General features: G+C 43.8%; 1 protein-coding gene and 4 long non-coding RNA genes across 6 annotated transcripts in view; 2 read left to right on the top strand and 3 right to left on the bottom strand.

Moving 5' to 3' along the window:
- Positions 1 to 49,020, bottom strand: part of Peli1 (pellino E3 ubiquitin protein ligase 1) — a 54,505-nt gene extending 5,485 nt beyond the window's left edge. Inside the window, exons 1-5 of one of the 2 annotated variants that reach the window (XM_063273239.1) lie at positions 48,811 to 48,945; positions 17,874 to 43,091; positions 5,604 to 5,743; positions 3,599 to 3,728; positions 389 to 490 (exon numbers count right to left, since the gene is read on the bottom strand). In XM_063273239.1, the coding sequence (XP_063129309.1) occupies positions 389 to 490; positions 3,599 to 3,728; positions 5,604 to 5,674 (303 nt within the window). In that variant the 5' untranslated portion in view covers positions 5,675 to 5,743; positions 17,874 to 43,091; positions 48,811 to 48,945. Of the gene's footprint in view, positions 1 to 388; positions 491 to 3,598; positions 3,729 to 5,603; positions 5,744 to 17,873; positions 43,092 to 48,810 lie in introns of both variants that reach the window. The other variant, NM_001100565.1, reaches the window with a different exon arrangement.
- Positions 49,021 to 98,519: 49,499 nt separating this feature from the next.
- On the bottom strand, positions 98,520 to 109,437 carry LOC134481798 (uncharacterized). The gene is made up of 2 exons (XR_010057620.1): positions 104,514 to 109,437; positions 98,520 to 99,819 (listed from the first exon to the last, which is right to left on the bottom strand). It is a non-coding gene; the product is annotated as an uncharacterized LOC134481798 (long non-coding RNA).
- Positions 109,438 to 111,010: 1,573 nt separating this feature from the next.
- LOC102547136 (uncharacterized) lies at positions 111,011 to 119,338 on the bottom strand. The gene is made up of 2 exons (XR_359741.4): positions 119,181 to 119,338; positions 111,011 to 117,291 (listed from the first exon to the last, which is right to left on the bottom strand). It is a non-coding gene; the product is annotated as an uncharacterized LOC102547136 (long non-coding RNA).
- On the top strand, positions 119,243 to 122,882 carry LOC134481799 (uncharacterized). The gene is made up of 2 exons (XR_010057621.1): positions 119,243 to 119,380; positions 122,622 to 122,882. It is a non-coding gene; the product is annotated as an uncharacterized LOC134481799 (long non-coding RNA).
- An 11,615-nt stretch (positions 122,883 to 134,497) lies between these two features.
- On the top strand, positions 134,498 to 136,790 carry LOC102547058 (uncharacterized). Its single transcript, XR_010057792.1, has 4 exons — positions 134,498 to 134,556; positions 134,775 to 134,982; positions 135,188 to 135,437; positions 136,582 to 136,790. It is a non-coding gene; the product is annotated as an uncharacterized LOC102547058 (long non-coding RNA).
- The last annotated feature ends 7,389 nt before the right edge of the window (positions 136,791 to 144,179 follow it).

Raw genomic sequence — 144,179 nt, 5'->3', positions numbered from 1 at the left:
CTCTTTTCTTTTATATTTTATTTTTATTTTGTGTGTATGTACGAGTGCCTGCATGCACATATGTGCACCATGAGTATGCCTTGGAGGCCAGAAGAGACATCAGATCTCCTGGAACTGGAGCTCCAGGCAGTTGGGGGCCTCCTAATGTATCGGATGCCAGGAACCCAGGTCCTCTGCAAGAGCAGCTAGTGCTCCTGACTCTTCAACCTCAGAGCCCACCTTTAAACCACACTACAGTCATGTTTAGATATGAGGTTTAAAAAAATCAACACATATTTTAAACATACAGCATGAAAGCATAGTATTTAATCTGATCATAGCAAAGTCACCAACAACAGATTTTTTAACCTTTTTACTTTTAAAGAAAAAAAAAATCATGTTAGAGTACCTGAAACATATCAGTGTTGCTGTCGTGAGTATATTCAACCACCACTGTCTGGGCTCGAGATAAAGTATACGATATGCTATGCTGGTCCTTGTTGCTTATTGCCTGGGAATGAAAGGGTTAACAGCAAATATTAGCAGTCAATCAAATCAGAAAAATCTCTTCGTTAAAGGAAGATAAAATATTACACACACACACACACACACACACGCACGCACACGCACACACACATGTATTTCCCTCCTGTAATTTAGGTTAACAGGCAAGAAACTCTATATAACTTCAATTGTTGAGGGACTAGAGAATACTTTTTAATAGTCATGGAACAAAAACATAAATTTAAAATTATTAAGAATCTGTGTTTCTCTTAAAAGCACTTTAAATTCTAAGGGAATTAGTATCAAATACCACGTGGACACAAAGCCAACGCCCAATATTTCTCTGTTAAGGGGAAAATTCAAAATCTCAAGAAAAAAAAACTTTTATTTTTATATATTTGGTTGTTGAGCCTAGCCTTTAATGGCTGAGTCATCACTCCAGCCCAAAACTTTTATTTTTAAAGTGACATAAAATTATATATACAGTTAAGGTAGAATTATCAGTTCATTGTCTAGTCCTACAGATTACAGGGGCTTTACCTATGCTAGACCAGACACAGAAATGTAGAGGGCGATCAAATAGTACATGGAGAGATGCATCTCCAACGGCTGTATTTTTGACTTATCCAAAACTGAACTGCTCTCCTAGAAGCGCTCAGTTTTATTTCAGGTGTTCCCATGGTCATGAGTTGAAGACAATATTGGAAGAGGAAAACCTGGTTATTGCACAAAGGAGGTTGCAGAAGAGGAAAACAGTTAAAAGGAAACAAGCGTGACTATACATAGCAAAAAAGGGAAAATGCTCGTTTTTGCTTTTTAGCTAATCTGTAACAGTTAAGGCCTTTTGAAGTTCTAATATTTTTAAGAAAATTATTTTTCAAACATCTAAAGGTAACAAATACCTAAGCACCAACTACCTGGTTTTAAAATGCAAATTTACCATCTCTCTTGTTTGTGCACTGTTTTGAGACATCTCTGTATATAGCCCTGGTTGGCCCTGCTATGTAGACCAGGCTAGCCTTGAATTTACAGAGAACCCCCTGCCTCTGCCTCCTGAGTGCTGGGATTGAAAGTATGAGCCACTGTACTGGGCTTCTGCCTTTTTGCTTGTTTGCTTTGAGAGTGCATCTGGCTGTATAACCCAGGCTGGCCTTAAGCTTGAGATCTTGTGTGTCGGCTTCTGTAGAGATGACAGGCACGTGCCACCACACCAGCTCTCGTCCCATCTATTAGGTTTACTGACTGTGTCTGTGTACTTCAGGATGACCTGCACCTCACTATGCAGTGCAGAATAGCTTTGAACTCTGGATCCTCCTGTCTCAGTTTCCCATGTGCTGGATTATACAGGTGTGGACAATCAAACAGACTTATGCTTTTTTAGAGTTACATTTATTTATTTGTGCATGTGCGTGTGTGTGTGTGTGAGTACACGGGTGGTGCACACACGGGTGGGAATCAGTGCAGCTTGTGGAAGTCAGTTCTCTCCTTCTGCCATGTGGGCTCCAGGGTCCAAACGAGGTAGGCCGGGTTGACTGAGAAGTGCATTAACACAGGAGCCATCTTGCGTCAAGAACGTAGTATAGATAATTTACAAGCATGGTGTTAATGTTTTACTACGTATTTATGCATTCATAAGTATTTATAATTGTTCCACACTTTAAAGCCTACACAATCCTGCATTAAGAGAATACATTTTCAAATAACTGTTAACTTCTGGAATTTTCTTTAGAGAGCAAGGGACAGGGTCTTACGGTGTTGCCCATGTTGATCTAGAACTTTCCATCCCTCTTTAGCCTCTTAAGGACTGAGATTACAGATGTGTGCACAAGGCTAAGAATTAGCTTTGTTGCTGTTGTGATCAAACACACAGGACATCACACATGCTAGGAAATAAATAACCCTACCATGGAGTTACAGCTTTAGTTCTGAAAGTTAGTTCTTAATTTCTAAAGAATTGTTGAGTGTTCAAGCTACATTTTTTTTTAAGTGGTCACACCTTTTCTTATATAGATCAGGGAAAAGAACCACATCTGGGTAAGCCGGAGTCTCACTGAAAGTCAGGGTTGTGATGTAAGAGACTGAGGATGCAGAGACAGGAGATACCTGGGCTCACCAGCCAGTCAGTGCACTGTGATCAAAGCCCGCCAGCTTCAGTGAGACCCTGACTCAAAGACCAGGATGGAGAATGAAGACAGCAGTGTTGGCTTGTGCCTGCACAGGCACGTACACAAACACTCACTGCACACACGCATGTGCACGCACAAAGGGAGAAAGGACTTTAGAGGTAGATTATGAACATCTCCCTTGGTACTGCATAGCTCAGAGGCATTACTTTATCAGTGATGTTAGTGACTGAGTTTTAGTACACAGGGCCCAAGGACTGCAGTCTGTGGCAGACACTTCAGAGCAGCCAGACTGAGCCACTCTGTCCTGAACACATTCCTTCTCCACAGAGGATCAGGAGGGGGCACCTTAGAAACAACAGTCCTTCCTCTCTGGCTGAAATTTAATCAGCCTCAAGGACAAGGCACCTAACACAGTAACATATACCAGTTTAATGCAGCTCATTTAACCTAACAAGGACCTAACACAGATGTATAATGTCTATATACATTCTGGGGCTACTAAGCTATTGATAACCTCTAGAAGTCAAGGAACTCAACTCAGTTTGTGCTATAAACTGGAAAGAGAGAAATTCCAAGACAAAATGAAGATTCAAAACTTCCTCTACTTTCACAGTGCCTTAAAGGTCTAGCCTCTAAAACTTGGTGAGGAACTAAAACAGGGCTGGGAGGACTGACTGACAAGGCCTCGGGGGTGAGAGGTTACACTGTGGGCACCACTGAGAATGCACTTCCGCTGTACATGGTGCTGGGGTAAAATCTCAGCATGTATACGCCAAGAAGAAAATGAAATCAGAGGCCCAGAGAGCCTTGAGATGAGAACACTTTCCATTCCTACCTGCCTCTCTGCTCTGTCATTAAAAGGGATGGGGAATTCCATATGTACAAACAAAAGGAAAATCTGAGACAGAACTGGGAAGCACTAGAGAACACAGACCACACATGGGAACATTTCAGTTTTCCAAGGTAACCTCTTTAGAACGTTGTCTTACCTTGGCGGCCTGAGGAGTGCATGCAATGTGCACGGTGCTAGGCTTCACCCCATTTGCCTTAGGTCTTTTAAACAAAGCAAACCTACTTTTCCTCCTTCCTCTGTCGCCGTTTGGGAGAGACCCATTATACCTGATAGGAAAGGAATATAAAACAAAGTTATAGTTTGCCTTACACGTACATTCAATTCTCAGTTAATTACCTCAGATTCCTTCTCGAAACTGATCTCCAGACCAGCTTGGGTCTGAATCAAAATGAGATTTTTTTCTTGCTATGTTTTGAGCCACAGACAAAATTAAAACCAGCTTTAAGTTATTTATATAAGCAAGGACTGAGTAACAATGATCCTTGTGACTATATATTTTAAGGTATATTTTTTGCAACGGTAATTGAAATACAATCTCCTTTGATTGTGAACCCAACACCTTCAATGCTAAACTTTTGAAACCAGCGTGTCTGGACTTTTCCTAGCTGCCCGAACAGAGGAACACTGATGAGCTGCCAGCTCCTGTCCACCTGAGTTGTAGCCCAATCAGAGGCCACACCTACGCCTGCTGTTTCAATCTTCTAATCATTGCTCTAGAGCACATATAAATCTCGATAGCAAACAAGCAAGAAATATAACTAAAACAACTGGGCAAACTGAAAACAAACCGAAACATCTGGGTATGTACCGCCACCAGGAAGCACCGAACTCCACCTCACACATCAGTCAGTCCTACACTCAAAAGCAAAAACAAACAAAACCTGCTGGATTAAACAGGCATAGAGCACCTCGTTTCCTCAAGTCCCCGAATGACACTGGCAAACCAGAATACGAATCCAAGTATGACTGCCACATATGACAGAAACTGAGTCACCTGGCAGGAGGGAGCCTCAGACTGACCTGTGGGCATTTCTTGATTATTGATACAAGGTTGTCTAGAGGCGTTTGAGAGGAATGGAGTAGAGTCAGTCATGGACCTTAGCAAGACATGATTATTGATACAAGAGGAGCTACCCCTGGGCGGGTGGAGCCACCCCTGGGCTGGTGGTCCTAGGCGATGTAAAGCTACCTTCTGGCCTCTGTGGGCATCGGGCATCCATGCAGACAAAACACCCATACACATTCAGTTAGATTTTTAAAAGGTCATAAATAAACAAGAAGCTATAATAATCTGATTCTCAAAAGCATAACAAAGTCTAGAGAGCCAGACATTTAGGCAAAAAAATAAGTACCAAGTGGATGGGAGATTCCATAATTTTCGGTTTCTAGACTTCTTAGCTAACAGACTGTATCTACATTTTACAGTTATTCCAGGTTTAGATTAAAATAACTGAATCTCCTCTCCTTCACTCTCCAGATTGCTTTTCTCAGAGTTTAAATGAGTGAGGTGACTGTTGAAGCAAATGTGTTTACTGCTCCCTGAGGTCTGTTTACCAAGGAGTACAAGCAAAGCTGGTCCTTATGCACACATTAACACTACCTCAGAAGGCAAAAGAACAAATATACACGGAGGCACACAAAACTACCTGAAGCAGAAAAGGGAAAGGGTCTTTGGTAGTTGGCCAAGTAGCTAAGGAAAAGTTATCAGAAGAAATGCAAACTCTTTTTCTAGGGTAAGGACAAGGTAAAGCTTATTCACATTTTCATCTGTGTGTGGCTGCTTGTGGTCCAGAAGAGGGTGCTAACATCTTCTGGACCTGGAGCTGCAGGCCACGCTGAACTTCCTGATGTGGGTGCTGGACACTGAGCTCAGGTCTGCTGGGAGTTAGGAATCCTGAGTGGTGTGACCATCAGTCTCTGAGCCGTCTGTCTGTCCAGCCCTTATGCAGCATGTCAGTGCTTACAAGAATGGCATAAACATGGTCACTAACGTTCTTCTAACTGCTAACACTGTAGGCTTTACACTCCGTGGGACACAGTGAGGTACAAATTCTTAAAAACAAAATAACAACAATTCTAACCCACAGACCAAAATGACCATGTTAAACTGAGTTCTATGTGTCATCATGCAGAAATCTTACCCTAAGACAATGAGTTCGCCATATTTTACTGGGGCTTTGGAAGGATGATTTTCTTGATCAGGAGAAAACATGAGCTTGGCTGTCTTTCTCAAATCTCTGTTCACTGGTCAGGAGCCTTGAGACACCTTTTGCATTATTTCCTAGAGATAAAAAGGTTTTATTAGTAACATGAAAAAGAGTATTTTCCAAGTCTTCACGAACACATCGTGAAAATCACACGGAATACCCGGCACGTGATATTCCCTGACGATGGTTCTGTATTTGACACAAACAGATTAAATGTACATCTGTCTGCCACTTTACAGAATAAAGTTGTCTATTTCCCTATTATTTCTACAAAGTACAATTAAAGACCATGGATAAAATGATGTAAGCAGACATAGAAAGTGTTTTCTAAGTCTGTTGGGGGGGGGGGGGCTGGCAAGGACGCTCAGCTGGTAAAGGTGCTGCGCACTGAGTAGGCCCCAATGACGGCGTCTGAGCTGGGACCCCTCGTGGTGAAGGCAAAGAACCAAGTGCTGTAAACATGCACAGTATGGTACATGTAGGCACATAATAAATAAACATGAAAAATATGTAAGAAGATATAAAAAGCTGAGAGAGGCAGAACAGTAGGAATTTCGGGATCTAAGGAACAACAAGGGGTTGGGGATTTAGCTCAGCGGTAGAGCGCTTGCCTAGCGAGCGCAAGGCCCTGGGTTCGGTCCCCAGCTCCGGAAAAAAGAAAAAAAAAAAAAAAAAGAAAGGAACAACAAGATAGTAAATTCTCTGTGCTCTTTGGCTAATATATGCCAGATGGAACCGAGGAAGCCAGCAACCTGGAAAAGTGAACTAGTACAGACAAGAGTGAAAACATGCTTCCTTTTTGAACAATTAAGTGTCAGTTTGGCAGAGAAAAAGTGCTGACTCTACCTATTCTACTGTACCCAAATACTACAGAAACTGCCCATTCTCATCAGCCAGAGCTGGGTGTAGAGTCTTGACAACCATTGTAACCACAAAAGAGACTGAAAATCAAAGTAGGATGGTGTCATGCAGGCTTGGGAAGGAGCCAAGGTGCTTACCTAGGTGCACAGGCCACTTTGGTGGTCAGTCCTAGTGACAGCTTTGGAGACCACACAGATGAATCTCATTTCCACATGCACTCGGCAGTAGTAAGAAGGATACTTCCTGAAATCTGCCAGCAGAGGTTCAGTAGGGAGCCTACACTTTATCTCTCAGTAACAGACAGACAGACATCCAGGATGCTGACGAAGCAGCGTCAGGAAATGGCAGCACAAAGAATATACAGTCTCAAAAAAGAATTTGAAATACCCAGGGTTCAACTTAAGATCCCAACATACCAAGAACTAAAAAGATTTAAAGCAGAAGAGGGGACAACAGGGGACAAGACTGAAATGAGGAATCTAAGACTACCCAACAGAGTTAGACGCAGCCATGATAAAACCTCCAAGAAACAACTGCATCTTGGACAGTGGGGATAAAGTACAACGTCTCGGACACAAAGTGGAAACCGCTAAACCAAGGCAGATTAAACTGCGGCAAGGGCCCCCGAGGCAGGCTGGACAGAGGAGGCAGAGCCTTCTGGTCAGCCCAGAACTAACTCTGCATCACTGCAGCCTAAGAAGAAAACGTGCGAACCACCGCAGTGCTCAAAGAAATAATGCCCGACACACAACAAACCCGGGCTGAGAAAGCACAGATTCATGAACTAAACAATTCTGTCTCTACATAACCCAAAGGTCTCAGCATCCTGATAAAAGTTCTAAAGATGGAAATCAGATAAACAAAACAATAAAACAAACAAAAAGTGGTATTTTATCTACAGTGAAGAAGCTATTAGAATGATAGCATAAAATCTCATAAGAAACCACGAGATCCATAAAATAGTGGCTTAATATATTTAAATTATTTATTTATTGGAATTAAAATGTAACACATCATTTTCCCCCTTCTGTTTCTTCTCTCCAGTTCTTCCCACACACTCTCTTGTAGCTATCAAATTCATGGCCTCTATTTCTCTAATTCTTGGTACATACATACATACATACATACATACATACATACAACCTGTTCAATCTAATGTTTGTATGTATAGTACAAACTGTCAACAGAAGAATCTGTATCCAATTAAATCAGAGGGAAGGAATTAGTGTATGTTCAAGTAGAGAAAATTTTAAAGAACTTGCCAGTAGTACTTCATAAAGGAATGACTAGACCTCTTTTATTTTCTTCAAATTATAGTATTAGCAAAGTAGATCTACTCCTAAAGTCTGAAGGTGTTACATACATATTTGAGTGACAGCGTACCACAGAGCTAGCAAGTGTTAGCCTGGTTCTAGCTGTAGCTCTTTAAGCAAAGCAGTCTGTTTTCTCTGTCTCTAAGAATAAAGGGACTAAAGTAGAATGGAGGAGATTCTGGAGCTGGGAACATAAGCAAGCACCTGGACGGGCCTGAGGACTTACTAGTAAAATGTGCACTGTGATATTACTCAGGAGAGGTTCCGGCCGTGGCTGTCAGCCTTCCTAACGCTGTGATCTTTTTTTTTTTTTTCCTTTTCTTTTTTTTTTTTTCCGGAGCTGGGGACCGAACCCAGGGCCTTGCACTTGCTAGGCAAGCGCTCTACCGCTGAGCTAAATCCCCAACCCCCGCTGTGATCTTTACTACAGTGCCTCATGCTGTGGAGACCCCCAACTGTAAAATTGTGTCACTGGTACTTCATAACTTAATTTTGCTACTGCTATGACTGAAATTTTTAAAAAAGATTTATTTATTATATATAAGTATACTGTAGCTGTCTTCAGACACACCAGAAAAGGCATCAGATCCCATTACAGATGGTTATGAGCCACCATGTGGTTGCTGGGATTTGAACTCAGGACCTCTGGAAGAGCAGTCAGTGCTCTTAACCACTGAGCCATCTCTAGCCCATGGCTGGAAATTTTTATCAGTAACACTAAAGCTGCAGTCACAGGAACAAGCTCAAACTCAAGTTCTACTCTTACCTCTAATATCCTAAAGCCTAAAAGCATTCAGCACCATCAGTACTGACATACTTAAGTGATCCAAGACTAGCAAGATTGTTTTTCTTCTCTTTCTCTTTCCTCCCTCCCTCCCTCCCTCCCTCCCTCCCGAGTGCTGGGATCAAAGGGGTGCGTGCAGCACCACCACCTGCCTGGGATTGAGTTTTCTTAAATACAATCAACAGACATCGAATTAGCATTATTAAACCGCAAATAAATGTGTCACAACTGCCGTTTCTCTTTTAGTGGAATTCTTGTACATACTGATGGCTGTAACAGGAATTGCTAGAATGTTTACATGAAGGCCATTGTCTATGTAACGGGTCAGCATTTTTATCATAAACTCAGTTGCTAGAGAGCTTTTGTATCCATTTCCCTTAAATATTCTCTAGGTCTTCTTCAGTCTGAGTTCTTCAAAACGAACTCCTGAGTCATTTGAGTATTTGCTGTGGATACACAGACAAAGCCTGTCCTCACCCTCAACCCCAGTCTGCTTGTTGTCATTACATTACTGAGCTGATACCGTGCATGCAGTCCTGTCCCTGTGTGATGGCACTAAGAATCTGAAACACCGCCATTCATTCTACCAAGACAATGGAAAGAATGCTATGAGAACAGCCTTGCTGAGACCTTTGTTGTTGTGTAATCAGTGGGATGAACCAGCAGCTTTTACACAGAACAGTGGGTCAGAGGGGAAGTTGGAAGTTAGCACTTCTGTGTTCTCACTGTCCTTCAGCAGCGGGGCAGGCAAGGGAAGTCCACAGCCCTTCCCAAAACCACAGGCCCCTTCCCAAAACCACAGGCCCCTTCCCAAAACCATAGGCCCCTTCCCAAAACCACAGGCCCCTTCCCAAAACCACAGGCCCCTTCCCAAAACCATAGGCCCCTTCCCAAAACCATAGGCCCCTTCCCAAAACCACAGGCCCCTTCCCAAAACCACAGGCCCCTTCCCAAAACCATAGGCCCCTTCCCAAAACCATAGGCCCCTTCCCAAAACCATAGGTCCCTTCCCAAAACCATAGGCCCCTTCCCAAAACCACAAGTACTCTGCTACCTACCCACTTCCAGATCAGCCAAACGGCATCTTCAGAGTTCTGAGGGCATATTCCATCCTGACAAGAAAGAAATTACTATTTCCCCCAAGGATAGTTCCTCTCAACTGGGGCTTTTCAGCCTGGGGATCACCAACATCTTGGTACTGTAGTGGCAGAGCCTGTACACCTTAGACATGTCAGGAGCATCCCTGGCCTTTACGCAGACGTCTGTCAGTAACGTACATAACTGTGATAATCAAAAATATCCTGTGGTACTGGGCATGGTAGTACAGGCCGAGCCTTCTCAGTACCTGAGAGTGAAGGGCAGCTAAGCGCAAGCTAGCCAGGGTGTCTCAAACATAACCACCCAACCCCACACAAATGTCACTACTCCATTCAACCACGCGAACAACCACCTCTTTAATCTTGAACTGGGAATGAGAGAATCTGATCTAACACAGGAAAGTTCCCCTATTTTAATGTGATCCTTAGAACAGAGAAAAGTACTTACAAGTACCTGCTTATTAGCATGGTGTTAACTACTGTCTTTATGGACTGTGTATGAGGCCGAGTGCTAATAGAGGGATGGTTTGAAAGTGTAGCTGCAGTTCAGTGTTTTACTAGCAGTGACTGCAGGAGGACAGGAGACCCTCTCATCTTGATAAATGATGTTAACCATCGTGTGTGTGCATTTAAAATGTCTGACAGAGTCTCTTCAAGTGTTCACAGCAAAGGCAGTGGAGTTGGGGTGACCACAGAATGAGTCCAAGGCCAGGGCTATGGTCAGATAAGGAGAGATCCTCTGGGCCTCTACTCACAGTTGTAAAAAAAATAGAAGCAAGCTTTGTTAAAGATGAGAACATCCTTTTAGTAAAAAGGAATGTCAGTTTGAACAACTCATGGGCTAGGGCCGATCTTGCCCAGAGATCAACAGAATACGAATTCGTACAGAATGCGAATTAACAAAATGCTTTCACATAATATTGTTTATTTGACTCTTAAAACAGATATAGGAGTTGAATATGAAAATCTTACTAATTTCCATTTTCTAGACAAAGGAACTGAATAGGTCAGGGACTAAAATCCATGTTAATTCAGCCCAAGAAACACCAACCTGTCTCCTCTCTATCATAACTGTGAGTGCAGTCATTCTTTTATAGGAGGAGCGTGGGTGAGGCTCCCAGCAGGAAAGCAGGCTCAAGTTTTCTAATCCACGGCTGACACACACATGAGGCTGAACAGGCTAGCTCCTTCATAAGAACCAAGATACCCTGTTATGGTGTCATTTAGGAAACTAGAAAGCATTCTGTATAAAATAAACCCCAAACGATTACAGTATAGTATAAACTAGTAATGGAAATACAACCATGACTGGTGCTTTCTGAGATCATTTGAACCTTTGTCACTTCCTCAGTGTCCAGTGTATCTGTCAACCCTAAGACCTGGTAATGACCATCAACAAAATCTTCAATAAATGTATACTTAATTTTAATAATGGAGGGGAAAAGGAACTCAAGGGGGAACACAGTATCGTATAAAAGCACATTCTTGGTACCATCAGAAAGAAAACAGAAAAGTGAGTCCCGACAGCTCAGGAAGATAGGCCCTCGAATGTGAGTCAAGAAGAAGCTGCAGGGAGAGCCTTTACGATGAGGGATAAGGGAAGCAGGGTTTGCTTAAGTGGTCATCCCTCAGACCCCAAGTCCTTGTATTCACTGTGTCACTAGAAAATGTAATTTTACAACAACCAGGAACTCAAATATATTTATTGTCCTCTGTCCATGTCTAGCCTGTATTTGGCAATTTTAGATTACTTAAATTGCTGAAGTGGTTATATATGTTTCTGAGAAAGTAAGACAGAAATCCCCCTATTAACTATTAAAGTAACAACGTTTTACAGGAAGGGAAAGTCTGGTGGGACTAAGCACTACTCTGAATACAAGCGTAGGAAAAGTAAAGGGAGTTCTAGCTCCTAAGTCAACATACCAACACCATCTGCCCCCACCCCCTTTACAATAGCTGATGCAGGGTTGTCTCTGTGCCAAGCACTATTCTAAACATTTGACACGCGTGATTTAAACCTCACAACAACCGTAAGAGATCGTAGCTACTCTAAGGCTCAATTAATAGGAAAGACCACTGAAGCAACAGCTCATACTCTACCACTGTAAATGCTGGAACACTAGGCTTAAGGTCACGGGGGTGGGGGGAGTGGGGGGGGGAGGATTACACTTGGAAAGTAAGTTAACCAGCTCAACTCTGCACACCGAAGCACACAAGGTCTGTACAGCTGGTTCTATTGTCCACCAGGCACAATCTTAAGAACGAACCTCTTAAAGTTGAGTTTTAATGTACAAGGGATAAAATTTAAGCTCAGGGAAAATGAATATAATGAATTCCCCCTAGAGCTTCAAACTATTACCAATGTAAGAAATTTGGAAGTTAGAACACCAAGTAATACATTGTATCGTATTGCCCTTGTTTTATTTTTTTAGGCATAGGAAATAATTTTTAAATAGACCATGAAAGAAAGTAGCACTAAATGATGATTCTGAGAACAACTGCTTAGAACAGCAACAACAGCCACCTTCTGTGAGTCAGAGAAATAAGGAAACATTACATTGGCACAATGCAGCTTCTCTTAGCTGTAATGCAGAATGAAATGATGTCACCTGCAGGAAAGTGGAGCACTGGAGGCCATGGTACACGAGATAAGCCACCCTCTTCCTCATGTGTGGAACTCAGATTAAAAAAATATCAATACTGTTATAAATATTTTCAAGACATAAAGGTACAAGGGGTAATATTTTGGGAAAGCTGGAGAAAAAGTTATGGGACAGGGTAACTCTGAGTAAAGTATATGATTATACATGCACAAAAAGCTGCAACAAACCATGACTTTGTATGAAGTAGATACGCTAATAATAATAAATTATGGCGGGTGAGATGGCTCAGCAGATAAAGGTGCTTGCACAAGCCTCCTGACCTTAGTTCAATCCCTGGAGCCACCTAAAGGGGTAAGGAGAGAACTGACTTCACAAAGTCGGTTTCCGAACTTTACACACGCACACACACACAACACACATACATGCACGCACGCACGCCCATGAACTATAATATTAAACCAAACTGAAGAGTAGAAATATGTAAAAGTACATGCTTTTGTTATAATGCCTTAATGTCAAAATATCTCCCCAAGGGTATTTACTAATTACCCTAGGGGAAAATACTAAATACAAAGAGGAAGAAATGAAGTAGTTACTGGTGTGGGCCTACTGATCAAGTTTAGCACTGCCTGATCAAAGAGCTGTCATCACTTTTCTTTGGTGATGCAATGAGGTATGTTGTAAAGAGCCCCAATCCAAGCACAAGAGCCCACGAAGCACATCCAAAGTGGCATGCCTACAAAATTACTACAAAAACTGCAAAGGTCTCACAGCCTCAGAAACTGAAGAAGAGTAAGACACAACGGATACATGCAACATGGGGACATGAACTGGATCCCGTGCCAGACGACACACACTGGGAGAAAGGCTGCTGAAACCATATGGTTAAGCAAACAGCACTGTACCAACAGCGTCAAGTTCCTGGTCTTGACAAAAACATCTGGTAAAGTTTACCAAACTATTTCAAAATAGACGCCGACGCCGACGACAAAGCACCTGAAAGCAAGGTAAGCTTCTTAAAGTCAAGTCATTAAAAAATGAACTCAAGGGCAGCAAAGGGTTCAGCAAATAAAGGCACCTGTGGCCACGCCTGTGTGCAATTTCTGGGACTCACATGGCAGGAGAAAACTCTTGAAAGTTTCCCTAAATAAATATAATTCTAAAGTAAGTTCAAGATTCAAAGTCTGCTTTCACGACTGCATACAACTCACAGCTTAAGTTCTGTGTTGCTTGCACACTTTTCCAAATCCCAGTGTCTTCCAGGTCCTTTGCTTTATTTCTGAAGATTTGCTTTATTTGGGCTGGAGAGCTGTTCAGGGGTTAAGAGCACTGATGCTTTTACAGAGGACCCTGGTTCAGTTCCCTGCACCTACATGTGGAAGGTGCTGGGTCCTCTGGAGCTGGAGTAACAGGTAGTTACGGGCCTTTCAACACGTGCTGGGTTCCCAGCTCTGCTCCTCTGGCAAGAGCAGCAGGCACTCGTGACCACTAAGACATCTCTGTAATGTTAACCATTAAATCCAATCTCTGCCTGGCTCCCATGTCCTGTCCACAGCCTTTAACCAAGGGGCCCACTGGAGTGACACCAACAAAGTGTCTTCAGTTCTACCCACAACAACCAAAATTCTTTATGTTTTCTTAAAAAGAAAAAAAGACATATATAAAGGTGTCTTATTAAGCTGTGGATGGTCTTAAAAACCACTTTATATACTAGTAACACAGCTTCAGAGTGAATGTCATACAGTGAAATTTTTAAAAGTATCTGCATTTATTTCAGTTCTGCCAGCTATGTAATCTCAGCGAATTTTACTCTTAAAGCAAGATTTTTTTTTTACTGGGTATTTTTTTCATTTACATTTCAAATGTTATCCCCTTTCCCAGTTTCCTGTTCATAACCCCCCTATCCCATACCAACCCCCTTCCCACCTCCCTGCCCTGACATTCCCCTACACTGAGGGTTCAACCTTGGCAGGACCAAGGGCTTCTCCTCCCATTGGTGCCCAACAAGGCCGTCCTCTGCTACATATGCAGCTGGAGCCATGGGTCTGTCCATGTGTACTCTTTGGGTAGTGGTTTAGTCCCTGGGAGCTCTGGTTGGTTGGTATTGTTGTTCTTATGGGGTTGCAAGCCCCTTGAGCTCCTTCAATCCCTTCTCTAACTCCTCCAACTGGGTTCAGTGGTTTGCTGCTAGCATTCGCCTCTGTATTTGTCATGCTCTGGCAGAGCCTCTCAGGAGACAGCTATATTAAAGCAAAAATTTAAGATGGCCTAGGAAAGGGAGCCCTGAGAGGAAGAAGCATGAAATGTAAGCAGAAACCCTAAGGTAAGTAAGATTGGTATATTTCATTTAAAAAGCTTTTAAATAAAATCTTAAAAGCTAAAAGTTAAGTGTTTTCTTGAATTATCTCATCGTCACAGTGCTTCCTTCAGAGATAGTTTTGTAAAATAAGCTATCACTACATAGGACTGACCCTAAAATCTTGGGACTCGAGTAAGAACTCTACCCAGTTCCTTATGAACTCCCAAAGTTACCAACCAGTTCTTCAGCACGTGGGTCTCCTATCTCATAAAAGCAGGGACAATACTCATCCTCTGTTATTTGAGGGGTAGGATTTCTCATGAGTACCAAAACAAAACAAGTTTGCAGTAAGATTTCAATGCTGGGCCATGTGCTGGGTTCACTCATCAAATACCCTTGCCTCCTTTTATAAAGCAACCTTACACCTGGCAGGATTCAAATTTGTGCCTCAGTAAAATTACCAATAACTAAAAGCTATAGGGTCCAGGGTGCCATAAAATTATTCCAGCTGGAATATTATCCAGCTAGTAAGAAAAATGAAGTTTACAGACAAAGGGGTGGAGCTAGAAGAAAATCATCCTGCGTGAGGTTACTCAGACCCCAAAAGACAAGTGTTGCACGCTTTCTCTCAGACATGATTTTAGCCTTTAAGTTTTAGGTATGTACGCTCCAACCCAAATAAGCACAGCAACTAGGTATCTAGTATGGGGTCAGATGGAGGAGAGGATCTTCCAAGGAAGGGAAACAGTATATAGTATTATGGTGAGAAAAGGGGGAAGACGGAGAATACGAGTACTAAATAGGGAGGGGTGGCAGAGCAGGGAAAGGAGGGAATGTGGAGGGATAACAACACTCAGTCTTTTGAGAAATCATGCTACAGACGCTCCCTAAATATATACGTGTATGGAAGTAATCTAAGTAGAGAACAAGCAACAGAGAGGACAGTGCTCTGGACAGACCTCCTGCCAGGAGCGGGTCACACGGTGTTGAATCACTGGCCAATCACAGCTATGGCCATTGTTATTAGTTGGTCTCTCTCACCTGATGGCAAGGCCCTAAGACAACACTGTCTTATGTCATTGATCAGAGAAACTGAACTAGTGTCCAATTAGTAGTTTCAACCTTGCTGATGACACCTATAATGAGACAATGTGCAGAGCGAGAGACTCTGGGGCTCTTGGACCTAAGCGGGATGTCTTTATTAAACCCTCCCCTCGACGCCCTATGCAAAGGGGGCAGGAAGACTGCAAGAGCCAAAGCCATGCATGATTTCACGGAAACTGTTTTCCAGACACAATGGGGCTGATGAAAAATGGATTCACAGAGACTGGTGGCACACACAACATCTGTATAGGTTCAAGCCAGACAGGACCCCAGCAGCGAGGGGGCAAAGTAGACATGGAGACCCAACCCTAACCAAGAAGCTATCTGCAGCTGATACCTGCTGGCAAAGGGAACGTGTTTCCCCAACAGAGTGTCACTGGGTAGATCCATATACTCCAGGGCAGACCCCCAGCAGGAGCGCTTGGTCAATAAACTCTGTGGAGGGTTTGGCTTTTTGTTTTATGGTATTTATTTATTTTAAGAGAATGCACACACATAAAGTTGGATGAGTAAGGAGGTAGGTAGGAGGGATACGGGAGGGGTTGGGTGAAAGGAAAAACATGATCAAAATGTAGTCTATGAAAAGTAAATGTTCTAAACCCAAGTACTTATTAAATACCTACTAAGTATTTAATTAAGAATACAAGTAGAGATTAATAAATGCTTTGTTGTTATGATGGTGTTGCCCCATCACTTAAGACCTACGCATTTCTCTGATTTAACTGTGTTTCTTGGTAACTAGGCTAATATCTATCCCATCAGTGCTAACAGCTAAGATATAATCTTAAAAATCTCAAAATCTACTACAGTTCATTTTAACATCAAATGTTTCATATATATGAAATTTTATTTTTATGTATTATCTTTTAAAGAGAAAAATCAGATGAGTTTGGACATACTTTTACTACTCTTATAGAAGTTAATTTTTAGGTATTTTCTTTTCAAAATGTTTTAATAAACTTCATTTAAAAAAGAATAAGAAGAAAATTTTAGTTGAATTTCTAACTATGAGTGAAGTAACTTTTTTTCAGAGAAGGTAGCTTTCCATAAAGAGAAGCTATTACTAAAAAATGACAATTACTGCTACTCTCAGCAAATGATGGCAGTTTAATCCTGTAGTTTCACTTCCTTCTTTGTCCTTGCAAAGTTCTGAAGGCTCACAGGTGATCTTTCTCTGACCAAATCATACTGTGTTCTCCAGAACTTTGTAACAGTGGTTTAGAGACAATGTGTGTGAAAGTCAAGAACGTTCTGTTTTTAGAACCAAACCCCCTTCATATACATGCGTATGTCTGGGCTGTTCCCCATCTGCTTACTGTTACATTATCACATTACAAATATCCCAAACATCTAAATTATGATCAATTTTCCAATTTGTCTTACCTATCTTTTTAATGTACAAGAAATTACTTCCTCACAGACTAGAAAACTGGGGGAAATGATCATATATGCCACTATCTAGATCAGACATAGTTTCTTTAGAATTTACCACAAAAACAATTTTTTTTCAGATATATTTTTTCTTTTGGTGAAAACAGAACCCTTCTGAGAAACAATGCCTGTTACTTTTTGGTGGAAAGATTCCCTGCAGTTAATAATTGATTAGATATAACACTATTCAATCTCTTTACCATAACCATCAGAACAATTAGGATACCCAGGTGGAAACACTCCTTAAGCCTCCCTAAAGCAGCACACTGCTGAACTACTAAATACATTTCTTCAGAGAACAACACATTTCTCAAGCTTGGAAGGAAAACAGATTGATAACATTAGGTCCTACGACATACACAAGCTGAGTGCTGTGGGCTGGTCTTCAAACGCCAAAAATGAGAGCACGCTTCCATTTCCGGCTGGTGTGAGATCGGCAGCCATAACACCTGTAGTTAGCATATTTCTCTGGCTTTTCTCACTGCTGATAGGAGGTTAATAGTTAAATTCTAAGAACACAGAAACTTTGGACTTGAGATTTACCCAGCCTTTGTCCTAAGATGGAGGAAATTTAATCACACACAACACAATTCTGGAGTTAAGGATGAAAAACGACAATTAAAAGCAGTCTGCTTCAGCTCGCTTCCTTTCGCAAGTTTACCTCTGCCCCAAGCTCAGCATGAACCTTAAAATCAAGCCCCAGAGCACCCACCTTTTAATTTTGTTGCTATCACCACGAGCTAAACCTCCTTCTCGTCAGACTGCCGATTGCTCTGGGAACCAACGCTGTGCTGAGCGTCTGTTCAGTGTTCTTTCACTGAAACACCTCAGAATGTGTGTAGGCGGGCCTGCGTTACGCAAAGTAGGTAAACACTATGGGAGTCGAGCTTCTATTGGTTGAAGCAAGAACTCATTTCTTGTATGTGGCCCAAAAGGGAAGAAACGGAAGTAAGAGGAAGCAGAGAATAATTTTTTAACACAGGCTTAGCAGCAAATTATAGAATAAAGCACTTCAAAAGAAAAATATCCTACTTCTTAAAAAGCCATTCAGATTAACTATGTACCTGCTCTGTAAATGCTGAAAATATAATTAAGATGGTGAACTATTGGCTCATGATAGTAACTAAAACAGCCTGCTTTTATAAAAAACAGATGCAGTATAATAATCAGTTAAACACTCCATGAGAAACTAAAATCAATAAAATTCACATGTGCAAACTATCTATTTAGTACTATGAAATGAATTTATTTTTTCCTTCTGATCTGGTCACAAAATACTACATTATCTAGGGCATAAAATCAGGTATAAATTTCTAGCTTTGTATTTTAAAATAAGCTAGTGCTAAGGAGCAGTTCCGTAGGTGGGATGCTTGCCTAGAAGGTTCCACTTTCGGGAAAGCAAGAATAGACAGACGAAACAGACAAACAAATCAGATTTGTCTGTGATCATGGAGAAATCACAGCACTACCTAGACACAAGTCTACTGAGCTTTCTATACTCCCTCCTGAAGGCATCCTATGTAAGACGTTTTGTTGATCTCGGACCACCCACCCCACTTGCAAATTCCTTCTCCATTCCCCTTCTAGAAAAGCCCTTTATCTACCAGGAATAGGACTATACCGAGCAAGTCTATCTACTTCTCTGTATAGCCAAACATGATTAATTATGTTTGTTTTTTTTTTAATTGGGTAAAATTTAATTGAGAAAAATGCTGATTTCTACTTGCTCACCAAGCTGCACAAGCAAGTTCTTTACATTAAACTGAAGTTCCATGTGAACCTACATACTGATGAGCTCTTACTGAGCTCTCCAGTCAGGGCTAGAGATGGCTCAGAGGCTGAGAGTGCTGGCTGTTCTTCCAGAGGACCTGGGTTTATAACTGTAAACTGCTAGGGGATCTGATGCCCTCTTCTGGCCTCTTGGGGCACCAGGCATGCATGGGGTACAAGTCTATATCCAGAAAACAAAACAAAACAAAAACCCCTACACACATCAAAGAAGAATAATAAAGTTCTTAGTGGTACTCAAGTGTCCGGCCCTAGTAAAGTGCCTGCCCTCACATTGATACTGGTAGTCATGGTTAGGAGTTAGTATGGAAATGCTCTCTGATTTGACGATCTAAGATTTAATTAAATTATGCTATATTGAATAGTACCATTACTAGTGACACAATTCCAAAGTCAGTAAGTGCTCATATTGATCTTAATTAGAATCAAAAGTCTTGCCTAGAAATAGTTTTTGAAGTCATAAAAATAATTTTGCTGGCCCTAAATTTGTCTGCGAAGCCTTCTCTCACAATGCACCCACAGGTCAACAGCTCTGATTCACAGCATGTTTGTAATATTTAAGACAATACTGTCACAATCACTAGTGCCTTGGCAAAAATGAGCGCCCTGAGAGCTGGCAAGTTTATATCCATTCCCCCCAGCATTCTGTAACTGTCAGCACATCTCAAACTCCCTCCAGGGGACCTTCCCACCATTGTTTCTGGTCCTTCTGCTGGCAGCAGGACCACTTAGGACACAGTGAAATAAAGACGCTCAGGTGGCCTGTTTATGTCCAGTATAGATACCCAGACCCTAAAGCTCAGTTAGACAGTCCGAATACATCCTGGGATCCTTCTATCTGAGGACACTGGCTGTCATGTTATTCTAGGCCAAGGATTGCTCAAGAAACCGGACATGACAGGTTCAACACTCATACCAAACAGAATGTAGTGCAGCTGTGATGCTGAATGCCAAAACAAAGCCTAAGGACCTGCCTGCCACTCTTTGGATTAACACACCAACTCTCCTTACATTTGGAAGTGTATTTCTTGTTCATTCCTAGGGGAACCAACAATCAAACAGCCCATCCTTACTTATTTCAGGCTATGTATCCTAGACAATACATTTTTCTTAAAGAGCTCTGAGAAGATACTAAAAACAAAACTTCCCTGTGTTCTCAATGATTGTGATGAACTGCTTTCTGTGTTATGGGCTAAAGACATAGCCATAACACAGAATGGCTAGAATTAAATTCTAGATTTTTCTTCTGTTATCTAATTTCTGACTACTTAACAAAACATTTTTACTTCTGACATTTACTTTTATTTATAATGATGTTTGATTAATAACATCAAAGAAGCCAAACCTTTAAAAACAAAACATAACCAAACCTTTAAGTAGCTTTCTTGGCTGGTGGGAATTAAGTTACTAAGCTTTGGACCTGAATCCCGGCAAACTTTCTTCCGTTCTAAACACCTGGCTTGGACTATTAGAGCTCCACCTCCTCGCCTCACTCATATACTTCAGCTGAACTCAAGGACCAGTGATAAACTTGTCCCCAAAGACCTTTAAAATAGGGATCCTTCACAGGGTAACCAAGACAAGGTACACTCACCTCACAGTGTCAGCCAGTCTTGTGTGTTTCTTTCCTTTACTGTCCTCTCTTTTTCTTATGTGCTGTGGCCAGGTTTCAGCCTCACCTCTGGACACAGCTGTCCTTTGAGAACTTGCTTCTCTAATGAGCCATGCATACTTGCAAGGCTGCAGACAAGGACACATTCCTACAGTCCTGTGCCTCTAGCCACACCCTAAGCAGGTGTGTAACTTCTCTTCCTTCAGGTCGGCCTTTCTGGGGGGTGCTGCTTTGGTCACGTTTGACTAGCCACAGTACAATTCATTAGGATGGCATCTGCTTTCCACAGTGAGCTGCTGCTGATTGATTGTTTTTAATTGGCCGTATGGATATGCCCAGTTTTTTATTTGCCAAATCAATGTAACTCCAATCTCCAAGAAAGTATTCATTAAGTCCAAGTTTTGTTAACAAAGCATAATTCTCCCTGGTCAGGAGCAATAAAAAGTAAATAAAAAGTCACTAGTGAAACTATACTTTGAAGCTGAAAAGAACTTCAACAAATATACTGTTCGATTTGCTCCTTTCAAATCTGCTCTTTTATAGATGAGAAAGTCTGTAGGCATATGTATAAGGTCAGGTTATTTGATGAAGGCTGGAGTGCTAAGTACTGATCTAACCAATGAAACACTTGATTCCCATGTCAGGACTTAGTTGTAGGAAACATCCCAAACACCAAAGAACGAAGCCATCAGCCAACAAGCGACTGCAATGCACCATGTAGTAGTAAACAGGGAGTAAAATATTCAGTACTGCTCTTTATTTGTTATAACTGTTTAAAGATTTCCTTGTTATTTTATGTTTGCCTGCATTTCTGTATGTGTGTGTGTGTGTGTGTGTGTGTGTGTGTGTGTGTGTGTGTGTGTGTACTATGTGCATGCCTGGTGCCCAAGGTGGCCAGAAGAGGGTGTCATATCCCCAGGAACTGGAGCGACAGGCGGTTGTGAGCCGCCATGTGGATGCTGGCAACCACACAGTCCGCTGCAAGAAGAGCTGCAGGTACTCTTAGCTGATGAGCTGCTTTCCAGCCTAATTGAAGTTATTTCATAAAGCGAAAATGGACAAAAACTTGATGACAGGCACCACGGTGACATACGTGCCTTTCCTTTCTGTGTACATGTGTGGGTTGGGGGTGAGGTGCATGTGCCTGCAGAGACCAACATCAGACATCTTCCTCTACAGCTCCCACTCATGTTCTGAGACAGGGTCCCCCGCTGACCTAGCTGTTTCTGCTGGACTGGGTGTCAGCAAGCCCTCAGAATCTGCCTCTGTCCCACCCAAGCTCTCCAGCGCTCGTTACAGCTATGTATGTTATGCTTAGCTTTGATGTGCACGCTAGGAATCCAAATTCAGACCGAGTGTTTGCACAGCACTTTATAAATCCTCTCAGCTATCTCCCCAGTACTGAGACGTTTTGTTTGTGTGTTTGTTTTGCACACCAGACACAGCATGAACTAGCTATTCAGACACTTACTTTGTGGGCTCTGCTTACTTGAAAGTCTCCTCAAATACACACAAGAAATCCTGGTATGGAAAGTACTGCCATGACTGATACACGGAATGGGAAAGTAGTTTTCAACCCCACATCTGATAAAGGAAACTACAGGATGTCACTTCCCTTATCTAGCACAGGAGAGCGATAATCATAGTAATAGTAATAATATAAGCCTGGTAAGGCTACTGAAATATGACAACCTATAATTGCTGTTAGTGAGAAAATGGGGCAGTCACTTTGAAAAATACTTTCACAAATATACAGTTACCACACTACTAAGCAACTTAATCCACAGGCACAGACACAAGAGAAATGAAAACCTAGGTCCACACAAAACTGCATCAATGTTTACAGCATTGCAACAAACTGGAAATATTCATAACTGCCCCAAGGTGGAGACAGACCAAGTGTCTACCAACTTATAAATAAGTAAAACGCACACACCCTCGCAATGAGGCATTATACTGGTAGCCCTTGATATGCGGCACCATGAATGGACTTTCAAAACAATTAGCTAAGTGAAAGCCATCAGTCACGAGACGCACAGTGGACTTACAGGAAAGGTCCAGAACAGCAGTCAGAGAGAAGGGGCTGGTACGTGAATGACTGCCTGCATATCTATATCTCTCTCTCTCTCTCTCCCTCTCTCTCTCTCCCTTCCTTCTTCCTCCCTTCCTCCTCCCCCCTCTTCTCTCCTTCTGTGTGTAAGGCAAATAGAAGATGAGAGCGACAGATAAAGGACATTTATCTCATGTAACATAGTGCTCTAAAATTTCAATGATGGTTTATACAAATCTATGAAACCATTTAAGACTACATTTCAAGTAGGCAAATTGAACGATATGTAAATTAGACCTCCATACAGCTGTGAGACTAAAAGGCCAATGAATAAAGCACCAGAAAAACAATTAACAGGATAACTAGACACACGAGGAACTAGGTAACAATTAAAACGGCTAGCAAATAAAGTCACAAGCTCAAGATCTTAGTCTCACAGCACTATCCCCAAATGTGTCATACATAGTGAGACTGTCACAACAAGAAAAGAAGCCCAGACAACCTGCACTTCTGACCTACTGGGCTCCTTACCCTTCCTTGGGTTTCATAATCCATCAGTACAGTTTACAGAAGAACTCACAGAACAAAAGAATGTTTCCTAAAGACGACAAGTCTGAGTCAGCTATTCGGGAGCCTAAAGCAGGAAGATCACTTGAACCCAGGAGCCCACTAAAAACAGAAAAGCAAGCGAACAGTAACACGTATAGACGGCCAAAGGGAAGGGCAGAGCACTGAAAGTGATGGTACGAGGGCTGCATGCCCTGTGCAGACATGACACTCCCAGAGCCCAGTTCACTGACCCAAACCCACAATGGTCTTCCTTCGCACTATCTAGTCACTTGGTCTTTCTGGTGACCAGTCCCATCCTGAGGCTAAGTAGGGATTCCATTCTAAGTCAGTCACGTACATGACTTCAAGGTTGATCTAAAAGGAACTCTTATTATGATTACCAAGGGCTAGTTATAGTTCTACGCTCGGAACCCTGCCTGGCATTAAGCACTCAGCATGCTTGGAGCTTTCTTTAGCACAGCACCAAAGGTTGAGCAGTCAAATAAATAGCTCAATACAAACCCACGATCAGCCATATTTGACTTAAGTCCCGCCCCCCTTTTAAAGTAGAACAATATAGGTTTATTAAGGGAAACTGAGGCAAACTCCTGGGTGTGAAAGGGTGTTTAATATGACTTAAAACAAAGATATCAAACCACGAATCTGGTGTTAAATCCAAAGCGTAAACAGCAGACCTGTCTACTTCAGTGATGTCGTTTGCTTGATCCCTAAGAGTCCTCTGATGACTCCTACTTCTAGGTTCCCGTTGGCTGTCCTCTACCACTGGAAGATATAAACCAGCCTCCACTTGAGAGGCTAGGTTAGCTTTCCAAAAATGCGTACTCCAACTTCTATCAACAGTTTTGGCCTCTCCCTCCGCTTCAATTAGCCTGGATGTTGGACTAATGTCCAAATTATGGACTGTGGTATCTCTGCTTGTAATTTCTCCACCTAGAGTTTTCATTAATGTAATCACTAACTCAACAAATACTATTTACCATACAACCAGAAGCAGCAAGAACATTTAAACTAAAGCAAAAACGTTAATTAACATGGTTATGAAAAAGGTGTATTTCAGTCAGCCCAAGACATACAACACTTAAATAATTTATTGTACAGAAGAGGCATTCGTGTCACAGAGCAGGTGTACAGGTCAGAGGAAATTTGGAAGAGTCGATTCTTTATTTCCAACATGTGAGTCCTGGGGACAGAACTCAGGTCTTGAGGCTTAGTAGAACCTTACCCACTGAGCCACCTGGCCCACCCCTAGATACAGTATCAATGTTCCTTAATATTAAATACATATGACATCAAAGAAAAGTGGTTCCAGGGAAAGCTTCATTCTAAGAGGGGTGTTTGGGTTGGACCCTGGAAGGCAGTGGGGAAGGGAAGCTAAGTGAAGAAACAACTGCCATCCAGACAGGAAATCGTGGGAAGGAAGACCATTGTGTGTGTGGGTAAGGGCAAGCCGTTAGGCTTCCTGGAGTACAGAATTGGCTAGATCAGGAAAAGCCAGAAGAAATCAGGGGCTAGGCTTTTGTGCTCAGAAACTATTAAACGCACGCACGCACGCACGCACACGTGCGTGCATGTAAGTGAATGAGATGCACCTGGAGGGTAAAAAGTGCCTGGTATGTCCAATCAGAACAGAGACTGAATATCACCCACTCTTTGAGGCTTCAGAAAGAAATCAAACATACAAAGCAGGCATAAAAACTCCATATACACTAAAATTAATCTTTACAATAGTCCATGACAGATAGAAGTTATGCTAATCATTTGCACGTGTTCATTTTAAAAGTAGTCAGTAAAAGTTGAGGACTGGATTTTAGCATATGCTGTAATTTTCTACTCTGCACAAACAAATTAACAACAAACTTATTAAGCCATCAAGACCAAAAAATGATGCAAAATAACAATGTTTCAGACAAAACATAACGAATTTAACTTTTAGTCTGTTTGTTACTGACTGGGGCAAATTGGTTTGGTTTTGTTTTTTTTTTTTGGTTTTTTTTTGTTTGTTTGTTTGGCCAGTTTTGACAGCAACCAGCTGAGAGAGCAATTCAATGAACCCAATGACTGAGAGAAAAGCATGCTATATGTGCACTTAAGACAAAAGGCACGATAGACACTATAAACAAGTCACAAAAGACAGTTTATAATCCTAGGTACTGAGAACTGGGAGAAATTGATCAAGCATGAGCCTATTTACGGAAATGGAGAAAACAAAGTAATTTGGAACAAAACTAAGTAATTATTCATCAACAGTTAATCAATTTTAAAATCTGCAAAACAAAATATAAAACAGTATTTGGTAGATATTAAGACCTGAAAAATACACCCTTAAAGTATATTAATTCTTGAGAGACTAGCTTGTTTAAATATCTTTGCTATTTACTAAATAACAAAAGGGTCCAAAGGAAAAGGCACCAAATCCATCAAATTCTAAGCCATTCAGATCTTATTTGAAAAGTTCTGAAAAGTTTTATACCCAAAATTTACTGTTAGTGGATCAGAGCAGTATTTATAACCAAGTGTGACTTGGGATTTTAATACAAATGAATGTGACTTAAAATGAAATGTCTTCTAGAAAATATTGTTGCATTAAAAATTATATACATTAAACCTGGTGTGATAGCACGTGCCTTTAATCCCAGCACTTGCAAGGCACAGAGGGAGAGGTGGGTGAATCCCTTGAGTTTGAGGACAACCTGGTCTACAAAGTGAGTTCCAGGACAGCAAGGGCTACACAGAGAAACCCTGTTTCACTCTCCCTCTTGTGTGTGTGTGTGTGTTTCCCCCCACTAAGTAACATTTTAACTACCCCTCCCCACACTTCCCAGCGCTGTTGTTGACTCTTGTCACTATAATTTTGCTCAGAATGTCTCTTTTTCCTTGTTGTAAGATTACTGTACTTGAGAATGTCATTAACCTAGAGACCTGGGTTAGGTATCATTTGAAAGATGAAATTTAGCTTTCCTTTAGCTATACTGGTAAGGATATATATTTACTGTTTTCAAGCCAATCCTCCACCTTATTTTATAGTTCAGGCATTAATTACATTAATTTCATTTATAAAATTTGGAGTCACTATTTTATAAAGTTTAGATATTCAAAAAGAATAAAATCTAAGTTCCCCCTTAGTAATTTTTGCTGTGACCAAGATTTGATAAATAAATAATACCAACCAGCTTTCTTCAAAACTGAGACCCAAGGGGATGGGCGTTGCTAATAGAAGCCCAGGAAAAACAAGCTGCTCTGCTTATCTTAAGAGCCAGGTTAGGGGTTGGAGAGATGGCTCAGTGGTTAAGAGCACCGACTGCTCTTCCTGAGGTCCTGAGTTCAAATCCCAGCAACCACATGGTGGCTCACAACCATCTGTAATGAGATCTGATGCCCTCTTCTGGTGTGTCTAAGACAGCTACAGTGTACTCATATACAATAAAATAAAATCCAAAAAAAAAAAAAAAAGCCAGGTTAGTTCCCTGAGTATCACAGAGCCCCTACTACGGTCCCAGTTCCTCTGACAGATGCATGTGAAGTGCTCTTATCTTGTATGAGCTACTAAAACTCAGCAAAACTGTTTTCCTTCCAGAATTTTTCTGTGATTTCCTATTTTTAGCCATCTAAGAATGGCCTTAAAGGTGACGGCCTTTAACCTAAGCGTTCAGACCTGAGGTCACACATCACATACTGAGGTGTGATGATTTAGCTCCTTCTGACACCACAGGTAGTTTTCTCCTTCCCGGATCTCAAATCCTTTCCTAAAATACTATATTCTAGCCTGAGTTAGTCACCTGAGCTAAAGATTGAGTTGGAATACCGTGACACCTGTAATGAGTGTTTTTTGTTTTTTGGTTTTTTTTTTGGTTCTTTTTTTCGGAGCTGGGGACTGAACCCAGGGCCTTGCGCTTCCTAGGCAAGCGCTCTACCACTGAGCCAAATCCCCAACCCCCCTGTAATGAGTTTTTAAATGTATACTTTTATCTGTGTTTTTACTTTTTTTGCATTAATTATGACTTCTTGGCCCTTTCATTAGTTTTACTGAGGAATATATAACGGTATGTTTAAACTTTAAAATATTTAATATCTAAATTTCATTCACCTCACAATCCTCAGCAAGAATCCCTTGATAGTTTCACATAATAAAACATTGAGTTGAAGTAAGTTTATATGATCATTTTCATCACAGAATAACAAGAGCCTAGTTGCCACACTGCCCCCCTCCTCTCTGAAGGAAAGCAGCATGGATATAAAATTGCACAAACTGATGACTTTAAACCCACAACTTTTCATCACAGGTTAATCAGTCTCTCACTATTGTGTAATTACTGAGCCAGATATCTACAAGGACAGGCAGCAAAGCCTCTTAATCATGCTAGGAAAATCAATTAGGTTATTCGCACATTTAGTGAATACTTGCCAAAGCCGTTCTTCTTTTGGTTTCAATAAAAAGCACTCATATTTTTTAAAGTTAGTTTGTTTTGAAAAAAAGCCAGGGTTCTTAAATTCAGTGTCACTTCGCAACTCCTGCTTCACTGTGTGGGAGGAGGGAAGAAACCAAGACATCCAGAACAGAATGTGAAGTCAAGGGAAATTTTTAGACAGCAATAAATTGTAAAAATCATTAAGTTACAGTCAGAACAAGCTTCTGCAAAGAAACATAAATGGAAGAACTTTTACCTGGCAATGCAAAACTACTAGGTATAGAATGCCAGAAGTGTGGGGATCTTATTAGTTTAAGTCAATTTGGCTCTTTTCCTACTCAATACGCTACAATTGAAACATTTTGAAAAGTTTTTTGTCTACTGTTCTTAATGACTATAGAATTATTGTATTTGGAGACTTGAATTTTTAAGACTTTATGAAATATATTTTCTTTTATGGTAGCAAAAGTGCTCTTCATCAAAATGTCTATAAAATTTCTAACACTTAACCTATTTCAAACAAAGCATCCAAGTTTTGTAAAAACATAAGACCTATATCTATACAAACACTCAACACACTGCTGATCCCTGAAGATCAGGCTTTAAATCCAAGCATAAAACTGTTGGTTGCTCCCATAGTGCCAGGCCACTATTTCATTACATTAGCAACCTTTGCCAGGTTACTTACCCAGTTACTTCCCTGCCAGGTCAGCTGTAGCTCACACAGCTCCCTTGGTAGCCCAGAAACCTGCTACCACCTGCTGAAAGCTAGCAAGTGGGGATGATTCTTCCAAGTTGATACTAGCTTATTTTCTGCATGTCTTGTCTTCAGCAATAAGGTCTTACCCTCAACTTCTAGCAACAGTAACAGCCTTGTCATGTCTGAGGGCAGTAATGGTGCCCCCCACTGGGTCTTTTGACAGCCTATAATGCCTGCAGGGGCATCTTCTTTTCTGAGTAGATAGCAATTAATACAGAAACCCACAACCAGTTCCTGTGTAAAGGATAAGGAACTGTGCAGTCCTCAGCTCTACATGGGACATCTGTATCACACCTCCTCCTGCCAAGCTTCACGGAAGAGGGAGTGGAGGATTGTTAGAGCCACATCTGTAGGGAACAGTATTCGCCAGATGTGACAGGGTCATTGTAAACATGAATGTGTAGTGCCTATGACCTCTACAAGATCCGGCCAGCCAAATCCCACACAGACTGCCCCTGTCTGAGGAGCCACTGGCAATGAATGCTTGCTGAGAAAGGGAGAGTCAGTTTTCTTCAGGATTCAGGCAAGCTTCTGTGAATGGTCTCACACCCAAGCCTATACATGCAGCATTAAATGGATCCAGTGAGTATTTTATAAAGAGAGAGAACGTGTGAGGTTTTATAAAGAGAGAGAACATGTGAGGTTGGTAGGAAAAGGTAGAAGGGGGGGGGCATATAGCTGATTCAAACTCATATAAAACTTTTTAATGAGTACAAAGTGTTGGTGACATTATTTGAGCTTCAGGTGGAACTCTAATTTATACAAATCAATACATTCCCGTCCTACTTAATTCTGTTATAAGCTGGGTTTTTTTTTTTTTAATGACAATGGTGTTAACTAATACAAAAACTATTTCAAGTATGTTTGTTTTCCTTGAGTAAATCTATTAGGTCATAGAATTCAGTTCCAAGAAAAGAGGAAAAGTTTTGGGTTTTGGGTTTTCTAGGTCTGCGCTCCTTTCAAGGCCGTGGGACTTTGTATTTTCTGCCTCATATGATCATCAATAAGCAGAATTTTATCCTACAAAGGAACAAAGAAACTGGCAATTAAAAAAAGTAACAAGTAACAGGCGGGAACGATGAGGGTGTGAATTATCTAGCTATGCTGTAAACAAGTATGCCTTTACTTATGGTAAGCTATGGTGCAAGCAGGTGTGCTTTTACTTACGGTAAACTTAAGTAAATCCAATGATACACAACTTCCAATACAAAGGCATCAAGGTACTAACAAGAAAGTTCCTATGTACGGTTGGGGATTTAGCTCAGCGGTAGAGTGCTTGCCTAGCAAGCGCAAGGCCCTGGGTTCGGTACCCAGCTCCGGAAAAAAAAAGAAAGTTCCGGGGCTGGGGATTTAGCTCAGTGGTAGAGCGCTTACCTAGGAAGCGCAAGGCCCTGGGTTCGGTCCCCAGCTCCGAAAAAAAGAACCAAAAAAAAAAAAAAAACAGTAAAAAAAAAAAAAAAGAAAGTTCCTATGTAAAAGCAGCAGGGTTGAGAGAGCAGGTAAGCTGGCCCTGCCCCTTGCCTGGGCAGCACAGTAGAGTTGGCCCTGGTGGAGGAGGTACGGGTGAGCCAGCCCAGAGGACAAGAGTGAGGGAAAGCTGACCCCACCACTCATCAGCTGTGAGATGCTGTGGGTGCAGGGGAAAATGCTCTCCCCCTCAGCCCTCGCCACCTGTGGTTGTTGGGAAAGCAGCCCCCTAGGTTAGGAGGTAGTGAGAACAGGCCCTGTGCCTCACTGGACAACACAGTGGAGCTGGCATTGATGGCAAAGGTGCAGATGAGCCAGCCTCTTCCTGAGGCTGTGAGAATGGAGAGCTGACCAATCCCTTCCAGGGGCAGCCCCTGGGACAGTGGGCCTTGAGCCTTGACTGAGCAGCACAGTGGAGCTGGCTCTGGAGGTGAGGATGAGCCAACCTGAGGGCATGGGAGCAGGAGAGAACCCTGCCGCCGGCAGATGGAGGCATAGCCTAGCTGGATCATCCCACATTTTATATCATTTTCAAATGGTTGGGATGTCTGAAAGGGACAGTTCTGCCGATCCAAACCTGCAGATCTCCATCGTTGGAGATTAAATCGGGACTCTGTGTGTTCTCTGAACGTCCTTGTCTCCAAACTGGATTTTGATTGATCAATAAAGATGTTGGTGGCCAATGGCTGGGCAAAGGGAGATGGGACAGGACCCTTAGAGTTCCTCAGGCTAGGACATGGGGGCAGGGGGCAATAGAGAGATTGCCATGAGTCCATTAAGAAGGATGGGATGCGGGAGCTGCAGGAGAGAAAGCCAACCAGTCATGTGAGAACTTGGATGGGTGACCACTTCCCCGACTGGGCCTGGGGTAGCAGGGAAAGTTTAGGAATGCCTGGCCTTTGAGGTAGCCAAGGCATTTCAAAAATAACCCAGTGTGTGTGTCTTTCATTCAGGAATCCAAAGTGGTATAGTAAAACTGTACGATCCACTCTATGGTACAGGGGTACAGGGCAACACAGGGTGTGTGTGTGTGTGTGTGTGTGTGTGTGTGTGTGTGTGTGTGAGGAGTCCCAGTGAGGACCCAGTATTGATGGTGTCACAGAAGCTAGAGGCCTTGAAGCACACCGATGAACTCACTGCAATGACACATGCAAGTGAAGATGGGGTCAGAGGGATAAACTGTGGGACACTCTGTGACACACTACCCTTCCCCAATTAGAGGTTTTCTATTTCTATGCTTCGTTTTGTTTGCTTTTGTTTGGTTGTGTTTTATTTTGGGTGGGGAGGTTGCAAGGGTGGAGGGGAGGGGAAGGGGAGATGAGAGGGACTAGGGTAAAGAATCAATAAAAAATTGAAAAAAAAAGAGCAAAAACCCTGGGATTTACAAGTCTTAGACTAAAATGAAAACAACAAACCCTAACAACCAGGCAAATCATTACATAATTTCAGGAGAAAACTGTTAACCATAAAATAAAAATCCTTGACTTCATGCACACTGGGGTTATGACACGTTACTGAGTGCCCAAGATGTCCTGAAAATGGTTAGCAAAAGGCTTAGCAAAGTAAACCATAACTGAAGTCAGTATAATACTGTGAGACTATAGCAGTCACACTTGCTAGAGTTTTGGCAATTTAAACTTAAAATTGAGAGAAAAGCAAACAATGCACACAAAATAAGAAGGAACTATGGTGTGCACTGTGCTTCCCAGATCACACAAAGTGAGACGTCACAGGACATTAAAGCATCTACATCCTAAAGCACCAGGCATGCATCCCTGAATGCGTCACAACACTCTTCTCATCACAGCCATTAATGCAGAGTCCGCGTGCAAGCGGATGAGGTAAGTTATCACTTGGGATGAAATAAGGTAAAGTGATATTAAAGAGTCCAGGACTCACACTGTCCTATGTCTGACCACTGACACTGACCTTAGTTACCTGAAGTTACAAACTAAAAACTGTGACATTTAAGACAGTCGGAGAGTGATTAAAACACAGGTTGCCCTTCCAGAGGACCCAGGTTCTATTCCTAATAGCTATATGGTGGCTCACAGCTGTGTGAAATTCCATCGCCTGAAGGCTTGATTCCCTCTCCTGACTTCTACAGGTAACACATGCACATGGTTCACATGCAGGAAAACCATGTATATACATAAAGTGAGATTTAGGACTAGACCATGAGAAATCTGGCTAAGGACCTATATATGCAACCAGTATTACTTAATTTTAAAGTATTATTACAAGATATTAAACACCTAGAATATAGTAGTATGACTTAATGATTAATGATTAGTGCTCTTTTGAAAAAGTTTCTACTTACTAGAATCTTTATACTACCAATTACTTTAAAATAATTTATAGAAAGCATTTTCTGCTGAAAAGAATTACTTGAAGAGGGAGAAAATGCTGGAAATTCTTACGAGTCCTAAGCACTGGAATTTAAGATGCTTTTCAAACACCCATGAGGAAGTGAGAAACGAATGCATGTCTAACTCTAGAACCTGGAGGGGAGATGTGCGAGAATAGAAACCTGACAATGTCTACAGATAGAGCAACCACACCCAGGGAAAGAGCATCGAGAAGACAGGAAAGAAGGGGAGGGCCTAAAACCATGGTGGCTGCAGTCCTAAGACAATGAAATGACAATAACATGGAGGCGAAGAGGTAAGTGACCCTCGCGGCTTTCCAAGGGATTGTGGAGGTCAGTATTATTAACATCACTATATAGCTTATAATCAGAATTAGAAAGCAAGCTTCTGAGAAACCAGAGTGATGACTCAGTGGACAAGAGTCTGTGGTTCTTGCAGAGGACCTGGGTTCACATCCTAGCACTTAAAGAGACTCATGGTTACCTATGGCTTCAGCTCCAGAGAATCCAACTCTCTCTTCTGGCTTCTACAGGCGGTAGGCACGTATGTGGTGCCCACACGTGCAAGCAGGCAAAACTCATACATGCTGTATTGGGTAGTTTTGTGTGTCAACTTGACACAAGGTAGAGATATCCAAGAGGGAGGAGCCTCAGTTGAGAAAATGTCTCCATGACATCCAGCTGTAAGGCATCTCTCAGTTATCAGTGGGGGAGAACCCAGACCACTGTAGGTGGTGCTATTCCTAGGCTAGGGTCCTGGGTTCTATAAGGGAGCAGGTTAAACAAGCCACGTGAAGCAAGCCAGTAAGTCACATCCCTCCGTGGCCTCTGCATCAGTTCCTGCTTCCAGGATCCTGCCCTAATTGAGTTCCTGTCCTGACTTTGGTGATGACTAGAAATGTGGACATGTATGTAGAATAAATCCTTTCCTCCCCAACTTGTCAGAGCCTTCTAGGTTTGACCCCTGCTGAGCCCAGCTGATGCATGTGGAGCCGACACACCTGGGCCACACCTGGGCCACACCTGGGCGGTGGTCAATTCGCTCCTGCCTTTTGTCTTCTAGAGTTTAGGTTGGTCTTCCCGGATTTCTCCCTAATTAATTCAGGTCACGTAGTCGGTCTTTTTACCAAAGAAGTCAGGAGCCAGGTAGTCACGTGCCAGGGTTTCCCACTGTGCTTCCCAGATATTTTCTACCTGGGGAACTTGGGTATATAAGTGGTGAATAAAGCTACAGGAGTCTCTCTCTTCCTCTCTGGGCTTGACACGAGTAACCTGTGTGTGTGTGTGTGTGTGTGTATTTCTTTAATCCCGCAGGCTTTCGCCCGATTCTCAGTACCGTGTCTGTGCGGGCATGGGGCACCAACACCAACTTGCTTTTAGTCGTGGTATTTTGTCACAGCAATAGACACCATAACTAAGAAACATATGAAAAAAGTTAATATATCTTGCAAACAATCTGAGACATGTTGAATTACATTCAAACTTTGTCTCTCTGCTAGCCACCAATACTACTATATACTAAGAACACTGGATAAGCATTCAACAGTGAAACTATGATCTAAAATGAAGATTTTCCCAACTGCAAGTTAGCACCTAAGTGCTTATAATTCTGTAATTCTAGAACTCAGGCTAAGGCAAGAAGACTGATTAAGGCCAACCTGGATTAAATAGTAAGATGCCTGTCAAATACACACAAACTGAAAAAAACAAGAAAACAAAACAAAACGAAACAAAAAACCCTGCACAGTGCTATATTAGGCGCTAGGGAAACAAGGAAACTAACAGCGGATCCGTATCCTTACAAAGCTAAAATCTGGTAAAACCTTGCTTGGACCTCATGGAGCAAAGAACATTCATCCAATTCTAGAGTGTAGAGGTTCAGGTCTGACTGGTTTAATAATAATAATAATAATAATAATAATAATAACAACAACAACAACAACAACGCCCACTCACTGGATTTTCTGAGTGCCTAGGCCCTAGGAAGAAAACATAATAAATTTAGTTCTCCATACATACATCTCATGCCCTCTAGAGTGAATCCGGGTGAGTTAAGAGAGACTCCCAGGGCTGGGGAGCAGCTCAGCTGCTGAGTGCTTTTAGCCTGTATTAGGTCTGAGGTGGTACTGACGCCTGGAGCTGTGGTGCTTGGGAAGTGGAAGAAGGATCAAAAGCTCAAGATCATCCTGGAGGCCAGCCTGGGCTACAAATGCCGAGGGGAGAAGGAAGGAGGGTGAGGAGAGGATGGTGAAAGGGAAGGGTATTACTAAGTGCTATCACAAAGACATTAACCGAACAGTAAATGGTCTGAGACCCTAAACTTGGAAGATTCTCTGCGTAACACACCAATGTCCGACTAATGGAAAAGGCGCAGACAAAGGCATTTATTTCAAACAATGGGACAAACCTATGCAGAGGATCAAAACTGCTTTGGCAAAGAGAATTTCTTTATGGTTTAGGCGCTGTGGTGGTTTCAAAGAAACGTTCTCACAGGTTAACTATCTGAACATTTGGACCCCAGTTGACAGCACTGTTGAGAAGTTTAGGCCATCTTCAGAAGACAGCGCTTTGCTGGAGGAGGAGGTCGCTGGAGAGAGGGGCAGATCGTGAGGGTTTACAGCTTCCCTTCACTTCCTGTTCTCTCTGCCTCTTACGTGCTGATAAAATGTGATCAACCAGATCCCTGCTCCTGCTGACATGACATGACATGCTGTCCCCACCAGGACAGACTCTCTTTCCCTGAAAGAATAAGCCAAAAGAAACCCTTTCTTCTTTAAGTGGCTGAGCCAAAGTCAGTGTTTTATCATGGCAACAGAAAAGAAACTAAGTCAAGCATGAGGATGAAGGGGAGCAAGCTAGCAAGCAAGTCAGGTTAGAGCAGGCCACACAGACTCTGTGAGCCAAGGCAGTGCACTCGGGCACACAGCAGGAAACAGAGCTGCAGTGCAGGGGGCTGACAGAGCCATGTCTTATCTGCGCAGATTCTCCACTGTTAAGCTCAAGGGGTCAAACCCTGGCCCCACCTGGCCCACTGCAGAACTTGCAGCTCGGTAAATGGCACCATTACCAAAACTAACCTAGCGATGACTCCTAGCAGAAAACTGATGTCCTCAGTGCTTCCTTTTCTGTAATCCTTCGGATCCCACCCTACCGCGATGCCACTGTCTGACTTCTGAAGCAGTCTCAGCACACACTACCCAGTCTTTGCTCATGCCACATGCTAAGCCTGAACAATACTACTCTAGCCCAAACTAACTGGGGTCTTCTTGTTCCTGACAGTTTACAGATGAAATTCCTCAAAACGCCCTCTCTTATTATCCAATGAAACGTGGGTCCCTCTGCTGTTCTCTCAGTGCCTTGCTCTGTACTGACCTGTACACTTAGTTGCTTTTAATATCTCCCTCCCTAATTTGTGATTTTCACTCAGAAAGAACTGCCTCAGTTTGTTCTTTCTCTATAACCCGATGTGTGCACAGCGCAACTGACTCACAGGAAGATAACTGACAGCAACATGGCAGACTCATGAGAAGCACATGGCCACTAGAACCAATGACATCAGACAAAAATAATCAGAGCAGGATGCTGATAAGGGTAATAAACGTCGTTTCTAATTTCTGGACATCTCCTTTATGTTAGCCCTGTGCTGTAAACTAAAAAAACAAAAAAAACAAAAAAACAAAACAAAAAACTATTTTTATCCCTTTCTGTGCTGGTAGAAAGGAGTTTAGATCCTGGAGAGGTTAAGTTAAACAAGTCAACTGCCCAGGAGAGACAGGACAGAGCTGTTAATTCTGTGAAGGAGGGATCTGGACTCAGTTTTCCTCTAATCAAAGCTTTTTTCCACAGTGACTATTATACAGACTTGGAAAAAGACCAAACTGAAAGGAGCTAGTAGACTTAAAACTGGGGTGAGTCCAGAAGTGACTTCCAAACACAGTTTAGTGGTGACAGAAGAACTGGGGAGAAAGAAACAAGAGTGCCTTTGAGAGCCCCCTTCTCCCACCAAATCAAAACAGCCTTGGAATCACTGTGTGCTTCATTAAGTAAATGTGGGACAAGGCTCACTGTAGCAGCACACCGATAATTTCAACACAGGGGACGTTTGAGACAGGAGGAAGAGAAGTTCAAAGCCAACTTGTGAGAGTACATATGAGAACATGTCCCACAAATCAATCCTAAGTAGGCAAATACCTTCAGACACATTTACTGAGAACAAGCCCCTGATATCCACACAATACCTGAAAAGCAATGGTACGAATGGTTCCTCTAAGTAGATAGAGATGACAACCACATCAAAAGCCAGTCCACAGAGCTGGAAAGCAAGCTTTTCATGTCTGGGTTCACGGTTTGCCTACAAGCATCATTCTGAACTTCATTTACATGAGCTTTATGTTAGAGTCTTTAGAACTTGATATTAATTTAAATCACGTTATTACTATTATTTTAATTTGTTTCCATCACTTTTGGAATTTGTAGTGTCCATGTAAATTTTCTTCAACCTTTTAATACACTTTTATAAAACATTAAAATGCTACCCCTGAATATAAAGAATTCTTAAGTTCACATGTCAAGGGGGAATCATCAATGTAAAGAGAGTCTCTATAGAGAGAGACATCCATAGGCAAACTATTTGAAGTCATGGACTCTTGAAGCTAGAAGATGGCAAATAGACTTCATATAAAATGCCCACGCTATATTAAATCAAAAAAGGAGTCTGTGTGAGTACTGCTGTGAACATCTAGAATGCCAACATAGCACTCAGGAAGTTAAGGCAGGATGACCATAAAGCCAGCCCAGGTAACCCAGAGAAGGTTCAGACTCAGAGCCAAAGCCTTCTGAGCTGGTTTGTGATCAACAGTTAGTTGTAGCTTTCATGAGTGGCTCCATGGAGAACCTAACTACCAGAGCACGGACTTTGTAAAGATAGGGAACTGAGGCTAAGGTGGGTTAAATGAAATACAACACAGTCAAAAAATAATCAAACGTATCAGAATTCTTATGTCCCTCAATTTCAGGGACTGGGATTTTAACTCAGCACTATAATGTCTCTCCTCCCTAATGAAGTTAAAATAGAATAAAATATTCTTTTTATGTAACAGATGATAAAAACCAAACTAATTAAAATTTAAAGGGAGGGAATACACACCTTTGAAGGTTTTATGAGACTATTACAAGGTTTGCAATCCAATAATAAAGACATGTTCATGTAAGTACACTCAAAGATTTAAATGAAGCTCACAATCTTTAGGCTCCATCACTGTGATCAATGAATCTCTGACTCAAACTGTTTCCTGACAATTTCACTTCACATGGTAAATTTATCCATATGACAGATCTTCTTTAGAGTTTAACCATTATGACTCAAGGCACTTCGATGCTATGAAAGAGCTTTCAATATAAGGGGTAGGAGGAGAACACGGGGGCTACTGAATCATTAACAGCCCACACAGTTATGAAACCCAGCAAATCCTTTTTGGAAACCATTTTCAAGGCAGCTTTAGGAGGCAAATTCTTTAAGAGGGTAATCTGTATACCAGAAAACCAACCTCTGATTTAAAGACACACAACTAGGGAACTTCAGCAGAAATGTTTTCTTCTTGAAATGTCAGTGATACATTTTTTGATTTGGGGATCACTGAAGTCAGCGTATGCCCTATACTCAACGGTTTAAGAGCATCTTCAACATCTGTCACAGCTCTCGGTTAAACTGTGAGAACTGGTTCAGAGACTGAGTCATCCTACCTTATGTGAGAATTACAGTAAAGGAGTGAGTACATGTAAAGAGTGTTCTGATGGATCCAGTCAGCATATAGAAAAGGCTGTGGTTTCTAATTAAAAACAGCTACTACCTTGCAAAGAAAGGTATCTTAACACATTTTCCTATGAGTAATAAACTTAAATAGGTTTGTAATTTGGATGTTCTTGTCCTTTTATGGTAAACACACAGAATGGTAATGAAAACAATCTGAAGAAAATTCACCACGTTACCATAGCCGGAAATGAAGAAAACCAACTTCCAGCAGTCACAATTCATTAAATCTGGGCTAACCCCACAGGAACTGAAGCACTAAAGGTGGGTCCTGCTAGGAATCAGGGATGCAGCATTAAGGTTTTGAAGAACCAAGTGCCTTCTAATGTTTCCACTTACGTGAGAACATAAAACTGAACTTAACTAAGCCTTCACAAAAGCAACCCCAGTGATGTGCTGAAACTACAGTAAACAAGCAGAAGTCAAGGCCAATCACTTCGCATCTTACTCTTGTGGAAGGAAGGCCTCACCATCTTCGGTCTTCTGCTTGAATATGGGAAAAAGGCTCAATGAAATATGGACATTCCCCCCAAGGTCATATGCATTTATATTATCACAGTGCTCTTAAGTCTGCAATTGTACAATTTTGGAGAAGACTACCAATACCAAGAGTTGAAAATACTCTACTCAGCTATGAATTCTGCTATCAAATATAGGTCTAACAATATAGTTCTACCTGAACATAGTATTTATTAATGCCTATTTGCTTCCTACACTGATCTGAAAATATATATTCCTCGGGTCAAATAGTTGTATAGAGTCTAAATGACACATGGGGGAAAACAAAAACAAAGATAAAGAAAGAAGTTAACAACGCCATCAGGCAAGCAGAAGCGGGACTGCCACATGTGCTGGCCTTACTTCCTGGCCCTTCATTTCAAGTACATTTTATCAGCACAGTGGCAGGCTGGGTGGGAGACAGTAGGCAACAGCAACAGGCACAACTAAGGCTGGCAAAGGAGCATAAAAGACACAAGCAGAGGAGTAGGAGTGGCTTAGGGGTTAAGAGCACTTCTGCTCTTGCAGAGGACCTGTATCCAGTTCCCAGTGCTTACAATGTGGCTTATGACTGTCTACAACTTCAGAGGATTGGACACCTCTCTTCTGGCTTCCACATGGCACATATACATACAGGGAGGCAAAATATACACATAAAATAAATAAACCTTAAAAAATGAAGGAAAGCCAGTGGCAGAAAATTGGCAAGATGAAAGTGAATGATGAGGCAGGGATGTGAAGTTAGGGCACCTTGCCCCACATAGGCTGAGAAAAGCAATCTGGAACCTATTGCTATGAAAAGTACAAAGCCTAAGTAACTGACTGGACTTTAAGATACGTATTATTATTGTGATTGTGTAGGAGCATGGTACATGGGGGGGGGGGCATGAGTGGAGGCCAGAGGACAACTTTGTGAAGTCAGTTCTCTCCTTTCAACTTTATGTGGGCTTCAAAGCCCAAATTAAGGTTTCCAGGCTTGCACAGCAAGCAGCTTTACCAGCTGAGCCATCTGGCCATCTCTAGACTGGTTTTCAAATGTTCTTAATTACTATTAATCATTATTTCCAAAATTAAGTGCAGGTTTTACTATGGTTACAGTGTTAAAATGATATACTTTTTGCATAGCAACTGTTTTCTTTTAATGGAAGCTATATTTTTCTATTTTTTACCTAGTTTATAAATTTATACCTTACTTCTCTAGGTCATAGGCACTTAGATAGTACCCAGGTACAAAAGCTTTTCTTGGCATGCTATCTTGTTGTAATAACAATCCCCTTTTCTTTCTTGCCCTCTTTTGCTCTCTAGCAATTCTGTTTTTTCTGTATATTATTTATTCCACACACACAAAAACATGAGGATGAGATTTATAATCCTCTCACCAAATCAACAGACAAAACCACTCTTTCTTTCAAAAAAAAAAAAAGACATTTCTAAACATGTTTGGTTATAAGAGTTGTTTTTTTAAACTGCCTTATTTTACAGGTGAGTCAAAGACAGCTTTTAAAACTTTCAGAATTAACAATAAGCCCAAGAATTAAACACGGGCTGCTCTACATTTCATACCAGCAAAAAAAGTGTTTAAAATACATTAAGTTACACACTTTAGTTCCTGTATCCTGATAGTAGGTTTATATAAAGACCAGGCCTGGGTCACAGACACACACACACACACACACACGCACAATCACACACAGAGACACACATACACACACACACGCTCACACACACAACACACGCTCACACACACAGAGACACACACAGAGAGAGACACACACAGACAGACAGACAGACAGACAGACAAACACACACACACGCACAATCACACAGAGACACACATACACACACACACACATACACACACACACACGCTCACACACAGACATGCACACACACACACAGAGACACACACAGAGACACACATACACACACACACACGCTCACACACACAACACACGCTCACACACAGACATGCACACACACACACAGACACACACACAGAGACACACACAGAGAGAGACACACACAGACACACACAGAGACACACACAGACAGACAGACACACACACACACACACACCCCTAACAATTTACAGAAGGTATTTTAACACAGAGCTTTGCTAAAGTATTCTTAATACAGCTGGGCATGGTGGCAGATGCCTGTAATTCCAGCATTCCTGAGGCAGAAGCAGGAAGACCTGAGTTCAAGGCCAGTCTGTTCTATATAATGAGTTCCGGGACTATAAAGAGAGAGACCCTGTCTCAACCAAACCAATCAACCCACAAACAATAAAGGATTCCTTTTTTCTTTACTTGAAAGCTAGTGTTTTGTTCAGATAGCAGTCTCATTACACATGGTCCAAGAACATTCAAATAAGGGCTCAAATAAAATGAAATGTTAAAGACTGATCTTCAAACATCATAGCCAACAATGCCACGTTTGCCTATGATCTCTCTGATATAAAACCACATCCATACCTCAGTGGCCACCAAACCACTCAGCACAGCCTCCTTGGCTGTAAGCTGTTTGAAGCCACCAGTTCCAACACTCTGTTCTACCTCTCACTCTCTGAATATCTGGAGGAAGTTCAGCAGGGGTTGGGGAAACCAGCTCAACCTTGGCACAGGGCCAAGACTTGGCTAACCGAGGCATCAAGTCAGGGCAGTATTCATCAGCACTGAGGCCTTCTCACAGTTATGAAGGACCGTCTGTCTTCCTGACTCCATAAAGTATTCTTAATACAGATATGCATAGTCTTAATGACCACTACATAATTATAAAATTAAAGTTCATAAATTCTGATTATTGCCATTAAATTCTAAAAAACATGAATGAAAAGGTAGCATTTCCCCCCTTATTAGATGTAACTAGAAAAATGTAAAGTTCAGAGCTGTGTGGTGTCTAGTGAAGACGTTCTAAAGACGTCTAAAGCAACTGCGAATCATGTGATCTACAGTTCTGCTCTACCAGGCAAGATGCACCTACTGTTACAGTAGTGGCATAGCCATCACGGTGGTCACCAGCCAGCTATAGGTTGTACTGTAAGCCTACTACAGGGGGAAAGTTCATACTCTTAAAATTAACCCTGTCAAAAGTCCCAGAGAAGGAGGCCATAGGCCCTAGGGAGGAGAATGTGAATATGAATTTGCACACACGCACATCCACCACTATTAGGAGATGTCAGGATGGTAAAGAGCATATTGAATAAAGAGGGTATGAATAAATAGGGCTTGCTATCCATTTCTGTTTTAGGTGTGTGTGTGTGTGTGTGTGTGTGTGTGTGTGTGTGTACACATATAAAATGAACTGTCTTTAGAGTAGCTATTATGAAAACCATGTATTATTCAACATTAAGGTTGCTCAGAATAGTTTTAAAAGTTCTTTTTTTAACTGCCTTAAAAGCCAGTCTAACAGCCACACATGAAAATAGTTCATTACCTTGTATTTGTTTTTTGACAGAAAATAGGAAGTAAGGTGAAGCATTTCTAAAAGAAAGTTACCACTTCTAAAAACTCGATCCACCTGTGATCCTAGAAGGAGTTTTAAAAATGTTCTGGACATCACAGTATTTGAAATGAGGCGTAACTCTGAATATGACCGTGCGCAAAGCAATAAACTTGCTTGGATATTCATGTTCTGAGAATTAGGACACACGGCCGTGAACATTTCCTGATGCTAAGTACTCAAAAACAGTTGTTGCACAGAGGTCTCGTAAATATAGTGTTTAAGGCTGAACATAACTTTCAGTGGTGACCAGTTAGTAGGACTTTCTTGCTGGTGTGGCACACCTCTGGGGAGCTGGGAGACTAACAAGTATGATGTCAAGAGGGGAGTGTGGGGCCAGGGAGAGGGCTCGGCCGGATGTGAGTGTGAAGACCTAGTGGTCACTGGCACCCATGGAACAGAAGCCGAGCTTCGTGGCACGTACCTGTGTCCTGTACCTGTGTCCTAGCATTGCAGAGGTGGAAGGGGATCTCTAGCTCACTGGCCACCACTTTGCTGAAGTGGTGAGCTCCAGGTTCTGGAAGAGATTGTATCTCAAAGGTAAGGGAAACAGTTGAGGAGGGCACCAACATCAGCCTCTGGCCATCACACGTGTGCATGTGCAGATGAGTCTGACTTACCAATTGTGGATTCATGCTTAATTTCTCAGATCAGTTAATAAAATCTTTATCAGAACTATAGGCAGATCAGATCTTTAATGTTTGTATTAATTCCTTAAGAATTTTCATACAGTATATTTGGTCATTATTCACTCTCATACTCCCATGTCCACCTCACCCCATCTCCAACTCAGTGCCTTAAAAATAATAATCGTCCATCCAGTAACTTGCCATATATTCCTGGGTGTAAGACCCTTTACTGGAGCCTTCTTGGCCTACCAGGGACCACACTCTAGAGAACACCCTCTCTCTCCTAGAAGCCATCAACTGTCAATAGCCCTCCAGGTCTAGGGGTTCAGGTCCCTCCACGTTGGAATGTTGACTGGCTTGCTCTTGTGCAGACAGCTGCATCTGTGATGAGTTCATGAGCGCATCTGCCCTGTCCGGTCCAGAAGTCTCACTAACAGTCTTCCTGCCTCCTCCCCCGCAGTGGTCCTTGAGCCTGGAGGAGATATGTAGGACAGATGTGTCATTTGTGACTGAGCCCTCCACTGATAACTTACTCTTTGTACTTTGACAAGTTGTGAATTTCTGCATTAGCCGCCATACACTGCACGATGAAACTTCTCTGATGAGGCCTGAGAGCTGCCCTAATCTGGACATAGAGATACAAATGTAGAGGGCAGTTCAGTCCTATGTCATTTTAGCAGAACAGTAGTAGTGGGTTCTGGAATCACGGGTTGGAAAAAGTGAATCTTATCCAAATGTTTAGACACCTGCCATCAGAGATGTTTAGGAAATTTGTTCATAGGACATTGTATGTGTAGATATTAATTTTGAAAATGTAATGTTACTTTGTACTATATACAGTTAATGTTTCCAAACAGAGAAATGAAACTTATTTAGATGCTTTAATGAAAGCACGGGAAGCTCTGAACTCAGTTCCAGCATGACTCCCTATGCCCTGCAACCGAGGTGAAAGGTGATTCCGGGGCTGGTGGGTAACCAAGAGCAACTGGCTGTAGCCTGTATTGTTTGGGGACCTTTGGGCCCTGCGTGACTGACAACTCGTAACGCGGTATCCCACATGGGGCACTGGAACTTCTATTTCCTAGCATAAGTCTCGCGAGAGGAGCACTATCCACCTACACAGATGCTTCCCTATACGGCCTTTCCTGATGACCCTTTCCCTTCCTGTCTCTCCACAGTCCCTCCATGACTTCCTTCATATATTCCCATACATTACAACATTTTTAAATATTACACAAAAGTACAAAGAATTATTAAATTCTCATGTCTATTGTGTGACATCCATCCAAACCATTTTCAATCTAGGCCAATTACACACATACCACCAGTGTTTTCCCCTTTTCAAATAACTTAAAACCGAAACCTTCAAGACATCCTATTGGGTGTGTGCATCTACACTAGGAGGCCAGAGGCTGACATACATTGGATGCCTTCCTCAAAGGCTCTCCACCTCAATCCTTTGTCTGCTTGGTTGGTTGGTTTGGTTTGGTTTTTGGTTCCACCTAATCTTTTTAGATAGGTGCTTTGATTCAGCTAGACTGGCTGGTAGCAAGCCGCAGGAGTCATTCTGTTTATACCTACCCAGTTCTGGACCGATAGGCAGGTGACGCCATGCCAGCCTTTTATATGGATGCAAGGATCAAACTTGGGCTCTCACGCTTTTGCAAGAAGCCCCCTACTGCTATGCCATCTCCGCTGCCCCTAAAAATTATACTTTACCTCTACAAAGTAAAGACTTATATTCCTCTTCATTAAACATCCGGAGTTTAAGCTGTCATTATTCTCCACAGATTTCCTTCCACAGTTTACTTGCTCAAAGCACCGTTCAACTCAAGTCCACATATTTGGTTGTTATCCCTCTTAAGGCAATTTTAAATCTTAACAGTTTATTACTCTCTTACTGCTTGCAGTGCATGACTGAAGTAAGCCTGGCTATTCCCTCTTGGAATGAGAAATGCTTTAAACATTTTAAAATCTGGATGGTGAGGGTGCAGCTGCTAAGCAGCCCCCTCAGTGTGCTCACTCACTATTGCGTCCTGTGACCAGAGCGTGAGGTAACAGTGAGCACTTAGTGTGACGTGTCAACAACTAGACCCTTCCCTAAACTTAGTATTTACTGAAAAAGAGAGTCTGGCTTTCTTATCAAATTCTAGTGGCAATAAATGAAACCTAGAACCCCAGTTTTCTAAACACGGTACAATAAGCAGCCACTACCAAACAATCGGAAATAGAATACACCATGGCATTTTTGACATTGCTTGCTTTAATGCCCTCCAACGTATACTTCTACTTCTAAAACAGAGTAGGCCATACTTTGTATGCTGAAATTCAACTGGTAGTTAGCATAATAAATTAAGAGTGTTTACGTGTCTTTAAATATTCCTTTGATTATTCTAGAAAGTTGGGGTGGGGGAAAACAATTGTGGCAGAAGAAGAAGGAGGAGGAGGAGGAGGAGGAGGAGTAAAGTAGAAAATCATGGGAAGCTAGGGAAACAGCCCCATCCCAAGAGATCCGTTATAAAATAAAAGCAGCAAACAAATGCCTTGAAAAGGAACTAAATCCCATGTGTGCGGAGTTGGAATTTTCTCATCTAGAAGCATCAGTAACATTCTATTTTTCTATAAATGGTATTTTGAAATGTAATATTACAAGACACAAGAGTAAAGAGTAAATGAGCCCTCAGCCAAGCCTGGATGAAGATCTGAATTCAATCTCTAGACCCACACAGTGGAAGAAGAGAACTCCCACAACTCTTCTCTGGAATCTACCTGTAAGAAAAAGCTTCTGTGGGCGGGCATCTTGCTCACACACAAAAATAAATAAAACACAAACCTCTGTCTGAAGTGGCATTTACTATGGCAAAATCACCACCACCACCACCATCATCACTACCACCACCATCACCACTACCATCACCATCATCACCACCACTACCACAACCACCATCACTACCATCACCTAAAATATCCCATGTAACATTCTTGAGAGAAAAATGTTCTGAAAATCACGTGCAGTTCATTTCTATTAAGCCATCCAATGGAGCTCTTTTTCTCTAAATTATTTCTGAAAGTAGCTACCTATATCATCAAAGATTCCAATATTCCAGGCATGGAGCATTGCTGGGGAGGCTAGGGAAGGAGGATTTCCAGTTCAAGGCTACGGTGGGAAATACTACTAGGCAAAATCTGATCTGAAGAAAACTCTCAAACAAAACCAAACCTGTAAATTCCCCCAAGAAATCTCACACTTCTTCTCTTCAGTGCACATTCATTTCACCGGAACAAAAATGACTTACAATTTACTAAGTATAGAATATTAGGCAGTATTTCCAACCACTGATGTATTAAAACAACCTGGGAAAGGCTAATAGGTAACTTGAAATCATGTCCAGATCTTTTGAATGACCTGTATTTCTTGTTTTAAAGTCCTACAAATTAGTGTAGGCTGAGGTGAACTTTCCCTAGCAGAGGTCAGACTTTAACAATGCAAAACCTCTCCCACAAAGTGTAATAAGAAACTCTAGAACCCGAGTCATCTGAAAGACTATCTTATACATATACTTTTCTATGATATATGAAGAAGGAATCAGAGAAATGGCTATAAATCTATAAACTGAAAGACTGTCTATGTGTAATTTACTGTCTGGGACTTCACCTAGAATTTTGTTCCTTATTTATAAATGTTTGCAGGAATATTTAATATACTTTCTAAAATCGTTGTCAGCTGCCTCATCTTTTAATTTTGGTTCTATCAATTGGTTTTTCAATCCGCTTTACATTTCTCTGCGAACAGAAAAACCATTCACAGAGGAGAACTCTACAGCCCTTCACAGGGCAACCACAGAATGTGTGCCCACATTCTAAATAAAGGGACTTAAAACACAACTGACATTTTGACAAGTGAAACAGAAGCAGAAACTAAGAAGAGAAACAGTCTGAGGCTTCCCCCTGAAAACTGCCTCAGTAGCTCTATTTCCTGCCCAGTAATGTTCAGCCATTTGTTTTAAAGGAGACATTTCTTGTTCCTAAAGAACTCAGAAAAGCAGCAAAGCCAGACTTCACTAACTTCTGTCTCTGGACTCTTGTAATCCGATAGAGCAAAGGCACTGTAGTGGTTTCCTTAAAAGTACAAAAGGCCCCAGTAAAGCTGGTCGGTAAGTACTATGGAAAAAGCTCAGTATAAGTTTACTTAAGGGCTGGAGAGATGACTCAGTGGTTAAGAGCACTGACTGCTCTTCCAGAGGTCCTGAGTTCAAATCCCAGCAACCACTTGGTGGCTCACAACCACCTCTAATGGAATCCAATGCTCCCTTCTGGTGTGTCTGAAGACAGCTGCAGTGTACTTATAAATAAATAAACAAACAAATAAATAAATCTTTAAAAAAAAAGTTTACTTAAATGCCAATTTTAAGGAACACGTGAATAACCCCCAAATCTGCAACTAAGGTGATTTCCAGTTTACTGTTTTGCACTAAAAAACTAGGTGGTACGTTTCCTTAAATTTATCAGAAGAGACACTATAAGCATATACGCAATCTTCCATACACCTAACTGTTCCATTTTCAAATTGCTAAACAGACCTCTTAACAAACTTCAGAAAGGGGATAGGTTGGGGAACAGAGGAGAAAATACCTGAAGTCTCACTTTCGTTTTCTGACACACCTACTACATTTAAAATCTGGGGGCATTACAAAATTAAGTGTGTAAATGAAAATAATGCTATAACACGTCTAAAGCTCACACAACTTAGGGAAGAACTTGAGGAAGTAACACTTGATTTAAACTTTTCACACCTTCCATTTGGTGTTTAAAAGTACTGAGATTAATTGCCCTCAGAGTATTTACTACAGATGTTAACTGTAGGGGTGCGGGGAGGAAAAAAAACCCCAAAAAAATTTATATGCTGTATTTAGACAATGAGGAGAATGTTTCAAGTATTTGAGTACTCTGAGAAAATATGTTGTTATCATAAGCCGAAACAGAATAAACTGAGGAACTGTACCCTTTACACAATTCAAAAACTTCAAATTCACACTACTAGGCAAAGTCGGTGAATGTGGAGAAAAAACATCGTCCTACCTGATGCAAAAGATCACCAGCTACGAAGACAAAGTAACATTCTACTACTAGAAAGTAAAGAGCCATTGAATCAAAACAATCTTTGATACACAAAAGCTTCAATTCTTGGTTTAAATGAAGCGTCCCGGGGATGAGATGCTCAATATTTGTTGATGGGAAGAGTGCTGAGGCTCAAACCACCGCGCACTATTGTGTGGAGTGATTAAACATGTTAAATGTAGGTTAAGTAAAAACTACCCCCAGCCCTCATCGTTGCTGTCTGACTTCGTAAGAGACTTGCACATATAAACATAAAAAATGGCGAAGTGAGTTTATGACTTACAGTATCTTCACCACTCGGAACATTTTTTCAGAAAGTCCTCTGAGGTTTTAAGATTCAAACACTATTTAAAAAGAATTATTGTTTCAACTACCTAACAATTACCTAGACTTCTTCCAGACTTCACTTAACCTGTAAGGAAAATGAGCATCTTCAACTTTTCCACAGGGCATTTGGAGGATGACTTATTACTCATAAACGCTTTCGGAGCCTCAGACACCAGGCGCGGTACATCGAGCGTATCCATCAATTTGAGAGCTTTCCAGACCTCAGTTTACCCACTTACGGAAACGGGCTTGGCAAGGGCCGGGAGGTGAAATTAATTAGTGTTTTTAAAATGCTCTGAGATCCTAAGATGAAAGGAAACGTAGAGGCACGCAGAGATGATGACAATAATCAGAACAATAAAAAGAATGACTAACTTGGAAGTCTGCGTTATGTAAGGGAGCAGAGAAGTTATCAGATTCACACAAACAAAAGAAAAGCCCACCGCCCCTTTGTTCCCCCTTCCACTCCGCCGGCCTGCAGCCGGGCCGCGGGAGCGAGAACCGGGCCTCCGGGCTGGGGCTCCCCTCCGCCGCGCGCCCGCTCCAGCCGTGGGGGAGGGCGTTCCGGGCAGCTCCTCACAAAGGCGCTTCCTCCCACCTCGCGGGATGCGGCGCCGCAAACTCTGCTCCCCGCCGCCTCCCCGCGGGCGGGAGGGCGGGCGCGCGCGTCGCCACCGGCATAGGCTCGGAGGAAGTTCCGCGCCGTCGTCCCTGGCGCCCCCGTTCCCCGCCCGCGCCGCACTCACCGGACGACTGCTGGGGGCCGGAACGCCAGCTCGGCCCGCCGCGCGGACACCCGGGACGCGGGGGCGGCGCAAGCACCGGTTGAACGTAGGTACCGGCGGAGCCTGCAGCCTTCCCGCCAGCTGCCGAGCCCCGCGAGGCCGAGTGGAACGCGGAGCCGAGCGCGGATGAGCGCGGACGAGAGAGAGGCTCGGGCCCGCTTTGTAGTGAGCTCCCCGGGCTGCAGGCAAATCCAGTGGCGCCTCACGGCCGCTGCTGCTGCTGCTGTTGTCGCTGCCGCCGCTGCTGCCGCTGCTGCTGCTGCTGGCGCTGGAGAAGGCGGCGGCGGCGCCCCCGACCGTCCCTCCACCTCGAACCGCCTTTGGGTCACTGACACACACTGGGAAGGAGGGACCGGGACTAGCAGGAGGGCGGGGCATAAGGGTAAGGGGCAGGGCCACATCGGTAGGTGGTGCCGAGAGGGCTCTTGGAAACTGTAGTTCTCTGATGGGGGGAAGCATCTGTTGTGGAGGAGCCTACCGCTGGCTCTGCGTTGAGCATGCGCAACGAGGTTGGGGCGGGGACTGTTTCCATAGTCACCCATTCACTAAGCCTGAAGGTTCAGGACCCTAGCTGACTAAACAAGGCTGGTCTTGTGTCTTTGGTGCCATTGGGTTCCTGCCCACAGCCAGTCTCTCCTGCTTCACCCCACCCCCAACCACTTTCAAGTGCCCAGTGAAATCTCACTTCCTCTCTACAGGGCAGGCTCCCTGGTTGTTCAGATTTCTTCTGCAAATCATAAATACCCCCTTCTTTTGCCTCCTTTAGTACCCAAGGTACTAAAAATCTACTTGTTTTTAGTGTTTTAAAAATTAGGTTATACAACTGCAGGGAGCATGACCGTTAACAATCCCATAATTTGTTTGGTTAGTTACACTTAACTTCAAGTTCAGCGTTAATAACACTGTTGGATCATTCTACTGCAGTTCGTTCATCTGAAAATCTCTAATTCTTCAGACATTCAGGTTCCATAAATATAAATTCAAAACGTAATTGGAGAGAGTTCAGAACTGTTCGATGCCAATTTTAGTTTGATGAGAAACCAGAACCAAGGTATGGGTATGTCGTTGGGGTACTCAGTTAAGTCTACACCCATGCTAAATACCCAGGTATGCATATATGGTGAGAAGCATAGAGAAAGCCAGGATACAGTACTGGCTCTCCAGAAGGCTTAGTGGTAACCTGCCTCAATTTCTCTTAACCTAGAACCCGACACTCTAGAAGAAAAAATCAAAACAAAACATTCATGCCAAGGAGTCAGACATACATTTCAAGACGGGAAACTAAGCATTTTCAAATCATCTTAGGATCTGAAAGTCTGGGTGCCCACAGACCACATAATTATTTGCTTGTTGAAGAAATAAGTAATTTAAGAAGCAAGTACACAGGGGCAGGAGAGTGGCTCAGCAGTGCTCAGCAGTTAAGAGCACTGGCCACTCTCCCGAAGGACCTGGGTTCAACTCCAAGCACCAGCATGGACACTCACAACCTCCTGTAACTTTAGAGAATCCAACACCGATGCTGGCCTCATTGGCCCATAGACATATATGCAGGCAAAACACCTATATTTAAAATATTTAGTGTAGATATTTAAAATACTAAGAACCAAGTAAAGGTATTTACTAGGTGCCAGGCACTTTACTGGGCCTCAAAAACAGAGCTGTAAAAATATAAGAGAGACATGCTTTGTACTCAGTGTCCCCTTTCTCTGCCAAGGAAGAAACGGACTCAGTGTGATCTATGCTGTCATAGGAAAATTCAGACTACCTCAGACTTGGGCAGGGTCAGGAAATGCTTCAAAGATCATTTGAATGTGGGCTGACTCTCAGCTTTCACATTTGTGTCTTTTATTGGCAAAAGTGGGAGAAAGAACTGAAGGAGAGCAGGGAACATGGGGGCGCAAAGGCTGATGGGTACATTTGCTGACAGTGGCAGAAGGGCACTGGGGAGAGAGGCAAGAGGAAACTTCAAGAACTGAAGGAGACAGCTAAGCCCATGAAGGTCTTGGGTAATACACTCAAGAATGCCATCTTTTGGGGTTGGGAATTTGGCTCAGTGGTAGAGCGCTTGCCTAGGAAGCGCAAGGCCCTGGGTTCGGTCCCCAGCTCCGGAAAAAAAAGAACCAAAAAAAAAAAAAAAAAAAAAAAAAGAATGCCATCTTTCCCCCCTCTGGAAGCAGTATTCAAGCATGAATTTTTTAAATAAGATATATTTGAGAAGATAAATTTGAGAAGCTTTTGCACTTCTAAAAATCCAACCCTAACCAGAGTTAAATGCACACACATGTAAAAACCACCCCAAGACTTTCAAGACGAGTCGGTGGGGTTCAGTACTCACTCTTAAGCCTAGCAGGCTGAATGCCAAAGATTATAAATATGTAAGATCCCCCTTCATCAAAACCATTTTAAAGATAATTTAAAGGAAAAACAATAATGTTGAGGTTTGGTCTTGCTGTCTGTTGTAATGCTAAGTGCAGGCCCCCAAGATCTGGAGTCTGCACATAGGCCTGTGGCCCTGCTCCCAATTTATTTGAGATCGGTAAATAAAGATGCCAACAGCCAATAGCTGGGAAGAAGAGATATAGGTGACATTTATGTTTCTTGGGTTTGGGGGGTCCAAAAAGAACCACGAGTGTGGGAGGTGTGCAGGAGGAGGAAGGAGAAGCCACCACGGGTTAGGTGAGCCATAAAAATGTGGCTGTCTAGTGGGAGTTAAGTGCATCCCAGATGAAACATAGTAAATATTAAGTAATAATTCAGGGTTATCTATAGGAAAGTATATTCTGATAACACAGAAGGCAGACATCTGCCCAGCTTTTGTGCTGTTTAAGACTTATTACAAATGTAGGGATTGTTCTGATGCTCCGATCGAGAATCTGTGTGTGGACCCTGAAGGTCCTGTTCCCCAATTGATTCTCGATCGATCAGTAACGATGCTAGCAGCCAATGAGTTGGGCAGAATAGGCTGGGCTTGCAGTTTCCCCCCTAGGCAGGCTAGCAAACTCAAGGAGGAGAAAAAGATTCGCCATGCTTCAGAGGGAGAACGCCATCAGCCGTGTGAGGTCTCAGGCGGAGTGGCCATCAGCCGCTTCCCCAGATGGGCCTGGGGTAGCAGACAATATATTAGAAACATAACTAAGCTGAGGGCATATTTAGGGTGCAGAACAAGAAGAAGGTAGCTGAACAACAAAATAAAGGGCAGAATTAGAGGAGTTGAGCTAGGAGTGAAAAGAAGGGCATGATAGCTGAGGAAGGCTTAGGAGACCCCAGCCATTGAGCTTATATCAAAACGAGTTAGTGTGTGTGCGTGTGTATGCGTGTGTGTGTGTGTGCTCGTGCTTGTGTGTGTATGTGTGTGTGTGCATGCATGCGTGTGCATGTGTCTGTGTGCACATGTGTGTATGTGAGTGTGTGTGTGTGTGTGTGTGTGTGTGTGTGTGTGTGTGTGTTTCATCCACGGATCTGAGGGAACCTGGGTGGAGCTGGTGCAGTCCACCTAGAGTTTAAAGTAGAATAACAAAAACTACACACGACATATAAAGGTTGTGTGTGTGTGTTTCACATGAGAACTAAATCATCAAAGTAGGGTAAAAACCCAGGTCAGGATTGATATCTTCCACAACACCACAACACTGTATGATAAGACCATACCTTGTGCAGAAGTAAGATGTTTTGCAACAAATAACTCAAAGGATCGAAGGAGGAAACGGAATCATATCGCTTAGAGTGAACCATGGTAAGTTAGTATTCTAAAACACGGAATAGCTGTCAGAAGTAAAACAAACATGGACACACAACAGTGAAGATGAGATGAAAGTCTAACCCTAAAACAAGCAAACCCTGGATGGAGAAGCAGAAACACAAAAGTTACGTCCCTAATGGTCATCGGGCTGGCACAACTGCTCTGGACTCTGCCTCCTGACTTAAGATTCCGTGGAAAACAAATTTCTGTCTTGTTTAAAGGTGTTCCCAGTTCTACATAGCTCAATATAAGCAAAGTAGCTACGAGCCTACATCAGTTTCATGAAATACAGTGTGTTCCTTAGACTCATATTGCACTGGATCTGGCCGCCCCGCCAGCAACTTCACCCTCACTCTGAGGCTCAAACACTTAGGGATAAGCTCATCTCTTAGAGAAATGCCACCGTCTATTTCCATCTTTTCCTTTTCTTTCTTACTCCCTGACGATTGTTCTGTACGTGAGTAGGCGTAGATACTAAAGGGCAGCTTTGCGAAACTGATTCCTGCCTTCTACCTTCCTGTGGGTTCTAGGAATCACATGCGATCAGGGCTAGCTCCTCTTTTTGCCCAGCTGACCCTCTGGTTCCTTTTTCATTTTTTTGTTTTGTTTTGACACAGTGTCTTTCCAAGTGTCTTATGCTTGTCTTAGGAACACTGTATGCCCCCCAGGCTGGCCTCAAACTTGATATTCTCTTACTTCTGCTGGAATACTGGTATTGCAGGCATGTGCCACAATGCCCAACTCTGATGTCTCTTGCAGGATAAAATACATTGCCAATGCTTAGTAGTATAGTCCTTAGGATATAGGTATAGTAAATAGAACTTCACAATACTTTGGTCTGAACTACAATGATTATATATATATCTGTGAAGTCTTGAAACTATGTCTTTACCTTCACAATATAGTTCTATACAACTCTTCAAAATTGGCAAGCCGGGAGCTGGAGAGATGGCTCAGTGGTTAAGAGCACTGACTGCTCTTCCAGAGGTCCTGAGTTCAAATCCCAGCAACCACATGGTGGCTCACAACCATCTGTAATGAGATCTTCTGGTGCATCTGAAGACAACTACAGTGTACTTATATAGAATACATAAATAAATCTTTAAAAAAAAAATTGGCAAGCCCTGAGCTATGCTTGGTGGTGCACCCCTTTAATCTTAGTAGAAGATTAAAGAAGGCAGAGGCAGGCAAGTCTTTTCGAGTTCATGGCTAGCCTGGTCTACAAGTCAAATTCCAGAACAGCCAAGGCTACACCAAGAAACCCTGTTTAGAAAAAAAGGGGGGGGGTATGGGGATTTAGCTCAGTGGTAGAGCACTTGCCTAGCAAGCACAAGACCCTGGGTTCGGTCCCCAGCTCTGAAAAAAAGAAAAGAAAAAAAAAAAAAAAAAGGGCAAGCCTTTGAATTCAGAACACTTACAGTTCTGTCATGGAAAATGAGGGCACTCCCAAACCCTGTCTATCCAGTCTCCAGATGTAGTTTCCTGTCTCCGTTTCCTTCACCAAAGCAGTTCCGCTTTTGCTTTATTGTCAGACTTTGTAAGAATCAACCAAATTCCTGTCTCTACTCTGTCCTCAAACTAACACACACAAACAATGTTTAGGATAAGAACAGAAGGTGTTTCATGTGGACATGGTACCACTCAACTTTCCATTAAGGACGGTGAATGCCTTGGGAGAGACAGCTGGAAAGAGAAAGGGTTCATTGGCCCATATTTATGGCGGTTTCAGTCTGGGATCCAATGGCCTGGTTGCTTCCCAGCCTGTGTGAAGCCACATATTACGGTGCACAGCAAAGTTGCTCACTTGGACCCTAGAAAGTGCTACCTGTGCCACCTCTTAGAGTCACAGTGCCACCCCCACAGCACCCTGGGAAGCAAGCATTTGCCACATGGGCCTTGAGGAGACGCTGAAGATTCAAATCACTCAAAACAACATTCACCACCCTAGGGTTATCAGGGCATACCAATCTTTTCTTGCAACTTGAGGAAATGATTGCAAGCTTACTTTTCTTCCTTTGTGGCAATGCTTCATCTGGTGCAAGTGAACCTGTCTTTATTATCTTCTCAAATTTAAAAAAATCTGAAATAGGCATCTTCCTCCAGGAAGATGGAGAGCACAAATAACATTCTGTCAGCTTCCTGAACTTCTGAGTGATGACTTTGTTTGCTTTGTGTTCAATCTGATGTTCAAATTACAAGCAGTTTGCTTCCAACCTTCCAACATTGCTTCCCATAGTAAAATTATTTTCTCCTAGTTATCCACAGTTTCCAAATAGCTCCTGGTCAGCATGGAGCATGCTCCTATTTTAAACCTGTGAATGGCACATAATTTAAAGGCTTGGGCTTCTGCTCAAAGGATCTGTAAGCCCCAAATACTGGCTATGACATTTTAGGTATATTTGGAAAATGTCAGAGACAAGCTCTCTAAGATTTTAATGTTTTAAAGGAAAATTCTTGTACAACAGGAATACAGCCTGGGTAGTCTCAGCACTAGAAAAATAATGATATGTATATGGTCATTTGTTTTAGAACGTTAAGGGATGGTATGAAGCCGGGCCTGGGGGCAACACACACTGGTAACCCCAGTGCTTGGGAAGCAAAGACAAGAGAATGGTGAACCAGAGGCCAGACTGGAGTTTGTGGTTAGGCTATCTCAAGAAACAAAGCAAAATGAACTGTGGAATGAGACAAGTGGTGAACTCATGAAGAAAGGAAACATAGTTCCCCATCCTTAAAGTTGGCTTTCCTTTTCTTTCTTTTTTGTTTTTGCCAATGGACTAATTGATTTTTTTTTTCCTTTTTGAGATACTGTCTCATGCAAAGCAGGCTGTCCTTGTGCATTCGAAGATAACTTTGAACTTCTGATCATCCTGCTTCCTCTTCCCAAGTAATAGCACTAATTACCACCACATCTGTCTTTTTTTAAAACACAAAAATCTCATTTTTTTCCTAATGCACAAAGGAGTTCACTCAGTGCATTAATAATAAGCAAATCATTCAGATAGTTAGGGGAATAATGTCCCCTTGACTACATGTACACACACACACACACACACACACACACACACACACACACAACAGGCACACACACACACCTATCGTTTTGTCTTAATTGTCAACTATGGTTACAGATTATTGATACAGAAACTGGTTCATTATTGGCTCCTCCCAAAACCCTTTTTAAAAAACAATGTATCGGGGTTGGGGATTTAGCTCAGTGGTAGAGCGCTTGCCTAGCAAGCGCAAGGCCTGCGTTCAGTCCCCAGCTCCGAAAAAGAGAAAAAAAAAAAAAAGAAAGAAAGAAAGAAAAACAATGTATCTAGTTTTATTTCTTACATACATTGGTGTTTTGCCTGCATGTATGTCTGTGTGAGGGTGTCAGATCTTTGAGTGATAGAACAGTTGCAAACTGCCATGTGGAATCGAACCCTCATCCTCTAGAAGCTGTCAGGGTTCTCAACCACTGAGTCATCCCTCCAGCCAGCTGCCTCCCTCTAAACCCTTTTAATTGAGTAAATAAAGTAACATATTTTATGGGTGCTTTTTAAGAACTATGTGAATAGCAGGAATGTGCAAAAGAAAATAACCAATTTGACTGAGGATGCAGGCATGACCATGTCAGAGAAAGTAGCAGTCCTGCTGGACCCAGGAAACAAGCAGATGCTAAGCCGGCAGGTGACTAACAGGAAGGTTGAACACAGCTCCAGCTGTCAGAAAGCTTAGAAGGATGAAATAGCTGGACCATTAGAGTATGGATGGTAACCGGGGAAAATCTAGATGCACAGCACAGAAGTCCTGCGTATCAACTTATCCCAAGACGTTTGGCAATGGGATCTGTGGCACGAACTCTGTCTGTGTTTGAGTAGAGCGACTAAGAGTATGTAACAGAACTCGTGGCGCTTGTGGTGGTGCATGCCTTTAATCCCAGCACTTGGGAGGCAGAGACAGGTGGATCTCTGTGAGTTCGAGGCCAGCCTGATCTATACAGCAAGTTCCAGGACAGCCAGGACCACAGAAAGAAAACCTGTCTCAAAAAATGAACAAAAACCAAACAAATAGTAATGATTTCTGTTTCTAAGGTACAACGACTTATTCAGGTTTGGTTATGTACGGTAGAAAGAACCTATCAAGATCAATGACTTCTTGTTATGGTTGGGCGGGGATAGGTGGGAGCAGAGGCTCATAGTCCCTAGTTCAAGGCTTAGTCATCCAGTGTAGCAACATTTGGAGGCGGGGCCCTGAGGAAGCGATTGTATTCTGGATTAGTCCACTGACAGAAATTTAGCAGATGAGACCTAGTAGTACCATGGTGACAGACAAACACCCACAGTAGCCAAACTCCAGCTACACACTACCTTCCTTAGATTTGAGGAGTTGAAGAAATATAAGTTCGTGACAGTCTGATTCTGTTTGATCCTCCAGCGGAATGGAGATCCAAATAGCCTGATTCTTCCTGTTAATTTCCACTAGTTCTCTGCTCCTTTAGTAATTCAAGTAGTAAGCTGTTCCTTGAACACCTCTGTTTGTTTCTTTTTAATCTCGCCACAGACCTGGGGAGCAACTCCTGCAGGTTGAGGATCTCGGAATTGGGCCTTCTCTGGCTTCCTTGCGGCAGTTTTCTGGAACTCCAGCTTTGCCATTTTCCTCCAGGGAGTCACCCTTATAGTTTCACTTCCTGCCTTACTCACTGCCTCTCTTAGAAGTGCTGCCTCCAGTTGCCGCTGAGAGAAGTTGCTGCACACCTCCACCCACTGAGCCACGCAGAGCAGAATACTCCCCGTCCTTCCCACTGACCTGAGTCACCGCACGCCCCCTTCTGCTATTACCAGGGCTCCTGCCTTAGGCCCTGCCTCTATTTGTGATAAAATCGATATCTCAGATCAGCACACAGGCAGTTCTATTTGCTAGACTTCGCCAACCTGAGCTTTAACAATGATTTTCCTTAAAAGTATCAAACCCAAAGTGTTCTTCTAAAACCTTTTCTTTATTGAAAACTTTAACATATACGGTAAGAGCGTAGCCCAGCAACCCACAAGTATCCCTCACTGCCATCAACAGTTCCGTATGGTGGTCGGTCTCATGTTGTTTCTACCTGTACCACAACCACTGGTTATTTAAAAGCAAACTCCAAATGCCGTCCGTGTAAGTTCTTTTATATCTGAACATGCCACTCTGAAAAAGGAAACAGCCCCTTCAAAGTATAATATCATTATCGCATCTAAAAATAAAAACTCTAAGTGATCCCCTAATATTCTCAAATATACGGGTTTTTTTTTTTAATTTTAGGTTTAAGTAAGAGAATGTTTGCATACATACATAAATATATAAATACATATTATATTCCATTTTTCTTGAAAACAAACCTAATGGTGCAGGCCTCTAATCCTACTAGGGAGGCCGAGGCAGGAAGATTACAAATTCAAGGTTCAGGGACAGCTCATAATGAGTTCAAGACCAACTTGGACAATTTGTTGAGTCCTTGTCTCACAAGAAAAGAGGGTGAGGATGTTAGCAAAGTGATTGCCTGGTCTATATGAGGTGCTAGGCTTAACCCTCAGTGCCTAAAACAGACGCAGGCACGCATGCACACAAGCACGCACATATATGAGCATGCATGCATACAAGCACGCACACGTGCACACACATGTGCAGGAAAAATTCAATACAATGAAAATGACATATAGCATAAAGGCCATGTTCTCCATGCATCTGTGGACCAATTATTACTGCCTGCTTCTAACCCCCATTGCTACTCTTGGTGTGTGTGTTCAATTCTTATAAAATGTTACTGTCAAAGCAACTATGTAGCTGGAATTAACTCACAGGCTGTAGTTTACTTGACTTTAATATTTTTTATTTAAAAATTATGTTTAATTTGTTTTTGTGTTCATATATGTGTGTGTTTCCCTTCTTACCGTGGTACGTGTGTAGAAGAGGACCATTTACTGGAGTCCATATGTTTTTTCTTCTCCTATATGGACCTTGGGGCTCAAACTCAGGACATCAAGCTTGGTGACAGATTCCCTTACATGCTGAGCCATCTTGCCAGACCTATTTATTATTATTGCTAAAAATAAAAATCAAGATCTGACGATATAGCCGAGTTGGTAAAGTGCTTGCTTTGCAAGCACAAGGACTTGGATTTGATCCCAGAACCCGTGCTTTTGGAACAAAAGAAAAAAATCCAGTTGTGGTGGCCTAGGCTTGCAGTCTTAGTACTGAAGAGGCAGGCAGATTCTGGGGCTGCCTGTCCAGCCAATCTAGCCTAATTGGCAAGTTCGCGGCCAGTGAGTGTCCCTGCCACAAAAAGAAAAATGGCTAACGCCTGAGGGAAGACACCTGAAGTTGTCCACTGGACTAACACACACATAGTCTCTCTCTCTCTCTCTCTCTCTCTCTCTCTCTCTCTCTCTCTCTCTCTCTCGGCACATCATATTCATATGCATTTATTGGATCTGGAACGATACTTTGACTATTACACAATGCACAGCGGTGACGTCAGAACACAGCGTTTTCCTCTCCTCCCACGTGTATCATCTCTCCTGAATTAGGTCTATTATTACTCTCCGGCAGTGGCAACAGCAAATGTATCAATAGACTTTTGTTTCACTTTCACCTTAAGCTTCCCTTCCAGTCAGATAAGCACCCTGAGATCCTTGTTGGACTGAAAACCTCTCAGCTGAAGCTTCCTGGTTAACTCACACAGGGGGGGGGGGGGGGGGAGGGGGGGGGCTACCCCATGCTGAGATGCAGCCTGGGAGACTCCACCAGACTCCCCTCCTACAATGTTGACACTGTCCTGACAACCTGTGCAGCACGCCCGGGTATCCTGTTCTCACTGGAGATCTTTCACTGCGTGGTTTCGTTGTTTGTTTGTTTGTTTGCCTCTATGTGGGAATTCCAAAGAGTATGTAGAGACATTGAAAAGAGTTAATGGTGGGGTTGGGGATTTGGCTCAGTGGTAGAGCACTTGTGTAGCAAGCGCAAGGCCCTGGGTTCGGTTCCCAGCTCCGGAAAAAAAAGAATAGAAAAAAAAAAAAAAAGAGTTAATGGTAAACAGATGGAAGAGGGGGCGAAAGCAGTCTCCTAAAGAAAACCACGGATCCTACATGATCACTGTAAACAGATGCCCTCACTGTTACTCCTGACTGGCAGAATTTAACAAGATTCAAGAAAGTTGTGATAAGCTATGCCTTCCTCTCAGAAGATAAATCAAAGGGAGCCCCATCAATCACGGATAGTTTTACTAATCAATGAAAATAAAAGGGAAGGCAGCTAAAACCTCGTTCTGTTTAAAGTATTGGGGTTGCTGTAAAATAAAAACACACAACTTCAGAACTTTCATTAATCTAGCTTCCGCATCTCACTGTTGTAACTGAGTTATGCACAGCTCTTGAGACGATTTTCCGACCGTTGCAAACAACGTGTGCTGTTCAGATTCCAACCATAGCTATCTACTTACCTTTCTTATTCCTCAGTCCCAGACCCCAACAGATTTTTCGACTGTGGGATTAGACTGGGCTAGGCTTTGTGGACAAGCAGGCAGCACTTATTAAAAAGTCGAATCGGAGCACGTCTAGTTATTCTGAAGGCAGATCCTGTGTGCGGCTTCAAGAGTAACAAAGGGCAAGACGAGTAAGTTATGTGTAATGTTAGATTTAAGTTCAGATCTGAGACTTGGAAAAGGTCCTTAGCTGGTCCTCACCGTTGCCTCTCACCCACTGATAGAAATGTTTGCTTCAGTATAGTCGCTGAGCAAATGCCAAATGCCTTCTGGGATGTTCTCATCTCTCGCCAAGAATACCCTCTTCCCCAAGTTCTTATCTCCTCTGTGGGAAAGCTTTTGAGTTTCCAAGTCTCTAGCAGGCCACACCTAAATCCTGGCCACCCAACCCTAATCAGAGTCTGTGTCTTCACCAGCCTCGTAGGTAGTTTGGGGGAAATGCCCAAGGGAAGGAGATAATTGGAGGAGGTGGTACAGACACCCATTCCTTATATGTGACACAGAAACCACTATTGGAATTCTGTTGATGTCAGAAGCAGCAGGCATAGTCGGTCTCGATGTATGATAGGCAGAGCATTGAGCAATGAGACTGATACGCACAAAACAAGCTCTTTCATAACTTGTAGCTCAGCCAAACTTCTGTTTATGCAACCTCTAGATTTAATTGTTCAACACAGCCGCAAATGCGCCCCATTTAATGAGATCATCGCACCGTCTCAAGCAATTTGTCGAGACGCGTGACGATTCACCCTCGTTTTTTTCCCTCTCCATTTCTAAATTCTAATAAGTTATTCAACTGGAGGATTAGATCTGTGCTAATGGCTGAAGGCAAACAGATGATATTTGGACACAAAGAAGTGGAATGGGCGCAACGCAAATACTTTACAATATTCTCCGTCCTGAAACGAGGAAGGTGTTAAGCTTTATAAACATAACCACTGGGAACTTTTACTGATAACAGGGTGAGTTTTTAGACTGGGCTGTTGACATAATGGCCACTTGTGAGTAAAAGGCAAACATTTATACATGATAATGCTGGCAAACTGGCTGGCTGAGAGAAAAACCCTTAAGCCTATCCTTGTAAATGGAACAGAGAAAATGGAGCCAAATCACATAATAAGAAAAACAAAGAGGGAGAGATAGGTTACCTCCAGTTCTATAGGGTGAGAATGTTAAATGTCTTGAGACCATCTACCCGATAGTCAAACAGGACTCCATAAATCAGAGTAGATCAGAGCTGTTAATAATGAATAAGAAGAAAGAAGGGAGGAGGAAGAGGGGGGAGGGGAGGGGGAGGGGAGGGGGAGGGGAGGGGGAGGCCAAGCGGCGGCGGCGCAGCAGCAGCAGCAGCGATATAGTTAATGCTCACAAAATTTACTAGTAGAAAACATCAACTTAAGTATGATTCTGTCCTCTCCAGATCCCAAGGCTGGCAGCAATGGAAATGCTTTGCTAGCCTTCATAAATCCTGTCATCTGCGTTAGCTATGGTTGAGGGATGATTCCATGAATTGGTAACTTAAAATCTCTGAGGTGGGTAATATGGTCCACCTCATTTTCTAGATGAGAAAAACGAGATAGAGAAATTGAATACTTTGTCTGAGGTCACACAGTGGAAGGTGGTAGAGTCTGATTTCAAGTATAAATTTTTCCAGCACCCACACTTTTAGGGAAGAACGGTAAACTTCCAGGTACAGCACGGTGGGAAGGGGCCGCGCCTTGGCAGTTGGTAAGCAGTTGACTGACTTTCCTCCATGCACGGTTAGTGAACAGTGGCTTTGAAGAAGGACTCCGAGTCTGTCTGACACCTAGGCGTACTCTGTTTCTCCTGCATCTCAGGTAACAGCCCCCAACAATGACAGTCACTTAGAGAGCATTCTCCTCCACACGGAAGGCAGCAGCCCTGAACTCACTACACCAGAACTCACCGGGCCTTCGTGGTTGGATGCAGGGAAAGGAAGCAGGGCAATAGCAAATGTGTGAATTGGATGCCCCAGTCAAACGTCAAGATGTTTTGATCAATCCTCTATCACGTTTTGTCAACTCTTTGTTTAAGAAAGCAGGGGAGTGTGTAAGTGTATTTTTTAAAGTTGAAAAGGTGTTTAAAACCAATGTAGGTTTAAAGTAATGAGCTTAAAGCCAGAGAAGATTTTCCTATACGGATTCCTTCTTTTCTAAAGTACTAGATAAAGACTTCCATGCTGGAAAGTCATAGACACATTAATTACAGGTTGACATTATTCTGTGTCACAGAAACCAACAAGAACAGCTCTCACACTTTAATAACAACTTGGATTATGTGTTAGTTCTGAATAAAACAATATTTTTGAATGACGTGAAATTGTTTAAAATATAACTTATCATGAATCAAACTGTTAGAAAAATTAGTAGTTGGATTTCCCCTGATTAAAATTTTGTGACAAATAACAAATATTAAACAAACAAGCAAACAAAACTGGGGCTGGAGAGATGGCTCAGTGGTTAGAGCACTGATTGCTCTTCAGAGGTCCTGAGTTTGATTCCCAGCAACCACATGGTGGCTCACAACCATCTGTAATGGGATCCGAAGCCTTCTTCTGGTGTGTCTGAAGACAGCTACAGTGTACTCATCATATACATAAAATAAATTTAAAAATGCATTGCTTAATTTCTAGGAGTTTAAAGATTTAAAAAAAAAAAAAAACCAACCTTGTGAATTCAAAGTCTATACTGTCACACTGAGCAGATTTCTGAGTCTTTCTTGGTTGGTTGGCTGTGGTCTTGAGATGGTCTTACTATGTAGCTCTGGGTGTCTAGGAACTCTTTATGTAGAACAGGCTAGCCTTGAACTCACAGAGGCCTGCCTGCCTTTGCTTCCCAAGTGCTGGTATTAAAGAAGCACGCCACCTTGGATGATTCTTAAATTCAGGTTCAACTCAGTTTTGGGTTGTTTTTCTTCTGTGATGGCCAGTCTCATGGTGGTAATCCTGATTCACAGTCTGAGCTACGAAAAGGGAAAAGATAAACCGTATTCCATGTAACTCGAGAGTGAGGTTTTTACTTCTATCATCTAAAATCAGTCAGCCAATGTTAACTTTCAGATAACATTACTATAGAAATTAGAAGATGTTATTCTTCAACCTCTTCATGTGGATTTTTGAAGAGATCCTTGGCTATGCACGACAATCATATTTTTATCCATTGTACATTGTTTTTACAGACGTTCTTTTAAAGCCTCTGGCTGTGCATAGAGATTTGACAAATCTTTGATAATTTTTCAAGTAGTCAGATGACTGTAGACAGACAGCGGTCAGACAAATAAATAATTCTAACATTTTTACTTACATTGAAGGAGCTCTGTGGGAGTAGTAATTACTTAATTTGGACCCACAGACATGTGCTCTGAAAGTGGTAATAACCAGGCACAAACCTCGGAAAAGGGTTTTGGTAAAGGCATTTTGCTGACTGTAGAAATTGTTGAAACAGCCAATATTGGCTAGGTAACAGGCACTTAAGAACTCAGCACTCAGGAGGGCTAAGGCTAGGATTAGAGGCTCAAGGCCAGCCTGGGCTACACAATGAGGCAACACCCTCTTTTAAAAACAAACAAACAAACAAAACGCAAAGGCAAAGGAACCAAGAAGCACCTGTAGTTTAAGAGAAAAAAAACAAACCAAAGCCCAAAGCATTCTTTTCTTCCCAGACATTTGTACCATGGATGGTGTAAGGCTTCAACTGTCTTTTTCAGATTTTCCAAGAGAGTTCCAGTTTTATTTATGGGTATGTGTGTGCCTGCATGAATTTATATGCATCATGTATGTGGGGGTGATGTCATGATGCAGGCAGTTGTCATGGGCCACCATGTGGGTGCTTGGTCCTCTAGAAGAGCAGAAAGCCTTTTAACCACCGAGCCTTCCCTCCAGCTCCAATGGTTCCATGTTTAATATTTCACTTAAAAGCACATCGAACCATTAATTTGATCTTAATATTTTAAAATGACTTCAAGTGTAATAATCTGACTTTTTAGGGAAATCTTACCTTTCCTTTGATTCTAAATGGCTTTAGCATTATCAGAGAATTTCCAAAAGTGAGTTCCATACTCTTTAAAAGCCTAGAGCAGTGGTGGGGAAGACAATTCATTAAAATACACAAGCATGAGGACCCAAGCTTGATCCCCAATGCCACATAAATGCCAAGAATGGTGGTGTACACTTGTGATCTGGTGCTGGACAGTGAAAAAATTGGCAGGTGATTTGATTTCATTTGCTTTCTGTCTTGTCAAAAAGGGTCAATCTTTTAGTTTCCTTCCTTCTCCTCTTTACAATGTTTACTTGGTTCATGTAATTCAGACCTCAGGAAACAGTGCAACCCTTCCCTTCCTAGGACTTATCTTCAATACCATAATACCTGTGTCATTCTATGACCCTGATATTTATAACGATGATAAATGTCTTGGTTACTGTTCTATTGCTCTAAAGAGACACCATGATCAAGGCTTCTTACAAAGGAGATATATATCAGGGGGCTTGCTTACAGCTGCAGAGGCTGGGTCCATGACAGTCATGGCAGACAACATGGGGACAGGAAGACTTGGTAATATAGCAACAGCTGAGAGCTTACATCTAACCCACAAGCGGGAGGCAGGGGGAGACAGGGTGTGGATGGAGGATTGAACCTGGCATAGGCTTTTGAAACCCAGAAGCCCATCCCCAAGTGACACACCTTCTCCAACCTCCTAATCCTTTATAGACAGTTCCACCAACTGGGAACCAAACATTAAATATGAGAGTTCATGGGGCCCATCCTTATTCAGACAACCACAAGATCACACACATATACCCAACATCTATATGTACGTATAGATTGGATTTTGTTCTTAGTGTAGTTTCTGTTGCAGTGATAAACACTAAAACCAAAACAACTTGGGAAAGAGTTTATTTCTTCTTATAGGTTACAGTCTGTCTTTGAAGGAAATTGAGGAGGAACTCAAAGCTGGAAGCCGGAGGCAAGAACTATAAAAGAATGATGCTCTCAGGCTGGTATTCAGCTACATTTTTTTATATAGCCTAGGGTCACCTGCCTAGGAATGGTGCTACCCACAGTGGACTAGGTCCTCCTTCATCAATTAGCCATCAAGAAAATATGCCATAAATAAGTCCACAGGCCAGTATGATAGAGGCAATTTTTTGATTGAGATTCCCTCTTTCCAAGTACATGAAATTGACAACCAAGATTAGCAGCCACAGATCGAAAGCTTGTCCTAGAAAGCTCCAAATGCAGTTCATGTCAATGTCCCAGAAACTGCTGTTTGTGTTCATGTCTTGTACATGATGCAAACTCATGTAATCAGGTCCAACAGCCAAAGCTTCCTCATGGACTAACAAGTGAACACCTAGTACATTTCTATTCATAAGTATTTGTATCACACATTCCTATCTTTGTAGTTCATAAACTTTTGTGTCTAGACAGAAAAAAATTGACTGTAGTGTTGGATCATTACTTGTGTGTGATGATAATTTGCAGTAATCATTTGAGTAGACCTAGATACATAAACCAGATAGAATGTTTCTAGGAGAAATCACTCCTCTCCCAGCTGTTTTCTGCTTTAAAAAAAAAAATTACCTCGTTTTTACCTAACTACTTCTCCCCTTTGACTCAAAGAAATCCATGACCTGAATACATTTTTATTGGGTCTTTTCAATAACATCATAAAATTACATGTAGTAAACTTAAATTTAATTAAAGAAATATTTTTTTTCTTTTTTTCGGAGCTGGGGACTGAACCCAGGGCCTTGTGCTTGCTAGGCCAGCGCTCTACCACTGAGCTAAATCCCCAGAGAAATATTTAAGAATACAAATTTTAGACAATATTCTTTGTTTGAAATTTGACGGTGATCTTCAAAGTTCACAAATATTAAATGATCATTTCTTTGAGAATTTCATGCACTGCGTTGATCGTGTGATCACCTCACTCCCCCCATTCCTCCAAGATCCCTCTCCTTCCTACCTCCCCAACTTTTTGTTTTGTTTTTGTTCTTTAATAACTCACTTGAGTCCAATTCGCACACGAGTACAGGGCCACTCACTGTCCATGGCCCCTCAGTGAGGGGTGAGGGCTTGTGAGCCCCTCCCCCTCCAAACTAAAATGTTGACTGGCTTGATCCTCACAAATGAATTCCCTCCCTTACATAAACACTAACAATTGGAAGATAAAAATTTACATATCAAAATAATACCATTGCATCTATCTGATGCGTGTGTTGTCCCATTTTTTGAGTGACTGACTAATTCAATTGTAGGTAACTGTGTGGAGCGTGATGATCTGTTCTAAGTTATCACAGTGAACTAGAGCCAGGCAGAGCGAGACCTTTTGCCATCTGTGTGGTCACCCTGCCTCCCTCAGTATTCCCTGCAAATCGGTCAATGACCACTTAACAATCATTTTGTTGTGTTCAGCTAACAGTGTCACTTTGCTATGGCAGTGAGCCGCCCCTCCACTGGCTTTCAGAAATTCACACTCTCCATGCGCTTCCTGACTACTCTTCCTTCCCATTCCAGCTTCCTGAGGGAGGGCTACATGGTCTTTCCATTTTCATACCCGGCTTTGTTCCCTTTCTCTTCTCCATTACAGGGAAATACATACTATAAGTGAATGTTACACAAAATTTGCCGTTTAAATGAACTTTAAGGGCTCACCTCTGCAGTCTTAAGCACATCCCTTGTGCAACAGTCACTTCCTTCCCATCTGCAGAACCCTTTCAACTCCCCAAATAGAAATGCATCCATGAAACACAAATTCTCTCCCCGAGCGAGAGCCTTGGTAACTTTCACTTCATGTCCTGTCTCCATGAGTCTGACAACCCTCGCTTCCTTATACAGCAGAATCACATAAGGTTTGTCCTTGTTGATCGCTTGCTTGGAGATGTCTTCAGAGCTCAGTTGTGTCTCCTCTTTATTCTGACCGACCTTCGTGACAATCTTGCTTCCCGATACTCTCCACTCCTTTGGCGTTTCCCTTCTACCCGTGGGTTGACTCCAACCCAGATCTATTTTCTGAGCTCTGGGGACGGTAACTAGAGATCTGTCTACATGAATGTTGGAAAGACCATAGGAAAAAAAAATACACATATCTGAAGGGAAACTTGCAGTTTCTTTGGAAAGTCAGTTATGTCAAATGATGGTTTGCTGGGGCACACAAGGTGATGCCTTGTTAAAGCAGACACACGAAAGACTGTTTTCCTGAAGCAGACACAGCGGAGAGGATGTTTGGATCTAGCAGACACATGTTTGATGAAGGAGTATAGCTATGACCCCACAGACAGTGGGAGACGGGCATGAGCATTGGTTCGATTTGCTCCACCTCGCTATTCTTCACTAACAACATGGATATGTTGGTTTACCTCACATAGCGTTGTTGAGCTCAACTTGTGTCGACACTGAGAAAAACTCACCATAGAACTTCTCATGAGGTTCCTGTGGTAGCTTGCTGTTCCTGCAGCCTCACCTCAGTCCAGTTGGCGAGCCTGGTGGTTCCTTCAGCATTGAACTACAGTTGCTGGTTCGTGCCTGGTGCCCGCCTGCCTAGAGGACTGGTCTGCAGACGCTGACTCGTATTTGGTGTTTGCTACAGGACTGAACTGCTACCAAAGAAGATCGAGCTCACCCCCAAAGAACTATTGCTGTACAGGGCCACTCCCCCCACATCCTAATAACTTTCTCTTCCACTGCCTCTGCTGGGTGGTGGGCTAGAGGAGAGGTTGAACCCTCATTAAAAGTAGGCTGCAAATCATTTATGCCTACACTCATCCCCCTTTCCCCGCAGAGTTACCATGCTCACAACAATTGCTCAGTTTTTCTACTTAGTATGCCTCGTGCTGTTCGTCAGGTTGAGTATTGGATGAATTCCGATTCCATTCCCCCATCACCGTCCCCTTTGCTCGCCCACCACTTCTGCTTCTCGTCCGTCAAGTCATCCTCATTGGTCAATCCCTACCCGCTGTCCTTATTCCCGTAACTGCTGAGAGTGTTGGCACCTAACCTTAGCTGCATTTCCTTCTGGCAATTGCCCTTGTTGACGGGAGTGGAAGGTCATGAATGCTCAAGGTCATAACTTTCCCTAGGAGCAGCCCACTGCAGTGACTAGCTGCTAAAGGGCCTGATGATGCGGGCCCAAACATGGCAGGTCCGCAGACCGTCCCAGCTCTATAATTCTCCCAGGAAGAGGAAATGTAACTGCGTACAACCCAACTTGTCCTTCTGAACCACTTAGGTTCAGCTGCTTTCCTTTACCCAGCAGGTGCTGATCCTGAAAGCGGCCTCATGTACACAGATTTCCACCTGAATCTGTATTCCCCGATACTGGATAGCAACGGTGTTGGGGGCGGGGGTGGGGGCGGGGGAGCTCTCTCATCATCACTTGCTTATTTCCATCACGTCTCTGTGCTGCTACCCCATAATTACCTGTTTACTTAAGCATCTGTGCCTAAATATAGTCAGCAACTTGAGAAGAGGGTTTTCGCCTTATCTTCTTATCTTCGTTTGATTTTTATCCTAATTAGATCCTTCTAAATAGATAAGAGTGTAAATGAAAGCCAGAGAGATCGCCATCTTTGTAAGCTGTGGGGGAGCATTCCTAAAATCAGCTCAGTCCTTCCTGACCACATTTCTTTTTGGAATAGCCCTATAAAATCTGGGTTATCTTTCCTGCTTTTCATGTTTCATGAAATTGTAAGAAGGATGAATTCGAAGGTCTGGACTTGGAAGCCCGGATTAAATTATCACAGCACTGTATACTAGTTGAGTGATTTGGGGAATGCTCTAACTCTTTGTTTCTCAGTTTACGAGGATAATCCAACTCATAGGTATTTCCAGCTAGTTAATAAATGAGGTGATACTGAAAGAATAAAAAATGCAGCTAAGAAGTCAGAAGTTTAAAAATGCTATCTCACCCCTAAGAAGCCCTAAATACCTCAAATTCCAGACCTGCCCTCTACTTGAAAGTAAGTAAAAGGTCCTTGAGCCTGCTCCCCCAGGAACTAGATAAAAGGGTTTAAGATAAGGCCCTTAGATAGGTGATCCCAACCTAGTAAAGATAAGAGGAAACTTCTCCCAGGAACTAGCTGACCATAAAGTTAGATTAAAATCTTAGAGAACAATCTTGAGAAGCAGGAAGCTTCTCCTAGGAACTAGTGGACCATAAAGTTAAGCAATCTTGAGAGTCAGGAAGCTTCTTGTGATTTTCCAATGACACCACCCCTGCCCCCTTGGGTGGTGGTTTCTCCCGTTAAATACCCTTTCTCCCAGCCTCTCGGTGTCGAACTCCTGTGCCCCTGCGTGGGATATGAGTCTCGACCTCAGTGCACTGGTTCCTATCAATAAACCTCATGTTTATTACAGCAAGGATGGTCTTGTGTGAATTCTTGGGGGGTCGCATCATCCCGAGACTTGAGTGAGGGTCTCCCCGCTCCAGGAATCTTTCAATACTGTATCAAGTGATGGCCTATAATAGATGCTTAGTAGATTTTTCTCCCCCTCTCTTCTGTTTCCCTTTAGACTGAATTCACCCACCCATACGACTTGCAAGGAAGTAAATGACAGTGGCTCACCATACCCAATAGATCCCATCAGCTCTCTCATTACCTGCTTTTCCCCTCACATGCCAGATTCATTCTCCTCAGCCACTAGGCTTATTTTAGAAGGGAAAACAAGTGACTAAAGGCATTATCTACTCCACTGTGCAAGTCCTGGCTTGCTTCGGCGGCTTTGTTATTCATTTGTGAGACATTAAATATGCGAGTGGCAAGGGCTGTGCTTGGGTGTGTCTGAGAGTGAAGCATAGGTGAGCCTATGACACAAATGTAATGCAGCCTGATGGGTTTCAGTGAGGTGGGGGAGGGGCTAATACAATGGCCACGGCCCCAATGAAAGGTGGGATAGCAAGGGACTGGGTACCAATTCAACCACAGCTCCAGTTTTATTTCTCAGTATTTGAAGGACACCCCTTCCCCCTATTTGTTATTTTGCTATTTTATTTATTTTTCCAGACAGGTTCTCTCCATGTGGCCTTGGCTGTCCTGGAAGCCACTTTGTAGCTCACTCTGGCCTTGAACTCATAGGCCTCCCAAGTACTGGGATTAAAGGTGTGCACCATTACCACCTGGCAATATTTTTTTAAAAGTTTTATTTATTTTTATGTGTGTGGATATTTTGTCTGCATGCATGCATATGCACCACATGTATGAGGTGCCCTTGGAAGCCAGAGAGGACATCATATCCTTTGGAACTGGAGTTACAGATCATTGTGGGATGCCACACAGGTGCTGGAAATTGAACTGGGGGTCCTCTGTAAGAGTAGCAAGTGCTTTTAACTCCTGAGCCTTCTATCTAACTGACCTTACTCTACTGAAGTTAAGTGGGCCATGCGATAACTTCTGACCAATAGCCTTGTTATGAAAGACCCCCAGAGCGGGGAGACCCTCACTCAAGTCTCGGGATGATGCGACCCCCCAAGAACTCACACAAGACCGTCCTTGCTGTAATAAACATAAGGTTTATTGATAGGAACCAGTGCACTGGGGTCGAGATTCGTATCCCATGAAGGGGCACAGGAGTTCGACACCGAGAGGCTGGGAGAAAGGGTATTTAAAGGAAGAAGCCACAACCCAAGGGGGCAGGGATAGCGTCGTTGGAAAATCACAAGGAGAAGCTTCCTGTCTCTCAAGATTGCTTAACTTTATGGTCCACAAGTTCCTATAAGCTTCCTGCTTCTCAAGGTTGTTCTCTAAGATTTTAATCTAACTTTATGGTCAGCTAGTTCCTGGGAGAAGCTTTCTGTTATATTTACTAGGTCTGGAATCGCATATCTAAGGACCTTATCTTAAGTCCTTTTATCTAGTTCCTGGGAGAGCAGGCTCAAGAAATGTGACCCTTTACTTACAGGTGGAGGGCAGGGTCTGGAACTTGAGGTATTTAGGGTTTCTTCGGGGTGAGATAGCATTTTTAAACTTCTGACTTCTTAGCTGCATTTTTTATTCTTTCAGTTACAAGTTGGAAGAAATATTTAAAAGCCAATATTAAGATCTTAGATAGCAGCAGAAATACCCCAAACATCTCCCAGATTAAGAAAGGAGAGAGGGAGTTGGATAGGTGGGTGGGGACCAGGAAGAATCAAAGGGTGGAAGGAAAAGAAACTTTGTGTTTTGTTAAACTATAAATTTTAGCTTTCTCTGGCTAATAACATTGTATCTGAGGAAAACGCAAGACAATCCAAGTAAATAAAAGTTTCAGGGAAAGCGGGGACAGTTGGCTGTCTGAGAAAGAGCTGGATGTTCTTAGATTCCTGTCCATCAGTCTATCTACTGCCCCGTGGCTGGGTGCCTTTGCTCTCTTCTCCCAATCTCCTCAGGTGGGTCTGCCTACATGGGTTCCCACCAGCTCCCATCAATTGTCCAGTTGCTAGGTGACTTTGCAGTCCTGTACCATTACACTTCTACATCCTTGTAAAGAGACGGAACCTAGTCAGCCCATTTTAAACATCACTAAAAGTGCTCTCGACCCAGATTACTTAAAAGACTTAAAGGAACTTAAATTTTGATTTTGTTTTTTTGGGCTGGGGATACCCTCTACAAGACCCATTAACAATACCTCTGGTGCTTAGGAATGAAATATAAACATGGCTGCTTAAGGAAATTGAGGGCCTCTTCTACCTGGCCAGAGGCATAAGCTTCAGTCCAGTAAGATTGGGTCTGTCCATGTGGTACGCACTACGTTGGCTTGTCCACTAAACTAAGGTGCAGATTCTTGAGATCAGTAAGAAACAATCATCCCTCTGTATACGGCTGAGCATAAAATTAATTAAACAGGTGTCTTGGTCTCAATTAGAAAATTGACCAGTGGCTTCTGAGTTGAGCCAAACAAGACAGGAAAACTGGATACAATGACCCATGATCAAAATCACAGTCTATTGGATTCAGGTTTAGCAAGAGCCACTCAACTTCCAGAGTGCTTTGAGGGGGGTAATATTCACAGAAGGCAGGGCTGGAGAGATGACTCAACAGTTAAGAGCACCGACTGCTCTTCCAGAGGACCAGAGTTCAATTCCCAGCAACCACACGGTGGCTCACAACCATCTATAATGGGATCTGATGCCCTCTTCTGGCACGTAGGTGTACAGGTAGATAGAATACTTACATACATAACATGAATAAATAAATCTTAAAATAAAAATTCACAGAAGGCAATGACTGCTTTGCAGCAGTGGAATAATCAGTAAGTTTTGATTGTTTTGATGTTGAAGCACAAATTGCAAACCATTTCCCTTCCCCCAGGCATTAGTTAGCTATCCACGTGCAGCCAGAGCTCCCTTCAGCTTTTAGAACCACCTTTCTGCCAGCTACAGTTCTAGGAATAATCTTTTTAATGAATGGTCATCTGTTTGGAATATATTAATTTACCTTTCTTCCTAAAATATTTTCATTTTAAACTCTTCTCTGTAATATTGTGCCGTTTTGATTTGCCTTTCTCAGGGACATCTTTTTATTTATTTTTTTCTTTTTCTTTTTTTTGGAGCTGGGGACTGAACCCAGGGCCTTGAGTTTGCTAGGCAAGCGCTCTACCACTGAGCTAAATCCCCAACCCCTCAGGGACGTCTTTTAATTTCCTCCAAAATACCCTGCTGTCTTCTCAAATTGTCGGGCCACCAGTCAAAACCTCCACTTTGTCTCTTCGTTACCTCAGTTTGGGGTTGAGAAGAAATAACCTAAATTAAATTACTATAAATTAAGGTAGCGATCAAAATCGTCTAAAGAAAATAATAGATTTCTGAAAACTGTCTATTTTCACACTGGCCTTTAAGTGTCTCGCTATGACTAAGCCTCTGACGCAATCAGTGGAATGGAGGGCCCCGCACCAGTGGCTGATCAGAGCAGCGAGACAGACAGGGACAGTGGTTTGAGCGTTTGAGAGTCCACTACCAAATGTCACATAACCTAAGATTCTGTCATTTATAAAAACTCATTCCCATCTCAGGGGATGTTAATAATGGTGGGTCATAGGTCCCCCTGAAACACCGTGCATTCAGGGGATGTTAATAATGGTGGGTCATGGGTCCCGTGCGTTCCTGGGTGGTGGACCATGCAGGAGGAGTGTATGAGGGTTGAGTTCTGATAACAAACGTGGCTTCTGTTGCTGGAGCTTGGGGCTGACATAGCAGTGCTCAAGAGGTAGCAGACTCTTGAGAGTCAGTGAGTCTTTGAGGGCAGGGGCCCTCTGAAAGGATAAGTGCCGTCTTTTCCTGTGAGGATGCATGGCTGTAAGGTACGGCCCCCCACTCTCCGTCCTCCTCTTCACTCGGCTGTTTGCTTTCGTGCTTCTCCCATGAGTGATGACGTTGATCCGAAGGGGACTCCACCAGAAGATAAAAAGATCATCTTGGACTTTCGTCTTCCAAAACAGTGAGCTAATTTTACCCTATAAAGAATGCAACCTCGGGTTGGGGATTTAGCTCAGTGGTAGAGGGCTTGCCTAGCAAGCGCAAGGCCCTGGGTTTGGTCCTCAGCTCTGGAAGAAAAAAAAAAAGAAAAGAAAAGGAAAAAAAAAGAAAGAATGCAACCTCAAGTATTTTGTCATAGCAAATATAAATATAAGATAGTTTCCAACCTCATCACTTATACAGCTGTGCGTGTGTGTGCGTGTGTGTGTGTGCATGTGTGTGTGCATGTGTGTGTGTGTGTGTGTGTGTGTGTGTGTGTGTGTGCGGTTATCTACCTTGCACAAAGCATTTAGATGCTTTGATTCTCTGTGATTGCTTTACGGAAGCATGGAGATCTATGTTTTATAGAAGATTCTGTACATGAACATGCCTAACACATAGGAAGTGCTCAGGGGGTTGCTGGCCAAATTTGAATCTACTTTCTTTAAAGTACCATTTGGTAATTTTAGGGAAAAGATTCCTGTCCTATTAAAGAAATTGATCACAGAGTAAAAAGAGCCAGGTGCGTTGGCATACCCTGTAACCTGAGTACTCAGGAGACTAAGGCAGGAGGATCGTGAATTTGAGGCCAACCTGGGCCTTGTATTAAGAACTCGTCACCAACCAGTGAACTACACAGGTAAACAAACCAGAAGAATCTGGATTGGACCGGCCTTGGTCCTCCTTCCCAGTGCCTCGGGTGAGATAATTTGCCTTTGTTTCCTCTTAAGTTCTTTTTCTGGATTTTTCTATTGTTAGTCCTCAGCTCTTTGTCAGGTGCTGGCATTGAATTAGAAATGGCATGACAGCATCCTTGGGTTGCAGCTATGAATTGAGGAAAGAAAGGCTAGCAAATCATTTAAAAAGGTGGGTTCCCCATGTCTTCCACCATTTGTAAAGTGAGTAACTTAAAATTACTGCATTGTGAATAAGATCTCCCTTTCTAGCGTCTCCTTCCTGCTCAGGTTAATCTTGACTTGGCATCACACCTTGCCTTTCTTCTGCTCTCTGGCTCTCTGCATTTGCTTCCCCCTCTGTTAAGCACACAGAGAAAGCGGCTCCTCAAGCATCAAACAATAGCATGCAAGCAGCATCAGTGTCAGAATGAGTGGGTATGAGCTTAGCTCCGCGTGCTTTCCTGCTGCCCTGGCCTGTGAGATACTTACCTGTCTATAGAAGGCTCAGTTTCCTGTGAGAAGCAGTGTGGCACGGTGGGGAAACCACAGCCCGAGAGATCAGAATAAACTCAGGTTTTTGGCTTTAACTGGTTTCCTGAGCAAGTACTTAACCTAACTTGAGTTCCTATAATGACAAGATCAATGAATATATGTAGCTACGTATGGTGAGCCTTCAACCTAACTTGAGTTCCTATAATGACAAGATCAATGAATGTATGTAGCTACGTATGGTAATCCTTCAATAAGTTATTATTTTTCAAACCTAACTCAACTCTCGTATAACTGTACAAATGCCTTAGCATATTAAGCAAGCATATGTTAGAGGCAGAGCTGACCTAACTGTACTAAGCAAGACCATAGTTATTACACCTAGCTTGACCCACGACAGCTATTGGATGAAAGTCATTCGAAGCTGGGCAGACAGCCCAGTCAACCCCGAAGACCAAGATGGGTACAGTTTGAACCTCTTGAGGGTTCACCACGTGGGAGTGGGGTTTGAAGTTCTTTGGGGTCAGGTATTGATACCCAAAGTAAGAGATTTCACATCTGATTGGAGTGGCTTAATAGTCTGATTTTACGATCGATGTCTGAACCCCTTTTGGTTTTTAGGAAACCCTGTTAATTGATGGAGGTAGGACCCACCTCCTACCAATGAAAAGCAAAGCCAGTTTCTATATTCCTAGAGGTGATCGACTGTAGAAGCAAAGCCGAGAAGCAATGTCTTGTGATGGAAGAGATATGGCTGTGCGCACACTCAGGCTACTGACATCAGTGCACACATCCTGTGAAGTACAGAGAAAAGTAACTGTGGCGACCCAGAAAAACCAGACACGTTTGGCTGCGCCAACCTCCTGGCCTTCCTTGGCTTGGGTTCCTTTATTTTTCTTTTCCTTGCTCTCCTCTCCTTCCTTCCCGTGTTCATTCCCTATCTTCCTTCCTCGAACTCCCACCCCTTCCTTTTGTTCCTCCTCCCTTCCTCCGTTTGCTTTTTCTTAGATCGGGTTTCACACTGTAGCTTCACTTTCTCAGTTCTCAGGTCTTTGCCTTCCAAGTGCTAGGATTACAGTTGAGCATGCTCAGTTATCTGGATCATGTCTTTCTCTTAGTTTTTTTGTTTTTTAAATCATCATTGTGTGTGTGTGTGTGTGTGTGTGTGTGTGTGTGTGTTTGCCTTCCTGTATAATCCGTGCACCATATACATACCTCATGTCAGGGAGACCAGAAGAGGGTACTGTCTCTTGGGACTGGAGTAACAGATAGCTGTGAGATGCCATGCGGATACTGGGAAGCAAAGCCAGGCTACCTACAAGAGCTACACGTAAGTGCCACCGAGCCGACCCTGGAGCCCCCTGCCTCAATTTTTGGATCCTGGTTCTTTATCTCGTCAACCCTAAGAACTGTCTATTAGTGTACCAGTATACATATCTGTTGTCTAGTTTGTCTTAGGCATTTACCTCTAACTCTTAACTACTCTAGGACAAAGGAAAGAATCCATGTTTGGACGAAGTGAAGACCGAAGCTACTACTTTACCGGGATGGCCCAGATGGAAACGGAGAATCGCTACAGGGACCTATAATCCCTAACCCACGCTTCTCGCAAGAACCAAGACTTGGCTGGTACTGAGAAGGTAGGTTCCATTAAGGGATGCTTCCTGGGGGGGTCATCCAGGCCAGCAAAAGATATCCAGACTCTTATAGGGGGGCACAGAACTGAACCAACACAAAGGGCAGCTCATTCTCACCTCCCGACCCCTCCCATGGGCACAGTCAGCAAGAGAAACAGCGAGTGGTGCCACGTTTCATGCCTCCCACAGGCGTTTCTGGGATTCCTCGAAGCTTGAGCCACCTTCACCATGGGACAGTAGGGGCAGTCTTAATTGGGTTCAGGAGGAGTTTGAACTGACCCCCGCCATCACTAACGAGAAGGACAGTGGGACCCCAGTTCTGGACTTGTAACCTCTGACTGAGGTTACAGATGGGACCGTAGACCAGGGAGCAAATGTAAGTGACCTGCAAAGGTATGAGACGCAGGCCAGGTGGTCTCCCTCACATGTGCTCCTTCCATGTGCTCCCCTGTAACATGCTCACTGCACACGTGCTCAGTTGTTTCATGTGTTTAGTTACATGTGCTCAGTTACATGTGGCGATGGCTGCAGTAGGAAGCCCCTGAAGTCTTCTTACTCACAGCAGTAACAAATAATTACCGATTACTTGATATAAATACAGCATAATTAGTAACTCGGTATATTATTTATAATAATAATAATAAACCCAGTTTTTGCCTTCTGCTCTCACGCTGGCCATATGCTAGACTTTGGGGGGCAAATATCACTTCAATCCACTGAAACGCATCTATGTGAGAAATAACCATATGCAAAGCAATGTGCTGAGCAAGCGTTCCTCTCGGAGCCATCTTGAGGCAGAAAGAAGGTTGACCCACCTTGTAAAAGCAGGTGGGAGACCCCTACATCTAGACAAGGAACGGTAGAATCGGAGCCCAACGGTAGAATCGGAGCCCAAAGAGACCAGGCCTTCAGGAGGCCGAGGAGGTTTGGGGCTTGGTGATCACCGCGTCTACGGATATCTTCTCACCAAACCTGTTCTCCCGGCACGCTTGACACAAGCGTGCTGACCAGCTCTCACAAGCAAGCCGAGAGCTGTGCAAGGGCAAACGTGTGGGCTGATGGTGTGGGTGAGACGTTTTGTCCTGAGCCTCCACGCACACCAGGGCATTCGAAGAGCACTTTCTGTTCTCTGAGCCTGATATTTTTAGAGCCTTAATGCCTCAAAGTAGAAAATAAAACTCAATGGGAGTTTTAGCTTGTTTTTAACTTCTGTGTTTCCTTGGCAGCCGTAATATTATACATAGTAAACATCTAGGGTAAACCAAATAGTCACATGGAAAAATGATATTTCACACCTCTATTTTGGAATTATGTGCAAATTTTGCCACATCCCTCATGTCGAATATCACATAGTTAAATTGCTAATCAGTTCAACGTGGCCAACTACAATTAAAGTCTTAGTCATTGTCCTATTGCAAAGAAATAGTTGATTGCTCAACTCAGATAAAATGTGTCCTAAAGGTTGCTGCTTTACAAGCAGTTTACCGCGCTGACTTACGTGAAGCTGTGAAAACCAGATTAGCAATGGCTTCAAACAGTGACTAGAGAAATGGGATCCTCTGTCAGAGGCAACAGAACAAACATGAACACTGTGTTTCTATCAGAAGAATTAAACTCAAAGGCCCCAGCCTCTCAGTAACTGGGCACTAGAATTCTGGGGCCCGTGCTGTAGAGCTGCCATGCTGAAACTGCCCCCTTGGGGGTCAAAGGGCAAAGTTGACTGAACCAGCTGACTGGTGATGGGACACCCCATCCGCCTTTAGCTTTGGCTCCTCCTCTCCCTGTTGTGGATTTCCTTGTTCCCACGCTCCCTCCCGGCTTCCTTTCCATCCCACCCCTGCCTTTTGGTCTGTTTCTGCCAACTTTTGTTGCAGGCTTCAGCCTGAGATCCTTTCTTTCCTCCCTACCTCTTTCTCCTTGTTTCTCTCAAGACAAAACTGCACTGTGGTCATTAACAGGATCTGAAAGTAGATTAAGGCCTCCAAGTCTGCCTTTCCATTTTCTAGCTCAGTCGACCTTGGGTAAGCTACTTAACTTTACCCGATGCCATTACTGTGCATTTAGATCAAGGTTCAGATGGAAACAGACCCCTCCCTATGGGAGACCCTGGGAAATGGAGGTCTACAGAGTAGATCAGGGTGGGCACTGCCAGTTCTTTGAGAAGGCAGACATGTCTAGCTGGTGAAATGGGATTACAATTTGAGAACTGGTGGAAAATCAGTTGAGGGTTTCACATTCAAGCATTAGGTGCTGCTGGTTTTGGTCAACGGGGCCTGAGGTGGTGAAAGCATACCAGGATGTGGAACAAGGGAAGCAGCCAGCCAGAACCTGCTGACCCCTCCATCTGCCCAATACTGCACTTAACCAGATGATCTTCAGAAAACAGTGGATGAGCTTTCCCTCTGCCTCCCATGTCCCACGGAATAATCATACCCAAATCATACAAGAAAAAAGATGCTGAGGGGTTAGGGATTTAGCTCAGTGGTAGAGCGCTTGCCTAGGAAGCGCAAGGCCCTGGGTTCGGTCCCCAGCTCCGAAAAAAAAGAACCAAAAAAAAAAAAAAAAAAAGATGCTGGAGACCGTAAAGTCGACCTCAATAAATTAGTGGAGTAAAAAAAAATTATATGAGTAATGTACAAAATTTATGAAATACAGTTATTAGTATTTCATAAATGTGGAAAGTTAAATGAGTATGTGCATGTGAGGAAAGCACTTTTCACAGTGACACACAGTGAGTAGCCAGTGATGACATTCATGAGTCCCCCCTGTCTCGGCTCCTTCCTGTGTACTCTCTGAGAACCATCGCCAGATTCTAACACCATTGCTGTGTGGCCAGTGTGTGTGACAACAGGGAAAGTCTAACAGGAGAGGCCTCACATATTCTGTTCTACACAACATACACTGCATCTCTCTAGACTTCAACAGTGTGACGCTTTTAACAACAAGGTAGCATCACTATTCACATTAAAGGATGATACGTTGAAGCAGAGAGTACACATTTCGCTTGTCCAAATCACACAGGACTTACACACAGCAGTAGAAACACAACCATTTCAAAAATTTAGTGTCTGTGGTGTATGGTCTGTGTGTGTGTGTATGGTGTGTGGTGGTGATGGTAGTGTGTGTGTGTGTGTGTGTGTGTGTGTGTGTGGTGTGTATGGTGTGTGGTGGTGATGGTAGTGTGTGTGTGTGTGGTGTGTGTGTGTGTGTGGTGTGGTAGTGATGGTTGTGTGTAATGTGTATGTGTGTGGTGGTGATAGTTGTGTGTGTGTGTGTGTGGTGATAGTTGTGTGTGTGTGTGTGTGTGGTGTGGTGGTGATGGTAGTGTGTGTGTGTGTGTGTGTGTGTGTGTGTGTGTGTGTCTCACAGGTGGAGGCTAGAGAACAGCTTTTGAATGGCAGTCAGTTCTTTGCTTCCACTGTGGGTCTCAAGGGCTCCCATGGTCCCTCTTACCTGCCGAGTCATCTCACTGGCCCTAAATCCAAGCATTTTAAATACTGTTTATGAGCAGGAATAATGGTTTGGGATAATTCTAATGATCAGAAAGAATTTGGTATGGGGCAGGTTAGACAAAGCCTTGATCAAGCCACGAGAAAGCCAAGGTAATTAGTGAAGTGGCTGTGAAGAAAGTTGACCGCTAGTTCATAATTAGATGCAAAGTTTTCAAACCTAACTGTAAAAAACTTGCTGTAAAATGACCCCCATCACACCCTTGAAAGCCTTATGATTTTCCTCCCAGGAAAAATCCCTTACGTTATTCTAGCCATCAAATCACTTGCCCTAAGTTTAACCCCAAATCAACTCAAAGACTGTGCTCAGTGGAGTTTGCATTGTAATGCTTTTTGTGTTTTCACATGCCGATTACAAATGTCCGCCAGCCTTTCCCTAGGATCCTGCTCCCGGCTCTCTCATAGTTCCTGGTTACCCACCTCATGCTAGAAAGCTGATGGGTGCCTAACCCCTGGTCTCCAAGGTGAGGAGAGGAGAGCTGGTACTGACCGCCACGTGGAAGTCAGTAGGCAAGGAGTATGGACTTCAGTCTCTCATGCTGTCACCTCTCTGGCCCTGCTCTCTCAGCCCTTACCCCAAATCTTGTACAGACACATTCGATTTGCCCTCTGTGAGGCAAGACCCGAAGTGTTCCAAAGGTCAAGTACGCAAACGACACGATCTTTCTCAGGTGTGACACGTTTTGTAAAATGAAAAATTCGGAGATATAAGAGTTGATTGCATGAAGAAAAATCAAAGGCTTGCCCCTAAGGAGGTCCCGGACGATCCCTAAATGCCCTTTAGATGGGCTACGATATGGAGGGTCGAGGACACCAGAATGATTAGGTATGGTGTTCTGATACGGCGATAATCAGGCCTTGCGTATGGAGACTACTTCTCTCCAATACTGCGAGCGGGGAGAGCTGGGTGTGGTGCTTTACTGCAGTCCCAGCCCCCAGAAGCCAGGACACGATGGGGAATACAGGGCCAGCCAAGGTGCCAGAGCAACGTTTATCTCAGTGTAAATAATTAATTCAAAATAGTGCCGTGTTCAATGTTTAACTTAACCGAAACCAGAAACTGCAATAAAACGACTCGTTCAAAAGCCGTATTTGGTGTTTTATAATAAAACTGGCAACATTTGCAGCATATCATTTAAAATATGGGTGAAGGTAACCATAAATATACTTGATAGAATGGTCCCTTTTCTGTGGCGCTACGGAGATATCCCGGATTAGATTCATGCGTGCTGTGAGGAGACACGGGAGGGCGGGACTGGCACTTGAGACTGGGGCCTGCAGGGGCCCCTGGCGTGCTGCACCGGAACCTGGGCATGAAGCACGTTCCTTACATCCTCACTCTTAGGCTTCACTGAAGAGTGTCAGCACTAAAGACATTTTGCCAGGGATCAGGCAATAGCTTGATCCTCGAGCACGTGGCTAGCACGCAGAAGGCCCTAGGCGAGATCCTCAGCACATGGGCAAAGCGGCAGGTGTTGGCCGGAGAGAGAGATTTCGCCTACTTGGTATTTAAACGATCACCTTTAGTTAGGCATAAATCTACAATTTTATTTTCTTAACCTCTGGAAACTTTGTTCTCGGAAAACAAAATATCTGTTTATAATCTGAAGAATAAATTTAACTAAAATCCTTGGGGTTTTTTGCATATATGTAAAATACATACATGTATATATGGGGTGTACACATGCCACTGTATATGAAGTCACAGGACCATCCCCTGAGTCAAATCCCATCCCCCCAGGGCTTTAGCTGTACCCGTTTGCAAAAGAGCAGCCCCACTAAGTGTTGCTTGATGAGACCCTCAGTGAGTATCCAGCGCCTCCCCATCACCTGTTGAACAAGGCTCTGTCCTCACTGGTCATGACTTGGAGGTGGGGCTAGAGCCCTGGAAGACTCCGGGAGGGGGCGCTTTCAGTCTTGAGAACTGTTCCAAGTGTAGGTGAGCATACAGAATACTAGACTCGTAGACGTCTACAAACGAAGGTAGCCAGGTCACGTATTGGACGTTTTGAAGAAATAAGAAGTGTTTGGACTAAGTTCAATCCATGCATGCGCAGGAAACAGTTCTTTGAAAACACCTTACGTCACACAGTTAATATTTAAAATGACGGCAATAGTAGTGATCTGACAGAGCTTGTAAAAAATAACATCCTCCCGGGGTAGAACTTTAGAATGACATGAACCGTGCTCGCCAGCAGAGAGGTCTACAATGACAGGGATACTCTTTAACCTGTGCTATCAAGCACGGCTAGACCACGGGTGACTAAGCTTCGAAATGTGGGCAGTACAACCAATGAACAAAGGAGCGCTACTCCAGTGCACTTCTAGTTGGGCTAAGGCTAAGTCTCAACAGCTACCTGGGCTATATTAAGCAGTAGCTGTTGGGTTTAAGCAGTTCGGTCCCATAGTGTTACTGCTGAAACCTGTTGGAGAAATTTCCTTAAATTGTTCATTTCTTCATGCATATAAATATTCATCTTAATGCACTGTTTTTACAAATATTTGCTGGATGTTTTCTTTTTTCCAGACACTGGGACTGTAGTAGTAGTATCAGCCTGAAGCCCTATCCTCACGGAAGTTGTATAGTCATACGGACTAGAAAAATGCCAATCAAATAATGGCACAGCTGGTAGGCATTAGAAGACCTCAGTGTAGCACGATTGGCCTTTACGGCTGATTGCTTTGAAGGAAAACAGACTTCACGATCTCTTTAATGTCTTTTGATTCATCCCGTGGAAATGGCCTGTGACCTGGGATCGGAGGGATGTTTGATGCTATGAAAGGGTGGATTTTATCAGCTGACGCTTCAGAGACTAAACGGGGTCAGCAGACGTAAAGCTGGGCATTCTTCATACCGAGTACGTAAACAAAGCCATGAGTTGTCTTTAGAATGAAGGTGACTGGAAGCTCTACAGCTGTCAAGGCTGAAAGCAGAACGGCAAGCCCCAGGGTTTTCAGGGAAGTCTCCAAGTCGTTTTGACTCACTGTAGAAAGCAGAGGCCTCTTTAAGAGCCTCCTGTTATTAAATAAAGTATAGAAAACACACATGCACACATCCAGAGGTCAGAAGTTGGGTGAATTACGTTTCTTTAAAGAAATACTTTTGAGAGGTTCTTGGAAAAGTACTTGCCTACTGAACACTAGGGAGGGTGTGGATATAGACAAATTGTGTCTCTTAAAAACAGGGCATGTAAAACTGACCCTGGTCTCTTACAGTTACATTTTCCCACCTCCCTAAGAAGATTACCTGGGAAACCAGTTGATCCTAGGGTCCAGGAAACAAAAGCATCTGAGAGGCTAATAAGTATGAATTAAAATCTTGTTTGCATGTAGAGTTCAATCTCCCTGGAAGTTTTAACTCATAATCAAGCTTAACTTGGAAATGATATATGATAATTTGAAAATAATTATGCTGCCTTCAATGAGACGCCACTAAAGACAGCTCTGAATTAAAGTAGGACGTGACATTCCAGTTTTAGCTGCTGTAACTTTAATTTGGATTTTATCTCAGGATAGAAATGTCTCCTCAAAACATCCCAAGCTGATGAAGCATCCAGGCAGGATTTCGTCCTCCTTCAAAGTGTGCAAAAAACGTAGGTAGCAAGCCACTGGGCAATGGCTTATGGGTCTACCCAGACTGGCTGAGTGCTGCCAGCGGCCTGAGCATTTTTCTTTCGCTGAAGCGCTTCAGAAAGAAGATCTGAGTTAAATAGATCACATAGATACATCGAAATAACATTGTGTTTAAGTAGCAGATCACCGGATAGTGCGCTATGGAATATTCTGTGGGAGCGGTTGCTACAGAAAGCCAGTGAGAATTCTTGGGTCAATACATCATTGAAGGGTTTGTTTCAACCAGAAATGTCAACACTATGTCCCTCCCTCTGTAAGCAGGGGTGGGGTGTGGGGGTGGTGGTGGGAGGGATGGAGGTGGGTGATGGGGGGCAGGGTGGAGAGGTGAGAGGACACCCCCCTCCCTCCAATCAAGTCCACTCATCTCCCAGGCCCTGGAACTTTACTGATTGCACTGAGTTCAACTTTCTGTCAGACCCTCAGGAGATGCTCTCAGACCTCCTCGGAGCTGGCACCCTCCAGGAGGAATTCTAGACCGCCTTCTCATCAAGCTTCCCGCTGAGTAGATGTCTGTGAAAGGAAAGGCAGAGAGGAGAATTTCAGTTCATCTCCTGGCTGGTCATTGACCACCTCTCTGCCTACTCACCTTACAGGATGCCTGCTATATTCTTACATCTTTTTTTTTTCTTTCTTTTTTTTTTTTTTTTCCGGAGCTGGGGACCGAACCAAGGGCCTTGCGCTTGCTAGGCAAGTGCTCTACCACTGAGCTAAATCCCCAACCCATATTCTTACATCTTAAAGAGGACCTGCAGGAGGACTTTCCCCTCTCCGTTTCCACGGGATCCACTCACAGGAGTGTTTATTTGCCTCCTGGGCCCTTTGTGTATTATTACTTTTGAGGAAGTAAATGAATAAGTGGCAACTGGGCCACATCCCCTCCCTTTCCTCCTCCCCCTTCCCCTCTCCCCTCCTCCATCCCTTTCTCCTTCTCTCCAGTAAGAATTCACTGCTGTTCCAGGGACTCCCTAGGTTTGTACCTACTTTTCTTCTAGCACCTGCCATTTCTTGGAGTTGTTGTGTGTTTCTCTTTTAGATTAAATCTTTGAAGGTATGACCTATGAGTAGTGCACCCAGAATTCAATAAATATTTGTTGAATGAATTAAAGGATTTATAGAGATGCATTATAACAACTAAAACTCAAATTTAGATAAAAATAGATCCATACCTAAATTCCAAAGAATCTTTCTCACTCTCTGTCTCCCTGTCTCCCTGTCTCTTTCTCACACACACAAATACCTATCTATATGGACATATAAGACTCTCATGATGTATGTAGCCCTGAGTGGCCTGGAACTCACTGTGCACCCCAACATAGCCTTGAACTAGCAATCCTCTTACCTCAGCCTCCATAGTGATGACAGGACTACAGTCATGCACCGCCATGCCAGGCTTTGTCTAGCTTCTGTTTATAGATCTAAAGCACAGACTTTAGTTTCTTGCAAATGTCAAGAAAAGCTTTAGGCAAAATAGATTTGTCTTGAGCAGGCCGATGAATGTATTAGCCACTTTGTGTCACCGTGACCAAAATACTTGACAGAAACAAATCAAGAGAGGAGATATTTGTTTGGGCTCATGGTTGAGAGGGTTGAGTTCATTGTGGAGAGGAGAAGAGGAGAGCTTGGAAAAGGAGCAGTTGACATCAGGGTGGGCTTAGGGCAGAGTAAGCAGACCGTCCATGTTCTGATGGCTTACAGAGCTTATAGAGAGAGAGGGAGAGGGAGAGGGAGCGGGAGAGGGAGAGAGAGAGAGGGAGAGGGAGAGGGAGAGAGGGAGAGGAGAGAAGAGGAGAGATTCTTCATTAATCTAACTGATTCTAAATCTAGTCCAAGCTGGAAACGCTTGGTTTACATGGTTGTGGAGGACAGAGTCAGAGAGCATGTGTGAGGTCTCCTGCCTGTCATGTGAATCAGCACTCCCATGCATGGGTAATCCTGTAACCACTTACTGAGTGTTTACTAGGATAGATGCCTTGGGCATCCTCCTCTTCCTCCTCTCACCCCCAGCTGTGATGTTCAGCAGAATATCCAGGACTAAGGAAAGGGACTTCATTTGGGCTCTTGGTCCAAGTCCACGGTTCTGGTTACATTCTGCATCATAATACAGTGGGAGAGCAGTAAGGCAAGTGGGTATTTATAGAAGAGTGGTGAGGTGGTTAACTCCCCCGTAAGTACCCCACTTCCATGAGAAAGCCAGTCCACTCTTTCACGAAGAATCTCTGAACCACTTACCTTGGGGACCACACCTCAAGGTAAGGTTCACAAGTGAGGAACCTTACTCACGTCCTGCCATAAGCATTTTCAATTAATCCTCTTGGTTAGTGAAGATGGTCTAGAAAATCAGGTAATGTACGGCAGGTCACAAAGCCAGTAAGAGGGGAAGTTGGGATTTGAAGATTTGACCCTGAAACTTATTGAGAGGTATGTCATCTTGAATGACAAGGCATTTTTCAGGTTCACGGGAAGAGGGTGATCAACGAGGACCGTGTTTGTTTTTATCTTGAATTGTACAGTGATATAATATACTGATAGAAAATTAGTATATTCAGGGGATGCAAAACGTAGAGACTTTTTGTAACAATGATTTCAGTGTAGTGAGAAAATATTCCTAAGTCCCCAATTTTCATAAGGCACTTATAGAAATAGTAGAATGGGAAAGATAAAAAATTTAAGGCAGGCATAAGACTCCTGTCGTCTTTTCTGGGGTGGGAAATGGGACGAGTTTAAGATCAACCCAGGTGTGTCAGTGTCCTCAAGACTATCCCAGGCCCTACTTTAAAATGTGATATAAAACCTGTAAGTTATTTTGAAGGTTTTGAGAAGGCCGATATGGTAAAGTGTTGAGAACAGAGCCCGCCATGTAATAAGCATGACATGGGTTCTCCCTAGGAAACAAAGGCTGAAGAATAAAATGTTCAACCTGTGAAGTCACTCGGGAGTCAGTGTTTAACACTTGTTTAAGCTTAGGGAAAAACACCCTAGCCAAACATCTAAAAGAATATGTAGTTTCCTTTTTCCCCCCTCCTTATTAGGAGTTCTGGCATATTCTAAATCTATTAATCACTATTGGAAAACACCCACTAACACACTCAAGTTGACTACTGAAGTTGGTGGTTAGTGATCTCTCCAAATAAAAAATGTTTAGATTTGTTCTTCAAGAAAATGCAGCCGAGCCTGGCAAGTAGCCTTAAAGTTGGGCTAGCACAGCTGGGCTAGCATGGCTGGCCCTATAAGCGTGTAAGTTCCAGTTACAGACTTCCTGTGGTAAAGCAACATCTGAATCAAGTGTCTGAAGAACACCGTGTGATTTAGCAACATTGCCAGTTATATTACAGCATGTTTGGAGAAGTTGTCCCTGGACCAGCTGTCACGGTTATTTCTTAAGAGTCTCCCAATATAAGCTTTCCTGAGGTCTCGTGAGGACAGGATCTTTATCTAGGGCTCTCACCTCTGCAGGCTCAAGATAGACACTATACATCTTCACTGACTTTAGAAAGGGGAGAAACCGTTAATGCTACAGTTTGGTCTTCCTAGGAGTCCACCTATGTGATTATTGCCACAGTGAAAGCCATCCCTGAACAAACTTCCAACCCCCCCTGGATGTTACACGAAAACATTTTTCAAATAAATGATGGCTAACAACCTTGATTATTATTTGAATTGAATATGGTGACTATAAGCCCACTCCAGTATTGTACCAAACTAAATCCCCATGGTTATGTTCTCTGGCAGAGATAAAGCAGATTCCCGAGTGGACAAATGCGGGGCAGAACAATTGTTCCCACCAGTTGCTCCTGACACAAATGTTTGTTTGGGTGGAGAGGACGGTGCGTTTGCTGCTCAGGACAGGCTCCTTTCTCTTTATGTTCTGTAGACTTTCTTGCTGAGCTAATGTTACTGATCACTTGTGTGGAGTCCTCAAAGCTGAACTTCCCGGACTTTCAAGTAATCTCTGGTCAGAGGACAGAGGAGTGAGCAGTAGCCACCTATCTTTGACAGGATTGCTGCAGTCCTGCTGTACTTTCCCAGTCTGTTCTGGTTTGGACGTGGGCTGGGTGTTCTTTCCCAGAGATCCTCAGAGGGAAGGACAGTAGGACACATAAGCCGTCGTGTGGAAGCACAGCCCTAAGTCTGATCTCTTTAAATGCAAGAAGCTAAAGAATGAGGGGTTGGGGATTTAGCTCAGTGGTAGAGCGCTTGCCTAGCAAGCGCAAGGCCCTGGGTTCGGTCCCCAGCTCCGGAAAAAAAAAAAAAAGAATGAAATTGCTTCTTCAGTGTTTTAATATCTCAGTTCCCCAAAGTTTAGCCAAGGGCTGAGGGCATACTTGTATCTTGGGGTCATGCCTGCAGCAGGAAATCATGCTGTTGCATGCCTCCCTGGGCACAGTGTGAAACCGTCCCAGGTAAAAAGAGGCATGACCAATGAGCTTCCGATGTCCTGGCCTTTGTGTGGCTGCAGCAGAACTGGGGTTACGACTAGCCCGAAGACAGATGGTGCCCAGGAAAAAAGGAGACTGAAGGCAGCTGGGTTACCAACTCCGTGAGTGAACTGCATAGGACACACCAGGAATGGGACACAGTGGGTGTCACGAGTGAGGGGGAGATCTTATTTTTTTTAAATATCAGGTCAGCCTATATTGGGGATTGGCAGTTCTCTGAGTTCAAGGCCAGCCTGGTCTCCATAGTGAGTTCCAGGACAGCCAGGGCTGCACAGAGAAGCCCTGTCTGGAAACAACAACAACAACAACAACAGTTACCTAGGAGGAACAGGACACAGTCTTTCTATTTTCAGCACATAAATATCAGCCAACAATTTTTTTTTTCTAGAGAGCTCACTGGTTTGGGCCAGGGAAATAGTCACTGTCGTATTTTCACTGTCGTATTTTCACGGGACTCTAGATTTAGGTTTTAACCCTGGACCCCACCCCCACCCTCATAAAAAAAAAAAAAAGTTCCTGGAAGCCATTGCAACAGTGTTTCCTTTGTCTGTGATACAGTCTTAGGAAAGCACCCTGGAAAGTCTTCGTCTATATTCATTCTTTCAGAGGCTTTGGGTGTAAGGAACCAGAGTCTCACTATGTAGCCCAGGCTAGCCTCTTTGTCCCGAGTGCTGGGATTGGAGGTATCTGTACCACACCTATCTGCAAAGCTGAGTCCTTAATCTAGGCTTTGGTCAGTTCATACGCTTGGCCCATGATAGTTCAAACTGAAGGGAGACGTTACCTCCCTGTTTGCTTCCAATCTAATTTCTTCTTACTTGAAAGAGAAAACGTCTTAGGGCCAATCACTGTGAATAGTTCATAAGTAGAAAATAGTAAGTTCAGAGTCAAAATAGCATAGTTCATAAGAAAGAAAACGATTAAAAGAGAAAAAAAATCAAACTTGACCGTTGGAAAGGAGCTTGGGTTTCCTGGCCTCACCTTTTAGCGGGTCGCAGTGGGGCCCTCATAACTTTCTTGGTTAGGGACTGAGAATACTTAGTCTTTTAGAAATGATAGGACAACCCGATGGGCACTTCTCCTGTGACCGTTAAGCACAGAATGAAGTGATTGCCACTTGTCTGGAACATCTGACTGGGGAGACAGTAGTGTGGGCCATTGCCAGCCTGGTTCTTGACTTGCCTGCCCCCATGGCTTTCACAGCCTTGACTGGCCAGGAAAGTGCATGCTTCCCTTTTTTTTTTTTTTTATGCTCGAATATTTGACTCCTTTCTTTCCCTGTGAAATCAAGCGTTGCAGAGAGTTCTCAGATCTAAAGGAAAATGTTAAAGATGTTTTAAAACTAGAGGGTAAAAGCTCCCTGTGTCCTGAGCCTCCATTCCTTATAATATCCACCACCAAAGTCTGGTTCCTGTTCCCATGGGTCATCTGCCTCTTACCCAGTGGCTCTGAAATCCAGAATTCTTTCTGCCAACCAGAATATATCCATATCCCGTTCCTAGATGTACTCTACCCTTTCCTATAGGGCATATGTTTTTAAATTGATAGGTGATACATCTATACCCCAACTATCAAGCAGTAATATATATTTTTTTTTATCTCTTTGAGGCTGAAGAGTTCATATAGTAAGGCCATTAAAGCAATTTAAACTGCTTGTGGGTTCCGTGTGTGGTCACCCTTTAACCTTGTGCCAGTGTTTCCAGAACTGTCCTGTCCCTGAGAGGGGCCTTCCATGTCAGTGCTTGTGTGGTACTCTACATACCTCTTCCTCTCTCTCCCTTTCCCTTCATTCTTCCCTCCCTCCTTCTTTTTCTCCTGTCTTAGTCCCTGCACACCGTCACTCACAACCTGGGCTTACCCTCTTGTCTAGAAGGCAGGAGAGGGAGGTGGGACTGATCAGTCCATCTGGGAGACTCAGACTCTCCCTTCTTCGCCAGAGGGACCCTCTGCTATGCTCAGCCTTAGATCCTTCCTTTTGCAGACCGAGATGGCTAATGACACTACAACTCCATTTGCCAGAATAGTCCTTGGGGACTTTAGTGTACCAGTCGGTAGCAAGCTCCAGGCCTCTGGGAAGTTTCCTTGCAATTTTCTTCCCTGACTATCTTTATCTGTATAGAAACGTCTAGTTGTCTCTGCAGATTTTGATTGGGTGAATATGAGAACATGTTATCTTCACCTCCCCACTACTCCCCCCCCCCACACACACACAGACACACACACAGAGACAAACACACACAGACAGAGACAGAGAGAGACAGAAAGACAGAGAGAGGAGTCAATTCTCAGAGACTAATAATCTAAAGGTGCAATCCCCCTTCTTCACTGCACGTATCTGTTCATATTGCTGTGCCTACAGGGAACTAGGCTTTTCCACTGTGTGTGCAAAGCGCTTTCGAGGCTTCTCCCCTCCAGCTCCTTCTGTGAGAGATTCCCTCTGCTTCCAGGTCTAGGGGAGACAGTAGAGTCGGCCCAACTGAACATTGTCATCCTGTGCCTACGAGTGTGGTCCTTAGCCTGTCCGAGGTCAGACAGATAAAAGGAAAAGAGCAGAGCTCACCCCACGAGCTCACCCCCAGGCCCTTTGAGTCCAACAGCAGTCCAGCTGCACCCACAGGGGTTCCCTTGATTCCTTTCCCATTCTTTATTGTGAAGCTGGGGGTCTGCTCTCCATATCTGCTACTGAGATGTGTCAAATATAGCAGCAGAGAAACCTGAAAGGTCTGTCTGGGTTTAGGCTCCAACTTTCCAACTAAAAAGGGCAGGATGCATTTGGGTGGGTGGGTGGGTAGGTGGCTCCTGAATGGGATTGGGGACAAGGAGAGGCAGTAGAGGAGGCCTAAGCACTCTGAAGAGCTTTCGTACATTTCCAGGAGCCTCTAAGTAAGAATTCTAAAGCATCTTCCCCGGGCTGCCACATGACCGAAATGGAAACTAAGAAAGGAAAAAAGGAAGCTAAGGGTGGAGGTTTCCCTTTCCTTCTCGTTCCCCTCCTAGCACAGGGAACGGAAGAAACAGGACTGGACTGAATGACATCAGTCTCTGGTTAAAAGGCAGGCACAAATGGAGGGTGTGTGGGGTGGAAAGTAGCTGCCTGCATGTGCTTGGTGCAGCAGATGCAAACAGGGTGTCCTGCCTAAAACCTAAGGGAAGCACTGTCCAAATGTGGCCTCAGATGCAGAGCTGGACCTCAAATTCATCTACAGCTTGACCTAATTCAATTAAAACCAACGTTGAACACCAGATAAGCTGTGGGAATAGAAAATACAGAGCAGGTCTCATTTTCATGTGTCTTATATACCAGGGAAAGATGCTCAGTAGTCTACAAACTACTTTTTTTTTTCTTTTTTTCGGAGCTGGGGACCGAACCCAGGGCCTTGCGGTTGCTAGGCAAGCGCTCTACCACTGAGCTAAATCCCCAACGCCTAGTCTACAAACTACTAAGGCAGAATGTAACTTGCTGCTAAAGAGAGAAACACAGTTCTCTGGGAGACTGGGGCTCGGACTACACATGAGTTCTTGGCCAGCATTGGAGCTGCCACAGAAGGTTTAGGGAATGGGTGGGACTTAGTAGGGCTGACGTTGGGTGAGAAAGAGGTTGTCAAATGACCATGGAAGCAGCTACCTCCACTGTTTGTGATTCCTGAGGTCACTTTTCAGTTTTTGTCTATGTGTTTGTACTCTTCGTTTTCACGAGACCTTCCTTCTACTCTCAGACCTGTGTTTAGAGATGACGAGTTGTCTTTCTCAGTTGGGTAGTAGAGCAAAGCAAAGCATAACAAAACCAAAAACCAAAAACCAAGCAAGCAAAGATCTGGATTGGATGTGGGAATTCAAGGCTTTGAAGACAAGTGAAACGGCTAATGATTGCGTAACCCCACTCGGAGGATGGAAGGCTAGTGGGTAACTGTGTAACTAATCTGTTCCTTTGAACTACCAAGAATTAAAATTGTATGGTTGGTCTTTGGAACATGGTAACAGTGGCAGTTTTCTAAGTAGTCGATACCTTGATATTGAGTCCCTAGGATCTCTAAGAAAAACAACACAGAAAACATCGACAAAACTTAAACCATGGGCTCCTGAATTTTTGTGTTATCCTATTATTTCCTGATAAGTGGGTCTAGAAATAGTTCCTAAACACCCCCAAATGGATCTTGTATGGATGAAACAGCTAACAGACCATTAAAACCCTGTCTTCTTCCATTACGGGGCTGCAGCTGAGAGGTAGCTTCTAAGACTGAGGTTACAGAGGCAGAGCACGCCTCTCCAATCCCGGCAGCCAGATGATCCTGAAACATGGCAGGAGGAATACACATTTCCTTTAGGCCCAGACTTCTTAGATGAGGCCGAGGCGTCTTCATTTTCTCTTCCCCAGTGGCTACAGGTGGCAGAACCACTCAGTGGAAATAGTGTAGCTCTTCAACCAGGCATGAGGAGAAAGGTCGCTTACCCACCAGAAGCAATGACCGAGAACCATGTGCGAGGAGCAAATTTACATCACTTGGTAGATCCCATTCTTCTTCTGAGCCACCTACTCCCTGAACAATTACAGGGCTGTGCTATAGTGAGCTTCCCTGAGGGAAGACTACAGTCCTGTCTGCGGATATGACTGGCTTGGCTACTGGACTGTGAACAGAAGTTGTCGAGATGGATTCAGGAAACCTCAAGGGTGATTACACAGCTCCACCATTGTTCTCTTCCTTGTTCTGAAGGCAGCCTGTTCAGGTGCAGGGTCTTCTTCAGCCTAGATCCCAGATGAGGATGACGGTTGTTGAAGAGATGTAGCTGACCCCTAGGATGGCATAGATGATAAGGAAAAAGAAGCCTTGCTGTTTATGGAGGAGCAGTAATGACAGCTGACATGCCATGCTACTCCACTGATGTTCTATCTTTTTTTTTTTTGACAGGTTCTCACTGTAAGTCCACACTAGTCTTAAACTTTCTGTGGAGTCCAGGATAGCCTAGGACTTGATCCCCCAGCCTCAGCTTCTCAAGTGCTGGGATTACAGCCATACGTTACCACCCCTGGACTTGACATTTTGATCATTATCTAGGAAACCGTTTGATTTACCTTGTCTCTGGCACTATGAAATCGGAAGTGTTGAGTGGCAACCGGAGAGTGGTAAACAGTGAATCCGAGATCAAAAGGTGATTTTTAAACTTGAATTAAACACAAATTAATGAAATTAAGTCCTATTGATACAAATTAAAAGTCATAAACTGAAGTTGCAAACTAATAAATTAGATGACAATCGTTAAGTTAATGGGCTACCCTCTGGCTCCACTGACGTATTGGATCCCTTCTGCCGTTGAGAATTCCTGGGAGATACAAGAGAGAGGGAGATGAAGCGCATTCCATAACTATTTCTGTATTACTCACTTCCCTTACTTTGGGTGATGATTTGAGGGGATATATTGTGGTGGGACAGCTCCATGAAAACATACTTGTTCACATATCCCTGAACCAGGAGGAAGGGGGGAGACTCACCTTTGCCCCTGTGGTCTTATGCTCTGACATCTGCTGACTGGCCCTGATGCCCCACCCCACCCCACCCGCGCCCCAAGCAGCATCAACAGCTGGAGACCAAGTGTTCAAACATATGAGTCTGCATAAGTCTGGGGCGAACATTTCATACCCAAACCGTAGCGATCCCTATGTCCCTACAGCCTCAGAGCAGTCTACCCTGCCTATTCCCTTTTGCCCTTGGAATGTCAGGAGAGCAGGGTACCAAAGGGATGTACACAGGCCAAATACAAAAGTAGAAAATGAACTTTTTGCAGGAGACTAAATGCTATGTAGCCTTTGAAGAAAGGGGTTAGGGCATTTGAAGTCTACGGCCCTTGGAGATGGTTTACCTGGTTGGGAGCCTGGGGAAAGGTCATGGACTGGGATGGAAAGGAAAGTTTGCAAGGATTTTCCCAAGGCTGTACCCAGCTGAGACCTGGACATGTCACATTTTCCTTGCCCAAATAGGATAATAATGAGTAAGGGGTGAGAAATCACAAAATATAAAATGTCATAAGAAAAAAATTAAAGACACACTCTAGTACGTTAGAAACAAGTCTTCGTATTTTTTTCTTTATCTCATTACAATTTGTGTCTGCAAACAATGACTTTATGGGAAATGCTATTTGATCAGTTAATTGTTCGTACACTAGAGAATAAAAGGTTCTTGGTGGCATTTGACTGTGTTGCAGAGGACGTTAGGTTGCGACCATTAGTTCTGTCATTCCAAGCTCTCTACGACATGGAGACTCTGGTATTTGGTACCGCATGCCGTTCCGCTTTAAATAACAACAACGGTCGGCTCTGTCACATTGTACGTCTGCCGTGGTCTCCATGGGACGATGCTGACTATGCGTTCAACATACTCCACTCAGGAAATACACCCCCATCCCACTTTTCGTTCTATTGTAGTAGTCTGACGTTTTACTTTTCAGTATTTCAGTTAACTTATGGTCAGTCATATCCTGAAAATACTAAATGAAATCTTCTAGGTGATAGGAAACCATTAAGTTCCACACTGCATGCTCTTCCAAAGTATGTCATGGAAATGTGAGTCATCTCACCGTGATCTAGCATATCCATGCTGTATAGGCTACCCTCCCAGGAGTCACTTAGTAGCTGTCTTGTTTATTTGATTGGGATGCCGTTGAGGTACCAGTGTTTGGGGGCTACCATGGGCAGTTCTGAGCATCTGTTGTAGCTCTGTGTGCGTGTACCTCTCAGACAAGGGAGCATTGCTGTACTTTAACGTGGCAGCTTCTTGTGATCTGAATGGATATTTTCTAAGCAGGGAGGGCGAGGGTAACAAACCCACGGCTCACGTCTTCACCACAGAGAGCATCACATCACACTAGCTGATAACGGGCGTCATCCCTGAACGACACCGGTTATATTCTCAATACACACTATCTGGTGAGCAGCTTAACACATAGTCGTCCAGTAGTCTCGACAGCTGCGCTTAATTAAGAAATTAAATGTGTGACGACTAGGAAGCTGGTATGTGGTGTGAGTTGGCTGTTCCCTTGACAGCAGTACATCAAACAGCATGCGCTTGGCAATGGACAAAGCCAAGAATCATCCTGTGTGGCGCGCGTAGCGCTGTAACGTCAAGACATACCTCAGGAAGGGAGATCACTAGGCAATACTTTGCTGCCTCTTCCTTTTGCCCAAAAAGGTGGGCGACAAAGTCACCTGGTTAATAGCAAAAGTGCACAGAAACGTTTTAAAATACAACAGCGAACTTTGTTTTCTATAACATGGCACCGGTACCAGGACTCAAACTTTACATTTCTTGGAAATGTTTTATGTTTGTGTTACTGTTAGCCTCACGTCAAGTCTCCTGCTTTCCCTGAAGAACAAACTGGAGTGTATGAGGAGGAGTGAGCTGAGCAGGGGGCCCCAAGAGTGCGGAAATGCTCAGTAGAGAGATGGGAAACACCGATCTCCGTTCCTTCCAAGAGGATCCTTGTGTTTCTAAGACAAGGGCTCATCCGACCTGCCTTCTAGCCGTGGTCCCTCTCAGCACTGAAAGAACACTGCGTCTGGGATTCAGCGGACCCTGTATGCCAGGGATTGTGGTAGAAGCTGAGGACTCAGAGATGACAGACAACAGCTCCTGGTCCTATGGAGCTAATGTTATAACCAGAGAGATTGACCCAGCCCACTCCTAGATGTCATGCTGAGAAACAAATTAATCAAATCCTTGCCAGATGGTCTAAGCAGTCAGAAGTAAACAGAGAAGGGACTGACCAGAGAAGGAACAAGAAGCAGCGAGATTGTTAGGTGGGCAAAGTGACATTTAAACACACATCCAGCCTTAAAAGGATGTTCCCTGCCGCCACTGGGAGCATTGACACCAACAGGCCTCAGTTTTAGAGAGAAATTTTTAGAGTCAGAGTCAACTGGACAGAGCTTACTTTTCCCACAGCAAAATTCTCTTCTGTAGGACGTGAGGTTGTGACCTAACCAACTTGGTAGCCACAAAAATATTTCAAAGTCAAAAAATAATCTGCTGTCCGGTTGCCAGTGACAGCCAAATGTTCCATCTCATTTGGCAATGCTGACCTATGAGTGACCGGCCTGCTCTACTTGTTCTGTTTGCTTTGTTTCTGTTCTGTTTTTAGCCACACACACACGCACACATAAATACACACACACATCACACACACGCACACACAAATACACACACACAAATACACACACACATCACACACACGCACACATAAATACACACACACAAATACACACAAATACACACACACCACACACACGCACACATAAATACACACACACACATAAATACACACACACACCACACACACGCCCACATAAATACACACACACATCACACACACGCCCACATAAATACACACACAAATACACACACACACAGATACACACACACATCACACACACGCACACACAAATACACACACACAAATACACACACATAAATACACACACACACACCACACACACGCACACATAAATACACACACACATCACACACACGCACACATAAATACACACACACATACACAAATACACACACACAAATACACACACACATCACACACATGCACACACAAATACACACACACAAATACACACACACAAATACACACAAATACACACACACCACACACACGCACACATAAATACACACACACACCACATACACACACTACACAAATACACACACATACCACATACACACACTCCACACACACACTCCACATACACATGCACTCCATACACACATTACTCACATACACACATACCACATACACACATTCCACACACACACTCCACATACACACACACACACAAATACACACAAATACACACACACATCACACACACACACACAAATACACACACACATCACACACACATCACACACACGCACACATACACACACACACCACATACACACACTACACAAATACACACACATACCACATACACACACTCCACACACACATTCCACACACACATGCACACCATACACACACTACACACATACACACATACCACATATACACACTCCACACACACACTCCACATACACATGCACACCATACACACACTACACACATACACACACACACCACATACACACACACACCACATACACATGCACTCCATAGACACACTACACACATACACACAAACCACACACACACACACACCACATACACATGCACACCATAGACACACTACACACATATACACACCACACATACACACACACGCACACCACATACACATGTACACCATAGACACACTACACACATATACACACCACACACACACACACACACCATAGACACACTACACACATATACACACCACACATACACACACACGCACACCACATACACATGTACACCATAGACACACTACACACATATACACACCACACACACACACACACACCATAGACACACTACACACATATACACACCACACATACACACACACGCACACCACATACACATGTACACCATAGACACACTACACACATATACACACCACACACACACACACACCATACACACCATACACACACACACACTCACACACACGTACTCTCAGGGCAAACATCTAGATTGTCTTATCTGCGAGGCACTAGTATTTTCAATATTTCCTCTGTGGAAACCTCAGCACCACTTGAGAGGCGTCCCTAGGGTCCTTACTAAGAAAGGGGTGTCCACAATGTGCCTTACTTTGTTGGACATCAACAGCGCCATGTTTAGCTTCTCACACTCTTCTGTAGGACAGTACATTCGCTCTTGGGGAGTCTGAGACTACGCCCTGGCTTACTGGGAGCTATTAGAGATACCTGCCGTGGGCATGGGCTGGAGTCATGGACTCTCATCTTAGGATGAACGTTAGGTTAAGGAGGTAGCCATCAGATCTCTCTGTTGTATAAATCCACCCCCTTGTAATTATGAAATACTCTGGGGGTGATATTTTGAGACCACATGCTTTTCTTGTTTCCCAACATTTTGCTGCCACAGGAACAACTCAGCCAAGAGGCTGGTGCGGTGCCATCCATTAGCACATGACATCTCAGGAGGAGTTTGACCAGCTCAGGGCTCTACAAAAATATAGGTGCTATCCAGACATTATAGCTGATTAACTGCATTTAATAATAAAGCTTCGATTAAAAACTGTTATCTTGTGGGAAATAAATAGGCCTCCCTTGGCATGGCCCAAGAGTAAATGGTGCTAAATAAGCCAATTACTGCTATTACCATTCAAAAGGAATGGATAGCTGTTAGGGTCGGCTTCTTGGCCTCCCAAATACTCTTAACGAAATGTTGGTCCACTTCCTTTGTCTTTCATCTTTCAACTCCAAGGAAGGATTACTAATGGAAGAGTCTGTGGGAGGCATGGGTAATCGAATCTTCCTTAGAACCATCAACTATAACTCTAGATTGGGCAGATTAAGTCTGGATTTCATTTCTAAGAACCACAGTGCGGTAGCTTTTATATGAATGTAATCCCCGTTATTGAGTCTAAGCACAAGGACCAGCCCTGTAGACTTCCTGCTGTGATATAGTCCATGGGGTAATTGAATTAGGGTAATAGGGTTGAAACATTTTGTAATTTAATGAGTTTGTGGATTTCTTATTCCCAGAATTATAAAAGAACCTCTGTGAATGTCAAATTCAGTAATTATCACACTGAACAGAATTTGGCTCTATTTAACCAACTGGCAGACTCTGTAGATAACAACATGATTTGATATTTATAAAAAGATAACAACATGATTTGATATTTATAAAAAGCCAACCCCACACCCCCACTCTTAGAAACAGAAATTCATTAAGTTTAAAGGTTCTCACAATTTTGTGAAGAAATTCACTTTTCTGGAACTTTCTAAAGTCTCTAAATTAGACATTAAAAAAAAAAGAGAGGCCGTTTTTGAAATATAATCCTTCAGCTTTCTCTGTATTACAGAGGCTGGCTGTGGCCCGAGACACTAACTGGCTTGCATTTGATGGAAATTAATGGAGGATGAAGACAAAGACGAAGGGGAAGGGGAAGAAGAAGGGGAAGGAGGAAAAGGAGGAGAAGGAAGATGAGGAAGAGGAAAAGGAGGAGGAGGAAGATGAGGAAGAGAAGGAGGAGGAGGAAGAGGGAGAGGAAGAGGAGGAGGAGAAATGCAAAGTCTCTTTGGTGTTAAGAGTAATAAACAACTGAATTCAGAGGAGGGAGATGAAATCAGGATGTGGCAAAGCTGAGGCGTTAAATGCTGGCATTACACACGTGGGTGGATTTGGAGTAGAAACACAGAAGCATCGTCTTTTGCCATTCCTTGCACTTTTCCCTAGTAGTACTGTTGCCAAATGTGCAGAGACAGCAACAGCAACAGTCCCCTTTATATACTAAGATCTTTCAGCCCGACCAGCAGCTCCAGAAAGGGACAACTATTATTTTCTCTCGTTGAAAGATGAAGACTCCTGGGACCAGAGAGTTTGGCAACATCCTGTGGAATAACCTGACTGGAGCCCAAACAGCATGGCCTTAGGGTCTGAGACCATAAAGACCTGCGACCTGGCCTCCCAAACTGTGCTGCCTCTTCCCTGAGGGCCAGGAGAGTTAGAGCCCTCCTCACAGAAGACAGATGAAAGCTTCATTTGGACACCACAATGTCTACAGTCCTTTGTACAGCTTTTAAGTCAAGATGGAGGCTCGTTACACGGAAAATGATCTGTGCTGTAGCAGATCCAGGCAGAACATGAAGATCCTCCCATCCCTAGTTCTGGTATCTGGCCAGTGAGTGCTGCTCTTCTCGACAACACCAAAAAGCAAATGGCATCCATTCTTGTCAGAGGAACTCACTCAACCCTTGTTCTGTGTCTCTCCCTCGGGGCCAACATTCCTGGCAAAGAAAACGAAGGCAGGATAATAACCGTCACAGACATTATGAAAGGCTTCTTATCTGAGTCCATACTGTCACCCCCGTTAGTGCTTCCTCAAACCACTACAGACTGACAGGATTATCATCTCTGCGGCTCACAGGCGTGGTTCTCTTTCCCATTTGAGTCTGAGTCCCCTTGGCTTTCTAAGCCGAGATCAGATGAGGAGGGGGAGATTCAGGCCGTAGTGCCAGGTGAGGTGTTACTGGAACCCAACATGGAGACTGGACACCCGAAGGAAAAGTAGGAAAAGCAGTGTGCTCAGCTGTTTCACCTTAGAGCAAGTTCCATCAAAACACAGCCCAACTAAAATGTCTGCTTTATAGAAAAGCAGACACTGAAAGAAGCCACACATTGTCTCTTACTCTTTTATACAATGTGTGGCTGCTCCTCTGGACCAGCCTGGGACAGTCTTGGTTTACACCTGCTTTCCCAGTACATCATAAATAGCACCCCATTTCATCCTCAAAAGTATCTCCATTTTGGATGATAAATACATACCCAAGTAATGATACTTCTCATTGGGTGATGTTTTATTTTTTTTTAAATTCTTGTAATTCTTGGGTACAAATAAAAAGCACAAAGAGTGAAGGTCCGGAAACACAGACTGGCATTCCGTCTTTGTTTTGGAATCGCTATTTCTGTCACTCTGTATCATTGGGAAAGGGGTAACATTTAGTTTTGTATTGTTTTTGTTTAAAAGGACAACTCTCTGTAGGGAGGATAACTAAACGGACAGGATGATTTAAGAAACCAAGAGACTGTTGCAGCAAACGGAGACCATGGCATAGATTGGGGGTTTATATCCAATTTTTAGAGAGGAGCGAAAGGCAATGTAAGACACAGGGAGCCTGAGCAAGGCAAGTATTAGGCAGGGCAGCCAAAGCTATGGCTGGAGGCCTGGATGTCCCAAGCCTGGAGGACTAGGGAGTCTCACAGTGGTACAGCATTTGCCCTAGGTGTGTGGTGTGTGTGTGTGTGTGTGGTGTGTGTGTGTGTGTGTGTGTGTGTGTGTGTGTGTGTGATGTGTGTGGTGTGTGTGTGTGTATGTGAGTGTGTGTGATGTGTGTGTGTGATGTGTGGTGTGTGTGTGTGTGTGTGTGTGTGTGTGTGTGAGTGTGTGTGTGTGTGTGAGATGTGTGTGTGATGCCCTAGGTTCAAAGTCAGTGCTGCTGTGAAGCAGGAAAGTGGAAAGGGAAGGACACTACGACTCGAGGTTCCCTGGACAATTCTAGTTGAACATCACGGACAGTACAGGAGCTCAGGAGGACCACCCCTTCCTGGGAGACTCTTGGCAGTTAATGGTTGCTTTGGGAAAGGGGACATTTTCTTTATTGCCACAGTCACTGGTAAGTTGCCAGTATCTCAGTAAGTCATGCCCTGTCTATGCTCGTGCAGACAACCCTAAGTCAGTGGATCCCAGAATTAGACATGAGTTGGGCACAGTGGTGTGTGACTGGGAAGCATTCTGGGAAGCAAGGCAGGTGGATCTTTCTAAGTTCCACACCAGCCTGGTCTACATAGCAAGTTCCAGGACAGCAGAGATCCTGTCTCAAATAAATAAAGACATGGAAATGGCAGGGAGGCATGCTGGGAAGAAAGGTTTTAGCAGGAGGGGAGGGGAGGGGGAGAGAGTAGTGGATAGGTGGGAAACAGAACCCAAACTCATCCTGAACGTGTCTTAGGTTATCAAAGAATAAAGAGTAATGTAGAAGGGAAGACAGCCTCAAATCCTATCGGCTAGGCAGGCTCCACCTTGTTCTCTTTGATCCCTGGTCTCTTCCTGATTCTATTGTTTTGCTTTGTTTTGACACAGGTCTGGCTGGCCGGGAACTCTGTGATCTTGAGTGTGGCCACATCCAGCGTTTGGTGGTACAGGGGTTAGAGCCTAAGACTTTGTGCCCATTAGGCAAGCACTCCAACAAAGGTACACCTCCGGCCTCCCTTTGCTTCTTTTAGTTTAAATGTTTATCATTTATTTTTTAGTTGTGTGTGTGCGGCTGTGTGTGGGTTTGTGTGTGGGAGGGTAGTTAGAGACCGTAGGGACTCCTGGAGTGTTGGGCGGTTGTGAGCTAACTGATGTGGCTGTTGGGACCCGAACTTAGGTTCTCTGGAGGAGCAGCTGGACTCTTAACTGCCGAGCTACCTTTCCACACTCTGGTTTTGTTACATTAGACAAGTCTCACTTTGTAGGCCTTGCTGGTCTTGAGCTCTCAACAATCCACCTGTCACTGTTTCTCAAAGGCTGGGGTTTAGGAAGGAACCACCACACCCCACTCTCTACTCGGTTTCTAAAAGAACTAACTGCTTTCTTTTTAAACATTGTATTGTATCCCCTGGGACATGGGCAGCCTATCAGACTTCTCCTCCCCCTGGCCACCATCATTTGCCAACAGCTCCTCAGTGGGCTGGGATGGAGACTCCTTGGTGTTTGGGTTTTGTTTTAAAGCTAACTGTGGCATGCTTTGCGAAAGGCTGGTGTCTGCAAAACTTCTAATAACACCCATTTTTGTGTACACCGATGAATATGTATATGTGCATATTTTGATGTTGAAGGCGAGCTATTTTTAGTTTCCTTTTTGGTGTGTTTGGAGAAACTCCTAACTGTTGCTATGCTGCCATGGGAACGGTATCCATGTACACTGATGTGTTTACAATTGTTCAAAACACTGTAAACTTCCCGGGGCAAAGGCAACCGGCTTACTCCCATCAAGGTTGCCCCGTGCTTTTCTTTTATTAGTAGTTTATTACTCCAAGATCCATGTTGGAGTCTACCTAAACCCAATCCGTTTTGCATCTGTGTCTTCACCAAAGGCTTCCCCCCTCTCTGGTATACATCATTAATTAATTAATTTTACATTCATAACTACAGTACTGCAGAAAACAAATTTTAAAATGTCCCCCTGAAATCAGAAATATTATCTGTTCTTGTTAGGAGTTGAAAATTGACGACCTCAGAGGTTTCCAGGTAAGGAATAGAAATGGCAACCCTTGAGGATATACTGACTTTCTACAGTGTTTAGGAGTAGGGGCCTGACTGGGACGTTAAGTTTGACCTTCATAATCTTCTTGGTCATATCTACTGAATTTAAAGACTGTTCTAGTCCCCAGGAAGATGCAGACAAGAAACTTCCAGCTTTTTCTATCAGGAACAATTAGGTATCTGAGAATCTTCTCAATTTTTGGAAAATCAATTCTAATAGAAACTCAGAAATTAGCCAGGCAGTAGTGGTGCATACTTTTAATCCCAGCACTCAGGAGGCAGAGGTACGTGGATCTCTGAGTTGGAGACCAGAGGCCAGCTCTAGTCTACAGAGCCAGCTCCAGGACAGCCAGGGCTACAAAGAGAAACCCTGTCTCAAAAAAAAAAAAAAAAAAAAAAAAAAAAAAAAAAAAAAAAAAAAGAAAGAAAGAAAGAAAGAAATTAAGGTGAATGAGGAATAGAACAGAGTCTGAAGACATCACAATAGTGGTCTTCCCAGGGTGTGTTAAAGGCACTCAAAACTATTTGAAAATAGAATTTGTCAGCACCAATTCCAGAATGGTTAGGTGTAGTTAAGGGCACATGTGCTCCAAGACAGCACACTTTCTTACTAGTCTCCTTTAAGACATTCGTTCCTACGCTTAGGATCTATTTGCGTAAGTATATAGTGAGATAAATTTAAATGGCCATAAGGGAGTCTGTTTTTATTTCTCTTCTACCAAAAGCTCATTTTTGTCATCTTGCTGAAACAGCCATTTAAGTCACACGGAAAAAAAAGAAAAGCCCAGATCTGGTGAGGTTCAGTTGTAATGCCAGCACCCTGGAGCCTGAGGTGGGAGGCTTGACGAGACTTGGAGGTCAGCCTGGGTTGCATAGTGAGTTTGAGGCCAGCCTGGTATATGTAGCAAGACCCTGTCTCTAAGAATCAAAGCAAAAACAAACTATAAAACCACTTCTCTCAACCCCAACCTCCCACCCCTCCCCCACTTTCATCCTCCACATACAACAGAACGTCAAATAGGAGCGTGGTTTATGTTTCCAAATGGGCATGATTTATGAGCCCCAGCAGTCGTCCTGACCCACGTGTGCTGCATGTGGAGGTAGATAGGGGGTTGAAAAGGCATTTCTGGCCAGGACCCTTCTCAAAGCATTTTTGCAATGTCTGCACCAGCTCATCTGTGGACATATCATTCTAAATCCTCCATAATCATAGATCTGCGTGTGAGTCTTCTTTTTATTCCCCTCTTCCCTATGGGAAGGATTCCTCTCTGCCCCTTGGAGCTTAACTGCAGTTAAGAATGTGACCACAAGGTCACATTTAGATTAGAACCCAGTAAAACCTGATGAGCTTGCTAAGCAGGACAATGGGGGAAAGTCACAGGTCAAACTGTGACTGCTTTCCACTGGAGTGGTTGTGGGCGGGGGTCACGGGAGTGCCTAACAGGAAGTGAATCTGGCTCAGGCTCAGGCCAGAGGCCAGGAGACCAGGCATTAATTCCCTGGGGTAACCAGCAGGATGGAGATGTAAGGGGTTGGCTGCGCTGAAGCATCCCACCCCCATCTCGCCCCGCCCCGCCTCGCCCCGGCAACTGCTAATTGGCTTTCTCATCCAGATTCTTTTCACAAGCAGTTTTCCATCTCCATTCTGTCTCTGAGGGAATTTCCCAAACTAACCGTCTCTAAGAATTTCCCGCCTTCGGACCACAGTGTAGCCCGGAGAGATTTACTGCTGATCTCCATCTGGGGGTTTTCTCTTTGGCTCACCACGACTTCCTGTTTCCCAGCGGCCTCTGCTCTCTGGGAACTAGAGTCCTCAAAGGGACAGACAACTTTCAACAGAGGGAAAATGACTGTGTGTATAATACAGTGATACCCGCCTCCTCCCTCCTCCTGGTTCTGGGCCACTGTGGCATTGAAGTTGTAAGCCAGGCCCAGGAACCTTGTTGAGAGAGTTGGGTGGATACCACTGAATATACCTTGTTATTCGTGAGCCGCAGAAAGGATTGTTTCATAGATTTGTCGCCCCTGATTTAGGATAGATAGAAATGCCTCTGTTAAACCACTAGGAGCAGGAGAGATGGCTGAGAGCGGGTGCTCTCCTAGAGGATTGGAGTTCGGTTCCGGCATTTGCAAAGGACAACTACTCACACCGAGCTGAAACTCTAGCATCCGGGTCAAATGAGGCCCCTGGCCTTCACAACACGCACATATGTGCACGTACCCATGTACAAATAATTAAAAATAAAATAAAAACTGCTAGGGATGAAACTCAGATCATCACGAACGCTTGGCAAGCACATACCTTGCCCTTGCACATGCCACGCCCATGCACACGCCACGCCCATGCACATGCCACGCCCTCGATGCCTCTTTCTGGTTCACTTAATGACTGCGCTGTCACTCACAAAGGCCCCAGTGTGACAAGCACGGTGCCAGGGAGTTTGCATTCACTTCTCATTTGATTCTGGTAAAAGTCAGGAGAAGTAGGCCTTGTTAGACCTAATTAGCCAGCGAGGCGGTAGCTGATGGCTACGTTTCCCTAGCTGGTTATAAACAGTGTTCCAAGTGTGTGGCTCGTCGGAAGTCCATGCTTTTAGTCATTCAGCCGTGAGTTTGTATAAAAGTTTGGGTCATTTTCACAGATTTTTGAAACCCAACAAAGTGGTGGGGAAGACCTTGAGAAGGAGCAGAGCCTCAAAACCAAAAATATTTTTTGAAGCGGTATGGGTGGTCTTTATTGATGGTCATTGAACCTGGTGGGCCCTCTCTACTGCGTCTCGGGAAGGTGCTGAGAATAACGGTATACAAGACCAACCACTTAATTAGTTTGTTCTCCTAGAGAACATCCCATTTAACCCTTCTTGCTTACCCTAGCTTTGTTCATTTTATCAAGGTCCTTAGAATTGATTCCCTGGGGGCAGGTCCCAGCCTTTCTCTGGCCCTGCACTGAGGTTTACTTAATCCTCTGGAAACTGTGTTCTACAATTGGTCTACTTTCCTGCCTCTCATTGCCTTTAAACCAGCCAGATTAATGCCTGTGCATGCATTCCTGCGTGTGTGTGTGTGTACATGTGTGTGTGTGCACACTCTCACATGTATGTGTGTGTTCTTGTGGTCTGAGTCCTCAGGAGGATAGATGATTAGTAACAGGTGACCTTTGCAAAATACTGCAAGTATTTTCAGTTCCGTTAAAGGAGCGACCAGCATATGAGGTGCTGGAGGCCACCCCAGAAGTGAGGAACATGGTCCAGGGAAGTCCCAAAGGCTGCAGAAGCTGCAAGAAAGGACCCCTTAGCCACTGCACACTTTGCTCTGATTGTTGAGAAGTTATCCAGTGGTTACTTATCCCGCATTACTTAGTCAGTCCAGGGCCAGGGTTCAAATATCAGTCTAATTTCTAGTTGTAGAACTTGGAGTGAATAAATCTTTTATTTCATTGTCGTTCTGGAGATCCAGGGTCTTACCCATGCTAGGCAAACGCTCTACACTGTTATATTCAATCCCCAGCCTTATTTTATTTTATTGAGACAGGGTAGCAGGCAGCCTAGGCTGGCCTTGAAGTTGCTATGTAGTCAGAGACGACCTTTAACTCCTGAATCTCATACTCCTAAGGAATGCTGGAATCACAAGTTCGAGCTATCATTTCCGGCTCTGCCCCTTATTTGTTAAGCCACCAAGAAACACACCCCAGCCCTTAAGCTGTGTATATACTGGCCGAGTTATCGTTTCACGTACTCAGGTGGCAAAAACAGGGCAAGCACTCTCTGCCTGATGCCCTGGACCCAGGACGGACAAGCAGGGCCTAGAGGTAGTGGGGAAGGCCTTCCATGGTCTAAGGGGCCTGATTTCCTAGTCTTCACTGTTGCCAGGGCACCTTGGCAGCAGCTTACTCGACTTCAGGGGTCCAAGTAACCAGTACCAGGATCAGGCCTTCAGTCTGTTTTCCAGAAAACAAAACGAGTCCTTTAAATGAGGTCTAGCCCTCTGCAATTCTTCCTAAGCAAATGGCCACAAATATGCCATGTGTTCCCTCACAGGCAATGGTACATATTATTGTCAATGGCTCCTTTCCCCGCAAGTGTCACTGCTCTTCCTGTCACGCTGCAGATGAGCAGGGGACAGCAGTTGAAGGAACCATCAAATCAGGGACTGGGTGGGGCCTCTGTTCCCCATTCACAGAAGCCTGATCTGTACCATGCGGTATCCAGACGGAATGATGGAATGTTCCAGAATCTCAAGCAAAGCCCAGCTCTGTCTGGCAGCCACATTGGCACATCCAGCAGAGATTGCCAAGGTTCTCATTTCAGCCCCCACCTTCCAGCTCGACACATTAAGCTCAACACATTGTTGTTTGTTTGTTGAGTCAGGGTCTTATATAATTCCTCTAACTCCCTGTGTAGCCAGGACTGGCTTTGAACTCCTGATCCTCCTGCCTGTACCTCCCACACACTGGGATTACAGACACACGCCTCCACAGTTGGCTTAATTTCAAAACTGAATACTAAAACCAAACCAGATCACATAAACCTCAAGGATGTTTCTTTTTTTAAGTGAATGGTATCACGGCTGTTGCTTAATGGTCTATGTAAAACGGTACGATGGTATTCCTCGTACAAGGTGGGCCTCATGGGATATGGCAAACTGGCAACAAACAGAATAACCAGCGATTAGGGGAACCCTGCTGCTGCGTCCAGGAACTCTGGGTACCTCCAGGGGTGCTGGTTTGATCCAAGAGAGATCTATGCTGTAAAACTAGCTCTTCAGGCACGAAGCTTGGTTGTAGAAAAACCTCAGGCTACTGTTAGCCCAGAATGCATTGCTTCCTTTCATGACTGTTTCTGTGGGCTGTGATGTAAGAGTCAGAGGAAAGTTAGCATCGTTTGAACTCAGTGCAACTCTTCATACTTTCATGCTCTTGTGTTGTTTGAAAGAGAAAAGAAAACCAAGCCAGCCAACTCTTTCTAAGCAGCACCCTCGCAGCCATGGTCAAGATTCTAACTTTCCTTCTTATCTGTTTGATTATTAAGAATGCTCCATGTTCCTTGTATCCATCTAGTTGTGATTGCATGGGTACTGCTAGAACTTTCCCGACTGATAGGTCAGCTGATCTGTACATGTTGGTATCTATGACTTCCCTGCTGCCTGTACACATGCCCGGATGTCACCACAATCCTGCACACTGTCGATGTTTTACCTTTCCAGACCCTTCCCTGTGAAAGTTGCCACCTTCTAAACATGGTTATGTGCTTCACGGTGCCCACATGGACTTGGGAGAGGGAGGTCACATCTTCGTGATCTGCCCCGGGTCATGACAGTCCTTGCTGGTCCCGGCGATCAGTGCTACAATGTAATACGACTGGACAGTTGTGAGCCAGTCAGTTTTTTCCTCGCAGTATTTTTAGCTTCTGATTTAGCCACAATTCTAAAAATAAGCGGTTGTTAGTAGATTTAAAATGCATTGGCCATATTCTCTGTGAGTGTGTTAGATATGGTTTCATATCTCATTCTTATAAGCAGCTGCTATTGCTTATATAGCTAGGAGAGGAAGGACCCACGCCAGTAAACGGCTGTAACCATAGTCTAACTTACAGATCCTTCCTCTGATTGCAGATGTCATCTTTGACGTTACCCTTATTTCAAAGTTATTTTCAGATTAAATATTTGCTGTGACTTCCATATCGTGACGTCTTGGATGACCTTTAAAGGTGGCGCAGAACACAGTAGCAAGACCTTGCTGCTGTCCCCATCCCTGCAAAATAAATAAATAAAGCTTTAAACATGGAAAAAAGGTAAATGCACTCTTGGGCTTGGACTCGAAGTCATTAGAGCAAGATGGCAGAGCCTCAGAAGAAATGAGTCACAGACTTAGACCCGGCATCTAAGAATCGGTTGCTCTTGTTCCCCACCTCTCCTCCCGCTCTCCACACCCTCCACTCTCTACTCTCCTGTCACTGGAGGCATCAGTTCTAGGACACGTGTGGTGTGGGGTGTGGCAATGGGTTCCTGGCTTCTGCTTCACTCTGAAATCCCTTCTTAGAAAATGAGCATTTGCGAGAGACGGAAGTGGCAAGGGCACCCATTTTACGTGAGTAAAATGAGTATCTTTAACAACAGAGTTGATCTCGATTTGGTAATTTCTGAGATGACCTTATCCAGAGAGTGTTCATAGTTATGATAATTCAATAGTACGTCAATTTTCTACTGTTTCCACAGTATTCAGTAGACATTTATTAGGCGTTGTGCGTGTTTGCCTCCTTGCAAAAGTAATGTACTCACTTGGCAAGTATTAATTCTTCACGCTAATACACAAAGACAACACCTAAGAAAACTGGGGTTATCCACAGTGTCCCAGCTTTCTTTTGTTCTTGTTGTGTTTTTTAAAGTAACGTAGCCCTAAAGGTGAACCTACATTCACTGTCTCCAGTTTCTTTTTCCCAGTGTTCCATACACACTATGGAGGTTGGCCTTTCCACAGTCGTTGGAGGCCTACGCTTTTGGAAGTCCTTGGAAAGCTCTCAGGCCACATTGTAGGTAGCAGATGGCCCAGATGCTGCTCTTCCTTCCTTAGAAGGCTTTTTCACATGACTTTCAGGACACAGCGCTCTCTCCCACCCTCTCCCCGTCCTTGGCTTTTCTCCTCAGACCTCTTTGTTAGTCTACCCCTTCTTCTCTCTGGCCTTGACCATCCTGCAGAAGCCATCAAAGGCATGTCTCCAGCTTTGACTCTCCTTTGACCCTCAGATCTTTACCATTGAAGACTGAATATCTTAAACTTAAGTGCAAACCTGGATTCCTTCTTCTCTCTTGAAGTCCGTTCCACTCACAGCCTACACCATCTCAGCCGGTAGTTGCTCCTCCTAAGACTGTGTGGGGTCCCCCATATGCCTCTTTCTTTTCCCTCATTTTTTTCCCCAAATCTTTTTACAACTTACATCCAACTGATTTTCAGCATTTCTGCTTTCTCCTGAGACGCAGTACCTCTCTCTTGGATTATTGCACTAAGGCTCCCAACAAGTCTGCCTGTTTCTATTCTTACCAATCTGTAGTCCCAACTCAAGAATTCGGGCCATGCGATGCTTCAAAATTGTAATTCAAACGTAAGCTCAAAAGCTCACAGTTGTGCCCATCTCATTCAGGGTGAGGATGAGTGTTCGCAAAGGCTGACACATCCCAGATGATTGGCTCTGTCGTCTCCCGTTCAGTTATCTCACCTCTTCCTCTGACTCCCTTAAACTCATTGGAACCCTTAGTCTGGAATGTTCTCCTTATTTACAAGAACGCACGCTCCATCCCCTCACTTCTCTCTCAGGAGTCTGCTTTGCCAGTTATTTAAGACTGAATGGTCTTCCCTGATTATAATCCATACATCCAATGTCTCTCAGCCTGGCCTGATATTTCATTTTCCATATTTCACACATACATTGAAATGACTTCCTTACTGTGTTCATAGTTTATTTTCTATCTTTCACCTATATATAAAACCTCTGTTAGGACCAGGGATCTTAGTCTTGTTCACTTACATATTCTAAACAACAAGATTGGTGCTGGTCACATAGCGTGAAACCACTTAATATATTTAAATGGAGTTCAGAACCTCTAAGGCGGGAAAGATGGGCACAGGAAAGTCTCGATGAGGTCTATTTGTGTTAATTCGGTGACTTTAACAGGGATCTAAACCTCTCCCTGGTCACAGAAATGAGCGTGTGAGTTTGGATACTCATAGATTAATAAACCTTTCCCCCCCCCATACCCCCCCAGCTTTTGGTAATCTCCTTTGAGATACTGGAATTGTCTGGGGGTTTCTCTTCTGGAGGCATATGAAGGGTATTAGTTAGGGGATAGGTCTGAGTTTCAGTTTTCAGGAGAAGGCTCATTGGTCTCTTGTGAGAGGCACACATGGCATTTAGCGAGCTGTTAGTTCACATGACCTACTTCCCTGGAAAACTGGCGGGATTCTAACACATTAGTTTCTAGGTGAAACAGTTGACCGCCATTAGTCCAGAGGTGCTGGTGGTTGCAGATGTCACGTGTTTATATCAACAGTTCCCTCTTGGGGCTGTTTCATAAAGTATGTTTCTCGGTACCGCACAGTAGACTACATGCGCCGAAGATTAGCATTTCTGAAACCCCTCAAGAAGGTTTTGTGGAAATACCGGCCATTACACACTCATGGGTGTGTAAAAATGACTACAGGGTTGGCACAGACATTGAAGGGTCATTCTCCTCGAGGTTCTCCATCCTGTGGAGGCCAATGCCCAGCATTCCCTTATATTTTTGGCTGTGAGCCTAGCCTTTAACGGCTGAGCTATCTCTCCAGCCCAATGCCCAGCATTCTCACACAGGCCTCCCGGGAGGTCTTCTGTGATTTTACTGTGACAACTCGGTTATACAAGTAGGAATATAATGTCTTTTAATATGATTAAAATAATTGATATGAATTTCTTAGGAAACACTTTTTTTCCCTTTGAGACAGGATCTTTCAAAGTAGACTGGTCTATACCAGACTTCTGCGTAGCCCAGGCTGACCTTAAAATCAGGATCCTTCTGCCTCTACGTCCTAGGTGCTAGATACAGGCATGAGCTACCTCACTCCATCACTTATAATTTATAATAAAGTTGTTCCCCCTTAAAGTGATTCTAGTTGAATAAATAACTGTCACTTAAAATATAAGACTAGTATTTTAAACAATCGCCATATTTTTTTTTAATTAAAAGCATTGCTGTAGGAATAGAATGGCATCATAGGACATTTAAATACTTAAAAGAGTTACCCATAATTCCACCCAATAGTTTTCTGGTCATGTATACATATTTCCTTCAGTCATCTCTTGTATACTTGCAGATTGTCCTGTAGCCAAAGGGAAACCAGTATCACTGAATGGTAAAGTGTCTGAGAACGGGAGCCCTTTCTGGTCCTAGTTAAGCACAGAGCTCAGTACAAACAAGAACCTGAAAACTTATTTCCGAAATAATGAAATGATGAGTGGATTTCAGAGGATTGAAAGCTGACAGTGTATAAGCAATGGTGGGTTGTTTTGTTAGTTCATGGGGAGAGGCGACAGTCCCAACACAGAGCAAACATCAGTCATTCTGTGACTTCCTCCCGTGCCCTTCCTCCCATGCCCAGACCTCAGGGGACAGCTTGAGAGGGAACGGGGAATTGTGACAGGCTGCTGCTTCACCATGAGAAACAATGAAACTAATTTCTTCACTTCTCTATTCTTTGTCTGCAAAGCACCTGCGCCTAAAATATCTCAGTCTTTGAGATATTGACTGAACGCTAATAAAGGGGAGGCTGAGCTTGAAATAAAATTGCAAATCATGTTTTGAGTTTGATGTAAAAGCAGGTTGGTTGCTCATTTAGATTACAAATGTCATCTGAAATAGAAACCAAAAGGTTAGGTAATTTCTAAATTAGACACTCGTTCTTAGAATAATTACCACGTTACTGCATCTGTACACTTCTGTCCAATTTGAATAACACTTTATTGCTCAGAATAATGTTCTATTCTTGTTGCCAGATAATATTTGACGTAACTGCTCTTATGCTCCCTGACTGCAGGAAGGGTGTTGGCTCACAAGGCTGGCACAGCTCAGCGGTGCAACTTAATTTCACTGGAACTTTTCAGTCACTTAAAAAAAAAAAAAAAAACCAAAAAGCCCAACTTCCCTACACCATTTCTTTGCAGGCATGAGCCCTGATCCACATTTTGTTTTCTCCATCTAAATGAGCTAAATCACCACTAGAGACATTCCTCCATCGCAAGAGGTTGGATCAATCATCTGTCCACAAGAAACCTACAATCAGCAATCAGCTGAAAGGCATTGGATAGAGTCGTCACAAGCTCTCATTGTAGCTACAGTTTCAGGATGTGATTTCACTAACCAATAGCCCTGGACCATTGTGATAGCTGAGCAGCAGAAAGTGTTTTCCGGGCTCAAACGATAGATTCCCAGCTTTTGATGTGCCTTAGTCAGAGTCAGAGAGTCAGAACTTAAGAAATGTTAATCTGTCTCCTTTTATAGTGTGACACCTATAGAATTACACAGAATTTTTCCTAAAACCACATCACATGAACTTGTCATTGGAGGCGCATTCCTCACTAGGAAAACAACGTTGCTTTTATAATGAATATCTCACACGGCATAAATAAAACAGTAACTGTGTGTTTCCATTTCAGTTCCAGGGTGCAGTAGTTTGATTGATCACTTTGTTCTCAGTTGGTAGCAATGTTTGGGGAGGTTTAGGAGGTGTGGCCTTGCTAGGGGAAGCAGGGCACTGAGGAGTGGGCTTTGAGAACCTAAGCCCCCACGCTATTTGCTGTTCTCTCTCTCTCTCTCTCTCTCTCTCTCTCTCTCTCTCTCTCTCTCTCTCTCGCTCTCTCTACTTGTGGTTCAAGATGTCAGCTCTCACCTTCCTGCCTCTGCTGTACCATGGGGACTCTCAACCTTCTGGAATCATAAGCCGAGAATCTTTCTCTTCCTTGTTGCCGTGGTCATAGTGTTTTATCACAGCAATAGAAAACAACTGGTACTCATGGGAGCGAGAACGAGTTGTTTTGCTAACCTCTTCGCTTACATTTCTTAATGACAAACGCCTCTTTTCTTTCTGAGTTAGAATTGCTTATTTTGAAATTGTCAATAGATTTTTAAAGATCCTCATCGAAGGAGTTGGTGAGGTGAAAGATGACAATATTCACTTTTTTATCCGTGAAAAAATACTCAAGAAAATGAAAAGCGGAAAGACGGGGTTGGGGATTTAGCTCAGTGGTAGAGCGCTTGCCTAGGAAGCGCAAGGCCCTGGGTTCGGTCCCCAGCTCCGGAAAAAAAAAAAAAAAAAAAAAAAAGAACCAAAAAAAAAAAAAAAAAAGCGGAAAGACTTGTTCTGGATTTACTCAGAGATTTCCTTGTGTGAGCTCTTGGCTTTGCTTCCCGTGGCAAGGCCGAACTTTGTGGCAGGGAGCATGTGGTGGAGCAAGGCTGCCCATTTAGTGACAGCCAGTCAAAGAGCACTGGGATAAGATACAGGACGAGCTCCTGAGGACTCACTACCTCCAACTAGATTCTGTCTGCTGAATTTCTATCAGTGGGATAATCTACTGATGTCAGAGCTCTCGGAATGCAATCACTTCCTCAAGACCCCGCATCCAAATGTTGCTGCCCTGGAGACTAAGCCTTGAACTAGGGACTATGAGCCTCTGGGAGACATCCCACGCCCAGCTATAACAATAAATCAGTTATCTTGATGGGCTCTTTCTACCATATACAACCAGACCAGAATGTCATTGTAGTTTAGAAATCGAAACAACTATTACTTGCCAAAGCAAATCAACTAAGTAAAAATGAAGTGCTTTGTGGCTGGAGAGATGGCTCAGCGTAAGAGCATTGGCTGCTCTTCCGGAGGACCCATGTTCAATTCCCAGCACCTACACGGAGGCTCACAACCCTCAGTAACTGTAATTCCAGGAGATCCAGTCTACTCTTCTGGCCTCTGAGGGTACCAGCCATGCAAGTGGTACGCAGACATACGTAAGATAGAACAAAACACCGGTACATGAAAAGTTAAGGAAAAGACAACAAAAACCTCACATTGTAAAATTTTTAAAGAGCTCGTTTTGTCTTGCAGAGTCTGAAAATGAAAGCCCAGTACGCAGTCACTACTGATCCCACAGCAGGGTCACCACTAATCCCTTAGTACATGTTTTCTTGCTCTATAGTAATAAAAACGAGGATTCATTCTTTAAGACGGGCAAACTGAAGTCCATGAAAGAGAAAGAGGTCGTCCTCTTGAAGAGACAGGAGGTAGAATGACAGGTGGAGTTTCCCTTGTTCAAAGTGCTTGGGACCAAAAGTGTTGAGGGTTTCAGGTTCTTTTCCTTTAGAGTTTTGAATATTTGCTTTTCTTTTCACTTTTCTTGACGTCACTATATAGCTGAGGATGACTTTGAACTTCTGACCCTTCTGTCTCCATTTCCTGGATTACAGGTGCGAGGGACTGAACCCAGGGCTTTGTATTTGTGAGCGAGGCATCTAAACAGGAAATTCATCCTTTTTTCCCCCAGATACACCGTGCCTAAGGCAGGCTTGTAGAGTCCCTGTAATAACTCGGAGCATAAAATAATGTTTCGCGATGTGGGATTTTCCAGTTGTGGTTTCATTTCAGTGTTTAAATTATTTCTAGATTTGGAACAGAATTTGAGATTAGGCTTGCACTATTCGGATATGTCAACTTCTGGAATTTTCCTTAAATGACAGTTAGTGTGTAACTCTTGCCTTTTCTTAGTCCCTTCCTTCTGCTGCCTAAAACTGTGGACTTAACTTGCCGCCGTCTCAGAGCATGGAGACAAGGATAATACTGTATTTGGGGGACAGCGATGCCAGACCACATTCCTACCTTTGCAGCCTTCTATGAAAGACGTGATATCTTGTCTGAATGAACCCTTTTTGTGTCTGCATTTCCCCGGATGAAAAATTATTTCCATGCAACTAATTACTTAGAATGGAAAAATTTGGCCTGTGTCTGACATAGAGAAGTAAATTCGTTTAGCCAATACCCATGGGCTCGCCTGCCTCTCTCTCTCTTGCAGACTAAATCTGCTCCTGTGGTTATAGTGAGAATTTCCCTAGACCTCGAAGACCCCGCTTCTGATTGAGGGATGACCCTAACTTGACTGGGATGATCAGAAGTGATCTCTAAAAATTTGGAAATAAGACTGGGGACATGAGTTCAATCAGGAAGACTAACGATGTCTGAAAAGCTCGTGCTTGTACTTTCCACTGTGTGGGGGGGAGGGTGAAAGGAACCAGGTAGAGAGAAAACCCAGTGAATCAGAGATACAGAGGGAAATAAATGTTTAAAGATGGGGAAGAGTCCTGCAGGCTCCTGGGGTCTGGGGTCTGGTCATCGGGAAGCAGTTATCCACTGACTGACCATCTGCAGGTCTCATCAAGTTCTTTTTCATCAAGTTCTTTTTTTTCCAGAGCTGGGGACCCAACCCAGGACCTTGCGCTTCCTAGGTAAGCGCTCTACCACTGAGCCAAACCCCCAACCCCCCATCTGCAGGTCTCATTGCTGCTGCAGGCCACCCGTCATCACAGAGGCTTCCACACGAGTCAGAAATGTGCATTTCTATGGCAACCATCCTGCTCCAGTGGTGGACAAGTGTTCTAAACTGGCACCATCTGATTGAAAATTTATATCCCATAGCCACTGGAACGCCTTCTTTTGCCAGAAGGGAACATGTCAACGTGTTCCAGCAAACAGCTGGTCAATCTACAAGCCGCTGTTTGCTGACCCCTGTGTAAGCCAGCTTGAATCAATTTTCTGTTACTTGTTGCCAAAACTACTGGACATGATATTGATATATAGGTTCTCATTCATTGGTGGGGGGGGGGTGTGCTGCCTCTTGCCCCTTGAGTCTCTAAAGAAGTCCAGTGTCTGGAGATGACAACCAAAGTATTTAAGGAACAGTCCAGTGTAGACAACCACACACAGGAGGATAACTATGTGGAGTGAGTCGGCTCGAATCTCCTTCTCCACTTAAACAAGCCAAGTCCCTCACCGTTCTTTCTGGATTTCTCTTTTACAATGTTCCTTTCATGATTTTTTTTTATTTTAACCTATTTTATTGGGTAAGATGCTGGTCAGTTTAAAAAAATATAATCTCTTTTCTTAAACCAGGTTAGTATTTCTGTGCCAGAACTGTGACACTCCTTTTTAAGAATTGGATAGGCTAAAAATGTCCCTAATAACAAGCTCTGTTGAATTCCTGCAGGCCCGATGATCAATAAACGCCATCTAGCACGTGACACATGAGGTGCGACTGTGATGTCTCACAAAGATGTTAGCACAGATGCCAAACCTCAGACAGCCAATGTGTTTCAGTGATGCGCTCGCCACCAGGAGTTAGATTCCAGGAACACTGCTGTGGCTTCAAGTATCTTTGAAATTCCTCCAATCTCTTCCCTCTACTTTAACAGCTAAATATTGATGGGGTATATCACATTGTCACCAGACTTGGCTGGGAATAAAGTCTTACCATTTGCCAAAAAAGAAAATGTAGATTCCCTTAATATTTGTAATTACTGAGTATTCTTCTCTCCCCGTTCATTCTTTCCTTTTCCCCCACAAGCAGGAGGCATGTAGCTGGAGAAGCTGAGAGATTAACGTCTCCATCTTAGATGTGTTCGTAATTGAACAGGGAAGAAAATAAATAAGTTATGGTGTAGCTCCAATTTGCCCGGACTTTACCAGTCTGTGCGTGCAAATATAACCATCGTGGAAATACCTAAGTCGGCAGGCATTGATGCTTTTCAGGCAGAGTCTCTCAAGGACAACTTAGTCAGTCCACCTCCGCTCTCCCCTGTCGAAATCTGATGTTTTCAAGCCTCCAGGACGCCAAGGACCAGAACCTTCTCTCGTTTATTGTTTGTTGATTTTCAGAATATTCATCTAATGGTAGAAGAAAACATTATTATTATTATTATACTTTTATTATTTATTATACTACTTTAGGCTTGCACTATTTCCTTTAGACTTTAAAAGACATTTTGATGAGGGAGGAAACTCTGTGATAGGCAACTTGACTGGCAGTGTCTCTAGAACAGCCCAGTGGAGAATCTGCATCTTTTTTTCTAAACTGACCTGCTCCAAAAAGAAAGGGTCTAATCTGCCTCACTGAGCATGCAGAGGTAAAAGACAGCAAGACCAGCAGGCCACGCGTCCTTCTCAAGCTCTGGGTCCTGCTTTGTTTCTGTGATAAAGTATCCTGATGCTAGGTTGGTATTCTGTAATCTTGACACGAGCTAATGAATTGAGAAAAATGCCCCCATCTGATTGACCTGGGGACAAGTCTGTCGTGCACTTTTGTGATTGATGGTTCATGTGGGTGGGCCAAGTCCGTGGGAGAGGGGGTGAGGTGGGGGGGTACTGTTCCTGGGCCAGTGGTTCTGAGTGGAATAAAAGAGTATAGACAATACAGTCTGTGAGAAGCAAGACAGCCGTCTTCCATGGCCCCTGCTTCAGTTCCTGCCTCTGGTTCCTACACTGGGTTCCTGTACGACTTCCTTCAGTGGCAGACTATGACCTGAGAGTCATATGATTAAATAGACCCTTGCCTTCCCAAGTTGCCTTTGGCCACGTTTTACTGAGGACAAAGACTTACTTGATCTTATGGTTTCCATGTTTTCACTGTGAGGAAGACTCCGGCAGGAGAGTGGGACGGCTGGTCACAGCACGTCCATCCTCACGGGTGGAGAAAAAGGAATGTGCACACTCCCACTAACTTGTTTGCTCATGCTCTGCCTGAGTTTTTCCACTGTTTTAGAGTTCAGGAGCTCCTGCATGGTGCTGCCACAGACGGCTGGGTCTTCCCACAATCCTCCACAGCCATGCCCACAGGACAATGTGGTGTAGATCATCCCTCATTGGAAGCTCCTCCCGGGTGTTTCTGTCACTCAGGTTAACAGGGCTAACAACCACCATGACCCAGGCGGATTTGTCCGTTTGCCCCCCCTCCTTTGCCTTTCCTCACTCTCCGCCTGCCTTCCAGCAATTTCTAAAAGAACATATTCCACTTCACACTTCTGCATCAGGCCAGCAAAAGCCTCACGGGGGTAGGAAAGAGACCACCAGTCTGCATGCCACTGGGATCCAGCTATTGTCTGAGTAAGTGGGGACGATGCTCCTTCCTTGGGATATCCAGGCCTCCTTATTCCCAAGTCCTTGATAATTTCCAAATCCTTTCCCAGTTCCCTTTTCTAAGAGCTTAGGGGCCAGCAAGGTGGCTCAGTGGGTAAAGAAGGAGCTGGCTACCAAGCCTGAAGGCCTGGATTTGATCCCCAGGACCCACAAGGTGGGACGGAGAGAACCAACTCCTGCCAGATGTCCTCTGACCGATGCATATCCCCACACACTAAATAAACGTACTGTTTAAAACACATTCTCTAAGTACGTAAGTGCAGCCCTTGTGAGCCATTCCTGGGAAGCAGACATCCTTGAAGTCCAAGTATAACCCAGACTTCATTTCCTGATTGCTTAAGACAGAATAGTGATAAGAGATGCACTGGATACACAGGCAGGGCAGAACAAGGGATCAAAGAATTGGAAAGAAGCAGGAAATGAGAGAGAGGAAGGGAGAGGGAGAGAGCAAGAGAGCAAGAGGGCAAGCGAGAGCGAGAATCCACAAGGGGGGAAAAGTTGATAAAATCCGGCCTGGAGTGTATGTTTGTCTCTTACTTGCCTTCTGGGCTTTGACCTTGCCGCTCCCTCCCAGCTCTATCAGTTCTAAGCCTACTATACATTCACTGTTGGCGGAGCCTCACCCTCCTGTGCACGGATACCTGCACTGCTGCACTGGTTGCTCTTCGGTCAGACTGGCATATGAGATGATCGGTAACGAGATCTCACGTCAGAGACTAGCGACTGCACGCCGTGGGCTGAGAGCATCGCGAGAGATGAGAGCTGCTGGCACGGATCAATTACACCTCCAAAGAAGCGTCCAGCCTAGAGATAACTGGCCAGGGTCAAAAATACCAAATAGGTAAGGCACAAAGTCTGCGGTGTGCCGGGAGGTCAGATGACTTGCTAGGACACCACAGTGAAGTCTACAGCACGGGCAGGCTCAGAGATGGTTCCACAGAGGAACCGCACGGCCTCAGAATGGTTCCATAGAGGAACGGTACGGGTTCAGAGATGGTTCCACAGAGGAAAGGCAGGGGCTCAGAGATGGTTCCACAGAGGAAAGGCAGGGGCTCAGAGATGGTTCCACAGAGGAAAGGCAGGGGCTCAGAGGAGAGTCCACAGAGGAACTCTGAAGAATGAGAGGACTTGAGAGGGGGGGGAGCATGTGGCAAATGGGCAAATCCAGTCTAAGGAATACGGCTGGTCGACGCTTCTAGAGTTTTCTTGCCTCTTTTATCACATGCCAGTCTCTTAAAACTCTGTGTGTGTAGTCTCTGAAAACATAACTTTGTAACCAGCACTGCTCATAAGGACTGTGGCAGTGGAATTGTGGCCTGGCATGTGGTTAGCCAGTGTCTGCACGAAAGCGAGACTTTCAAAGTCTCGCTTCTGGCAGTATTTTAAAGAAAAGATTAACGTAGCGTGCTGCACGCGAACCATTCTGTCCAGTTCTGCGTGCAAAGCAGATGGCTGCTACATGTTCCATTCCTGGTATTGTTTGTCTTATAAATGCTAAGGAGTTGAAATGATGGATTCCATTACGTTAGAGGAAGCTCTCCCCCCCCCCTATACATAATCTTGACTAACCAGGAAGCTTGATGACCCCCAGGGAGATGCTCTTCAGGGCATACAGATTCCAGAACAATTAGCTTCCCTCGGTAAACAATTAGCTTCCCTCGGTTGCTACCAAGAGCCCTAAAAGCCATGGGAATCAATACACACAATGGTTTATCACGGACAGATTAACGTTTTCTATTGATTTCTCCTGGAATAGGACTTTGTGTCCCCCACAGAGCTTTATCTTTAAGAGACAACTAGGCCTTGAGATGCTTTGGCACAAACAGTTTTTATAAAAATAACAAGAAGCCCTGGGTCATTTCAAAGTCTCACTGGCATGCACAGGAGGGAATCGCGTTTGCCCACCTGTGCCCACAGTGCATCTCCATGCCCAGAAGCAGATGCTCTGTGTCTTGTCATACAACCCAGACCTAGTCAGTTTGCAAGGGCTCTCTCTCTCTCTCTCTCTCTCTCTCTCTCTCTCTCTCTCTCTCTCTCTCTCTCTCTCTCTCTCTCCTATCTGAAAACCATGATTCACTGGCTAACTTGCATGTTTGCCAAACTGTCCTAAGAACTCCATTACAAGCAGGTTCTGGTTCTGAACTGAGGCCAACAGGTCCAGGCTGTTACCTGCTGTAGGGCTTGGAACTGGTTCTTTTCCCTGATAAGAGCAGGGAACTACATGTGCAAAGGCTACTTGATGACAGGAAATCCTGACTGGGTGTCTGGCCCTGTATCTTCATCCCTTCTGAGCAGACTTTGAAAGTTAAATCATGACATCAATACCATATTTTAAGTGTGTGTATATGTGTGTATGCGTGTGTGTCTGTGTATATGTGTGTACATGTGTGTATGTATGAGTGTGTATGTGTGTGTATGTGTGTGTACGTGTGTGTATGCATGAGTGTGTATGTGTGTGTGTCTGTGTGTGTCTGTGTATGTGAGTGTGTATGTGTGTGTGTCTGTGTGTGTCTGTGTGTATGTGTGAGTGTGTCTGTGTGTGTGTCTGTGTGTGTATGTGTGAGTGTGTCTGTGTGTATGTGTATATGTGTGTGTACATGTGTGTATGTGTGTGTATGTGTGTGTACGTGTGTGTACGTGTGTGTATGCATGAGTGTGTCTGTGTGTGTGTCTGTGTGTGTCTGTGTGTGTGTCTGTGTGTGTATGTGTGAGTGTGTGTGTGTGTGTTTGTGTGTGTATGTGTGAGTGTGTCTGTGTGTGTGTGTCTGTGTGTGTGTGTGTGCGCGTGTGTGTGTGCCTGTGTGTGTGTGTGTGTGTGTGTGGACTGAAAGACTGAGGTAAAGGAGTCAGAACCCCCCAACAGGCATCCTTGATTATTTATGTGTATATGTGTATCTCAGAGGCAATGTAGGATTAGGATGATAGATGGGAGAAAGGAAACAACAGGGGTCCTATACCTTTAATTCCATAGGGTGGGATTCAAAGCACAGAAAATATAAATTATAACAGCAGCACGAATACAGAAGCAATCTGTTTTATAAAGGCAGACATTGAAAGCATTCTGCTGAGCCCCTTTATTTTTGTCAGGAAATTTTTACTCCCAATGACTCCACATACAAGGGATATAGCTGTTGAGCATTTTCCAGCAGAACGACATCATCTACATTATCTGTCAACGTTCTTTGTGTTCAAAGATACTTCTGGCCATGATGTCCCTATTACTGTGCAAGAGTCTGGCAGAGAGCCCTACAGTGTGACCCAATTTCTAAGCAGCTTGTCCTTCTGGTGAGCTAGGATTCTTAGCACTTGCTGCATTCCATGGCTCAAGCCTATAGAATCCTATAGATGGCGGGGAAAGAGTTGGGAAGGCAAAAGAGATTTCTACCTGGGTTACTTTGTGTTACTAGACTTTTTTTCTTTCTGGGGATACCAGCCTCTGTCTGTTATTAGAAAAGACGGTAGAGAAACTGACACATTAACCTTGCTTTCTAGGAGAAGGGCTCTTGAGAGCCTGGAAGTGGGAATCATTAGGTGATTTCCTGTTGGCTCTAAGGCACATCTTGTGTATTTATAGTCAAGCTGCCCTGGAAGGAATGGGCAATGTTTATGCATGGGCCTGTCTAATCATTCCTTCCACTCTGAGTGGTTCTTGAGAGTCAAATTATAACATTCCATTATGCTTAAAAGGGAAGGGTACTTACTTCATGGAGAGGATACTTATTAACCTCTTGAGGGATTGTGGTGCATCGATCAAATGACAGATGCATTCAGCTTCCACAATGTAGGAGTGTGAAGGAGAGTGTGGGGACGCTGTAGAGCCATGGAGGATCACACAGCAAGTGGCTGTCATCTTGACACAGAAAAAAATTATCTCAACCGTCACGAGAAGAAAGGAAAGGGACATAAAAAGTGACAATCTTCAATTCTTAAGGGCAGTTCTGACTCTGATTTAGATACAACACCTAGCATAGGTCGGCAGGGCCTTTGAGCCTCCGTGCTGGTAAGCTGTCCCCATGTTCTGTCTTGTAGCTAACTGTGTGTGAATGCCATTTCACTTAACGAAAATCATTCCTGTGTTACAGGATGAGAGCGAAGAGGATACAGCTAACAGACAGCAGAGCAGAGGGAAGCATGGGTACGGCACGAGCATGGGCACGCAGATGCTGTACATGGTGCTTTATGATGCTCGGACTTTGACGAATCCGAAAAGGATGGATATTTTATTTCTTTGACTGTCTTTTGGAGGGAAGGCATCCCCGAAGAGATCTGTTGCCTGCTTTGTTTTCCAAATCTTGGTACACAGCACTCGATCCTGATAAAGAAAGATGCTGTAAATGGTGTCATAATTGAATGTCGAGGAGTTTTACCTAAAACATGCAATGTACTCTTCTTCTTCCCTTACTCAGCGTTCCTAGCCATGGACTGACGTCGTCCCCTGCAGGATTCTGGCCTATCACTCTGTCCAGATCAAGCTGCTAAAAAACAGCAGCCACACAGAGGGGGTCAGCAGCAACTAGGATTTCCATTCCTGCCTCCCAAGCTGCAGATCCTGGGAATCCAGGGAAGAGCTAGACAACAGACTTCCTCTCATTTCTTCCCACAAACTTTCTCACACCCACATGACAGAGTTCCTCTGTGGCTAGAGTTCTATTAAAAAACCATCCTGCCTGGATGAGCCCATGTCACTGCTCTCACCCTTAGAAGCAATATGAAAAGAGCTGTGGTGACTGTCAATATAGTGGGTTTACCCATCTGCAACCTACCTATATGCGTTATTCCTTAAGGTTTTCTCTGCACTGAGTTTTCGCCTTCCCCCCCTCCTGCTCCTCCTCCTCCTCCTCCTGCTCCTCCTCCTCCTCCTCTACTCCTTCTCCCCCCCCCACTTTAATTTGAGACAGGGTCTCATTATTATATATTATTATTATAGCCCAGGTTGGCCTCATACACTCTGTTTAGCCCAGGCTGGCCTTGAACTCATAATTCTCCTGCCTCAGCCTCTGGAGGCTGTACAACATCACAAGCAACAGATTCAAAATTTTATATAATTTGGTATAAAGTAGAAATTTCTGAATATTTTAGAGGTGAAATGAATGGGTATCCATAAAACAATGCACTCTGATTCAACAACTGGGACCCACAGTTTAAGGGTTCCTGTGGCCAGTGTAATGTTGTCTTCATGGGATCTCTATTTTGAGTTAGGACCAAGGCATGTTTGTACAGGCCCACATGTGTAGATGTGTACAAAGATAAGTGCACACATGGATAATTAGAAATACTTTTATACTTAATCATGACTTGCGTTCTAATTAAGTTACAATTTACAAAGATACAGTTGTGTAATTGGGGAAATTCTGAACAGTGGCATTGTCATAGGACATTAAGGGACCATCTGGGTTGGGTGGGTTGTCAGGTTCAGTGAATTAATCATCATGGCTCGAAGGAATTTTGGATCTACAGGAAAGAGGGTGGTCATTGATTAGTCATGACCTGAACAGCCAGGGAGCACGGTAAACTCTCAGACTGGGCTAGATTCTTTTCCAGTGGAACAATGTCTTCTGCGCTGTCCTTGACAGCTGCATTCTACCCACCGTGGAAATCGCTTTGAGCAATCGTGAGTTTACCGTGTTTCAAGAACGCTCATTGCATTGCTGAGCACCCCTTCTATGTGTTGGATGACAAATTCTTCTCCTCATCAACACTGATCGCTTGCTCTACCCTCTTGTTTGGGGCTATGTAAATCAAGTTTATGTCCTACTCCACATCAGTCTCTTCAACATCAGAAGATCGTCACTACGTAACATCTAGATAAAAGCAGTATGTCTTCCAAGTGTTTTTAGATATTATCATTAGGGGTTTTGAACTATTCTAGACGTTACATAACTGCCCTCGCTTGTTCTCAAATATACTAACCAGAAAGGGACAGGAAATTGCAAATCGGATCTGACCTACTAATTGAGACGGTTCGTTTGGGGTTTATACATATCACTTATCATATTAAGAATCCAGTTTGCACCTGAAATATGTTCTTTAGCTATTATACATTAATCTTCCAGTAAATTTAAAATTTAGTTCTTCTCCTTCCCAATTTATGTTTGAATTGGCAGATATTTTCTGTGTCTGGGCGTTTTGCCTGCATGTCTGTCTGTATTCTGTGTGAGTGCCTGGTACTGGTAGAAAGCCAGAGGCAGGCACTTGATCGGCTGGAACTGGGGTTCTCTACAGTTGTAAGCTGCTACGTAGGTGCTGGAAATGGAGCCCAGGTCCTTTTCAAGAGCAGCAAGTGCTCTTAACCGCTGAGCCATCGCTCCTGCATCACGTCTTCCTCACTCCACCTCTGTAAATTCTTATTGGTTCTTCACCTTTTAATTTTATTTTTAAAACTAGTTTCTTCCTTAATGGCCCCATCTGGAATTCCACTAGGAACTAGTGGAGAACTTGACGATAGCTTCTAGAGCTCACATCACTGGAACATTTGTCTCTGCCCCTTGTCTGACTCTCACTCTACTTGCCTGGCTATTCAGTGGTGTGTATCTGTTCTGGGATGGCCATGGGTGGGGACGCTAACAGCTTTCATACTGCAGCCTTCACTGTTCTCTTATAATGCAATTTTTTCCATTTCCATTTTGTAGGCAAGGTGCAGAGCCTCTCTCTTAATGAAGGAACTAATGGAGTAGATGCACTAGGAAAGTTTCCGGTAATTTCTGTTAAGTGAATTCTAAAGGCAACAATAACAACAAAACAGTAACTCTGCCTCCCTCGAAGCCTGCCTTGTGCCTCAAACCAGTGGAATGCATTTATTCTGCATTTATGTTACCAGTGCTGGAAAATCTCTGCAGCAGTCAAAAGTGGAGAAAACAAAATACAAGTATCAACAAATGGTCCATCTGGTTGCTTCTTTCATGGTTTTAAAAATGGATAGTCTGTAACTGGGACTGACACCAACGTTTCAACCAAGTATTGGTGGATTGGAGCCTGCAGAGGTTGAAATACATGTCTAGCAACATGTGTGAGCTATAAACACAGCACGGAAGCCTCAGTGAGTAGCCCGCCTGCTTTTCATGATTCTGCACATGAGGGGCAGGGAGTGCCCTAAGCAGGGACCCTCGGCTTAGCAGCTGCCGACTTCCTCTAAGTCCACAGTGTATGCTCTCCTTTCACAATGAGCACCCCGCCCCTTTCCTTCTAACTCCCTGTCAGAAGACTCTCAGGTCTTTGAGCCCCTAGCAGGAGTGTCCAAACTTTTGGCACTGACACACCATCTTGTCATTTACAAAATTCAGGCAGCAGAACACGAAACCAAAATTAAACAAAACAGAACCCACAAAAAGAACTTGAAACGTTCAGTTTTGTGTTGGGCTGCATTCTTAGCCGCCATAGCGTTGGTCAGGTGGCAGACTGCAGTCTGGGCGGAGCCCGCACAGCCAAGTGGCTTTGGGGCAGTCATGAATATTGATCAGAGCATGGGGACCTGCTTGCCAGGGAGTTTCTGGCAGCTAGGAGCCTCAGAAAGGATGGTTCAAAGGCTCCATAGTTCTTGTTTTGTGAGCTTTGCTGACTCCAGACATCCTCCCTGCTGCCGGGTGGAAGAGCTCCTACCGCCCAAATGCTTGGACCCTTCCTGACTTAGGGCCTAGTCACTGCAATTGAAGAGGCTTCAAACCTCACTTCCTCCCACCAGCCAGCACAACGCAAATTCTACCCAGAAAATTCAGACATCTGAGTTTGTTCAATTAAAAGAAAGAAACGTGCTTGCGTGCATATTGGGAAGTCTTCTCTCCTCCGGCGGCACCTCCAGCTTTGCGAGTCTCCCTTCTCTCGTGATCACAACTGCTTCGCACATTTATTTATTTTAGATCGCGAAACTATGTTGTCTTTATCCCCAGCCCCGCCCCGTTCTTTATTTAGTATAGCACGGTAATTAAAAGCCAGACATTTGGGTTCAGAATCCCGCTTGCCCACTTCAGAAGCCGGGTGAGCGTGGCACCGTCGCCCTCTGCTTCTTCGTCTGTGGTGCCACCTACCACATGGATTTGGTCTGGAAAGGAAACGAGTCTCAACAGAAAGGCTTAACTCTGCCCCAGAGGCAGCAAAGCATTTAGTAAATGTTCGATGATTGAACCCAGGGCCCAAGCGCATTCTAGACAAGAACTCTACTTCCGAGCCACACTCTCCTCTTCCTTCTTATTAATTTATCTATCGAATGGACAAACCCCCAAACAGAACGTCACAGTGGAAATCAGCTGGGGCACATACTGCTGAAGGTGGGATCCCATCAGAAGTCGAAAGACCAATAAATGGTATCCACCAGATCAAGGAGAAAGGTTGGACCCAGAGAGAGAGAGAGAGAGAGAGAGAGCAGAGAGGGTCCAGCCATGGAGCTGGGATGCTGTCACGGTGAGGAAGCGTGAGCCCTGGGCCGCAGTACCACCATACGCTTCTCAGTTTGCTTTTAGGTTCGTCCAAGATCCCAGTCTGCACTTTACTGATTCTGGAATCAGTACGACCTTCAGGCTGGTTCTGAATGCGAGAATGCCATGTTTACTTGAGCCCTAAGCTGTGCTACCGGCCACACTCCCTGCCCTTCTCGCTCCCACCCCCACTATCCCATGATTTGGCATCTTACGCTCATCATGACGTCATACACGTGCCTTGCCCAGCCCTTCTAAGTGGTCAGCTTTACCTTTTCCTGGTCTGTCTCTCCTGACACTGTCCACCCTCCATCTCTCCACAACGCGTTTTAACCCCTGCGTTCCCACTGGTCCCACTGGTCTCCAGATCACTCCCCCCTCCCCACCCCCTCCAGCTGAGGACCAAACCCAGGGCTAGCACTTGCAAGTGCTCTACCACTGAGCTAAATCCCCAACCCCAGATCTCTCTCTTTACAACTTCCTAAGGCACGCTTGTTGCAGAGGAAGGAGTAAACCCTTGGCGGGCGAGCTCGTTTCCTCTTCCTGAACAGCTGAGAAGGCATGTCCTAGTTTCTTTTGCTGTTAGCTTGGGACAGTGACCCAAGGTTTTGTTTTTTGTTTTTTGTTTTTTTTTTTTATTTAAACTAAATTTACTCTTTTTCTTCTATCCACAGAAACACTAGAGAGACTTAGAACCAAAAATAAATGCTGACTTTCTACAAACAGTATAAAGGTTTTTGTTTTTGTTGGGTTTTTTTGTGTGTGCCATTAGGCCAAGCTACCTAAAGTCGGTATGTGATTCCTTCACGGTTCTTCGAGGTCAAGATTTGGGTCCTCTAAAGCCAAGCTTCAAGGTATCTCTTTAAGACAGCCCTCTTTCAAAGGAACACGTGCTTCATCCTGCTAACCCGAGTTACCCACAATTCTTTAATCTCCGCCAGAACCATGGCCATGCTGATGACAACTTTGAGGTTCATCTGAGGTTGCGAGGTTCTAATTTCTTTTGTATTTCCTTTAGAATCATTTTTTTTTTTTTTTAGCACGGGAAATCTGCCTGGTTCTCAGTTGCTGGATGAGTTCTAAGTAAGTCTATTATTCACGGAACACACTAAAACAAGTAAATGTAGTATGTTCTCCTCATTACGTTAGCAAGCTGACTTACAGTTCCTTCCCAGTACCCTGAGAAATGGTCCTGAGGGGAAGAAAATCCACACGGTTACTCCATGAGGGCTTCCTGACAATATGTGACTGTAGGCAGGCCTCTTGGGACAACCTCCAACACAGTGACCCAACATCGAACAGTGAAAATCTCATCTGGGATCTGACGCTTCTGGTTCAAGGGACCCATGGTTAGGTCTGGCCTCACGCTCATTCTCTCTTGTCCCTGTACCAGGCCCTGCACAACTCTTGAGGCTGAACTGAAGGGAGGGGTGACTGAACCCCAGTTTCTCTTGCAGGAAAGCTGACCAGTTGCTATGGTTTCTGCTGTGGTTGTTGTTCATTCTTTAAAATTAGTTTTCTTTGTTTTTGTATGGCTTACCCCATGCTAACTAATGCTGCACACATTATTCCCCTTTCTCTTTAGTGTCTGTATGATCGATGGCTTAAGTTCCTACGAGTCATCCCGTGCCTCCCTATCTTGTTCCAAATGCTACTATCCTCAGATTCTCCTCTGTGCACTTACAAAACTGTGTTCAGGTCCAAGAGGGGGCACGCAACGGAGAAGACTGTCTTAATGAGTGCGCACGGTGAGTCTGAGAATGGGGCATCTGGCAGAGATGTCCGGGAAGCATTTGACTAGATAGAAGGAAAAGTCAGGAGGTAAAAGGATCTCGGAGCCTCACTAAAGAGAAAGCAGAGGAAACCCAGCCCCTTCAAGTCCTCTGCCCCAGGCTATCCAGAATTTCACTTGAAATCTAAGAACAATGGCAGGACTGGTTTGTTGATCCCACACTTGCAAATGTGGAATTTAATTTAGGGGAAAAGTCAGAATATTGTGCAACCAGAGCTGTTTCTGTAAAGGAAAACTATGTTTGAGGGTGGAATTTCTTGCCGAGGAAACTTCCTTGATCACGAGGAATCTTCCTTTAAAGGAAACCACGGGTTAGAACTGGCTTTCCTCAGCCTGGAGTCTTCTGATCCCAGCAACCTGAAGGAGTTGGAAAGTGGCAAGGATGCCAGGCTCACTGTGGGGCTCGTTCTCCTTTTAAATCTGCAACCGTTCCACCTTTCCCCCTTTTCGAAGGCAATTCTCATGTTTTTGCCACTATTCAAACATCACCGTTGCAGCCATAATCAGTTGACAGGTATGGTCTGTATGTCCGACTGTCAGGTGATCTACAGACCTATAGGTCTATGCTCTATAGACCTTTTCTATACTGGTACTAGCTGAAATCTGCAGTCTCCTGGTCAGAGGACCAGCGCTCCAAGCATCTCTCATTTGGAAATGTAACTCTCCCTGTGCAGTGGGGTCAACGTGAGAGGGGACGACCCCTCCAAACCCCACAGATATAAATATTATCAACTCTTACATTCTCAAACAGCATCCCAGTGCTTTTACTGTAGATTTTGGTTGGAAGCAAACTCTTCCTAATTGCAAATCATACCTTTGGATACAGACATCATAAAGTATCATACTTGTCTCTTTTTAAAAGTCTTGAAGAATATATTACATCTGCCCTTGGTCTTGGAACCCATTATAAAAATGCAGTCTCTGTGGTTTATGCTATATGATCAGGCAGTATGCAACTTGTTCTGGGTCAAGGGCATCGCTCCAGGGTGACATTTCTTTGTAGTGGCTGGACAGTTCCTCTCATAGAGATGAACACATCCTTGAGACCTGCAGGCCGAATGCCCTGCCTGAGTTTACCTTCATGAGGGGTTTTCTCAGAGGAAGAGTTATAACCAATGTCTTGTTTGTCATTTCATTCCCAAACGCCAATTAGTGACCAGCTAAGCTCACATCTTCGGTTTCCACAGACGCTACAAAGTGATTGTTTTCATTGTATAGACGAGGAAATGAGTTTGGGAGTAGTTGTACTGCCGAGGGTCCAGAGAGTTAGATTGGATCTGAAGCCGGGACCCCCTGCACCTCACCCCCAGCTCATCCCCTCTCCAGGAGAACTTGTCTCTTCCCAGGGTCTTCCCTGCACCTTTTACATGCCTTCCTCCTCAGCGTCTCGCTTCAACTTGGAACCTTCTACTTCCCCAGCCAATCTCCAGAGACTGAGAAGTTCATTTCAAGTTTATTTGAGTGTAAAGTGAAGGAACTGAAAATTCTCTGGGTCCAGACTTCCAATTTCATTTATCTTGCAGTTCTGCTTCTCAACTTCTGGTCTCGTCAGTGGTGGCGGAGATCAGTGGTGGCTCCTGGCTGTTTGTCTGACTCTTGTCTTTGCTGTGACTGCTCTCATCCGGTACCACAGTGTTGTTTAACAAGCGACGTGTCTCTGGCTCTCCAAACATGAAGAACGAGTGTGAAGAATGACATGCTCTGTGGAGGGCATGCATGGACTTAGCTAATTAGATGCTGAATTTCACTGGGAATATTGTGTAACCTTTCCCTGGGAAGAGATGGTGTCAACTTACCCCAGGTAGGGCACCACAGAACAAACAAATGATTACACTCAAGCCCTGTTTAATGAACTGGTGGGTTTATTGGGGTTACTTACAGAGCACCATGGGTGATGCAAAGCCCCTCCCCACGACTCCCCCAGCAAGCTACAGCCTTGCCCGACTTGCTGGCTGCTTTAGGGCTGATGGTTGGGAGGGAATATTCTTCCTACCAACTGTTTACTACTTTTATAACATTAGGGAAGGGGCTTGTGAATTTTGTAAATATCGGGAGTTTTCTGATCCTTTTTAGATTGTTTTTCTGAGCCCAGCAACCCCATCTCTCCCCTCTAGGAGTGAGTATTTCAACCTGGAGGAGCAGAGAGCACGGAAATGCAGCAGTCATGGGTAGCTTGGACAAGCAGACTTTATTATTATTATTATTATTATTATTATTATTATTATTTCAAATCCAGTGCCTGCTTTGATTTACATCCTCCAAGCAGTCACGACGACAGGACATTATCTCCCAACATTCGTTGGAGCCTGAGATCCAGCGTTTCTCTGGTTCCCAAGTCTGATCTTCCTCGGTCTGATCCATGAGACAAATCCATGCTGGGAATAAATCCAAAAATGCAGTTCAACTCTGTTGGGAACCAGGTCCCCAGAGGTGAAATTCTGCTATACTCTATCGAGCCTGTTTTCTTGTGTTCTGTTTTTTCCCCCAACCCCTCTTCCTCATTATTTTTCTTTTTAGCTTTTTTTTTCTCCGTCTTTGCGTTTTAACACTGGATGCTGTCATTTTCTCGTGACTGATGGAGGAAGGCACTCTAGCGTGACTGAAAGCTTGAGACGGTTTGATCGTCTTGAGGAACGTGTTAGTGTCCCTAATGTGACATCTGCCCCGCACCTTAGTGAGTTGGCCAATTCTGTCAGTCTTGTCTTTCTTCTCCAAGCCTGAGGTAGGCAGGCAGTGAACGGTGAGCAAATGAGGACTTTAACTCACTTCACAAGAGGGTGATAGAAAATGCAAAGTCTGAACTTGCCAGCAACACTGGGACACCAACTCAGAATGTCACAGCTCTGAGTTCAGATGGCAGCTCAGTATCAGGCAAGAGTGGACCGTACAGCAGGTCTGGTGAACCTTTGAGTGATTAGGTCCGGCAAGTCTTCCTCCAGTGAGTGAATGAGAGTGACTCTTCTGCTGTGCCGGGGGGTTTGGGGGGGTCAGGGGTGTGTTAAAATGGCTTCTGTACTTCTGGTACTATTTCTGGAAATCAGAGTTCATGGACTACGCTTCAGAGACAAGTCATTGTACTTTTCAACAAAGCAATGTTTATATTTTATTTTTATGAGTATGGGTGTTTTGCCTGCATGTATGTCTGTGCACCCAGTTGCTAACGGAGGTCATGAAGGCCAGGAGAAGGTGTCAAATCCCCATGGGATTGGAGTTACAAATGATTTCGAGCTGCCCCCTGGGTGCTGGGAATGGAAACTGGAACCAGGACTCTGATATGCAGGAAGAGCCGCCAGGGCTCTGAACTGCTCAGCCACCTCGCTAGCCTTCACCATGTTTGGTATTTATTTTTTTCTAGGATCTTTTGACCTCTCAGAGTCCCATTATACAACCCTACTCTTCTGTCATGGCTATTGAATTATTTACCAAGAACCTGGAGAGATAGCTTATTGAGGGAGAATGTTTGATTTACAAGCATAAGAACCCCACTTTGAATCTTCAGCACCCATGTAAGAAGACGTCATGACTACATGTGCCTGTTTCCTCAGCATTTGGAGATGAAGACAGATGGGTCCCCGGGGCTCTCTGGCCAGGCAGCCTGGCATAAAAGGTGAGCTTCCAATTTAGCGAGCCTTGCCTTTCGGAGAGAGCAATAAAGACACATGGGATCCTCCTCTGGCCTATGCATGCACAAGTCACGAGCATGGACCGCACACACACGCAGGAACACTCACCCCACAGTCTCAAGGTCAGAAGGACAAAAACCAAGAGGAAAGGTTTGGCAGGGTGGGGTTGATTAGTGTTTTCCAAGACAAGGGCCACTTTTAGAAAGAAGGAAGTGAAAGACTCCATCCTGTAGGGACTGGCCTTAAGCTGCACAAGTAAACAACTCAATGTCTCCAGGAAATCCTTGAAGCTGACCAGATTCACTCAGGCTCCTTCCCTAAGCGTATGTCAGCAGTAAGAACCACTGGGAGATAATTTCAGACAAGCTGAGCTGCCTTGAAGAGGGTCAGACCAGCTGAGTGATCTGCAGGTGCCTTGGTGCCCGCCCACAGGTTGTGTGGTCCCCTCCAGGTTTCCAGCTGTCACTGGTCCTAGGGTGGGCTCTGGTGATGCTGCTGTCATTGAGTCATGTCTGCACCTGTAAGAAACCCCTCATCCATATTTCTGTAAATAACCCAACAAACTCATTGGTTCACCAAATTGGACTTTGATGGTATCTGTACTTTGCCTCTTGTTGGTTTTCTGTCAGTGTGAATAGACATTTGTTCTACTCTCTAGGAATAGTGTCACACAATAGAGGTCAGGGAAAGCACATTAACACAACTTTTAGAAAATGCTTACTAATGTAGAAAATTTGAGCTTTGGGGAAGGGATATAACAGAGAGGGGCCACAGTTGATTTGTAGGACTTTCAATCAATTGCATATACTTTAAATTTCTCCAGAATTGGAGGGGGTAACCTATGCACTTTAAATATGAAGAATATTTGCTCCCATGGGACGAGATGCTCCCTCCCAAAACTTCTTTCAATTTTGATTGAAGCAAAATAAATAAAAAGGCAGTTCTGTGCCAAGTTTATAGTTACTGGCTTTGTGGCCTTTGGGGTAGAGGTCTTGATCTCAGGCCTGGGTAAAATATCATGCCGCATGTTTCTAAGAAAAAATTTAAGCTTTCTTCATTAATATAAAATTTAAAAGGTCATTTCTAAATACTTTTGGGTTCTTAATTCCTAGGAGATGAAGCAGGTCATTCAATGACTTGACCTGCAAAGTGGGGCAGGGACTGATTTTAATTTTAATTCTGAAATTGGCTTAAAATTCAACCATAACTTAATGATGCCTTCCTCAAACACAGTTGGAAATACAGTTTATCCCATTGTTTAATAGGGAGATAGCTGACTGTGCACGCAAAGAGCGGTAGGTTGACGATGTCCCCAAATGAAAACCAACCCAAACGTCCAATATTAGGGGCATTGTTAAGAGACGCACATAAATACAATAGAATCCCGAGAGCTACTGAGAAGCTTGCCGCAGAAAAGTACTTAATGGCAAAATCAGATGACAAGATATACGACTGCCCAGTAGTACAGGCAGCATTATACTGTAACCCTCTAAGGATCCATAACTCTGAGGAGCTGAGCAGAAGTACATGTTTACACTGAGCCTCCTGTGTACTCTCGGCTCCCGTCTCTGGCCACGATTGGCAGATATGAAATCGGCATGAGGCTATTTTACCCAGGACGGTCTTTGCTCTTGGTGGTTCATCGGTAGAGCCTGAGGTTTCCTCTGGTCTGAAAGTTAAATAAATATGACTCTGAATTTGGAAACAGTCCCCTAAATTTTATGTAAACAAAAACAATCTTCATGCGCAACTGTAAAGCGGGATTTAGATTTAGAGGATTTCCTAGCATTCTGCATGGGCGCTCTTTCCCTCAGCCCCATGTGCAAAGCATCGTCCACATCCCCGGCACTGAGCAGACAAACATGTCCGTGCTAGCCGCTGTGCTCTCCCACGGGCTTTGGTTTCTTTATTCTTGTTTGAACAACCATAAAGTGGGTTTGGCCTAGTGCTGCTTGTGTTAAAATGTTAATTTTGATCCCCACACCTGCTTACACAAGTGTCTGCACGCAAGACACTGAGGGACCCTACCCCGGGTTGGCTCCAATTGGTAAATAAAGATGACCGGCAGCCAATGGCTGGGCAGGACAGACAGAGGCGGGACTTTTAGGATTCCCAGGCTTGGGAGAGAGAAGGGAGGAAGAAGCAGAATCCCCATGAGAGGGGCATAGGACAGAGCAGCCAAGTAAGAATTATGGTAAGTGGCTCCAGTGGCTTCTTCCTAGATTGGGGTAGCAGAGATGAAATATAGATTTTAAAGGATGTTAACTCCAGAATATTGGAGGGGAGTGTTTGCTAACCTCAGAAAGAATTAGAAATGCTCAACCATCGAGCTTGTCGAGGCATATCAAAATTAACTGGTGTGTGTGTGTGTGTGTGTGTGTGTGTGTGTGTGTGTGTGTCTTTCATTCAAAGGAGCTAACCTCTGCTACACAACCACCTTGAACCTGGCCAGCCAGTGGTGATCGAGGCAGAAGTTGATTCTGCTCTTAGGCAGGCAGTCTTTGTTTATTGAGGAAGGCAGACACTACTGAACCATTGACAGAAGAAACAGGGAGACTACTACAAAGTAGGGATCGGGAGCCTCTTGAGAACACACATGGGGTCTCCTCTGCCTTATCAGGTAAGCTGGGCCCGTGAGCGTGAACTGAAAGTACACTGGACGTTAGAGCTGTGGGGATGGCAGCAAGGGCCTGTGAGAGGACACTTTGCCTGAATTCCCACAGGCTTTCATAATCCAAATTCTTAGTCATTGGCAGTTGCTAGGGACATATCCATGTCTCTTCCAAAATGGACTCCATTCTGTTTCCTTCTTCAACTCCATTTAGAAACCGGAAGTTTGAATGTCCGCTGAAACTGTAGGGAGCTTCCTGACAACTCCAGGCACAGGAACGAGCTGGGAAGTCCTTAGCCACGTACCTTCATCTTGAACACTTGGTTCTCAGTCCTCACAGGCCCTGGGAATAGATATACTGCTAGCTCAAAGTTACATTTGAGAAAAACTTCAGCTTGCCCCAGTGGCATGCACGGATGACTTTGAAGCCCAGTCCAGGAATTACAGGTGCAGTAGAATCACAGGTATGCTGAATTCACTCGCCCTCACCTGCGATCGGCCTGGGCTCCCCCCTTATCAAGTTTCAGTTAGATTAAATTTCGCAGCAGGCTCAGGTCTCTGAAACAAGACTTTCTGAAAGAAAAGTTCCGTGTAAGATCAGTGGCAGACCTGCCTTATAGACCAAAAGCTGCATCATTTCCCCACGCTGAAGCATCCCCAGCCTCTCGAGAACGCTTCGCACTTTGCTCCCTCCTCCTCCAGAACTTCATATAAGATAATATTCGTCCCCAGGAGACGAAGGCTGCCTATCTATAAGACCAGGCTAATGGTGTGGATTGGGAGGAGGAGATAACCAAGCAGGGAATAATAATGTCACCGCCACTGATAGAGTAAAGGGACATAAGCAACTGTGACAACAACAGCACTAGAGATGTCCACCCACAGGGAAGCCGTGTGCCAGCGTGCTGTTCGTGGAGCTCCTTACTTGAGAATAGAAACGACACCTGGGGAATTAGCTGCGCTGCGTTATTTAACATTTTATTTATAACTCCCCTGAGGTTTCTATTATTACTATCATCAGTATTATTTAGTCACTGATGCCTTCAAACATCAAGATCTCAGGCTCCAATAGCCATGTTTGGTTAAAAAAAAAAAAAAAGAGGTTCAGTCTCTTGTTGACGGACTATTTTTATAACAGCTTACGTCAGTGGTGGCAAATGGAGGATTTAGAAGTTCTCTTCTAAGGCTCTTTTCGAAAGGATTGTCTGAAGTCTGTCTGTCTCTCCGGACTTGATTGCTCCGTTTTTGTTTTTCAGAGGTGAATTTTGAGCCCAACAGGGAATCCTGTTTTTTGTTTTTTTTTTTTTTTTCTGGAGCTGAGGACCGAACCCAGGGCCTTGCGCTTCCTAGACAAGTGCTCTACCACTGAGCTAAATCCCAACCCCCACCAACAGGGAATCCTTATGGCCGTCTCTTGGTTTAGGGCACAGAAGGGCTAAAATTCTTCAGAGGGCCCATCTCTTTTCAGAAAATGATTCCGTGGTAGACACATGCTTCCTAACCCTTCCAGATGAATCTCTTGAACAACCCCCCCACCCCCACTTTGCAAGGATTTAGCAATCCTTTGATTTCCTTATTTAGCAAAACCATATTTAAATTAAATTACAGGGACTGGAGAGATGGCTCAGCGGTTAAGAGCACTGACTGCTCTTCCAGAGGTCCTGAGTTCAAATCCCAGCAACCACATGGTGGCTCACAGCCATCTGTAATGGGATCCGATGCCCTCTTCTGGTGTGTCTGAAGACAGCGACAGTGTACTCACGTACATTAAATAAATAAATAAATAAATAAATAAATAATAAAAAATTAAAATATAACTTCTAAACAAAACAGATAATTGTATTTATTTTTAATTAAGTATCAGAAGGCATACAACATACCTTGCAATGTGTTTCCAGGAGGAAAGTCAAAGCAAGAATTTCATGAGGTAAACTTCAGTCTGTCTTCCCCTCCCCCTGTTCCTGTCTGTGAGCAAATGCCTAAATGAGTTTAAGTAACTCAACAAGCGCAGAATCAGTCATAGAACCCGTACATGTGAAGTGAACTGAGACTATAACATTACACCACATTTAGCATCTCTTTATTGTGACTTTTGGGGGCTCTCCTGACTCTCTAGGACACTAACCCCAAGTCCATGCTCCTGGCTGTTCTTTGAAGGTCCTCAGAGTAAGTGTGTGACCAAGTGCTCCTCCTGACCCACCAACCGTGGCACTGAGCTGGAATGTTGACTGGTTCTGTGTGTTCAAGACTAGGTATCCCCGTCCCCAACATGGCTCCGAGCTATAATGCCGACTGGTGCTTTTATAGTTGATGGCATTAAGGAAACCTATCTTCCACTCACAGCCATCCCTACAACCCAAACCAATGAAGTCAGCAGACACAGCTTTAATCCAACTAGACTGTGGAACTGAACGCTTAGTTTAGGAGTTGAGGGACCTGTGGCTGGCATCCTCGGGTTATTCGAGTTTAATTAAGGATGCTTCAGAGCCCCACCAGACACAGAACTGGTGATTTTCGTTCATGTAACCCAACATCCCACTCAGGGATCTGGGTGTTTCTTTATACTTAGGGAAATCAGTGTATCTACTTTCCCCCTTTTATTAAGAAAACCATACACAAGACCTAAATAGTGTTTTCCCAGTTTCTACTCATCAAATCTCTTAAAAATTACTACTAACTAGGACACTTTGTTTTGATTGAAATCGGCTGGGTTAAATGCCACATGTTTAGAAAAAGCAGAAGGACTCTAGTAGAAAAACTGGTGGAGGGAGGGCCGTCAGCTCTCTAATGGGGGAGCTCCAAGTAGTGCTCCAGCCTCCTCACCCTGCTGGCTGGCCAATCCTGGCCATGTAGCTGGGCAGAGATTGTCTCTGCTCTCCTCAGCACCAGGAACAGACCAGTTATCTCCAAAAGAGGACTTCACATAGCTATGCCTCTAGGATTCTCCAAGGGGAAAATCCTACAGGAGAAAATCCATATGGACTATGGTCCAGGTGCGACTTAGGGAGGAAAACGAGGCAGAGAATCACCCAAGGATGGGGTGAAATCTAGTATTCAGTTGTTCTCATACCCCGTATCTCTACTTAGCTTTCCTTGTTTATGTAATACCCAAGGTCAATGTAGTAGACCAGTGTAGCCTTCATGTGAAGTTTCTTCCCTTCGCTTTTACCACTCTACCACTTGACCACTTTGCTCTTATGTTTCTCCCCCCAAAACATAGCTGGGCTTATTTGCAAAGCTTCTGTGGCTCAGTCTCCTGAGGGGTGAGACTGTTCTACACTATTGGATTAGCTCTCACCATGTTTCCCTTCTTCTCCGTGTACCCCTTGCCTCGATTCCTACCTAGCAACCTAATGAGTCATGAGTTCCACCATGATTGCTTTCTTCTTTTTATTTACTTTTATTCCCACTCATGCCCACAACACACAGTGCCCTTGGTGTCCCTTCACGTTGTAGAACAATGGGTGCTGAAGGAACGACTGTCTTGGAGTCAACTGCAACTCCAATCTCATCAGGCTTGGTGCTGAATAGAGACTGTTGCAGACAAGACTCAACTCTCAGGGGGATGTTGGATCAAGACAGTTGCCATGAACACAGTCTAACAGAAGAAGGCATCACTTCAATCCCATTACAACTGAATTCCTCCTAAACTCGGCAAATATCTCCTATGGAAGAAGAAAGGTGAGTTTAAAAAGAAAAGAAAGCTTAACCAATGGTCTAACAATGCGGAGCTTCCAGTGCAGAACCACAAGTAGCAAGACACATATCTGGAAATTAGCTACCCCTCATTAAACCCCAATGAGACCACTTTACATGAAACTCCAGACAAAGAATTTAGAGTAACTGTTACTAATATGTTCAGAGGATTTAGGGCACAAATAAATTCCTGAATCCCATGCACAAAGAAGTAAGAGCCTAATAAAAAAATAAGGAGGTCCATCCAGGATATGAAAACATAATTCAATAGACAGCTAGAAACATAGGAGAAAAACTAAACTGAGATGGTGAAGGAAATGAAAATTATATGAAGTCAAATAAAAGGCTCAGTGGAAACTCTCACCAAGAGAATGGATCTCAGTAGAAGACAGGATATCAGGGTGAAAGGACAACATAAACCCAATCTGTCTCCTCCATTTAAGGACCAGGCCTGGTTTCGAAAAGAAGGCCATAAAGCACCAGCTCCAGGAACAGACCATAAAGTCCAGAAACAAAGTCATAAAACCCCTCCCAAAGAACAGCCTGGGGATAACCACACGTATGGGAAAATATCTTATCCCAGTTGGGCCATCTGTGCTGGGCAGTCCTACCTCATCCTGTGGTTAAACATTCATGACATAGGAATACAGACTCCTGACCATCTGGCCAAAGCCAATCAGAAGCCACCCCTGTGACCTCCTCAGCACCCACCAATGAAGTTTTAGATTACCTAACCTACTCTCTAAATATAGAAGAACTAGCATAATAGCCAATCAGAGTTATACTAATGTCACCTCTTTGGCCCTTGCTGATCACGTTAGAGATTACCTTCTAGAGAGTTCCCCTTGTTCCCTATAGGAAGGCCTGCACATCTTTACTGTCGACGCCATTTTGGAGAATGGTTGAATCCTGGATGCCGGTTGTTTCTGCAGAATACACAAATGCTCTCTGTCTTAGCATATTATATGAGTCTGGGGTCTTCCTTTAGTGATTTTTTGGACCCTTACAGGGGCTTGAAGACAAGATTAAAGCATCAGAACACTCAGTCTGGTCAATAACAAATTAATTTTTTTGCAATAATATTTGGAAATAAAGCATGAATGAAACATGCAAGATATTGGACATACCATAAAAGCCCAAATCTATGAGTTAAAGGGATAAAAGAAGAATTTCATGTCAAAGGCATAGAAAATTTGTTCAATAAAATCACAGAAGAAATTCCCCAAATCTAGGGAAAGAGATGCTCATTCAGGTACAAGAGGCACAGTAAACAGGATGAGAAAATAAATTCCCACATCGCACTACGATCAAAATACCGAAAGGGATACTGAAAACTGCTAGGAGAAGAAAACCAAGTTATGTGTAAAGGCAAGATCATCAGCTAAATTTTCAGCAGAAACCTAAAAAGGACAAAGGCTTGGAAAGTTATATTTCAAATTCAGGAAGCCCACAGCTTTCAACGCAGACACAATTACTTAGCAAAACTGTTTGACATGATCAAAGCAAAGAAAAATATCCCATGACAAAAGCAGGCTAAAGGAATTTACAATCACTAAAATAGCTATAGAGGGAAGACTTTGACCCGAAGAGAATCATAAACACATCCAAGATGCTACAGGGGAAAAAAGATGTTAAGACAATCTTTAAGGAACAAAGACTAGCAAAACATCAAACACTATAAAATTACCAAAATGGCCAGAATCAACACTCACCTCTCAACAATGACTCTGAATAGTAATGACTCAATTCCCCTATCAAAAGAGACAAGCCAGCAGATTAGGTTAGAAAACAAGATCCTATGCACTCATTGATAAGTGGCTATTAGCCCAAATGCTTGAATTACCCTAGATGCCTAGAAGAAATGAAACTCAAGAAGGATGACCAAAATTCGAATGCTTCACTCCTTCTTTAAAAGGGGAACATGAATACCCTTGGCAGGGAATAGGGAGGCAAAGTTTAGAACAGAGGCAGAAGGAATACCCATTCAGAGCCTGCCCCACATGTGGCCCATACATATACAGCCATCCAATTAGACAAGATGGATGAAGCAAAGAAGTGCAGGCCGACAGGAGCCAGATGTAGATCTCTCCCGAGAGACACACCCAGAATACAGCAAATACAGAGGCGAATGCCAGCAGCAAACCACTGAACTGAGAATAGGACCCCCGTTGAAGGAATCAGAGAAAGGACTGGAAGAGCTTGAAGGGGCTCCAGACTCCATATGAACAACAATGCCAAGCAACCAGAGCTTCCAGGGACTAAAAACTATACATGGACTGACCCTGGACTCTGACCTCATAGGTAGCATTTAATATCCTAGTAAGAGCACCAGTGGAAGGGGAAGCCCTTGGTCCTGCCAAGACTGAACCCCCAGTGAACGTGATTGTTGGGGGGAGGGTGGTAATGGGGAAGGGGAGGGGAACACCAATATAGAAGGGGAGGGGGAGGGGTTAAGGGGATGTTGGCCCCGAAACCGGGAAAGGGAATAACAATTGAAATGTAAATAAGAAATACTCAAGTTAATAAAGATTAAAAGAAAGAAAACAGGGGTTGGGGATTTAGCTCAGTGGTAGACCGCTTGCCTACCAAGCGCAAGGCCCTGGGTTTGGTCCCCAGCTCTGAAAAAAAGAAAAAAAAAAAAAAGAAAGAAAACAAGATCCATCTTTTTAGTATGATGTGGGAATTTATTTTCTCATCCTGCTTACTCTGTGCCCCTTGTACCTGAATAATAGAAAGTCATCTCACTATCAAAGGCAGACACTCTTTACAAGGAGACAGGATTCACAAATGTGATCTAAGCCAACGGAACGAAAAACCAAACAAGTATCGCTATTCTTAGACCTGACCAAATAAACTTAAACAAAATCTAGTTAGAAATATCAAAGAATCACTTCAAACTGATTGAGGCAACAATCCATCCAGAGACTTCTAAACATGTGTATCAAATATAGGTGTACCCAATTTCATAAAACCAGTATTAGACATAAATTGAAAGATTACTCTTAACACAGTGATAGTGGGTGACTTCAGTACTCCAACTTTTACCATTAGACAGATAATCTGTGCACAAAATGAACAGAGAAACACCAGAGTAAATGAGATCACATCTCAAATGGGTTTCATAGATACCTCTAGGACACTTTTTCCAAATTCTGCAAAATACACATTCTTCTCAGCAGCCCGTGGAAATGTCTCTAAAATAGATCATATGCTAGGACACAAAGCAAGTCTCAACAAATATAGGAAAATTGAAATAACATCTTGTTCTAGTTTTATTTCTGTTGCTGTGATAAAATATCCTGGCAAAACCCAACATAGTGGGAAAAGGGTCTATATAGCTTACAATTCCGGGTTATAACCTATCATTTGTGTGGAAGTCACAGAAACAGGAGCTTGAGACAACCGGTCACAGCACATCCAAAATCAAGAGGAGAGAGAGAAATGAATACATGTGTGCCCACTTGCTCGCTTCTTGTGCCCAATCTGATTTCTCCATTTTTATACAGTCCAGGACTATAGTGCTGGAAGTCTTAGAGCAGTGAGACGAGAGAACAATTAAATGGGGGGGGGGTACTAATAGGAAAGGAAGAAATCAAAATACCTCAAGGATTCTACCAAACAACTGTCTACCTGATAAACATTTTCAGCAAAGTGACAGATACAAAATCGACGTACAAAAAGCAACAGACTTCCTGCATATCAATGAAAAATACCCTGGGAAAGAAGATACTAGTGAACAATTTATAAGCTCAAAAACTACTGTGGGGTAAATCCAACCGGGAAGTAAGAGGGACAAATGTCCCAAAGTTGTCCCAGTGTCTCCTTGAGCTACACTGTTCCGTACAGCCACCATATCCCAATCAGCCGGGCCACCCTGACTCAATCCAGGCATCTGAATCCTTGACCACTCCTCAGCCCTGAAGTTCCCCCTCCTTATTCCTTTCGCTTGGGCTCACAGAGTCCTCTAGTTCCCCATCCTGGAACCCAAAGCCTGAGCTGGGCCCCAGATAGCCACAGCCCCTCCTTAGGCCCCTCCTCAGGCCTTTCCTCAGACCCTATTTCCTACGTTATAACTTGATGTTCTTTCTGGAGGTCATACAGCCGGTATAACTGTTTGACGAAGCTGTCCCAAGTCCCTAATGCTAAACTTCTCTCCGTACCATGGAAGACTTGGTTTTTTCCACTCCCAGGGGTTTGAAGTCATCCCTCTGACTTGCCCAGTAGCAGTACCAAAAAAATTCATTCAGATATTAGAAACCCATACTATGATTTTAGAGATCCAAGACAAGGCTGTGCCCAACCATGGCGTTTGTAAGATAAGGCAGAGCATTGTAGTGTAAGGGTCTGAGAATCCCTGAAAGAAAGCTCCAGACTCAAATAGTATGCAAAGACAAAGAGATCGTGCAGAAACAGCCGGCATGCGGGGGTCAACCGTCCAAGCAAAATGGCGACCCCAAAGGAACCTCTCAGGCCCCTTTCACAGCCAGTTAGGAGTTTTCCAGTTGCAGTTGGGTCATGTTCACCAGGATTCGTTGAGCTTATGGTATGGGATATTTGTATACTTCTGATTGGTTTGTACCTTGAGGGAGAGAGGTTACCTTATAGGGACTTTTTTCTATCCGTTGCAGACCTTTGGTTAGTGTCCAGGTAGTGGCTGATTGGCTGCCATTTTTTTTTTTTTTTTTTTTTTGCAGTTTTTCTGAGAAACCTAGGCTGTCCTTCTGAGAAATTGAAACTGAAGGCCTAACATGGCTGCCTGTTCTAAAATGGAGTGAATTAGGTCTTCTCTGTAGCAATCAGAAGATATAGGTGCTTAAATCTAATATTTCTTTTTTTTTTCTTTTTTTCGGAGCTGGGGACCGAATCCAGGGCCTTGCACTTGCTAGGCAAGCACTTTACCGCTGAGCTACATCCCCAACCCCTTAAATCTAATACTTCTTACAATTAGATCAAGGCTTCGTCCTTGATCGTGCCTCGTGGTGGACGCTGGTATTGGATTTCAAAAAGAAAGGGAACAGACTTGTCTCAAAACTTACAGAGCTGGGTCTGAAAATGGAGTTGATGATCCTTCAGCTCTCCTGAGAAACTCATACTCACGTTGCTAATTAGGATGGCCCGGCGAGGACTGAGATCTGAGCGGAACACTTGATCAGTCAATCTCTTGTTTTTTTTGTTTTTTTTTTTTCTTCTGTGCTTTGCTTTTACATAATTGAGCAAGAGAACCATTGAATCCCCATTTTCCAGACATTGTATGAGCTCCTTTCCCAATATAAGACCATATGGGAAAGCTGAAAGCAAGAGAAGGCAACCTGCTAAAAAGAGCTCACCGCTGGTCGGAGTCACGCTGGCACACAGTTGGCACCAGACCCTTCGAGGTGAGTAGCCCTGTCTTTTAAGGCATTCGAAAACATGCCAGTGTTTGCTATGTGTGACCCAAGCATAAACACTGAGGGGGTTGAGGCATTGGGTAGTCAGGGGACGTTCTCTCAAATGAGCCAAGACCTGGTCCT

Source organism: Rattus norvegicus, chromosome 14, assembly GCF_036323735.1.
Source record: "Rattus norvegicus strain BN/NHsdMcwi chromosome 14, GRCr8, whole genome shotgun sequence".
Lineage (NCBI taxonomy): Eukaryota > Metazoa > Chordata > Mammalia > Rodentia > Muridae > Rattus > Rattus norvegicus.
This window is presented reverse-complemented; position numbering and strand designations above follow the sequence as displayed.